Source organism: Stigmatopora argus, chromosome 22 (assembly GCF_051989625.1).
Source record: "Stigmatopora argus isolate UIUO_Sarg chromosome 22, RoL_Sarg_1.0, whole genome shotgun sequence".
Taxonomy (NCBI): Eukaryota; Metazoa; Chordata; class Actinopteri; order Syngnathiformes; family Syngnathidae; genus Stigmatopora; species Stigmatopora argus.
This window is the reverse complement of record NC_135408.1, coordinates 12,105,091-12,214,165: the sequence shown is the minus strand read 5'-3', so window position 1 is coordinate 12,214,165 and position 109,075 is coordinate 12,105,091. Positions and strand designations below refer to the sequence as shown.

The window sequence follows — 109,075 nt, the reverse complement described above, 5'->3', positions numbered from 1 at the left end:
TCCAATCAATCCACTGTCACGATGAACTGACTAGTCACTCAGCAATTGAACCCTTATCTATTTTGATCCTCAAAAAAAAAACATTTTTTTCTCATTATGTTTTCTTTCTTCACAATGGAGAGTTTCATGATACTTTTGGCTCTGAAAGAGGAAGTCACTTTCGTAGCGTGATATTGACGCAACAGAGGCGGTCTTATCTTTGCACACGGGCGGACGTATTTAAGCTCGGGGAAGCCTCTGGGCATCAGTCCGTCTCCGTCCGTCTCCGTCCGTCTCCGTCCATCTCCGTCCGTGTCGACATGGCAGACGTCTACATCCGACACGTGAAACTGCTCGGCTTCGAGAAACGCTTCTACCCGAGTCAGCACTACGTGAGGCCTAACTCGGACAGGGTTCTCGTCATCTTCTCGTTTTTTCCAACGCCGGCCCTTTTTTCTTTTAGGTCTACATGCTCATGGTGAAGTGGAGCGACCTCTCCGAGAAATTGATCTTCAGGAAGTATCCTGAAATTCACACTTTCCACGTGAGTGTCTTTTTGCAAAGAAAAAAAACTTAAAGATAAAGCTGGCTGAAATATGATGGATTGTTCCCAGAAATCACTGAAAGAGATGTTTCCCATTGAAGCCGGTCAGATTGAAAAACGGGACCGAATCATCCCTCCTCTGCCAGGTAAAAATAGAGCGTCCAGAGCTGACAACCTCCGTCAAGCCCATTTCGGGAGTTTTATGTTTTCATCAGGGGTGAATGCGATTCGGGCTAATTCGATATAAAATGTAAAAAAAAAAAAACGGACAATTAAAATCAAACTCAGATGATTCACAATGCCCTCGTGTTACCAAATTCATCCGGTTTATAGTGCAGTTGAATCAAATGCGTCATTAAGATTAGCGATGGTGTGAATTTTGAGGTATTTAAATTGGAAATTTGGCACTTTTACGAAATGTTTGCTTAAAATTTTGGGGGGATTTATGGGGGTTGTCAGGAGTCCCGGAGTTTGCATTGTTTGTCCGGACAAAACTCCTGAAATTGCGGAGAAGTTGGCAGCTCTGCAGACCCTTGAATTCACTATCCATCTTCTCTTAGCTGATTGGCTGGAATTGATATCGTGATAGACCAAGCAGAATGGCTTTAAAAGTTCAATGTGACTTTGTACAACTCTTGAAACAAATCAACAAGCTTTCCTAGTCTCAGATCAGCTATCATTCCATCATTTGGTCCTTTCCGGGTGAACATTGGCCGCCATTGAAACGCTAGCCGTCCTGGGTGAAATAAGGTCGTCGAGTCGGGGATTGGAAACTTTCGTTTCAAGAAGCACCTGCGTTTCAACACATTGACTTCTCTTTCTCCATCGGTGTTGATCGAAGGAAGGCGGAAGAAGGCAAAGCCACAAAAACCCCGTTTTGCACAAGTTTGGATGTCGCTCGATTGCAGCGCTTCCTCTCCCGCGCTAGCCACACTCACTCACTCACTCACTCAGAAGTACTAACTAACTAACTAAGGTGTTGCCGTCTAGCGCCACGCTGGGTGGAGAGCCAAAAGTCTCGGGAAAACACGCAGAACACCTTAAGCGGGTACTGCCAGGCCCTGGTGGAGCTGCCGCCGCACATCTCGCGCTGCCGACACCTCAACCTTTTCTTCAAAGTGCGACCGGAGGACGAAAAGCCGCCGGCGCCCAACACGTCAGTTTCACACGCTCGCCGTTATTACGCCATCGTACTCACCCGCTTTTTGGTTTTAAATATGTTTTTGTGAGCAGCGGGAAAAAAAAAGAAATCTTCTTGGAAACTAAAGTCAACAACAACATATCTGGTAAGAAATCAAGAAAAAATGGATTTTAGCCCGGTCCAAAATATCCACACTAATGATTACATCTAGCGCCGGGAATGTCATCTAAAGAGTTGAAAGTGATGACGATTGAGCGCATTTTTCAGAGATTTCCGGCCCCATCTTACTGGACACATACAGAGTGATCGCAGACTTCACCAAGACGTCCAAACATGAGCTCAACCTACACGTGGATGATTTGGTGGAAATTGTGGAGAAGAACCAAAATGGTGAGAAACCCAAAAGTTCCTAATTCGATGTAGTATTTGATATGTAGGTTTTATACTAATGTTTGAATTTGGGGAAGTAATATGTGGCTCTTTTTGTCTTTTTGTCTAGGCTGGTGGTTCTGCCAATGCGAGACCAAACGAGGTTGGGTTCCGGCCACTTACCTGGAACCGCTGGACGGGCCCGAGGAGTCCGAGGAGGCGGAGCCAAATTACGAAGGTAGTCGCTGGTTGACCTCCATCCATTTTCTTGCTTCCAATCCGACGTTGGAGCCGTTTGTCCACCGTAGGAGAACTGCACGTCACGGTCCGAGCCCACGTGGCCGAGACGGACGATGAGATCTCGCTGCAAGTGGGAGAGACCATCGAGGTTATTCACAAGCTTTTGGACGGCTGGTGGGTCGTCAGGTACATCAAACGAAGGTACATATCAAGTCATTTGACTTGTTTTACGTCAGCGGCTTTGCTTTTCCATCTTTGCCTTCAGGAAAGGTGAAGAGACGGGTCACTTCCCCTCCATGTTCCTCCAGAAAGCAGGCCAAGGAGACCAATATCACTTTGCTGAGCAACCACAGGGACAGAAACCTCCCCCTCGCAGGTCCGATAATCGACCTCTCTCGCGATAACCCTAGTCATTCGTCGGTTGTGGTGGTGCTCGGGAAAAGCTCGCGGCAAAACAATTGAAGAAGTGCTTGGCCCATTGACTGGCAGGTCCACCATTAAGAACGCCAAGAGCATCCACGGGAGAGGCCGGCAGCGCCTCAGCCAAGAGGCCTACAGGAGGAACAGTCGCCGATACCTGCAGAAAAAGGACGGGCGCTCCAGTATAGCCAAGATTCCGGAAAAGTCACCTCTGAGAGAGCGCAAGAATCAAGGTAAACTAAAAAAAACCTAAGCCTTAAAAAAAAGAAGAAGCTCATCTAATGCTCAAAAGCCAAACCCGACTGTCACGCGTTAACCAACCCACACAGGGAACATTCCTGAGCGGCGGCGGAGTTTGAGTTCAGAGGGCGAGCTGAAGCCAGAGGCCCCGGTGGTCCCCCCTCGACCCAGTCCCGAGCTCATTCTGGAACGCTGCACCGACAACACCCGCAAAAAAGTCAGCTTCCGCAACTCGGAAAGCAGAAACAGTACCTAGAGGAGACTGGACTGGTCGGCCTCCCGCAGCTTCAACAAATTCTTTCTTTTGTGACCTTTGTTGCCGTGAAAGCAATTCCTTTCCCTGACAAGAAATCCAGCGTATACTGCTTTGTGCACCAGCAAAAAAAAACAAAACAATAAATGCTACAAAACCTTGTCATTCTAATTTTAAGGATTGGAAAAAATGTTTGACCCCGACGTGATTTGAACACGCAACCTTCTGATCTGGAGTCAGACGCGCTACCGTTGCGCCACGAGGTCTTCGCGCCAAATTGACGATATATGGAAATATATAGAAAGCAAGGGACCGGGATATACACAATTAACATTCTAGTAACGTTCATGATAAAGATGTCTGCCTGCGCAAGCCTGATGAAACACAGAAACAAGTGACAAATGATGCATTTCTCTCATTGAAAATAGCCCAACATTAACTACAACATTTGCACCACCTAGTGTAGCTTCAGTTGTTGCCTGTGAATATATTTTGGCAGCGTTAGGTTAGATTAGGTTAAAGACAGTATATTCATCAATGGTAATGTGCTCGTTTCCCTTCATTTACCATCCTTATCCTCACTGCAACCATTTAAATTATACGTATTTTGTCTTGACGACGCTTTACTAACCGGAAAACAACATTCAAAATAAACTACTCTGACAAGTAGTCTTTTTGTTCGCAAATCTCGTCGGCACCATTGCGACACAGGACGTATTTGTAAAACTCTCTTGCTTTCGAAAACGATCCGTTTTTAACGGATAGCTTCTATTGTTATCTCGCCAACGACGTGAAGCTCGGCTTTTATTTTGAAAAACAGAGGAGAAAAGGAGCGCGTCCCCTAATGCCGGGTGCTTGACTCGCCCTCCTCCTCCTCCTCCTCCTCCTCCTCCTCCTCCTCCCGTTGGCCTAATGGGGGCTGTTGTTTCTCGGAATGCGTCTTGGTGCCTTCTTGCAGGTTTTGGCAAAGGTTTCGACGCGATCGTGTTTGCACCGGCGATGGGATGCCTCCGGCCCTAGTGTCCTTTTTAAAGGGAGCCCCAACCGTGCGACTGCGGGGCATTTCTTCAAGGGTCGCTCGAGGAGCATCTCTACTTGACACAGGTCTGTCCGTCTGTCTGTCTATCTATTTTTTTGCCATCACGTCCTTCTGATGCCAGCGTTTGAAGAAAAATGATAATAATAAATAAACATTTTCACATCTGCACCCATTGTTTAGTCAGCTGTGGCTAAATATGAGTAATATGTGGCACAGATTAGTCATCTGTGGGTACTATTTTGCACATATTACTAAACTGTGGGTACAATTTAGTCATTATTAGCCACCATTTAGTTAGTTATTTAGATCCACAGATTTCAGATGATTCATGTGTAGCCAAATATAATGAAACAATGGGTACAGATTACGTATGAAAACTAATCATCTGTAACTGCAATTTACTTGTATGTTCCCACAATTAATCTGTGCACAGATGACTAAACTGTGGGTACAATTTACTCATTCATATATTTTTCTCGCCCAATAATTTATGTAGCATTACATTTTGGTCACTAAAATCCGATTTTACGATATTCAATTAAACACAACTAAAAGCAAAGACAAATATTTTTTGCTTTTGTTGTCTTCCCCTACATTCATTCATTTTCGGAACCGCTTTATCCTCACAAGGATCGCAGGGGGTGCTGGAGTCTATCCCAGCTGACTTTTGGGCACGAGGGGGAGGATACCCTAAATCGGTGGCCAGCCAATCGCAATCTCTCCATACACCCGAGAAATAGCCTTTTTTTCTTTACTACATCCCGGTTCTACATTTTATTATTATATATATATTGTTATTATCATCTGAAGAAAACTGTTATTTGGGTCCTAGAGCAGAATTGAAACCATTGTGGAGCATGTGAAATTTCAGTGCATTTCACTTTTGTACCTACCCTGGGCCACCATTACCAGGGGATTTTTAATGTAGTGCTCGTCTGAGCCGCCATTACGAGGTAAAATACGAACGTGTGGGTTTTTTTGAGGTGTCGAAATGTGGGTCAACGGGCAGCGCTCCATTGTCGTTCTGGGATCATTTCACCACGTACGAATCTTTATGTTGCCAGGAGGGATGAGAGGAGCGCAAACAAGAGCGCAGCGTTTCTAAGCAACAACAGAGCCGACGGACGATGGGCTACAAGGTACAAATAAATCCAAGAATTTGGAGGAATGAATGAAAGAAAGAAAGAAAGAGCCAGTCGGGTCATTCAAACGGCTTTATTTCCTCCCCGATTTAAACAGCGAGTCATAGCAACTCCACTTCTTGGAGCATCCCGTGAGAAGTGTGCTAATTAGCATGGCTAACAGACAGTCATTTCCATGGAATTTAGAGCAGGACCATTTTTGCCCAAAATGGAAACTACGGCGAGTATTTCCCCATATTAGAAGGAATGATTATCCCACCTACGCATTCGTTTGTCTTCTCTGTGTTGTGTAGCTGTTCCGAAAAAAAGTACTTTTATTGCCCCTCCCCCTTGACAGTGCAAAATAGTCAATGTGCAAAGTCAGGGATGATAAATTGTGCACTAAGCGGAGCCAGTTCACTCGAAATGAGGATTAGCGCATGTGAGACGAGCAAGTGGTTTGTTAATCCGCCGTCACGGCCGTGACCTCCGGCCGGCAAAAGATAAATAGGACACTCCAGTCAAAGCAAAAATGGAGCAATGGCCTCCAGGAAGGCCTCTTGACTTTTATTTTGATCCTCCCAGAGGTCAAATAGAAGAAAATCCGCTCCGTCCTCTTCTGCATTAGACAACGTCCAATCCATAACGACAAGCACGTCCGACCACGTACGTTTGCGGCTAATCGGGCCCAGCCGGATGGACCGGGGTGTTTTTCCCAGTCCGGGTTGTTTTGCGCAGATCCCGGGGGCGGCCATGGACCGGGTGAGCCTGCTCTGGCGACTGCGCCGTCGCGCCCGCCGCGGCGTCCTCTGCATGACTTTCTTCTGCGTCTCCATGGCGCTGCTCTACGCCCTGTGCGCCGAGAACAGCGTGCCCGTCACCGACGCCATTTTCGGCGTGCGGGCCCGGACCCGGGCCCAGCCTCGCACGCACTCCGTGGTCAAGGTGGGTGTCCCCGAGCGGACTTGCTCCGACGCCGGTTTGAAGCTATTCCTCCTTTCTATTCGTTGAAAATATTCCCCGGTTGGATTCGGAGTCATTTCCGAGTCACTTCCTGTTAATTTTGGTTAAAAAAAATACTATGGGTCTTGCGCGTGCCTTTGGAAAGTTGACGACGCAGAAATTGAGTTTTTTTTGGGCTAAACTGGGTGACGATCACTTGTATTTTGGTGAATTTTCAATGCGTCGATGATGCCAGGTGGGAGGAGTCAGAAAAAGCTTGACGTTATCTCAACGCAACTTCCCCATCAGGTGCTGCGAGGCGGTTCCAAGACGGCCTTGCTGGACCCCAAAAAGCTCCCCGGAGTGGTGCCCGGCGACCCCAACCGCCCCATTCCCGTGCTCTCCTCCCCCAACCGCACCCTGGAGCCCCGCGGCGGGCAGCGAAAGGCGGCTGCGGCGGCGGCGGCGGGCCGAGGCTTCCTGGCGGGCGTGCTGCCGCGGCCCCTCCTGCGGGCGCTGGACACCCTCTTCGGGGTCCGTCGGCGAGGCCGCGGCGAGGGCGGGGACGGCCGGCTGTTTGAGATGGACGGCCTCCTGGGAAAAGTGTGGAACGAGAACATGTCCAGCGACATGCTGGGGAGTCGGCTCAAGAAGGTGGTCGGCAACTACAGGGTGAGCAATTGAATTTCTTCCATGGTTGGTCATTGATTTTCTTGTCTTGTCTTTCTTCAATCAACTTGCTTGACGGTGTGGGAAAATGTAGTCGTTGTGCTCATTTCAAATGAACTTTCCAAATGTGCCCTTCCAATTTCAAGAGTCAAGTAGGCTACAATATTGATATTTTTTTATGAATCATTCAAACAAATATTTCTACATATATATTTCCTATGACGAAATACGCCCTGCGTTTGGGTGGCCACCCATTCGTTGGCTGGGATAGGCTTTGGCACCCCCGCGACCCGTGTGGAGATCAGCGCCACAGAAGACGAATGATCAAGAAATACACTTCAATTGCAATGATTATGATAATTTTAGAATACTTTCTCTTAATACTTTGATTTAAGTTAGATAGTAAGGGTTTTTTTTTTCTACTCGCGCGCTACCGACGGTAAATGCAGTGAATTTTGGTCCTACCTGGCTCACGCAGGCGATGAACAAATTCGGCGTGGAGTCCGGCGGCGCCATGGCGGGGGCGGCGGCGGCGGGGGGCGGCGGGCCGACGCTGAGCGGGCCCGAGCTCCTGTGCCAGATCCGTCGGAAGGTGGAGGTCTCCACGCTGACGGCCGACCTGCCGCCTTTCTCGTCCCCGGCCTGGACGTGGCAGCTGCCGGCGCGCCCGCTGACCTCCGAAGTGGGGCCCTTCCGGAGCTGCGCCGTGGTCACGTCGGCCGGATCGCTCCGCAATTCGGGCCTGGGAAAAGAAATAGGTCAGCGCCTCCATCGGCTATTTACGTCTGCACTTTTTTGTCTTTTTCCTCTTTTGCAATCTTCTGGCGTAGATTTAACTTTGGCCCCAAGGGAAACCTAGCTTAGGTTTGGGCTTCCGCGCGTCTCTTTGTTAGCCTTTGTTAGCCTTAAGATAGCTCCGAAACGGATGAAGGGATTCCGCTTATTATTGGCCTTTGGTCTTCTTTTCAATAACACCGAGATGGAATTCCAGGTCAGTTCTCAAAACAACATTGTTTATTTGGAGGAGAAGAGACGACAAATGTCAACGTTAGCGGCTGCCTTTTCAGTTTAAAAAGGGACATCCAATGTGCTTGGCTGCTTTAACACACCTCTTCCGGTGGCTTTTAAGTTAAACAATCTGTTAGGACAGTCATTTCAAGATACAACAGTTCCGTCTGGACTATAAAAACAGGACAGGATGTCGGGGCGCAGGTCGGAACAGGTGTACCATATTGCCCTGCTGTTAAAAATGAAAGAATTTTATTACAACTGTAGAACACAGGAACAAATGTTTATAAGGCAAACACAATGATCATATACCGTGGTCAAACATTACACTTAAATAATCAAACAATCCTTTTTATAACAGATCATTCATAACGTTATCCATCTTGCCGGCTGGGTATTTTTTTAATAGGACACTCGAGAGGCAATTGAATTTTAGGGTGCTGAGGTCCAAGGCCGCGGACGACGGAAATAGGTTTTTGTTCAAGATAACTCGGGAACGGATAAAGGGATCGTCATCAAATTTGTAGGGCGTTTGTCATACGAAATGGCCGGTGGGGGTCAAAGGTCACACGGCTCAGAAAAGCAGTTCCCGATTGGCCGACGGAGCGTATTTCGCATATGTGATCTGAATGAACAAATTAGCGAAGGTCGGTCTGGCCTTGGATTTATGGGTTGTTCTCGATGTTCTGCCGGAAACGACAGATTCCCACGATGCCGTGCTGCGTTTCAACAGCGCCCCCACCGCCACTTACGAGAAGGACGTGGGTTCCAAGACCACCCTGCGCCTGTTGAACTCGCAAGTACTGTGACGCTCCCGTGGCGCCGCCCGAGAGTCTGCGGGATCCTAACGCCCATCTCTCGCACGCAGGTGATGTCGTCGGACAACAACCACTTCCTGTCCAGCTCGCTGTACAGCACGGGCGTGTTGGTGGCCTGGGACCCCGCCCCCTTTTCCGCTAACCTTACAGAGGTGGGACAGAGAGTCTGACAAATATTATGTTTATTCTATTGGATTTGTTCCAAAGAAAAAGCAGAAAACAGTCAATTTTCTCCAATTTCGAGTGATGTTGTACACATAGAGTTTTTAGCAAAATAGCATCACATTTGTGGCAGTTTGACGCAAGCGGTCTTTCTCTTTTGCAGTGGTTCAACCACACGGATTACCCCATCTTTAGCCAGTACCTCCGCTACAGGCGCCTGCACCCCCAACAGCCCTTCTACATCCTCCACCCGCGCTTCCTGTGGCAGGTGTGGCAGCGAATCCAGGACAACTCGGCGGAACCCATCCAGAAGAACCCCCCTTCTTCGGGGATGCTGGGTAAGCTAGCGCTAACGGAGCGACGCGCCAATGGCCGCTTGGCCTCCCTCGAAAGCAAGTCTTCTTGCGCGCTCTTTCAGGCACGGTGCTGATGATGTCCATTTGCGAGGTGGTGCACGTCTACGAGTTCCTGCCCTCGCAACGCAAGACGGAGCTGTGCCACTACTACCAGCGCTTCTACGACGCCGCCTGCACGCTGGGCGCCTACCACCCGCTACTCTACGAAAAGAATCTGGTCAAACGCATGAACCGGGGGCCCGACCGCGACATTTACACCCGCGGGCGCGTCACGCTGCCCGGATTTAGCAGCCTGGCTTGCAACGCCACGCCGGCGGCGGCGGCGGCGGCAGCGGCTTAAATTCAATGGCTTCAATGAGGTGGACCCTAACAATTCAAAACTCTTTCAATTAATGAAAAATCAGTCCATTTTGGAAATCGTCATGGGTCCCTTTTCAAAAATACGTGCTGTATGCTGTTAAATTGCCACCACCCAAAAAAAAAGGAATGTGGCACACTGCTGCTTACTAGTGGACGTGAGTAGGAGTGCAGCCACCCAAAACATGCGTAAAGATTGATTCAGACAGATTTTGAAACAAAATGGCAGATGTTTTGAACCACCTCCACTAAAAATATATTTGTATCATTATTTTAGGTACTTCATTGTGGACGGGATATTTTCCAGCGGGCGTACTTTTGGTGTTTCGAATTGAATGCGTTGGTAAACCCGGACCTTACAGACGTCATAGTTATCCTTCCTTAGAATGTCATTGGACAGTAAGCATTCAATTATAAACCAAGGAACCGGAAGTGAAATAGCACGCTTGTGCTATTTCACTTGACGTTAATAGATGGGTGGCGGCAATTTAACGTCAAGTATTTTTGCTTTTGGCGGCACGCAAATTGTTTACCGACTATAGAAAGAGTATGTACTATATTTTTAGGGAAAATGGACTTACGACTGAAGGATTTGAGATACAAACAATTGTCGGATTAAAAGGTGGAGGAGTCAAACGATACGCCCTTGCATGTGGGCGAGGAGGGCCATTTATTCTGCATGATTTTATAGGAGAATAGGCAGAAATGTTGGTGCCAAACCTTTGTAGTATGGCATTCAATTTTCTTCCAGACATTCAAACATCCAATCAAATTCCACGGCGACTATCTTTGATTTTGTATTCGCGCATCCTTTTAGTGTTTGTGTCAATCAAATGTCAATGCTGACTTGGACCATCGCGTCCATCGACTCCGCTGAGAAACATTTTTGTTGATTTGAAGAAGGCACAAGTATGCACTTTGTACACATTTTGTCAACTCCCGCTAATATGCCAAAATTGTCCTGAAAAATTCCTTTGGCCGCAGATCCAGAAAATGCTGAAATGTCCTTTCGTGTTTGGAAATGCAGCTCTTTTGGATGGAAAGAAGCATTTTTGAGATGCAACATTTGTTGAGCTTTGTAGGGCCAAGACAGTTATTTTGCTCATTCCAAAAAAATGGACTTTGATATCAAAGTTGTGGGAATTGTTTTTTTTTTTCCAGTTCCTTCTTCCTTTTGGATTCGTTTCGGTCCATTTGCAGCTCACTTTTTCTTGATTGGTTGAAAAAGAAAACACTTCAGGCCCCCAATAACAATTGTATTATTTCATTAAATGTATTGTAAAGGGTTAAGAAGGCTTTTCTTGCCGTGTTATTGGGAGAGAATCATAGCATTTGTTTTTTTATGTTTAAGGCCAGCAGCGGACTAATTGAGGATTTGATGTAGAATTTCTATGCAGCCACCTTGCATGCTTCACTCCTTCTGCACTTTGTGGGAAGCCTTTTTTTCCCCTCGAAGAAATGTCATTTCCAAGGAAAGTCCTCTTCCGTGTTCCTTCTGCTGTTTTCCAACGTTTTTCAAACGAACTGCACGTATCCGTTCCCGTCCCGACGTTTGCCGAGAGGCAGAAAAAAAAAAGTCAACAAATCACTCACTGCCTGAATAATAAAGTAGAATGTGATCGTTGAGAATGACTTGGCGTTTGATTATGCCGACTCCTAAAAGCTGACCTTATTTTCTTGACAGCGGGCCAAACCATCTTCCATATTTTGGCCAAAACACGGGATGGAGAGATGGACCCAAATCGGGCGTACGTACGTACGTACAAAAGGACTTTGTGTCCATTGGACGGACTCAATGGTCGACTGTGTGGCGTCGTCACAGACGTACAAACTAGTCTATTATTTGCGTGGCGGTCACTAAATCCACGTTTTTGCCCTCTTTTATGACACGGAGAGGCATTCCAATGTGACGTCCGAGGAGGACGCTCCAACTGATTTTTGGCCGTTGACGTCCAATCGTGTGCTTCTGGAAACGGCTCGGTGGCTAATACGTAGACGTCCGATTCCATCTGACGTGGGCCGCCGTCCTTCCCGTTTCAAATGGACGGGCCGTCCGTGGCCGTCCGGTTGAGACGAAGCCGAAGACACTGGCGACATTGAAAGGCCATCAATGGAGTCTTTATGATTGTCCGAAACGCCTCCTCACAATTGGCGTACACACACCCGGCTGAAGTGTGTGAGCGTGTGTGTGTGTGGGTCAGTGGGACACACACTCACGCTAGGATGGCGTCCGCGTCGCCTCGCCGGCGTCTCACGTCTGGGACCGTGGCCGCCATCTTTCATCTCCTCCTGTCAGGTGAGATGCGGACCGACTGATTCCATCCGGACGGAAAGGATGCCCTCACATTCGTCACTATATCGTTATATTTTTAAAAATGTTTTTTTTTTAAAGTTAGAACCTAAAAAAGGGAAATATACATGTATTTGATATTCTTCTGTTTTTAGGTTTTATTTAGTTAGACTTTTTCATAAACAAGGACAGTAAGCGTTTTGGTTTTCATTTTTGGATCTAATTTAAGAAAAGTATTATTTTGACTCATGAGTTACATTTAAAAACAGCATATAGTATTCTCCAATTTGCTTTCGCTACAAATCCTTGAAAGTGTAGAAAGAGAATTTGCATTTGTCTCCTCTTGGTGGGTGTCAATCTAGGTGGCGTCTTTCCCAGCTCCTGCTTCAAAGTGAGCGAAGGCGCCGTGGCTTCGTTGTCCTGTCAGTACTCGGTGCGCCGGTTCGGCTTGAGTCGCGTGTGCTGGGGCCGCGGCTGCGGCACCCTCTGGTGCAGCAACGTCCTCGTCCAGACCGACGAGAATGGCGTCATCTCCAAGGTCAAAAAAAAGGCTCAATTGACGGGAATCCTTCCTGAAATGTCCCATGAAGCTGGAGAAGCCTTTTTTTTTCTTCTTACGCCCGTTGTCCTCACCTCAGGCGGACGACCGATTCCGTCTGACGGGAGACGTGCTGGACGGACAGATGGACCTGGACATTTTGGACGTGAGGCGTAGCGACAGCGGGCCGTACTGCTGCAGGGTGGACATCGACGGGCTCTTCAACGACAAGAAGGTCATCATGAACCTACGGGTGGTCAAAGGTAGGATTGGCCGGCTGGGGGAAAACCGAGCGCTCCGTTTCCGGCTCCACGTACACGGACGCCACCTTTCCTTTCTCCGTCAGCTTCGATCAACGCTCCCACGACGACCACGTTGTCCGCGACAACGACGAGCGCCACTCCGGAAACGGAGGCGCCGACTTTTGCAGGTGGGTTTTCTTTCCAAGACAAGAGCGCAGAATTCAAAGCACTTCCATATTTGATGGAGTGGACAGTCCTTTCCCATTCTTACACACGTGACCTCTGACCTCACGACCTTGGGCATCTATCAGCGTCAATGGCAGCCAATGAGCGAATCCTGTTCATATCCGGCAAATTTCATCCTAATCTCTTTATCCAGTTGGAACTCATCTTGACCTTTGACCTCCTCTACCCCCTTCTCCATTTCTATTTACAAACATATCCTGCCAGAAGACAAGCAAACACACAAAAACTAGAAATATACAGAGGCTAATGGACAATATCTGCTGTAAATTTACGCTAGCGATGAATTCCTGGGGGGGACTGTTTTACCTCAATATACTGAGAAAACAACTACAAACTTTGAGGTAGGTGGATTGTTGACATCTCCATCCTTCTCTGCTTTGGCAGTCACTAGACAAATCAAGAGGAACTGGACAACGCCACGCTCCACCGTCATCAGCGTGAGGAACCTTTCCGTTCCCCGATTCATCTCTTTGGCGACGCTTCATCGGTTGGTTTGAACTTAAAAAATTGCAGGCGGCGGAGCCGGCTTCCGCATCGCTCTCCCTCAAGATCAACGTTCCGGTCCTGTCGCTGTCGCTCTCGCTGACGGTCCTGATCACGTTGGCCGCCGTTTTCTTCTCCCTGGCCTTCAAGCGTAGGTTCTCGTCGGGCCGATCGTCGCGATAAGTCGAAGAAGAACGAGACCTGGAATGGCGCGCTGGTGGTTTGTTTTGTTCGCAGGTGGCTTACGCAGACCCACTTGGAGGCGTGGCTGGTGAGAACCACTTGTATTTTTGGGAGGGGCGTTGTCACTTTTCCAACAAAGAAAAATAGGAAGGCAAGGCCATTGTAGTCCGGGAGGTTTGCGAGGCTTTCAAAGAGATGCTGTTGATGTTGGGAAGCGTCAAGCTGGGAATTTGACCGTGGATTTTTCCTCCTGCAGTTTTTCCGGTGAGGAGGTTCCTCACATCATTTATGAGATCAGGATGAGAAGACCAGTTCAGGAGAACATCTACACGCTCGACTAGACTTCATGGGGCCATTTGTTGTTTGGAGCAATCGTCTTCACCGTCTCAACGGAAATCATCTTTTCTTACTCTTAAGCTGTGAATAAACTTACTTTTGGTCTATTGCTGCTGCTGACATTTATTTCCCTCACACGTTTTATAAATTTCAACAAGTATATTTGTACTACAAAATGACTGCGGAATAAAAAAAAAAAACAGGAATTTTCTTCATTTGAAATATCCTCCATTGATTTTTTCTATCCATTTTCTATTTTTTAAGAACGCTGCAATGTTTAACTGATAATCGGTGAACAAACGGGAAAACACTGTTTCAATGCGAAGGACTAATGCGCATTTAGTTTGAAAAATAATTGTGTCGGTTCCGGAATAGATTTCTGTCACTTAACAAGGATGGCCATTGGTCCAAAATGTAAAGGTAGAATTTAGAAAAGACGGCGGAAGCAGACTAGTGTCACTTTTTTAATTTTTGTAGCCCGTCGTTGGTTCGACATGAGAAGAAGGGACCCTAAAATGCCGCTATTGTACATAACTTTATATTGCAACCACATTTTCCTCCGAAACTAGCCAAACTATTATCGGAAGCTGCGTTAGCCTTGAAGCTAAGCCAAGGCTAACTTGTGTGTTCAGTCGCCGAACACTGCGGAATGTCTCGTGATAGCGATCTTGGTGAGCAATAAAGTGAGTACTTCATGTTTCTTCTTTTAAAAAATTCACACCAAAACGATGGTGTAGCGGCGCAAAGTTACGTTATAGCGATGTACTTCATGTCATATGACCGAATGACCTCACTTGGTCGGATTACACGTTAATACGAAAATGAGAAATGACATAATCGTGGATTCATTTGTTGCCATGTCCTTGGCTTTTTCGATTTAGGACGTCAATTCTAATGGGATTCTAATAAAAATAGAACATGGCAATGAAAGCCAAGCGCTGCCCCAAGCAAAAATTCGCAGCGTCGCAGAAGTTTTCTTGCGTGAACGTGTGTGATCAACAATTAAAAAAGTACTCACTAATTTTCTCTTGACGGCGCTAGACGTCCAATTTAACGGTCAGTAGGCGTGCTGGGATTGCTGACTCCGGCCTTTGTGTTTTCCAGGATGCTCCACCTGCCTTACAGCGTCCTGGAGCGGGATCAGCCCCTGGTCCGGGTTTCCTACACCACCTTTGTGGTGTGCATGCTTCTTCTCCCGGTCTTCGGACTCATTTTGTCCCTCTTCATATCTATCATTTACCATTTCGAAGACGCCAACTACACGCACTGTCACGTAAGTGTCCGCAAAAGTGAAATCAAACAAAAGCAAACAAAATTGGAACTCATTCGACGTGGGCTTTTTTTCCGGAGGCCGATACGATTTCCTCCAACAAGAGGGAGACTATTTTTCTTCTGCTACTCTGTTGTTTCTCAAAATGGCCACTCTCCAGTGTGTTTTGGATTTCTCCCTCCACCAACACACCAGAATCTAATTAGTGGCCAGGCTGCACATCAGTTGATCGTTTAGTTCACGTCTGCTTGAGGAGGCGGGAGGAAGGGAGGGAGTTTTTTCAAAACAAAGTGGATGACAGACTTGGTGCTCTCCAGGACCGGATTTGACCCCCTGTCCCCCCCCCCAACCCGCTCGATTTTAATAACAAACCCTGTCTGTTTATGTCATCCTCCCCCCCCCCCCCAGGTGAGCAACTACCTCCCATCCATCAGCGCCGCCATAAGCCGCGTGCCGGAACTGTACATTTGGCGCTTTTGCATCGGGCTGCACTCGGCGCCGCGCTTCCTGTTGGCCGCCACCTACTTCTCCTTCTACCGCCTGCGCTTCGCCGCCGAGCTGCCGGACCTCCTCCTGAGTTGGCTGGCGTTTGCGTGCAACCTGGCCGAAAACTCGGCCCTCCTGCTGCTCACTTACGTGGCGTCCACGGAGGACTACGGTGAGGACGACCCCCCCCCCCACGCGTTCCCGGCGAAATGGCGTGCGGCATCTTTAATGGGCATTTTGTTTCCCCTTTGCAGAAATTCACAAAGGCGCCTTCGTCACGTTCGTCCTGAGCTCCCAACTCTACATGCTTATTACGTGTCGGTTGTGGTACGTGATTAAGAGTCACTACGTGAAGAGAGAGGTAAATTCGTCCACGGTCGACGGATGGACGGATTGGATGGTCGGGTTTGATTCCGAGGTCATCTGTTTGCGTGTCAGGAGCTGATATCGTACCGGTTGAAGGTGCGCTTGTTGCTATTCAACTTGAGCTGCTGCGCGGCCGCCGCCTACTTTTTCCGACGCCACAACAGACACTGCGAGGCCGGAGGTGAGCGTCCCGTCGAGCGCATCGAGCCGTTGGAGCGTTTCCCCGCTCTTGACCGTTGCGTCCTTTGCCGTCCGTCTTCAGTCTACACGCTGTTCGCCTTCTTCGAGTACCTGGTGGTCTTCTCCAACATGGCCTTCCACACCACCTCCATCTTGGACTTTGGGAGAGAATCTGTCATGGTGGCCCCGTTGCCTGAAGACAAACGATACTGACGTCCACGACGGCGCTGGCTGGATTGCTTTTCTTTCCTTCTTTTTAAATCAGACAAAGTTTGTTCATAAAAAAAGTGTATAAAATTGAAATTTAAACTTCCAAAGATTCTTTCTTATACCTAAGCACTGACCCTTCCTTCCATTCATTTAGTATATGCACACCTAATGCTCAACTGGGTCGCGGGGGTGCTGGAGCCCATCCTAGCTGGCTAAGTTGTATGTATGCCATTGAACAAAGTGCCCCCTAGTGGACATTTTGTATCCATTTTTCAGATACGTCTTGTTTTTGCCCTACTGCAGTTCACCACTAGGATATATTCTCATTTTAAATGCCATTGACAGTCTGGGACGTCCACTCCATAATTTAAAAAAATATATATATATTTTTTGGCATTTGACTTCTACTAGTGATAAACTTTTGGCCGTTATTTCCATCTGAAAGAAACGCGGTGGAGATCTAATATTTATTGACAGATTACAGGCCTTTTGAGAGCACCTCTGGGGAAATTTGGCTTTTCAAAATGCACAGCAGGCAAGTGGCGCATTTCCCTCACTGCTGGAGAGGAAGAAAAAAAGAAGAAGTTGTAGACAGGAAGAGAAAGCGGCTTCCCGGCGGCTGCCAGGAGTTGCCGGAAAGGACGGACAATCGGCGCCGTCTTCCTCTGTGGGAGATCTTTTTTTCTGCCTGGTCATTGGAGAAAATGCTGCGCTCTTTTTTGGTGGTGTAGAATTTGTTTCAATTTAGTCTGCTCCTGTGGATTTGATGTGGAGAGGCAAATGGGTTATGAACTTGTTGGATACCATGGAGGGTGTCTAATCAGTTTGAAATGGGAGGGTTGACAGGTGCAGTTGGTTTTGGGCCATCCCGGTGGCCGCGTTTCAAAGAGTCTGGCCAGCCTGGCCTGTTTTTTTTTTTTTCCTTTCTCAGAGCAGAACGCAAGGTTTCCTGGTGACGGCGGGCTCCGGGTCCAGGTAGGCCCTGACGGCCTCGGCGAACACGTCCTTGATGCCGTCCTGGTTGAGGGCGGAGCACTCCAGGTAGCGCACGGCTTGGATCTGGCGGGCCAGCGCCACGCCCTGGTGGTGCGTGACGGGCGCCTGGTTCTGCTCCTTCAGCTTCCTCTGGGTTTCGCCGTCGTTTCGGAGGTCGCTCTTGGTGCCTACCAGGAGGACGGGGACGCCGGAGCAGTGGTGGGAAACCTGCGGGAGAGCGGGCACGGGACGGTTAAGGTCCGCTCCTTCCGTCCGAGCCGGGACGGGACGGGGACGGGGACGGGACGGGACGGGACGGGGACGGGACTCCGCCCCTCGCCTCGCTGGCTTACCTCGGGATGCCACTTGTGTTTGACGTTCTCGTAGGAGGCCGGGCTGGAGATGGAGAAGCAGATGATGAAGACGTTGGTCTGCGGGTACGACAGCGTCCTCAGGCGGTCGTACTCCTCCTGGCCCGCCGTGTCCCACAGGTTGAGACTGATGATCCTGCTGTCCACCGTCACCTGAAATCCGAGCAGTTTTGGCCGTTTGGGCCGTTTGGGCCGTTTTGGCGGTCCGTTATTCCATTCCGGCCGGGGGTGTCGGAGAAAGCTTTTTGCGCACCTGGCTGCTGTAGTTGTCAAAGACGGTGGGGATGTACTCTTTAGGAAAAGCTCCAGTGGTGTAGGAGATGAGGAGGCAGGTTTTCCCCACGGCGCCGTCGCCCACCACCACGCACTTGATTGTCTGCATGATCTAAGCCACCTACGACAGACAAACGTTACGCCGACTTTCCACAGGCGTGACTCGGGATCCTAAGTCAGGCTACATTTTGGACTCGGTTTTTCGACCAATTGCTAGGTAGACACTCAAATAAACAGTTGCTCGCACGTTTACCTGTCCACCGGATTGAATTGGATTAATTGGTTAGAGACTCATGACATCCCATCGTCTGGCTCCTGAGAAGAAAAAAGAGAGTAAACTGTTAGTATACGTAAATGTAATGTATGATTTATACTGCTCCCTAGCGGCCGTCACCACCACAAGTTGCCAAAACGTTTGAATGGATTAGACATTAGATATTTAACAACGTAGTACTTCTTGCAATTTCCTTATTTTGGAACACACATTTGTGGGGGACTTTTATGGCTCTTTTATGGGTGGTGTTATTCCGGCGCACGTGGCGTCAAAGAATGAAATCCAGACTTTGAGAATGCGGCCCGGCCTCCCGGGACCCATGGATCTGACCTCGCCCAACCTGATCCGAGTCCTGCTGGAAGAAGATTTAACCCCTTAGGATGGCTGACATCTTTACCAAGCCGGCCCCTTTTACTGAAAGCTATCTTGGAAAGGGAAGATAATAATAAAAAAAAGATGTCTGTGGTCTCCACCCAGTTGGAGTAAAAAGTTGATCCACGAGGCTTGCCTTAGTCACCCCCAAATGTGTTCCGATTTCGAGCGGGGCTGTCCAAACTCCGAATGAACGAACGTAGACGGGACGGTGAAAGAGGTGTTGAAATGTTGTCCTGTCGAAACTTAAACGTTTGACTAAAATAAGGAAGCTTTTGTGAAGCAAAAAGTCCTTGCGGTCTCATTTTGAAACCAAGGGGACATCTCCAGTGCCAGCCACACTTTGTGAAGAAGAAAAAAATCTATACATTTCCCCTTTTTAAACGACAAATGGATGAAATGAATCATTCTTTCATTTGAAAAAGGCCAATATTTACTGTTTCCGGCCTTTTTTTTTTAACTCAACAATGTGCGTCAATGACTTATTGACTCTCAAAATAGAATATCATTTATTTGCTAACTGATTAACCCTAGTTTACCTGAGATTAACGGTGCTAGGCGTCCAATTCATTTGGACTTGGTGTGGCAAATATTTGGGTAAGCGAGGTGGTCCGTGACAAAGACGAAGTTTGCCGGCACTTCACATCAAGTGAGCGTTGGTTATGAGGAAGTGAGCAAAATAAAAAAAAATGCGACATTTCCTTCTGGTCAGCTGAGATGTCTATTTTATGTCTGCTGACCTGTTGAGGAACTAATCGCTTCTTACCGAAGACTCAACACGTCTGATATTAGTCATTTGGTGTTTTTTTTTTTGTTATTTCATTTTCCTATTCCGACGGGAGTCCTGGTGGACGAGCCAACATGTCCGTCCAATAGATGTGACGGTATTTCATCTCCTGAACAATCGGGCCTCTCATAGCGCCGTCGACAATAGAGGAACTAAGTGTGTGTGTGTGTGTGTGTGTGTGTGTGTTGAACGTGAAGCAGGAAGGGTTTGCCCTGGGGTCCTTAACTCTTTGGCTGCCTTTGACGACGATGGACGTCCAATGGCGGCCTTTTCAAACAAGTTTATCGCTAGTAGACGTGGACGTGGATTCAAGAGATAATATTAGCTTAACTCGCGTGTTGTGGTCGTGAGGAAAAGAGGGATTTGATATTAAAAAGATCTTTTGACCTATCATAATTAGGCCCAGATTCTCATTTTTAAATTCCATTTTATTTTTTTCACTTGGATTTATTTATATATATTTTCTAGTTCCTAGTCCACCGTTATTTTATTTATTTGGTCATGTTTATATAATAGATCTTTCTTTCGAAGGGGATCCTTCAATTATTTCAATGTATTTAAAAATGATGATAAATATATTTTTTTTCATACCTATTATTCCCCCCCCCCCATGGCAAGATATGCCCAGGGAGGGCGCAAAATATTGTCCCCTGAGCAAAAGTTGGCCCCTGGGCTACAAGTTTGATCATATGGCAAAGTTACTACATACTCAATGTAAAAAAAATGAACCATTTTTAAAGCAAGTCTTCTACCACCTTAAAACCAAAGAGGCAAAAAAGTGAAGCTTTGCCGTAAAATACCCACATTTGACCATGACACAGTAGTATATTGGCTCATCCACCAGGACAAACGACGTAATTGGAATATTGTGCTACACGAGCAGTAATGTTCAAAATGACTGGTGATATCCTAGTGATCATTTTCAGCAAATTCAAAGATGGAGCAAAAAAAGTTCCTCACTCACCCGTCGTCGGCCTCGTCCGATCACACCCGCGCCGTCCGCTTCGTGCGATGTTTGTGAGGGACTGAGTGCGTGCCAGCGAGCGAGCGAGCGTGGAGGGGTGGAGCGTCAAAGCAACAACAGCAGCAGAAGGCAGAGGAAGAGGAAGTTTACTGTCCTCCACCACGCTGCCAATGGGTCCTGACTGCCATCAGGAAGTACTACTCTTAGCGGACCTACTCCAAAGAGACTAGATCCGCTTTGAGGGCCACCTGCAAAACATACATTGGAACCACCATTATGACCAGGATTTTCCCTCGAAAGGGTCATTCCCTATCTCTGCTCATTTAAAAGAATGGAACCTTAATCATATTCATTGAGCATTCGTGCTGCTAAATTTAATCCCACTGGCGACTCCTTAAATTGATGTTGCGCGTCTGAGACACTTCCTGTTGATTTTCTAAGTCACTTTCCATTGATCTTGCCCCACGTCCTGTCATTTGGGGACATTTCCGGGTCACTTCCTGTCGATTTGCCGTCATATTCGTTTCTGGGAATCTTTGTGTCCATTTTGGATCATTTCCCGTTCAATTTAAAAGGAGTGAAAACAGAAAGAAACAGGTTGTGGCTGCCAAAACACTCGAGTTGTTTTCCTTTTTCTTTTTAATGAATTGCTTCTCAATGCCTGCCCTATAAAGGTTTCAAAATTCTGAAATATATAGCTGGGTAAGGCTGTCAATATAGTGCCGTCTGGTGGTGAAAATGTGCATACCAGGAGTCCGTTTCATGGCATATAAAGCAGTACACTTGCACTTTTGCTTTTGGCCAACAGGGGGCAAACCCTGACTGTTGCTAAGTCATTTCAATGATGCCTTTCAGTGTCACACGCGCTATTGGAAATGAGAGAATCTTGAAAAACCAGACAAGACAACAGCAGCGCGTCAACTGCGGAATACGAATTTAAAGAAAATCATCCTTTTTTTTCAAAGGTAAAACAGTCATATTTTTGTTCCGGACATTCACCTAGTCGGAAAGCGGTGACATTAAAACTATTTTTGACATTGTCGCAGTGCATATTCAAAGACCTAATTTACAAGTTGAAATGGGAGTGTTTTTTGTGTGCGTTTGAGTAAACGGATGGAAATGACACCATGACGGTGAATATGACGTTGTAAATTTACTTTTGATGAATGATCACAATCTGCAAAACCCGTGCAGCGGGAATTTTTTAATGGTTTTGGCCCTGGCCCTGGCCCAAAGAGAGGAGCTTTTAGGAAGCAAACCTTTTGGGTGAGGCTCCGTGAAGGCAGCACGAGCCAATCTCTTCACTCTTGGCGTTTTTTTTTTCGTTTTTTTTCTTCCCACCGCAGCTGTCTGAGTTTGCCCCTTGCCGAAGAAGTGTCAGATCGTCAAGCGGGTTCTTCTCTTTCTCTTCATTGATGACTTCCGCTCGTTCGGATCTGATCGGATCGGATCGGACGGCGACGTCGACGTCCCTCCCTTCCATGGATTAGATAGGAGGAAGCCACGGTGCCTGCCTGCCTGCCTGCCGTCACACATGAGTGAGTGATGACATGACTTGACATGACTTGACTTGACTTGATAACCAACACTTTTGTGGCCACATTTCACAAGGACTGTCGACATGCAGCTCAACCGTTGCCTGACTTCCGACCACCGGCGCAAACTCTTTTTAGTGGGGAAAATGGAAGGTTCTTGATGTTTGGGAGAGGGGAGATGACGTAGTGTTCTGATCACCAAGACCGAGAAATAGACCAGAACAACCAAGTCTTTATCTTTTGAACTTTCTTTAAAAGACAAACTCATGGTATTTGCAACTCTTCCAACCCATAAAAATCGGTCTCAACTCTAAAAAAAAATGTCACTGCGTGTAATCTCTACAGGGAGGTCTCAAGTTCTCGCTCACTTTGTTCTTCTTGGGGAGGAGACAAACTCAAAGGGATACTGTTCATGGGCAGATCACAATTCAATTTGCCAGCTATATATGTCATGTTTTTGTCTCGGGGGTGATGATTTACTTGCAGAGTTATTGTTGCCTGTAGTTTGTAAGTTAGCCGGTAGATGGCATGCTCACTATTTGGTTGTGATCTCAATGTCTCTGGGAAGCGAGTAGAGGGGGTCGTAGTTCGTTTTGATCCTGTTCGACTCAATTCTTGCAAAAACAAAGCCTAGTCTTAGCCACTTTTGATTGATCTATATATATTTATATATCCATTTCTTCCAATCTGAGCAGTTTAATATTATTAATAATTTCCTGTTTTGTGTACTCGTCACCCCAGATATGGCGCGTGCTTGTTTGTGGCTTCTGTGCTTCCTGAGCGTCGGGGTCGGCGAGGGCGACCGTACCCAGACAGATCGCCAATATCAACGTTCTCGCCAAGACTCAGGTATGTGGGGCGGGGCCGGAAGGGACGGGGTGCCGTGGTGCGTGCATACCTGGACCCCCGCTACTCTCTTCCGGACAAATGATTTAACCATGGATTTAATCAATCAAAAAACATTTACTAAGGTGGGTTAGTAGCAGTGAACATGAATTCATTGGCTGCTATTGACGCCGCTAGACGTCCAATCCCCTTTTGCGTCACTCAGTCAAAACAGATTGGTAGTACACAGTAATATTTTATGGGTGTCAATACATGTGCCATTGTTTGAAAGGAAGTGCAGAGCGTCGGCGTGACGTGTGCGCGCCAGCGATAGTCGGCGGTTAGCCGACCGCCGCGACTTCCGCGCCACATTACAGGAAGCCAACGTTGGGACGGAAATAGACTGGGTGGAAACGTCACTTTTAAGACGACGAGAAGGCGCTTTTCCCAGAGAAATGGCAGGGGGGGGGGATGCTATGTCAGGAAAATACAAATGGGCTAAATGCTAGACGAGCCAGCGTGTTTGTGCGGCTCTGATTTACGGTGTTTAAGTGTGCTTCCCAGACGATCCATCCAAATGACTTCAAATGTGCACCGAGTGTCTTTGCTCTTTAGTTTCTATTATGGTATGCGAGCGCACACACACACACACACACACACACAAGTGAGTGATCATCCAGACTCTCTCCAGGGGCCCAAATGACCAAATGTAGGCATAAAGTTCTGGCTGTGATCTGTGCAACTCCATTTAGTTGCCATAGCGACCAAGATAGCCAAAGTAAAGGGGGGGAGGGCTGCAAGCTAACGGCTAACATTAACTAACAACAATGAAATGTATTTACAAGATGTGAGTCAAAGTCTAAGGGGATTTTTATAGTGTGTGTATATGTATACAATTGGTCAACTTTAAATGTTCTATTAGACCACGATATACTCTTTCCTTCATCGTAAATTCTTCATTTTTGGTTATCTTGGTGAATAGGTTTTCTGTATTTTTTCCCCAACGTATCTCCACAATAAGTCTTTATCTTGAAACATTTTTTTTTTAGAGTTGTGCACCGTGGACCGGCAACTGTGCGAGGACGAGAACGCCCTGTTGAGTTTTGAGGCCATCCGCAGCATTCACGGACTGATGGACGACGACGCGGACGGCACGGTGGACGCGGCCGAGACGGACGAGGTTACACCTTAAACGCCCGCCCTCGTGGAAATAAAAGACAAAGGAGTTGACTGACCTGTTTGCGTCTTGACCTTTTCCAAAGTTCCTGCGGGAGGATCTCCAGTGTCACGACCCCAAAGCCAAGCACACCAGCTTCCATCGTGCCGACCTGCGCATCAGCGTGGGGGACATTTGGCGCACCTGGAAGAAATCGGAAGGTGGAAACATCAAATCTACACTACTTTAAAGCTTGCAAGAAAATTGAAGAGTTGTTCAAAAACAAGCCCAAAACCATAGGGTGCTAACGCTGTGGCGTTTGTTGACGCCAACGGTACGTTTTCAGTGTATAACTGGACCGACGAGCAGGTGGAAGAGTGGCTTGAGCTCAGCGTGGAGCTCCCCCAATACGCCCAAAGCTTCCGCAAACACGGGCTGGATGGCAAGGCGTTACCAAGGTAACACTGACCTGTACGTGTCACGGTCTACACGCGAGGAGGACACGCCTCCGTGAACGTGAACTCATCTTGCTCTATTTTTTTTTTAAAGGCTGGCCGTGAAGAACGCGACCCTGACTGGGACGCTTTTGAAAATTTCAGAGCGCAGTCACGCTCAGAAGCTGCAACTCAAGGCTCTGGACACTGTCCTCTTTGGACCGCCGCCAGGTATGCCGAGCTGACTTAAACTGACCATGGCGCTATTTTTCTTTTAAAAAGACGAGTCCAGCACTAACAACTTCTAGCCAATCTGACGCGAGGGAGGGCGTTAACATAAACGTTGAATTCAACTCCCCGATAACCTGTTTTTAAAAGTCAGGTGAAGGTTCGTCCTGCACAACGCAAGCTATTTTGAGAGAACTGTGAATTTGCCGTCTTTTCCTCCTCTTTGACCCCTGAGAAAAAATATCCAATATTTACAAGGAAAAAAACTTTTTTTTCTTCCAATTGATAAGTAAAAGGAAGTATGAATCCAAAGAGCCTTCTTTGGAGTTCAAACTGGAAAGCCTCCGTCATCTGTTGCTGTCTGTTTATATAACCCTGCCTGCCTGCCTGCCTGCCTGTGTGTGTGCGCGCGCGATAAAAGTCCTACAGAACCGATGGAAGGACATTGTTCTGGGCGTGTCTGTGCTTGCCGCGCTGGGCGGCTGCTGGTTCGCCTACGTCCAGACCAGGAGGTCCAGGGACGACCTGAGCAAGCTGATGAAGGACCTGGAGGGTCTTCAGAGGGCCGAGCAAAGCCTGCTGGACATGCAGGAGAAGTGAGTGGAAAGTCCTTTTAAGGACGCCGAGAGACGAGTCTTTGACAGTCTGTCAAACTGTAGCGCTAGGGGGATTAAAGCTGCAGACTCCCGGGGATTGTCCGCCGCCGTGTACTCAGCTGCTCGGCAGAGCCGATGCCACTCAATTGGACTCGAGCGGGCGCTGACGTCGCCGCCAGTCGTAGGCTTTTTGCGCACTTTGGTCTTCGTGCTGGGCGGGCGGCGGCGCCATCTGCTGGCGTGGCTTTAGAACAGAATGCCCGTCTTCAAATGAATTGGCTGATGTCATTCGGCAATTGGATGAGACGTCTACCGGCCTCGGCTGGCGAGTCGAGTCTTTCAAATGCTACCATGATAGGCCTCCCAGATGAAATGAATCATTAATCGCTCTCGTTGACACTTTGGCGGGGCCAGGCGTCCAATCCGATTGAAGCAGGGAGGGAATGAACCAACCACGTTGACCTCGGCATAATCGGATGTCGCCGATTGTCCGTTTGGAAGTGAGCCAAAGCTATTTTTTTTGTCATCTCCGTTGTCGTGGCGAGGCTGCAAAAGGCCCGAGACGATCAACGCTCCGTTCAGGTGGAGAAGGTAAAGGTGGAGGAGGAGCTGAGGAACGAGATCCACTGCGCCAAGCAGGAAGCCCAGCGGCTCCGGGAGCTCCGCGAGGGCGCTGAGAACGAGCGCTGTCGCCAGAAGTACGCCGAGGAGGAGCTGGAGCAGGTCTGGGAGCGGCATCGGGACCGGGATTGGGATCGGGACCTAATTTCCGGGGGCGCCGTCGCACGCAGGTGAGGATGGCGCTGAAAAAGGCCGAGAGGGAGCTGGAGTCGCGGGCTCGCCGCTCGCCGCCGGAGGCGCTGCAGACGTGGCTGCAACTGACGCACGAGATCGAAGTTCAGTACTACAACGTGAAGAAGCAGAGTGCCGAGAAGCAGCTCCTGCAAGCCAGAGAGGGGGTGAGTAGATGGGACGGAGGGCTCCTTTTGCCGGCGCCCGTCGCCGCCATCACGCTGACGCTGCGCCCCCTTGACTTTACAGGCCGAGAAGATCAAGAAGAAGAGGAACTCTCTCTTCGGGACCTTCCACGTGGCTCACAGTTCTTCCCTGGACGACGTGGACCACAAGATCCTCTCGGCCAAGTTAGCGCTCTTTGCACACGGTAGCAGCACCGCCACGTACGCTTGATCCAGACGGTGACGACGGGGACGGCGACCCCGGCGTCTCCCGCAGACAGGCCCTGGGCGACGTGACGGCCGCCCTGCGGGAGAAGTTGCACCGCTGGGAGAACATCGAGTCCCTGACGGGTTTCTGCCTGGTCACCAACCCGGGCCTGAGCGCGCTGGCCGTCGCCCTCAACCTGGAGCCGTCCTTCCTGGGCCTGCGTCCGGCCAGCCCGCAGCACCACCTCCTGCTGTCCGACGACCTGGACGACATGGACGAGGACATCCTGTCGCCCGGAACGCTGAAATGTGAGTCGGTTTTTGGCTCTTCCGGAAAGCCGTTGAAGGGCGTCCGTTTTGGGCGAGGTCGCTTCCTCTGCTTTCTGACAAGCACGTCTCCGGATAGTGTCTGGGCTTTTACTCCTGGTGGGATGCCTTCAGATGCAGCCTGGCAGATGGAGCGGCGAGTGAGTGACCTCTGGCCACTGGGCAGCATCGCGGATAACCATTCGCCATGGAAACTCTCTGGTTGGTTGTCGCCCATCTTTTTTTCCTACTAGCAAAAAATCAAAGTAAACAATGAAGCCAAAGGGTGCTCTAGTGCTTCGACTTGAATGGAGTTGGATCTTCTATAGTCGCAGAGTACGTAACGCTTGGCGTGTGTCCAGCAGCTCAGAGTCTGACACCCCTGCAGCAAAGGATGGGAGATTCCACCTTGATGTTCAGCTCTCAGAGGTTAGTTGGGGGGATAAACAGGCAGCTTTTGCATTTTGGGAGTTTACTCACAAGCAACAAAGTAGTGGTTGTGGGCCCCATCTGTCATTTTTCTATGGCCCACAAAGTCAATTATGCGTCGCCACTTATTTTTTTAAATGGAATTAATAGCATATTTCTCCATTTTATATTATATTAATGCAATAAGAAATGTTTTTCCTTAGTATGAAATCCCCAAATTGAAAAATAAATAGTTTTGACGGCCCCTTTTTTGAGTGAAAAAAATGGAATGAGTAATATTTGAATTTTTCTCCTACACGCAGGGACATTATGGACGGCTACGACTCGGACTCGCCCCTGGCGTTCTGCCACGGCCCGTCGGCGAGGCCCCCGCGGGGTCGGACCTACGGAATCGCGGCAGGAGGAGGAGGAGGAGTAGGAGGAGGCCTGGGAAAGAGCTCCAGCCTCGGGGAGCTGAGCGGCACCTCCTCCTCGACGGCGGGCGTCCTGGCCTCCTCCTGCTCCACTCGCTCGCTCTGCTTCACGGCCGAGGGCGCCGACGGCCCCGCCCTCTACTCGGCCGTCCCCGCGCCCCCGAGGCGGAGCCTGGCGGAGGAGGGGCGCGAGGAGGGCGACGCTGCGGGGGGCGGCCGTCGCAGAAATGCCTTCAAAACCATTTTTAAGAAGAAGAAATGACGAATAGTGATGATAGATGAGAATTATTTTTGCCATATGTCGCGCAGCACTAATGTGTGTGTGTGTGTGTGTCTGAGGCAGGATGTGACATCAACTGTATATACTCTGAGCAAAGTATTTATGCAAAGAAAAGCATTGTTGAAGAGAAAGAATGGCCCCTCCCTTTTGGTACAAGTTCCTAAAATCCACATTTCAAATGTTGTGTAGTATTAATAAAAGTAAAGACAATGCCTGTGACTACCTTTTTTTATCTCATTCTGATGGACTATTGAAAACATTTTCAAACATTTGAAACCAAATACAGCAGCACTTCAAAAAATGTCATTAACAAGAGTAGCTTGCAAAGTAGTTCCACAACTAGGCAAAGGAAAAAGTATATTCACTGTGCACTTCGATATAGGAACATCATTTGAAACAATCATTGTGCTTAAGACTGCCCTCTACTGGCAAACTTGTGACCAACAGGCACAAATAAGTCCACGTGCCGGGTACGCGTGACCTCTACTGGCAATTTTCTGACCTACAGAAGGTTGCCCTTTACTGGCTAACTCCTCGCTATAATTCCACAATTAATTCATCCGCCTGGATGCAAAATCAAGGGCTCGGAAGATCAATAGATAATGGCCGTATGTTTTTTAAGAGGCTCGGTTGCCCAATGGCAGAGGCGTGCCAGTTCAAAGTTGGCGTCCACAAGAAGAACGACAACGGACCACCTGATGGTTGACTTGACAGAATTCGTTCAAGCTTGTAAACAAACAAAAAAAAAAGTACTTCAATTCTGCACTTCCAAGTTAAGGACAAGTGAAACTTGACAAAGTACAATGAACGCACCTCCTTGTCGGACACGATAGAAGTGAAAATCCTTTTTTTGGGGGCCCAAAAGAGCCAAAAGGAGAAGTGAAAGTGCTTGGTCGTCATGAGCCAATTTCCCTGCCAGGTGGAGACATCTTTTGGGAGGGGTTGTGGCGTGGGTTCCTCTTCAAAGGCATCGCGAGATTGACGCCTCACTTAGTGAAAACAAGCGCATACTTTTGCCCTCAACGCTGACAACACAACATGAGAAATAGCATAGAAAGCAACTGGGCCATTTTACCTAACGACCACATTGCAAGAGCATTAGTGCCCATTAGAAGAAGATGAAGAACAACCAGAATAGCCACTTAACAGGCCAAAGCAAGCGACGTTTGGAGACCTCCGCCCGCCCGGGTGGTCTAAATCTCCCCCTCCAAGCTTTTCACCGGTAGTTCGAATCCACTACAGAGCGATCCCAGTCCGATATTGGAAGGCTTGAACTTTTGTTAATGAATGAATGCGGAAGAAGCGCTTTCGTGCACGCCAGAAATGATAAACATGTGACCGAACATGAGCCGCTGCGTATCTGTAGTGTTCTATATTTATCCGCCAGGCCTGCCTGCCTGCCGGCGCTCTCTCGCACGTACCGACCGGGCGGACACAACGCAGCCGAGGCGCCAGCGGCGGGATGGAGGTAAATTGCTTCGAACGTTGTGCGCGTCCGCCATTGTTGCCGTAGTGGTTCGTATCGGGAGGCGCTTGCTCTTATGATCGTCCACCAAAATTTGATGCGCGCGTACATGGCTTTATTAGACCGCCGCAAAGAACTCAAAGTGGATAGATGTGGACACTTTGGTTCTGGATCCCGGTTTAAATGAACAGAACGGAAGGCTGTTAGTGGCATGCTAAATCTTCTCTTATTTGTTTTGAAGCTGTTCACACGGTCACGAACAGCCCTCCCACCTCAAATGGATTGGACATCTCCACAAAGTCATTTCACGAGTTTCAATTGGCTCCATTGAGAGCCACGTGATAGGACGTCTAGCCACGTCAATGGCACGGAAAGCGTTATGGCCGACTTCCTGGGGACGTGGTGCAATCCTCTCGGAAAGACAATGCTCACTTTTCAAAAGGGATTTCACCTTCAATTAAATGGAATCAATCAATCAATCAGGGTTGAAGCATTAAACTCGTCAGTAATTTGCGCATCGGCCTGCCTTTTTTGTTGTTGTTTTTTTTGGGCTGATTTATGAGGTGACGAAACAGCGAGCCACCGCTCGACTTCCTGCAAGCGCCGCGCCACGCCACAGAGACGCAAGCGAACCTCGTGCTCGGCTTAGAAATGCATTCATCGACTCATTTTGACACTTCCAACTTTTTTGGGTTCTTAAACAGATGAGCCAACGGCGTGCAGCTCAGTGAAGTGGCGCTTTTTGCAAAAGGGACAACCATGCACGAGGAACAGGAACAAGAAAGTCAGGTAAACATTTTCACCTCTTCTCATGAATATGATCTAAAAAGTTCAACAGAATCGGAGCTACATTATTACGGTATTTTGGGGACTATGGGGCCTACTTCAAATCCTTGATTTTTCCCTCCAATGGATTGTGCGCCTCATGTCTGAACTTTCTGCTCCAGTAAATTGCATAATAATACTTTTCATAACCATAAATAAAACAGTATAAGAAATAATAACAATTGCAGAGCGTTATAATCGGGTGCGCGTTGTGTGTTGAATTAAACGTGAGCATTGATAGCGTAAATGAAAAAAATGTTCAGTTGACGGCACTATTCTAACCTTTTACGCCCCCCGTGTTTATACGCTAATGAGCGGCTAAACGGAGCCTTCAAGGCGACGCTTTTGACTTTTTGGACTATTTGAAACGGCGGGACTGGATTTCGGAGGGCGTGAAAAAACTTCAACAACCGCAACCAGAAACAAGATGTTAAAAAATGGTACATTTTTAGACTTCCATCCTTGTGAGTGACGCCTAAGCCACCCATTAAAAAGAGGAAGTGCGTATAACTGTTCTGCCTTTCCCTGCCGTCGAACGACAAATAGGCCGAGTGCAACGCGGCGATTTTAAAGTGTCATCTCCGTTTAGTTGGCGGATGCGATGTGATGCGGCGCCGCCAAGATAGCCGACTTTCAGGCTGTGTGGCGAGTTCATTATCTGTTGAAAGTGAGCCACGCGCTTGGAATGGACTAATGTGGCGTAAACAGCTGCGCCATTGTGTGTGCGTGCGAGTGTGTGCGCTTGTGTGTTGTAACTCACCCGCCCCTTTTGTTCATCCTCCATTGGTCCGTCCGTCAGGAGCGGATTTGTTCGCGGCCCTCCGTGGCTCAACTTGCCGGAAGGTTCGCCGGTTCGTCTCCTCCCTCTGCCGGTGAGACGGTAAGTTTGTCAAAGCTGCTTTACCAATGAGTCGTCCACTACGGATTTTACAAATGAATGAACCTTTCGCGGATGACGTTGACCTCCGCATTGTCTAAATACGTTCAATTTGGAGTCGCGAGGTCAAAGGTCAGACTTGGATTCAACACAACTCAACAAGAATGAAGGGATTGGGAACAGATTTGCGGAAGAGGTGATAAAATTGTGAGGTCAAAGGTCACAGAGGTTAAAATGACATTTCCCGGTAACGCCTTTTGTACTAGAAGGTAGTAGTACTGAATGAGGTTTGAACCACCACATGGTCAGAGGTCTAGTTGTTATTAGTCATGGTTGCAATTAGCCTTCATTAGCGATTTCCTGCATTTCGGAGGGTGGCGCCTGGCATTGGTTATGGTCAGTTAACGTTTTTTTTTTTTCAGGAAAAGCCAGTCCGCCGGCGACCGCCTCGCACCTTACAACTGCCCAAATGCCACGGAGACGAGCGTGAGGTGAGAGCGGGCTACTGAATTCTGGCGGCGTCAATGAATACCTTGCAGATCTTTAAATTGGGCATATACACAGATAGCTAGCGTACGTGCTAGCACAGCAACTAGTTGACATGCAAATCTAACTTTAAATGTCAGGAAGCCGCGGGCGTGACGTCTCCCGTCAAAGTCAAGAGGAACTCCGCCCTGATCGAGAAGCTTCAGGTGAGTCCGCCAGCGGCCGGACGTTCTTTACTCCGGCGCCGAGCCCCTCCCTCTCCTAGGCCAACCTGGCTCTGTCGCCCGCCGCCCTGCTGCCCTCGCCCGGGAGCCCCGGCGTCAGGCCGCCGCCGTTCAGTCCTCCGCCCTCGCCCGGCCCCGTGGCGGCGAGCCCCTCGTCCGCGCTGTCGTCGCCCGCTTTGACGGAGGAGGAGGGGCCGGCGTCGTTTGAAGCCCCTCCCACGGCGACGGAGGGAGCCCTCTTGGTGAACGTAAACAAAGTGGGTCAGAGTGTCCCGGCCTTTTTGCTTTGTTTCCCTCCCGTAGTCGACGAATTGTTTTCCCTCCCCAGAGCCGGGCCCGCCACTCCCTCAGGCGACGCCCTCCGTCCCGCCGCCACAGAAAATCCAGTGGCGGGGAGGACGTGGGCGTGGCCTCGGAGGACGCGGACACCCGGGCCGGCCGACCCGAGCCGAAAAGCAGGCAGGAAGCGGGAGGAGATGTCTTGGGCGACCCGAATCCCAGTCTCCTCGAGAAGGACAAATCCGACCCAAGCCCAGAGGAAGAGCGGGCCAATGACGAACAAGATGAGCGGCGGGTGGACAAAGAAGAGAAGGAAAGTGGAGACGGCGTCGGCGTGGAGGCGGAAAAGCAGGAGAAGACTTTGGCGGAAGATCAGAATAACAATCGAGAAGCCCTGCGAGCCGACGCAGCTGAAACGCAGTGACTGCTAGCCAGCCAGCGATATTTTGACCGGCGATACGAGACAGTGAGACGGGGACTCCAATTCACGGCAAAATCACACTGATATGCACGCTTTTTTTGGTCACATTCTCATCCCTATCTATTGTATAAAAGCAATTTGTTGACTTTGTATTAAAGAGCCATTGTTCCAACAACGGTGTGCGGGGACTGTGCTTGGAGCCAAAAGCAGGCAGGCAGGCAGGCAGATAGTCTAAGAGCCAAACTCTTGCAAGGCATGCATTTGTATTTTCTCTTTGATTTTTAGGCTAATGAGCGTAAAAACCGAGCATTGTCTTTTTTACATGATGTGGTTTCTGAGAAAAATGACATCCAAAGTGGACGCCAGGCCTTTGTCGTCCAAAATGTAACATTGTCGTCTTAGACAACCAAAAATGTGGACTTCAGCACCACAAGAACCAAAGCAAAGACCAGGAGCACTGGACACGAGCCATCGTTCCGATTTTCCCCGGGTCCTGGGACGGGTTTAGGTACGGAAAAGGCTTCCCAAAATTTGGCCCCCGTCCACTGGGTGGCTTCGCCATTAATCCTGGCCAAGGTCCTTTTAAGGAAAGGGAGGGATGAGGAGGGAAACTCTTTTGCCGAGGCCGGAATCTCATTTGGATTAGCGCTCTGATGCAACATTTGGTGACACTGTCCCGACAAATAAACACACAGGTGGAAAGAGAAGATTTCTGTCGTAGGTACGGACACTATTTGGTCACCTCCTTTAAAGTCATGACAATGTTTTTATTTTGTTCCGGGGTTTGACATCCAAAAATCATTTCCGCTTTTTTTCCAAACCAAAATATTGTAACTTGTGACTCACAGCATCAATAAATCCTGCCTTATGTCAAACCCATGTTTCAGATAAGGATTTTTACAGCAGTTAGACAAGTACAGTAATCCCTCGAATATCGCGGTAAACGTAGACATGTCCGCCGCGATCATCGGAAATTCGCAAAGTAGGGTCACCCCTATAATAACTACCGTTTTTTTCTTCAGTGCTGAGTCCTTGTAGCAAGGGTGGCTTCCGCTTACGAGTTTCAACGTGGATTTTCGCATTTTTAGGAACTTAATTTTTTTTAATAATAAGATTTTTTTCTCTCCAGTGCCGAGTCCTTGTAACAAGTAGAAGACAGGGGAGTGGCTTCTGCTTGGGAGTTTCAGCGTGGATTTTCACAACTTTACTTTAAAAAAAAAAAAAAATTAATAGCAGAAAAAAAAAATTCTTTACAATAACGGAGGGAAGGCTGTAGCGTTGATCTCCAGAAAACTGATTGCGACACATGAAGATGATGCCACATTTAGAGAGGACTAAGAGTAGCTATGTTGATATTTCCGCTGGAACGGTAGGAACATATCTCCCTAGTGGTGGGATTGAAGGTCGACACGCAATTGCGGTCGCCGCCCCGGATTCAACTTTTGTGGCCGGCCGTGACCCGAATGGCACTCAAAGCACGGCCAAGTCGAGATGAAATTGCTGAGTCAGCCCATGCGGGTGACTGACTGACTGACTTCCAATGCGGGATGTCGGCGTCCGTATGAGCCGGGTGATTAGCGTGTTATATAAGAAGGAGCGGGCGGGGCCGGCCAGGTTAGAGGCTCAGGACAGCGCGGCGGCGGCACGGTGGCCTGATCCCATTAGGGGAGCTTTCTTTAGTCTCCCTCCGTCCGGGATCTAAGAGGGTTAGGGCATCCCGAGGTTTGCTCCCGTCCCGTCGCCATCACCGCCATGGACTGAGCGCAGAGACGGGCCCGGCAGGCAGACCGAGTCCCGGCGGTTCCACCTCCGACCAGACGTAGGCTTTTTTTTTTCTTCTCCTTTCTGGGTCGGGGTCGGACAAGGCTTTTCTCCTTTCTCGATGGGCAACCACGGCTCCAACCTGGACGACATCCTGTCGGAGGACATGCACCACTGGTACAACATGTTCATGCGCGAATCGCCATCGGGCCTCATCACGTTATTCGAGCTGAAGACCATCTTGGGCCTGAAGGGCTTGACCGAGAACGCCAACAGTTACGTGGACCAGGTCTTCTACACCTTCGACATGGATGGGGTGAGACCCTCTTAATTTCAACCTTGGGGGGTCCAATGAAAAGATGCTAAAAGTTCTCAAAAGAGTCCATAGCTAATATTTTGCCAGGCTAGCTTTTTCTTGCTGTTAAATCGGCCAAAAATAATGAAATCCAGGTCAGTTATTCAATAAAGGGGTTAAAAAGTTGGGTTTTACATTGAAGTTATTACTTTGTATTTAGAGTCTGACAGGAAAAATGGAGGGAGGGAAAACGATATACGTTTGGCACTTTATTTACGTTATTTTTGCTCCACTTTTGAAAAATGGACTATTTTTGAAAAACAATAATAATAATCAAACCTATAAAGATCTGGCATCACCATACTGTATATGAGCATGATGACATTTTGGTTCATGTCGGCCCCGATATTAACATTGGCCAACAAAATGTCAAGTCTTTATTTGTTGAATGATGAATTCATAAAAACAAAATTAAATTTTACACTAGTTATGTCGATGAGTAGCCTAGAAAGAATTCAACGTATTTTTTTTAGCTTTATAAGGATAAGGATAACTTTATTCATCCCGTATTCGGGAAATTTCGTTGTCACACTAGCAAGAGGGTGAGGATGCAGGAATAGGAAAAGCATTTTAGACATAAATAGATAGGTCATAAGTAAGTTATTAAATAAATACATGAATAAATATATAAACAAATAAGCGTGTCTCTGAAGTATATATATATATATGTATATACACACACACATGCATACACATACGTGTACATACACTTATACATATACATACACACATACACATATTAGCACATATATACATACATACATACACATAAATGCACATGCATGCATACGGTAGGTCTTAACACTCAGCCATTTTTTTTGTTAAAGATTAAAGATTGTTAAAGAAGAATTTAGGTCAATTTGCCCATCCAAAGTCCTCCCTATCCCTGCAAAAGAAGCAGTCTCCTTTCAGATCGTCGTCTAATTGGCTTAGCCACGATAGCGTTCTTAGCTAAGATCTGAGCAATGAGTATATCGGTCTCAAGAGTCTGAACAAAAGGCGATTTGGGGCGTCTGGAGAAACGGGAGACCACCGCGTTTGATGGTTCTTTGGTGGGCTAGCCAGATATTTTGGCCAGAAATAAGTAGACGACATCTTTTTTTTGTCTTGGTGCAGGACGGTTACATTGACTTTGTGGAATACATCGCCGCCATAAGTCTGTTGCTCAAAGGGGAAATCAACCAGAAGCTGAAGTGGTACTTCAAACTCTTTGACCAGGACGGCAACGGAAAGATCGACAAGGAAGAGTTGGAGACCATCTTCTCGGTAACCCCCCCGTGCACGCACGCATGTATATTTCTTCTTTGGTGCGTGCCACACAAATCACTCACTATCCTTGTTTGTTTTTTCAATTTGAAAACCCAGAGTGAAAGCCTATTTGCATTTTTCAAATTTGGAAATGCATTTGAAACCAAAAGAGAACATTGGAAACGTTGGATCAAAAGTTGGTCGTGAAGGTTGTCAGATTAAGTGTGAAGTCGGGCAAGTGCTAATCTGTTCAACTAGATGATCACGAAGCACGGGAGTGGGGACCGCCAATCTTGACCTCATTTTGGCGCTCAGGAATTAACTAGCTAGCTAACTAACTAACTACTAGGGCCAGATTTCTAACCCATTTGAAGTGGGAGCGTTGGCAGCAAGTGAACGAAGCTTCATTCGTTGGCACCGTCCCACTTCAGATGGATTGGAAGTCCGGTAGCGAAAAACTCACTTCATTCAGAGCCACGCGAGACGAATTGTGAACGGAAGCTATGTCTCCCCCAACAGGCGATCCAGGACATCACACGAAACAGAGACATCGACCCCGAAGACATCGTCACGCTCATATTTGAAAAGATTGACGTCAATGGAGAAGGTAAAGCAAAGAAAAGTCCCGTGTTTGTCCCCCCACCCAGTGTTCGCCTATTGACTTTGTGTATCGGCAAAGGTGAGCTTACCCTGGAGGAGTTCATCGAGGGTGCCAAAAACCACGAAGACATCATGGAAATGCTGAAGAACCTGATGGACTTGACGCCGGTGTTGGTCATCATCGTAGAGGGTCGCACATAGTCAGCTGGTGACCGAGAAACGATACCAAAATGCTGTTAAAAACAATCTACAAATTCCAGAGAAGGACTGTCATGAGATGGACGAAAAAATATTATATATTATCTCTCCTATAAATATGCACAAATAGTTTAGCCTGGAAAAAACACACAACTGTTCTGCTTCGGGGATTTAGTGCCTGCATGTTCAATTTCATTGAAATTAAGAATTGGGGGCATATTTCAAATTTGATAACCATGCTTTTTTTTTTCGTTTCAGCGTTGCCCTAATATTCAAAATGGTAGTGATAACACACTTTGACAAAATTATTATGGACATTTATAGCAAAGTACGCTGGTGTTACTTTGTTATACAGTGTTAAGGAAAAATAATTTTAAAAAACAACTAATGTGCCTAACACGCTAGACTAGAAGTTCTGTCGATAATTTTAACATACTTTCCCACAACGATAAACGATAAAATGTTCGGTAACTCACTACCTGCTATTGACTGGGAAAAAAACGAACAACCGTGCAACATTTAGAGCCGTTTAGAAAAATTAAGAGAGTGTAAAGAAGTATCTGACAAATATTGTAAAAACAAAAGCATTACCATCTCTGGCAGTGATTCATCTGGCGTGGATTGTCCGGATATTGGTGGTGAATGATAACCAAACATTTAGGCATCGGGGCTAATCTAGTGACTAGTTGCGTGTATTAGAACTCCATTGGAAGTAATGCTGCTTGCTAGCTAACACCTGAAATAGTTTTAATCAACACTACCGTCGGAAAAATCTGTTATTGTTTGCTAACCGATAACGAGTTCGTTAGGAGCATTCGTGCTAAGCTGTTACTCAATATTGGAATGGGTTGAAAGCTGTGTTCGAGTAGTTAAAAGAAGTGCTAAACTGCAAAGCAATATGTGAACTGGTGATAATCAATGCAAATCAGCTCAGTAAGTTATTACTAACCAGGATAGCAGAACGTGTAGCATCAAGCTAAGACCCCCGCACCTGTTTCTCAGGGTCGAACAGGCTAATGCCTGATTGTAATGATTTTGTGCAATAGATATTTTTTTTTTTTTACAGTAAAAGTATTTTTTTAATATGAGATTTCGTTGTAACGAATCAAGTATTGTGTTGCCTTATGAATAATAAAATGGAATTTCAATCTCAGGGGTTTTTGTTCTGTTGTTGTGATATTCAGATTCAAATTTGATGGTAACAAAACTAAAAGGACAATAAGTGCAATATTGTTTGGAATTTAACTGCGTAGGCAAAGTTCTATTTCTTCATATTGCCCCTATAGTTGATTATAATTTAATAGTACTGCCCTAAGGGGAAATAAATTGTAATACAATATTTTGATTCATTGTACTTATACATAATTACAATTTAAAAAATAAATTGTGCCCTTAATTGGCAAACTGAAATTGAATAGTTCTTCACATAATAAATAAATATATCTAACTCATTCACAGTCAGTTTTAGTATGAGAAATATATTTATTTGAGAGAAACAACAGGACAAAAACACAGCAAGGAGCAGAAACTGCACGACGGGTAAACAGCTTTTGAGTTCCTGCTCGCTCCCCAAATGAGTTCACCTCACGATCGTTTGGACTTTCCGCCGTCCCGTCGCAGCATCGTGGCGTACAGACGCAGGAAAGAGTAGCCCACGCCTAGGGAGGTGTACGCGGACGTCGCCAGCAGCGGGAGGAAGGGCATCTTCCGTTGCCACGGTGACAAAGGGAAGATCACCTCGCAGCCCACGGCGACCACGGCCAAGCCCGACAGGTAGAAGGCCTCCGGGGGCCGAAGCAAACGCCCCGATGCGCTGAAAGAAATACACGTGAACGTAAAATATCTCTGCGGGTTAAAGTATGCGGGCTAGCCACAAAAACACACAAATATTGACAGAGTAGCTATACTAGTTTTAGCACCTGTGGAGTCTGGTCAGAGCAGCAAACGAGAAAATGGTGAATATCAGCATCAGTGCAAATTTGAGGAGGAGCTCTGCAAATGCAACATTGGTTAGCGACACACACTAGAAATCCTACCAAAACATCGCAGACAAAATGGATTGGGCGTCTAGAGCCCTCGACGGTGGGAAAACTAGCCCTTCCGATGAATTCGTTGACTTAACAATGGGCGAATGACCATGAAAATAGACCGAACGCGGAACGTCGGCTAGCGTTCCCCGGTGTGCGATGCGTACCCGCCGGGGTGAAGAGTAGTGGAAAAAGCGAGTAATGAGCCGTGGTGGCGAGGACCAAGAATATCCCCGCGTCCTCTCTGCTCTCCACTGCCAGCAGACTACGACGGGACGACAACAACACAACACGTTTTAAACCTCGGATGTGGACACTGAAAAAAACAAGACGACGCAACGGTAAACCTCAGCGGCAGGACGGCGATGAGGATGGCTTTTTCGTGGACGTGCCAGCCAAACGTGAAGGAAGCCAGCCCGCACAGCAGCAGGCAACGCAGGAAGCCCCGAGGGCCACGAGGGCGGCGCCAGATGGACGCCAACGCCGGCTAGTAAGTCACAAAAGATGGCCAGCATTAATGTGTTGGACGTTAGAATTGGGCAGAAAAGAAAATCAAGTTTGTGAAGAAAAAGTGACTCGAATGGAAAAGACGGTAAATTTGAATGAAGGAGAACAATGGCGTCTTTCCACGTCTCACCAGCATGGACAGCAGGGTGCAGAGAATAGTGACAAACGGGCTAACAGACGGGAGAACCGAGTGGCGGAACTCCTGAACCAATCCGCCCGTCATGGAGGCCCGGGGTAGCGTCGTCTCGCTCACCAGCTTGAAACGAAGAGCTAAAGAGGAAAAACAAAAGATGCAAGTTGTCACTCCGGGTTAGCGTTAAAGCGACGATAACAGAACGGCCTTTCAGTTTCCGCTACGGACTAAAAAGGACGGAATTCTTACCCACGGTGGCCAGGCTTTTATCCAGGACGTTGTACAGAGCCCACGCGTTTGGCGCCCAGTAGGCGTGACAGAGGCCTCGTTTGAAAGGGAAGAGGCGAGAAAGCACCTGAGACGCTTGACCCTGCGATACGCACACCACACGCCATTTGTCAGTTGAGCCGTTGCTTGTGATGGGGCAAGAAGGCATTCACAGAAACGTCATCATTTTTGATGAAGAAAAAAAATTAAAGAAAGATTTACAATGGTCAAAAAGAGTTGGGCAATCTATCAAAATAAATGACAACGTGAACGTTCATTTGCGACAGAGTTCAATGGTTTCTATCGTTTGCCTGAACGAAAGCACGACGACAAAATGAGTTTGACAGCCGCCGTTCGCTCACCATGGCGACGAAAGGGCCGAAGGAAAGGGCGCAGACGCCCACCACGATGCAGCCGAGGGCGACGAGACGCACGGGGCTGAAGCTCCTCCACCTTATGGAGCCGTCTGCGCACAAAAATGCACAAAGTCGTCGCAACGGACCCGCCCGGTTGCCTCCTCGGAATCGTTTCGGCGTGGGCGTCGCACCGCTGCGGTCCTGCATGAAGCAGTAGCTCCTCAGCAGGAAGACGCCATAAGCCGGAGCGACATACAGGTAGATGTGCTTCAGGTTGAGCAGAATAGCGAAGAGCAGCGCCCCCTGCAGGTGTTGAGACTGTTGCAAAGGAGAATGAGCTGATTGGCTGGGGAAATGGATGCAAAAGGGGCTTTTTTTATTTACCTGCAGGTGTTTGGCAATGGACAGCAGCAGGAAACCAAAAAGGAAGCCATTGTACTGAAAGTGGATGTCTTGGAGAAAACATCAAGGACGAATGACGACATCAATGACTTGATCTTCGGCTCACGAAGGATACGATCAACAAGCAGAAGTCCAAAGTTCCAGAGCAGCAGCACAGCCAGGACGAAGGACGGACTATTAAGGATGTCCAAGGCGCCCTTCTGAGTCTTAATGCATTTGCAGCACCTGCACACAAGGAACCGTAGAAATGACCCAAATCAGCAGAAAGTGACTGAGAAATGACCAAGGAAAATCACAAAATGGACAGAAAGGGAACTGAAAATGCACCCATGTTGCATGTTTAATCTTTTTTTTAAAGAGGAATGGCACGATGACATAAGATGTTTTTTTAATTAGACCAAATATTCACAGGGGTTAAGATGAGTCGGACTGACGGCGGTCACACTCACTCTCTGGCAGCGTAGATAAAAAGGACATCGGTGAAAATGACGGAAAGTCTCTGGAAGAGGACGGTGGCCGGACTGGAGTAATTCAGGTTCTCCACCACCAACATCTGGTCGTCAAAATGGCGAGCAAAGTGCGAGAGGCCGTACTCAAACCAGGCAAATAGCGGCGGGTAGTCAAGTGTCCACTCTGATGTGTTCTTCAAGGAAAAAGAAGACAGATGATGATGTAGAAATGAACGTTCTTTTAACTTTTTGAATGACATTGACGATGCTAAATAGGGTTTGGTCACCGTCAATGGCAACCAGGGAGTTAATAGAAGATTATTATTATTTAAAAGACTCACCTCATGATACCACCGGGACACTGGAAGACTGTGTGTGATGGCCAACCAGTTCCTGTGTACTTCAAAGTCGGTGGAGTGACTACACAAGAACATGTAGAATGTTGAAAAGCGCTATATTGTCACTGTAAAACTACACAGCATCAAATGACATACACGCACGTCACATTTGCCAGAACGGGAGATTTTGTCTACAAATTAATTGCACGTGTGACGGCGTTTAAATAAAAAAAATGGCATGAATATATAAATAAAGATATATCACTCTTAAATAATACAATTATACAGTTTAGCTACTCAGTCTGCGTTATCAGTCTGCTGACAAAGTGCAGGGAGCCTGTTATAAAACACAGTTTGTTTCGAATGTCCCAAACGATGCAAAATGACTGAAATAAAAGGTTTTCGACTCACTAGGCGTTGATAAAGAGAGTTTTGAGCAGAGAAACCCCCAAAGCTAAGGCTGGAAACCAGCTGCCTCGGTCCACCGAGGCGGCCGCCATGATGGTTCCCGTGTTGTGTCGATTGAAAACTTTATTGACATCACCTCCTTCTGCAAAGCAGGAAGTTCATTTCCATACTTGAAGTTTCACTTCAAATTTTAAAAGTCAAAACGGGAGTCAAAATGAACCGAATTTTGCGGCGCTTGACGCTCCGGCGTTTGTCAAACTGGAGAGGTAAATAAGCGAGGTGAATTAAACATGACGTGGAGGACATTCTATTCGTCCTTGGTGTCCTTTTACCTCGCCAAGTTGTATTTGTGTTGGAACAGATGTCCATATTGGCAAACCGACGGCGACTTTTGACGTGAGGAAAGTCGAACTAACTCCCCTGGAGCAGCGAAAGCTCACGTTCGACTCCTACGCCATGATGAAAGAGCTGGCGAGTAGTGGTGAGGTGACGGACGGCGATAGACGTCCAATCCGTTTGGAATTCAATGATCAATCTTCCAGTGTATTTTGAACCAGGAAGAGACTGGAGTTTCTTTAGAATAATTTTAGTGGCGAAACCGAGGATTTAAGAGGATGCTCAAGGAATATAATATTTGGGTGGTGTTTTTGTCAATGGTTATCATCACATCCCAGGCTTGGAGAAGCACCAAGCGGAACTGATCGTCTCCGCCCTGGTGACGTTAGCGACGGCCAACTTGGACATCGTCTACAAGGACATGGTGACCAAGTCGCATCAGGTAGGAAGGACCCCGTCAATGAGAAAGCCACGACCACGATGGTGAAAACCTAAATCTGCTTTTAGGAAATTGCCTTGCAGCAGATTATGGCCCACTTGGACGCCATCAGGAAGGACATGGTGATCCTGGAGAAGAGCGACTTTGCCAACCTGCGTTCCGAGAATGCGGTAGCGATTCGGCGGATGGATCTTCCACGGGAGCCTGCTTGTCACAAAACTACTATATGTATTATCTTTCAGAAGATGAAGCGAGAGCTGGAGCAGCTGCAGAACCGACTGAAAGTGAGTCCATCGGTGTCTGCGTGAGCTGCCAAACCGGCAACACGTTCAACACGTTGCTTGCTCTCTGCAGGAAGAGAGTGAAAAAATCAAAGCGGAAACCAAATTGGACATCAACCTGGAGAGAAGCCGCGTTTCCGACATGGTAAGCGCCGCCACTCCGTCGTGCGCCCCCCCCCAACCTAGTCAACTTGGGTTCTATCAGTTCACAGAACAAAACAGAAAACTGATGGAGGCCAGCACAGAATTCCACCAAAAGGTACTACTATATACTCAAGTTAAAAAATTCTGAAGCTTGCGGTTTTAGTCCCCAGAAGAATGTAGTCCATCGCAGCAATGCCCGAGTGATGTCATTATGGAAAATGTCATTGTACGTGTTGTAGAGAGCAGAATTAGAACACGACAACATGGAGACCAGCAAGAAGATGGACCTGCAGGTGGCCTCGCTCAAAACAGTCCTGGAGTCCCTCAAGCTAGAGACCATCCGCTACCTCGCAGGTTCCCGTCACTTCACAGCTTGGGCGTTTACCGCTGATTGACATGTTTAGAATTGGAAAATGTGTTGTCTCCACAGCCACGGTTTTCTCCTGCCTGGCTATTGCTCTCGGGGTCTACCGCCTGTGGAGGTGAAGCGTCTTCCATATTTTTTAATTCTTGGAAGCAGTGTGTTTTAAATGGATGACCAACATTGTGGAGCAAGTTGACTTGAAGCCATACTATCGTTTTTACCCTTGCTGGTAAAATCAAGAGACAAACAACAATGTTTGAAGTCACCAAAGTTTTATTTTTCAGCACAATTAAACCAAACAATCACACAATAAGTTTGTGAACCCTTTATTGGAACTCAACACAAATCCCCCCGCCCCCCCCCCCTCCCCAAAAAAACTGAAAAGGGCCTTGAAAGTTGCCATCTTTTCCAGACCGCTGGCTTCTGCATTGATGCTTACCTTCGTCGTGTGACCCAAATGAGGAGTTATCAAATCTACCGTCTATGCGCAGTCGCCATGGCATTCAAATCACTGGTACGCCAGAGATTCCAAAAATACTTTAATGTATAAATTAAATAATATACACGTGGAGCCTGAAAAAAGATTTCATTGATCCAAGCGGCCCACGGCGGCACAAATACCAAAATGTATTCAAGTTAAATTGCCGATGAATCCAAGACTTTTCCCTTCAAAACAAAGAAAAAGCGCAAGCGGGCAGCCACTCACTGTCCCTCTTCTTCCAATTTCACATCAGTTGGACGCTCCTCCGTTTCTTCCTCCGTCTTCACCGCCGAATCGTCTTCTTGCTTGATGGCGGCGGCGGCGGCGGCAGCGGCGGCGAAGGCACAAGATGGAGGTTCCTCTTCTTCCTCTTTCTTGGTGAATACGCTCAGCGGGTGTTCGCTCAGTACTTTGTTGGGCGACGGCGTCGCGTCGACGTACGAAGAGGTCTGGGGGAACGGAAGGGCGTTCGGTGGTCAGACCACAAAAAAAACAAGTTTTTTTGTTTTGTTTTTGGGCCCCATTGTATACTCACGTTTTTATAATCCTCGAAACAGGAAGGATGGAAGTTCTGCGGAGAGAAAAGTCACGCCGTCGTTAGCACCGCCTCGACGACCGATCGCTCGCTCGGGACTAGAAAATGGGAGTTGGCGCAAACCTTATCGTCGACTCTGATGGCGTTTTTGAGGAACCAGTCTTCCTCTTCTTCCACCCAGTACGTCTCAAAGGGCTCCTGGCAGATTTCGCACAGCTGCAAACAAGATATAAAAATCCATTCGATTTGGCCATGACAAGACATTTGAGTTCAGCAAGTGGCTTAAACAAGTCCCATTAAGAGGGATTTTGAAAATCTTTTTTGTCTGTAATGACGGTCTCCAAATCCTTTGGACGTTTGGCGCTCACCTCTGCCACTTGGTCTTTGGCGGCTTTGACGCTCTGAAACTCCTTCTCTTTGGCGGCCGCCTGGCTCTTCTGAACCTCCTCCTCGCTCTCCTTCTCAAAGAACAGGCTCTTGGCTCGCTCCTCCAAGTCGGCAATCTCTTCAAACTCCACCCAGTCCTGAGGGGAAAGATCAGCGGTGGCAAAAATCAACGCGACTCAAAAACCCCAATGGAGAGAGAGAGAGAGAGGTTCCGGCCGGGTTCATTACCACCAGGCCGTAGTACCAGCGGCGGTGCGTGATCTTTCTGCCCGCCACCTTGCCCGCGTGGTTCTGCCGGAAGTGCCAGTCCAGGTGATCGGCGTAGAGGTCGGTTTGCGCCACGGTGAACCTCATGCTGCACAGGCAGCACTGGTTCCCAGAGTACAGCTTGGTCACCACGCCCTCGTAACGCCTGATTCGGAAGGACAGCCGATGAGCCGGTGGCTCCGACGGACTCTCGACTATTCGCTCGACAAAAGTCGGGGCTCACAGTTTCATGTCGTCCAGCTTGAAGTCCGTCAGATCCGGGAAATCGTCCTCCACTTCCTCTTCTTCCTCCTCCTCCGTGGGCGCCGCCTCCGGCGCCGCCACGACGGGTAACTCTGAGAGGGCAAAAATGAGCGGCGTGAGCAACGTGAACAAAAAGGGAGGAGCTTTAGAAGCGGCGGGCTGACCGTTGACGGGGGCCGCGGGGTCCGGCTGGGACCCTTTAATGATGCCGGTGGAGATGAGTTTGGAGAGCAAGTCGTTGACGTCAACCTGACCCAGGTGGTTTTCCGCCGGGGGCATTTGGGGGGCTGCGGAAAAAGCACAACGTTGCCCATTAGATTCTTCGTCGGTTGGATAGGATGTCTAGCTTTGTCAGCGGGAGCCGTTAATCAGTTAATCAACTCTTCCATGTCCTAGTTTGATAATCCTACAAAGGTTGACCATTCGAGCCGCGGCGTGAACTTACCCGGCTGTCCAAAAGGCACTGGGTTGTGGGGCAGGAAAGGCTGGTTCATGTTCAACACGTTCACCTGAGACACAGCAGCAGCAACATGAGCACCATCAACTCAGCGTCAAATCACTGCCATACTCTCAATTTAAACTCATTTAAAGTTGAATAACTCTAGGCACCCCCCCACAAAAAACTAAAAACTTTGAACTCACCGGCTGCTGCATGTTGACCGAAGCCACAGCAGGGTTGAAGAAGGGGCCGGTGTTGGGCTGGCCGAACGGGGGACCGGGCAGGATGTTGAAGTTGGCCGAGGGCTGAACCACGTTGGGGGGGCCGGGGAACGCCATGGGCCCCCCCGGGTGGAACGCTTGGTTGACTCCGGCCTCCGGGAAAGGCTGCGGAGCCATGGGGAAGCCTTGCGGGGGCGGGAGAGGGTTCTCGTACATGGGCGGGGGCATGGGCCGCATCGGAATGGTCAGTTGAGGCGGAAATCCGGGGGGCGCCTGCTGGCCCGGCGGGCCGTCGAAGCACGGGCCCTGGGCAGCCAGCTCGAACCTGGGTCCCGGCTGGCCGTGGGCCTCGAAAAGCATGGGGGGACCGGAGCCGTCCTGTCTCAACGCGGGATTGTCAAAAGGCATCCCTTGCTGCTGCAGCGGGAAGCCCATCGGTCCGGGGCCGGGGCCCAGGTTGTTGTCGTAGCACGGAACGCCGCAGTTGTCAAAGAGCCCGGGTCCGGGTCCCGCTCCGTCAAACCTCCCCGGGCCTTCGAAGGGACCCATGTTGTCCACGTTCCTCAACGCTCCCGGAGGCACGTTAAACCTCTCGGGCGGGTGGTGAGGGGACACGCCCGAGCGGGGGACCTCAAAGTGAGGCGGCTCGCCGTACCAGCCCGGGGGGTGGGCTCGAGACGGGCCCGGGTGCCCGCCGGGAGGCTCAAAGCGGGCGAGCGGGGGGCCGCCGTCGTGCGGGGGGCTGCGTCCGGGCGAACGCCGCACGTTGGGAGGCATCCCGCCCGGCACGTTGCCCGCAATGACCGGCGCCGCGTCCAGGGGAAGCGGACCGTCGTCCGAGTGCTCGCTGTTGGGGCTCTCAAAGCGCGCGACGGGGCTCACGTCGGCCACGTCCTTCTGGTGGAGGGGCGAGAGGCGCTCGCGCTCGAACATGGGGACCGGCGTCTCCTGAGACGACGGGCTCGGACAGTTCCTGAGAACGGGGGCGGCGGACGGGTGGAAACCGTCGGTGCGCCTCGGGTCCGGGTGTCTGGACTCGGCGTAGCGGCGGGGGACGTCGTAACCGCTCTTTTGCTCCTCGCGTTGCCGCTCCGTCAAGGGGGAGTTCCACTCCCTTTCGCCTGGAATTCAAAGAGGAGATGTCAGGGACGCGGGACGCCATTTCAGCTCACGAGGCCAGCGAGGCGCGCGACGGCTTCCGTACGCAAAGGTCGGCGGCGCGACTCACTGGTCTCTCTGGGGTCAGCCCTCCTCCTGAAGCGAAGGCCTTTAAGCGCCGGGAACTCTTTGCCGTGGTTGTACTCTTCGACCATGGGGGCCAGCGGAGGTCTTTGTTCTTCGCGTTCCATGCTCTCCCTCTCCGCTGCGAACCGACAAACAAACGTGAAAACCCAGCGAGAAACGGCTGCGCGGCCTCCGGCGGGGTCAAATGGCCCCCTTACCCAGCTCTCGCGTGGGCCGGCCCGGCCCCTCGCATTCCTCCAAGCCCTCCCATCCTTCTCCGGGGGAGCGGCGCGCCACCTGCGTCTTCTTCAGCTTGGACTTGTGCTCAAAGTACGTCAACTGAGCCTGGTCGAGGGGCGTGGCATTCTTGGCGGGGAAGTCATCGTCGTCGGTCCACGTCTCTGGGTGCTGTTGCTTCTCCTCCTGATACTGGAAGAAGTTCTTGATCTTGTGGGCCATGTTCAGGAAGTCCTCCTGGGTAATCTCGCCGCTCTCCAGGCTCTTGCTCGCCTGCGAGGAAAGGCGGCACCGGTAAAGAAGCGCGTCGGTGAGGCCGACCGAGAGAGCGGGCGGTCCCTACCCTTCGGAGTAGGTCTTTCTTCGACGCCGAGTTGAGGGCTTCCGGAATCTGAAGGTTGGCGTCCACGCTGAGCCGATGCTTTGGCGTTCGCGGGGTGGTGGGCCGCGTCGGGGTGTTGTAAGGTTTGTGTCTCTGCGGTCCGAGCTTGGCGTGAGGTTCCCCCGGCTTAAGACTGATTGGAAAAGACATCGGTTAAGAAAATAAGAGCCAAGAGCAGAGCTGCCCCAACTCATTCATTACATTTCAGCTCATGAAATGCGATACCTAGTGATCATCAATGCAGAATAAATAATAGCCACGTGACTGGACATCTGCAACCAAAGAAGAGCATCAGACTGACTCACTGTTTGTTCTCGTCCCAGCCGCTCCTCCATCGGGACGGGGTGCCTTTGCCCTGGTTGCCGCCGCCGCCGTCGTGGCTCCGCGGCGAGTCTCGGGACTTGGCGCGCCGGTCGTCGGCCGGAGTCTTGGGGCGCCTGCCCTCGGCTTGGTTCTTCTTGGACGCCGGCCGGTCGTCCCGCGAGACCGTCTTGCCTTGCGGCGGCGGCGGCTCGTCGCCCCGGGGCCTCCTGGGCTTCCCCGGCTTGCGCGAGGGCGACGGGGAGAGGGACTTGCTCCTGGTTCTGCTCTTGGGCGACCTCCTGTCTTTCCTCTTGGGCGAGGTCGGCGAGCGCGACCTGGATCGAGAGCGCGTGCGCTTCCTGGCGTGCGAGCGGGCGTTGCCGCCCGCCTTCTCGGCGGAATCCACGCGCTCGTGTTTGGCCAAGGAGCCGTTCTGCAGCCTTCCCCTGTAGGCCTTGGGGAGCTCGGCGCTACGACTCTTCTTGTCCTTCTGCTCCTCGTCTCCGGCCTTATCGGGACCCCGCTTTTTCAGCCTGGGATCCTTCTTTGCATTGTCTGCTGACTTCTGGTGGTCTGCCTCCGGTTGCTTGGTCTTACTCTGGGGGGTTTTAGTCACTTGAGGAGACTTCAGGCTGGGCTTGTCGTCCTTTTTGGGAATCCGCGGCTTTTCCGAAAGAGGCGCCCTCTCCGCCGCCCGCCTTTCCGCCGTTATGGCGGAGATGAGAGCCGAAGGGGGGAATTCCTTTTTGCCAGCGGACGACTCTTTTCCTTTAGGCGGGCCCAGGCGATTCAGACGCGGGTCTCGGGTCGGTAGCTTGGGGTCGATCGGAGGCTGGGGGGCGACCACCGATCGAACCACGGGAGTGGGTTGACCTACTGGCTTCGGGGTGGCCACGGGCGGTCCTGGGGTTGCCGTGAGTACGGAAAATCCTCCCGCCTGTGCAAAAATAATGCCAGCGGATCAATGCAAACATCTTGGAAGCCCATCAAAAAATGAGCAGAGAAAGCCTCCGAAAACAAACCAGTCCCAACACCTTAGCATTTCTTCATCAATCAAGAACTTACTAAAGGTCATAACACCATGTTGGGTATAATATGTGGAAAAGCGGGTCTAGTGTGGGAAGCCAATGATTTGATTTGTTTCATCCTACCAGCTGTGCTTTGGTCTGCTCCAGTTCCAGCTCAATCTTCTTCTGTTGAAGCTCCAGTAGTTGCTTCTGTTTGGCCAACAGCTGCTGTCTAATCAGCTGCTCTTGAGTCAGGCTGGCCTGAACGGCCGCAGCCGCCGGCGGCGGCGGAGTCGGCGGCGGTTGCGGAGGGCTCGGTCTCGGAGAAGGCGCCTCCTCCGACTAGGAGACAACGAGACACCTTTAGAGACTTGATTTCAGGTACCACAATGCCTTTTGGAAGCTTAACTTCGGGAACTACGCACCTGTTTTAAAAACTTGGGGTTGACGTGGATGCTGGCATTCACTGTGGGCGGCAGAGGCTTGATTGGCCACGCCGGGTCCACCGAGTTGACCCGCACGTCTAAGGCGTACAGTTTCTTCAGAGGAAATACCTCATCCCATGTCGATCGCAACTTAAACAAACTCTTTCTAGTGTTCTCTTCCACCTAGAAACAAAAAACAACATTCCTCGGTCCACGGGCAACACTTGAACTCATGGCGCCAAAATGGTCTAAACCTTAAGCCACCAATGAATTTTAATAGGAGACGGTTAAATCATAATGCACTAGACAATTCATTTGCGACCACTACAATTGAATCAAGAAATGTAAAAAAATCAAAAAGAAAAACTGTACCTTTTCAAAGACACATATAAATGAAGTGATTAGGTTTTTAGCAAACACTGCTAGGTACTCTCCTCCAACATTCTTCACTATGGAATCCACTAAGTACAAAACTGGAAGCTTCTCGGCTGCTGCGGCCTAGAGCGATAGAGAACTCCACAAGTTTAGAACACAACAGGGGTTTTAAAAAAACATTTCAGAGCAAAGGCAAACAAATGTTCAACATTAGCAAAACCAAAAGTCTTTGGCAGGTGACGAAGGTCCCCAAGTGCAAAAAAAAATAAAAACTACATAGAAAAAGGTATGAAGGCCAACGTTGCGTCACCCGCCGGGAAAAAAAAATCCTCTTCGTCAGTCAAGGGCATTCTGACGACAAAACGTCCAGCATGATTAAGGGTGTTGAGTCCTTTGAAGCCAGTTTACCTCCAGAGAGGGTTTGTTTCGGCCCCGAACAAACCACTCTCTGTACGTTACTCGGCGACTTGATCTTCCGCTCCACAATCCCTGTCTTGTCAGTTTTGCAGTTGTAAAAAAAAAAAATCAAAATAATTACAACCCGATAACAATCGAGACTTAAAAAAGAAAAAAAAAGTTCCATTTATTATGGGAGGCATTTTATAGCAGCTGCTTTTTAACTGCAGTGACTGAAGTCTGTGGCTAAAGCATCCAGCATCTGCAGAGTGCCACGTTCAAATGGGTCATATAAAAGAAACCAGACTGCTATCAATACATAGATTTCACTGGGAAATAAAAAATGACAAAAAGCACATTTCACATTTTTTATTATTAAACATTTTAACCAGTCAAGAACATTTGCAAAATTCACTCCCGGCCGGGTAAAAGCAAGGAAACGAGATCGAAATCAGGCCTACTACGTGAAAAATGCAAACAATGAGCACTAAGGCGCACTGCCGACTAAAGTTTACTGAACGAGGAGTTGACGTCTGTCAATCGACAGGAAATACATCACTGTGGTCTCCATGAGCAGCTTTTTATTTCTGGATGGAGAGAACACAGTGAATGTTGCAACAATTCAAGGAGACAAAAATCCACCATAAAAAAAACCAATATTGAAAGATTTAATTCTTGTTCATACAGTACTCGGGGCAAGAATTAAACTAGGAATAACGCCAAGGACTTATCCAATCACTATGAGTCAGCAACATTTAATAGGAATATTGCTATCAAACTATTTCTGTTATCAACTGTCGTTGTTGCTGATCGACATTAAAGAGTAAGTTTAGAAACTAATCAAAATTGGCCCCAATTTACCTTGTAAACAAGAAATCACATTCGAAACACTGGGGCGTGCCTTTTTAAAAGAGTAAAGAGTTATAAGTCAATTGTTAGAGTTAAAATACAGAAATAAATAGTTATGAATGCTAATGACTGTAAACGTCAAGTTTTCTTTTTAAAGATGGGTGAACAAATACGTTTGGCATCCCAGGTACATTAAAACATAGTTATACTGAATGTAATACTCAGTTGTGCTTAAATTTCACATAACGGGGGCCTTTTCTAGTTATAGTCCGTCCTAATTACGCAACAGAGCTAAAATTGTTTCGGTACATAATTTAGTGAGTTAAAAGTTCTAATCATCAACACTTACTGGAAGAAAAGTGCACTAGTTTCCTGCTCGACCAAGTTTATTATTATATAGGCCTTGACGTGAATCAATGACGGTTAAAAATAGCCCCAATTGCTAAGAAAGGCCACGTTAAATGCCGCCATGGAGCAAACTAACGCAAAATTACCAGGGGTGGCTTTTATGGTGGATTTTGCTTCACGGTATGAGAGTACGGGTTAATTTGACTCAGCGACTTCCTGTTACGTGGTATTTGTGTGTAGCAAACAACGTATGGCCAATTCAATGTATTAAAAGAATACTTTGAACTAATTCATCTCGTCCCTGTTATTAACAAGAACGTAACCGCCTAGACGCTATGGGTAAAGCGCCTGGTAGTGGCTAACTAACGCCCGACGCCATGTTAAAGCTAGCAAGCCGCTGCTAATGCTATCCGTACAGTATTAACACAAAACATTCGGAAATCATTTTTAGACATAAAAAATATTCTTATCATAAAAACCTTGCTTATTTGTGCTTCAATTATCGCGACGATATCCTTGGCGAAGCTGACGTTTTCCTCGGCCAGGATGGTCAGCATGTTGATGTGCGGCTTGCTGTTGAATGTGAGGTCTTCCAGCGAGGACTTGTACTCTTGGCATGCATCTTCCCTCGCCGTGCTGTCGTCCATCTTTGAGCCGGGAAAAGCTACACCAAATTTGTCGCCAGCATGCGAACTGAGCACTAAGCAGTCCATTAACTCATGTAGCGAGCTGGATTCTCGCTAAGCTCTCGGAAACGCCGCAAGGTTCGCCGTCTAGTCGTTTTCGAGCTGCGACCTCGGCCCTTCTATGCCCCGTTGACGCTGACTACAAAATGGCGACTGGGAGCAAAGTCCTTTATACGTCACGACCCATGAAATGCGTCACGCAATGCTATTGGCCTGTTTCATTTAAACGGAAGCAAATGTTTGATTGTCATTGGCTCACTCTTGGTAAAAGACACGAGAAATAGCCTATCTGGACGGCGTATAATGGTTGCGTATACGGTCGATTACGCAACGTCCAAAAGATGGATAAAAGTTGAAATATTACACAATATTATTTATGACAGACAAACAACCAAATATTGTCTTTGAGTTCGCTGCATTGACTATGAGTTGAGCTGTTTTTTTTCTTTTCTGTGGCTACCGAGTTTTAAACAACGAGACCTCCATTTGCTTTTGCACCCCCCTTTCGAAACTACACTTGTGACGTTCCAAACGAACCGACATTTTGAACGGCTCATAATAACATGTTTAGTATACTGGTATTGCAGTTGGTTCAATTCGATGTGAGCCGCTTATTAGCTACAAAAAAACACAGTAGAGTTTTGGAAACAAAAAAATACCAGGCTTTATTTGAATAGGACATCTGCTCGTGTTCAATTGTATAATCTGTTATGTATTGCAGTCTGCACTTTCCCCACAGTATTTTCGAGAGTATGTTTGACAAACATCAAATTCCCCCCAAAATCCATTACTAACAATCATTTCCCTTTCAATTTGCAATTCTTAAAAATAAAATGTCTTGTCAAGGCAATTCATAGAGAATATCCTAATTTGCATTTAGAATCTACGTAAACAGACATAGCTCAGCAATAGCTCACTTTGTAAAATGTTTTTTGTAGAATTATTCTCCAGAATAGCAAACATGTTCAAGGTTTTTTTTTTTAATGGCGTGGCTCACCACTAACAGGCTATATTAGTTCAACAACTTGATAAACATCCAAACCATTTAGACTCGGTTGAAAATGGCTTGGACGACTGTTGCCGTCAATGGCAGCCATTGAGTGAATGATCGCCAAGTCAAAGATTCGGTCCCGTTCAGGATCATTGGCATGATGCTTATATTTGCAGATTCATTTCCTATCTTCATCAAACATGGCTGGGGAATGGTTGTTGTTTTTTTTCTCCATGTGATCTGTACAAAGTTCTTCAAAAAGAAAATGGAATACAAATTGAAAAGCAAAGTTGAATGTCTTCCCGAGGAAATGGCGGAAGTTCTGTTTGACACAAAAGAGCTAGGGCGGAAGATTCCCTTAGCGATCCGGCCATGGACGGACGGACGGGGGAAAGGAAATCCCCAGCGACGAGGTTTCGTCTCAGGCGTCGGAGTCTTCGCTGCTGTCTCGGCTGATCTCGATCTGGAGCGAGGGCAGGTTGTCCAGCCGGCTCTTCTTCATCTTGTGGCTGAGGCGTTCTTGCTTCTGCTTGATGGCGGCGCCCCATGCCTTCTGCAGAGTGGAGTCATCGTCTTCCGCCCGCTCGCCGCCGCCGCCTCCTCCTCCGCCGCCGCCCTCCTCCGTTCTCTTCCCCCGTCGTCTTCTGCTACGGCGACTCGAGGACGAGAAAGTTCCCGAAGTGCCGCCGCTTGAGCCGCGCTCGCGACTTCCCGATTTTTCCTCTTTCTCGCCCAGTCGGCTCCACAGGCTGCCTGCGTGTGCACAACGGTCGGTCGGGGTTAGTCGAGATAACTCACTTTTAGCATTGTCGTCAGTGCTACGCTTTCCTATCGCCGTCAAGTGCGTGTGTGTGTGTGTGTTTGCGTTCAAGATAATTTAACAACAAAGCAAGGAGCTTTGAATTTGGCTGCTGAGGCAGAAGGTGGAGCAATACGCAGACGTAAAATCCAGTTAGGTTCCAACAAAATAGGCTTGGTTCTAATCTTGGCTTTTCCCCGTGTAGGTTTCTTCTACTTCAACGTGTGAACGAACGATTTTGATGACGTGCGATTTGCTGACTTGTCTTTCTGTCTTGGGACGTCTTGGACGAGCTGACGACGCCCAGTCGACTGTGCACGTCGCTCGGCGGTTCTCTGGCCGGAGCGGGCGTATCTCTGGGCGAGACGGGCGAGGAGGACCGCCCCCTGTCCGGAGAGTAGCGCCTCTTCCCGAGCCGCTGTCGGACGTCTGAGAAAACAATGGCGAGAGGTTATTTTTTTCCCCCCGCTAGACGTCCAATCCCTTTTGGCCAGGTGGGGCAAACGAACAGGCAAACGAGGGACTGACCCATTCAAAGTAGCCAATGAGTTGGGAAAGGGGGGGGGGGGGGGGGGCATGGTCTTTCTGGGTTCCTCAGTCTTTCACTGAGCGTTACAGAAATTGGATCTGAATCTTATGATGAATTCATTATTTACTCTGACGGGACGGGCCAAATCTAGCGCCCGACCGGGCAGCCAGTTGGACACCTGCGAAAGAGAGCCAGAGTGTGGAGGCTCACCTGTTTTTTGACTCTTGACCTCTGGATGTTTGTGCTGAACGAGCCCCTGTCTCTTCTCCAAAAGCAGCTGGCGGACGTCGGTCACCTTCTTTGGCGACGGGGACTTGGGCCCGCTTCGGGATGCCGACTCTCCCACCCGGTTTCTGTTTGCGACAACACGGGATCACGTCATTTGACGCTAGCCTATCTCTACACGCGGGTTACAGTTGGATAGAAAAATGCTATCTTTAGCTTTAGATTGGTTCATATGAAAGACCTGAAAATGAATGCGATGTTTTGACCTGGCCCGCCCAAATTTCAAGTTTTAAACGCGAGGGTGATGTATTTTCAGTCCACTAATATGAAGGACCACGGCCAAAGCGGAACCTTCTGACCTGATGCTCTTCAGCTGGCCTTCCACCTCGTCGGCATACATGGTCATCTTCTTGCTCTTCTTCGGGGAGGGCGTCGAGATCATCTTCAGCTCCAGGTCGTAGTCCATTTCGTCCGACTCGGACCAGGGGGACGGCGAGCGCGCCTGCCCCGCGCGGGGCCGCGAGTACGCGGTGGCGCCACCGCCACCGCCCTTGTCTGCTTTCTCTTTGAATTCCACCACGCGATCTTCCGAGTCCATGTCTTCGTCGCCGTAGTCCTCGTCCTCCTCTTCCTCTTCCTTGATGGGCTCCTCGGGTAGGTTGACCAAGTCTGCTGAAGAGGAGACGGGTTTGTCACTTGCGGGGACAATCCGGCCAATTTGCTTTCCGCGTGCACATAAATGCGGACCAAAACTGTTTTTTCCCCCTTTTTTTACCGGAGTGTCGGTGCGTGTATGGCGGCGTGTCCCCCAGGCTGTCTCCGATAAGAGGCTTCTTGCTCTTGATGACATCTCGCTGGATGCGTCGGTTGTGAAATCTCCGCTTCCTGGGGCACGAGCGCACAATATGACAGCAACTAGCGTCACGCCCATTCTAGCATCGGTACTATAATGACATTTCGGTATGAGTTTGAACCCACCAGGAGTTGCTGAGGATTCCCTTCATGCCGCCATAATTGGGGTTGCCGTACTTCATGTAGTAGCGACTGCGGCGGGCGGCGCCCATCTCCTTCTTGTCGTCTGAAGTCCAAGACAAAATGAAGGTTTCGGTTCAGAGAAGAACCCTCGTGGACGCAGCGGCCGCGGACGGAGACCTTGAGTGGCGAAGCGTAGAAGGATCTTGTTTCCTTTGAAGGCCTTGATGGCCGGGCGCAGGTCGTTCCGGAGCAGGGACTCTCTCTCAGCCAGCGACAGGTTGTCCCCCTAACGTGGTGTCAAAAAAAGGGATTTGTGTGCTTCCTAATTGAACCCTTTCCAGGACCCTGGTCACTCCAGTTGAGCATTGGCCACAGGACAGGACAAGATTTTTCCATTACTTGTCCGGCCTCGGCCGAGAGCCGTGCTTCGCTGCCGCCGCCGTCGTCATCGTCGCCGTCGTCGTCGTCGTCAACTTTGCCGCTCTTCTTCACCTCCTCTTCCACCGCCCCCTCTTCTTCTTCGTCTTCGTCGTCTGACCCTCGACTCTGACGACCTGCGGTCAGCCGCCCGTCAGGATCGTCCCCATCGGAGGAGGTCTCGCTCGGCTACCAACTTTTGTGGAGTTCACCCGGCCGCGCGTCGGGCTCCGCGTCCGTGACGACGTGGTCCGGGTCGGGCACGCGGCTGGTGTTGATCAAGGCTCTGATGGCCGTGTTGTCGTCCAGCCAGACCACATTGCCTGGGCGAAGCACAGGTAATTACGTCAAACACAGGTGTCCAACTCACCGCCATTTAAAAAAAAATGCAAATATATAAAAGGGGGTATTTGTTACTAAGAGGCTAAAAAAGACCTTTTGAATTATATTAAATTGTGTGGGGGGGGGGGGACTCGAGCACTCACAGGAGGTGTCGTCGATCCATTCAATGTGCGCGGGTGGATATTCTTTAAAATAGCCAAAGATGTCCTGGGTGCTCATGTCATCCACGCCCGTGACGTGGACAGCTTCCATGCGCACGTTTGGGATGGCTGAAGATGAGAAGCACAAAGACAAAATTCACTCACGGAAGTGTAGTGTGCGTTAAAAAAATGGCAATCATTTATTGATGGCGCTAGATGTCCAATCTTGGATGCCTCCTATCGACAAACTAGTCATTCCAATTCACAACAGAAGTATAATCGGATGCCGGACTTTTTGCAGCGTACCTTTCTTGACGGCCTCTTTATCCAGAAAGATGTCATGCTGAGTAGCACAGGCCTCACCATGGAAGTGGAAACGCCTGGCTCGCTTTTCCTTCTTCTCAATAGCCTCCTGGTGGGAATGCAATGAACACGTTAATCGTTTGTAGTGGGTTTTTTTTTTACGCGGTGAAACACCTTTTTTGTTCACCGTTACCTTTGAATTGACGTCAATCCCAGTAATGAAGGCTCCGGCTTTGTTCTCGTAGCGCCTACTCGTATCCTGCAAACAGAGTGGACCTTTTTTGACCTGCTTTTTAATCGTCGAGGGTGTGTGGTTTTTTTTCAGGACAGAGATGGTGATGTAAGCGGTACAAAGGAAGGCCCCCGAACAGAAGACTTGAAAATAAATCAAATAAAAGATGTGAGGTAGAGATTGCTTGATGCCACTTAAGCTTAGATAAGGGAGTACTAGATTTGATTGTCATATACGACATGGTATGTTCTTTGGCTTGAATTGGGCTGTCTATTAGAGCCAGGCAGAAACTATCTTGGATGTGTCTCATCCGTTTTGTTACATTTACACATGCCTTCCATGTTGTTTATCCAAAAGAGAAAAAAAATATTTTCTCGTTTATCGTCTCTTATCGTCAAATATGTCATGGCGGAAATGTTCTTTAAGTCTAGTGCTATAACTTGAGTCAGGGTAGTATCGTATATGTATCGGCCACCTCTATTCTAGAGACCGTTTCGAGTGCGAGTTTTGGAAGCGCGATGCTAACTGGCAACAAGTGACAGCATTGCCTGACGTTATTTTTGCCAGTGTCGTCGCAAAAGCGATAACAAAACCCGCACGGGATACGTAAGGCGATACTGCAAAGTGGCCGGCCGCCAATTGTTTGACGGGACTACCGGGCCTTGGTTCCCCGAGACGCCCGAGAGCAGACGAGGAGGGCCCGAGTCCGGACGGACACCCACCGGTAGGAGCTCCTTCAGCGAGCGGTTAACGGAGACATCTTGGGCGTCCACTTCCCCCTCCTCGACCTCCATGGGTTCGGCCTCGCGAGCCCCTCTGTCGGACTCAGAGTCCAAGTCGGAGCCGCTGTCCGATTTCGCTGACAAGCGCGAGGTGCGCACCGCCACCGCCGCCATGACACCACTCAGTGTTGCAAGATGCAAACCAATCGAACAACGGCCTCCTGCTAGCGGCTAGCCTGTGGTTAGCTCGTGCACAGATATCACATAAACACTACTAGACGGAGAAATTAAAGTGGACGGTAGCGGTATAACCGGCGACCATCTCAAAGCAGTGAACCTCCCGGACAGGCACTCCAGTACTCGATTACAAATAAAATTATTTTTAAAAAATGTAGCTAGTTTACTGCATCTCTGACGTTTATAAAAAAACAAATTGCTTGAAAATTAAGGTATTTATTCAAAAGTACACGCTCCTTGCCGGTGCACTGACACAAAATGGTCGACAACGGCCGTGCGCGCACCAAGAATCTAGGCCTTTATATATTTATATATATATATATATGTGCTCGCGCGTCTGTTTCTTCTTCGTTGGTGCAAGATGCTTCCCTGGCTGTGTAAAACAATATCGCGCGTCGAGTGGAAGGGAGGTGAAGTCCTATTTGGGAGCGAGGTTTATCATAAATGATGTTTTGGAAGTGCAAAATGTACAAATAACCGAACCCTATATATTGCCATCCCACCGGAAAAATACTATTTCATTTATTAAATAACTTGATGAGTACATACTTACGTGAGATCTGGCATCTCTCGAGTCATATAGGTAAATTCACTTGAATATCTAATAAATGTTCTCCGTTAAAATCAAGTGACGCGTAAACAATATTTTAGCGCTAGAAAAACAGGACACTGTACAAATACTGTGAATGTAAAAAAAAGAAAAATTTATTGAGTGCACTTATTGCACAAATACTGTAGTATTTTTATGGTGCGTGACCAGCTCCTCAAGTCCTTAAATACAATCAATCTTTTCCACATTCCCCCAAAAAATGGAGTCACGAGTAGAGTGAAGCTATCTCCTAGCGTCAATTTGCTCGGGGAGCGAAGACAAATCCAGTTTTTCAGAAAGCACTTCCACAACTCATTCATTTACTGTTGGAAAAATAATAAAAGAGCCCCTCCTTTGCCACCTCACCTTCACTTAGCGGTGGCGTTGGCGTGCGGCGGTGGCGGGGGAGCCGCCGCCTGTTGCTGCTGCTGCTGCGACAGCGGATGCTGCTGTTGCTGCTCGGCCAGCGCCTGCTGGAGACGCGTTCGTTTCCGGGAGTAGTGCTGCCAGTGCAGCAGCTGCTGCTCGTCGATGAACTTGGCGCACTGCGCGTTGACCAGCTCCTTGCGGAAGTGCTCGTACTGCAGCAGCTCCAGCATGTGCAGGCAGTGCGGGTACCTGGAAGTGGAACTCACATTCTGTCATCCGCGCTAACTTTTGTCATCGGCGCCACGACCTCGGCTCGTACTTTAGAAATTTGGCGTAGTCGGGCTCCTTCCAGTATAACAAATACTTGAGGTAGTTGATGAAGGGTCTCTCTCTCAGGTAGCCCCTCTGAGCCAGGACTACGCAGGAAAAATGTGGAATCAATCGGGAGTTCTAATACTCATTAACATAAAAGCGGAAAACTCACAGTTAAGATAGTTTGGATTGGCCAAGCATTGGATGAACTCCAACTCTGACTGGAAGCGGTTCCTCGCCTGCTCCTCTGAAATGACAAGATGTAGACAGCTTGAACAATCATTGCAAATGTACACCCTCGATAACTTGACTACACTATATACAAATGTACCTTCATAATTAAGGAAATGAACATTAAGCAAAATCGTACGAAAGGCAACGCTAAAAATGTGGTTATTATTCAGCCCCTAATTGAAAAGCTCAGCCGGCGACTAGCAATAGCATGTTAGCACGCGGAGACTCGGAGAAACATGAACGCAGACCAACCCGTTTCCATAACTGCCTAAATGGTCGAGGCAAGAAACCAACGCTGCTCCTTTCGAGGACTAAAGTTCGACGACGAAGAGGGTAAAGAAGCGTCTGTTTATTGATTGACGCAGTCGCACGATAACACTGCCATGTTTGCCGGAAGTCGCTATGAGAAGAAAAATATTGACTACGTCACTTTACGGCAACTGCGGTTTCTGATGCATCCGCTAGGGAGAGTCACTGGCTTCGCTCATCTCACGAAAGGTCGCTTCTGACTTGAAAGGTCACTCTCAAAAATGGCCTTCCAAATGTTCGTTTTCGCCTCCCTTGGCCACCATTTGAACTTTAATCTCACGTTTTAGTATCATATCAATAACATAAATAGGATGTGTGATGGGCCAGTGGAGAAGCTGCCGAGTAGTGCACATGAATGAATCATCATTTTGTGTGAAATATTTATTAAAGATCACAAAACTGTTAGAATGTATGTACAAGACTGTACAAAGCATGAGTAGTAGTCTTCTCTAAATAAAATCAAACAACAGATTATTATTTAGAGCAATCACTTGCATCAAAACATAAACTTCCGGCGAGGTGTCCGACAAGTCTGCTCGCCAAATGATTACGTGCCTCCAAAAAGTTGCTTGATTTTCCAAATAAAATAAGAAAATTCCAAAAAAGGTCGAGGGTCGGTCCGGCTAGACCAGGTGGACCAGGTGGAGGAGGGCTAAATGGGCGCGGTGGCGTTGGCCCATTCGGGGAAGGAGTCCAGCGAGAACAAGAGGCGGCCCCACGTGTTGATGGCCACGCTGATGCACGCGATGCCGATGACGTTCATCACCGCGCCGGTTTTGGCCTGCGGGAGCGGCCTTCGTTACTCACGCGCCGGCCTCAAAATCGGCGTACGGCTAATTGGACATATTGCTAAGGCGGACTCGCCATGTCGGCCACTTTCAGGAAGCCCGAAGAGAAGACGATGGCGTTGGGGGGCGTGGCCACCGGCAGCATGAAGGCGAAGGAGGCGCTCAGAGTGCACGGGATCATCACGTACAAGGGATTCACGCTTATCGACTGGGACTGCGGACCGAACGACACGAGAAGAAGGAGGACCGGCATCGCTTACCCGAGATATAGTACACACATGCAGGTTATGAACAAAACCCTTGTTTTTATGATGATGGTGAACGGAGAGAAGCGCCGGGTGTTTACCATGGAGGCCAGGATGGGGAGGAGGAGCGTGGCCGTGGCCACGTTGCTGGCGCACTCGGTGAAGATGGCGGTGAGGAGGCAGAGGACGACGGTGATGGCCCAAGGAGGGATGGAGTCCAACGGAGTCATCTGGGAACCCAACCAGCGCGAAAGGCCCGACTCCTGACACACGCACACGCCGCCCGTCGTTAGCCACTTCCCCGCCCTCTTCCCGTGGCGTTGGCTCACCTCGCTGCCTTTGGCCAGCGCGAAGCCGCCGCCCAGCAGCAGCACGATGTTCCAGGGGATCTTGGCCTGCGCCACCTTCCACGTCAAGAGCGGAGGGGCGGCGTCTCCGGCCGCGTCCGCCTCTGCTCGGACCAAAAAGAAGGCTTAAAGCGTGCCCGAGTCGATTCGTTAGCCGCCGCGCGTCGCGTCGCTGACCCGGGTTGGAGCTGCCTTTCCAGTAGCACAGGTATTTGGGAGGCCGGGACGGCAAGATGAACAACAAGAGCGCCACCATCAAGGAGACGGTGGCATCCGTCACGAACCTGCGGAGGGAGATTGACATTGGTCTTTTGTCTTTTCACATGACAACACGTTCAAATCTTTCCATTGATTGATGATCATATGGATTAAATTTTTTGCCGTGGCTCCTCTGAGGTTTCGTTCATTCGTTCCCTCAAGCGCTTAGCCTCGCGAGGTCCGCGGGGGGTGCCGGAGCCCACGCCAGCTAACCACGGGCACCAAGCGCCCCGAATCGGCGGTCGATCGCAGACCAAAGTAGAATTTAGAGAGTGAAAAATGAAAGCGCGTGACATTGCGACAGTTGTTGTTTGAGGAGCGGCGACGCCAAGGTCACGTCCACTTCCTGTCGCAGTAAAAGGCAAATATTGAAAGGACAAACACAAGCGCTCGCCGCGTGGCCCTTCGTTGACGTTTGCACAGAACGCGGCGGAAAGGTCGGCGAACCGAACGGCCGGCCAGGTGCCCCGAGCCCCCCCGATGACTCGGCCAACGAGTGGGGGAGGAGCCAAAACAAAGGGAGCAACGACGTTACTGACTCTGCTCGGGCGTTGAAGGTGCGCGAGGCCCAGCCGTCCACAAAGCGCGGCTCTCGCGTGAACCAAAGCGCCACCATGAGGAGGAAGAGCGCCGTCACGCTGGCTTCGCCGTACGTCATGCCGCCCAGCCGCCGGTGTTCCTCGGCGATGGCGGCGCGCGCCGCTCGCTCCTTGGCCTCGCGGCCGGAACCCCGCGAGCACGCCCCCCGCAGGCTGACGGCGGACGAGAGCGACGCGGGTCAGGTCAAGGTTTTCAGACGCTTCTGAAAACCTCGGGCCGGCCGTCTCCGTTGCCGACCTGGGTGCGATGAAGACTTGGCGCAGGAGAAGCCAGGCCATGGCGAGCATCATCATCATGGTGGGGAAGGCGAAGGCGAACCACGACGCCGAGTTGACCACGCCGCCGCTCTGCGGGAACAGCCTGCGCAATTTGGAGCGTGAGATGGACGGCATCGGCGCGGGCATCGGAGCGCCTCGGCACTCACTGGCTCATCTGGCCCAGCAGGACCAGGTTGGGTCCGGTCCCCGTCAGCGTGGCGATGCCGCCGATGCTGGCGGCGTAGCACACGCCCAGCAGCAGGCCTTTGCTCAAGCGCTTCCTTTCCTCGTCGGCGCCGTCGTCCTCCTCCACCTCCAAGGCGCAGAGGATGCCGGCGGCGCTGGCTAAGGACGCGGGAGGAAAGACACGGCTGAGATCCCAGACAGAGCCTCCAAACGAGACGCTTCAAACACGCTCGATAGCGATCGCCCCGTTCTCGCCATCTGACCTTCGGGGAGAGGCGGCGGCGGCGGCGGCTCTGACGATGTCGCCGTTGTGGCATCTTTGGGGCGCGCTTCTTCATTTTTTTCACCTGGCGGACTGAGCGTTTATCGCGGGAAAGCCAGGACTCTCCGCTAAGCGAGCGATAACTCACCGGCGCTCGCCGCCACGCGGATGTCGGCGCGGTCGTGGCTGCGAAGCTGATCCAGCACGGCGTGCACGATGGGGACCATCATGGCGGCCGTGGCCGTGTTGCTGATCCACATGGAGAGGAAGGCCGTCACGGCCATGAAGCCCAGCATCAACCTGAGCAAGGCGACCCGTGACGCACGCATTGTCGGAGATGGACGCCGACGGCGTACTCACAAAGCGGGCCTGACGCCGACCACCAGAAGGACTTTGAGCGCGATGCGCTTGTGCAGATTCCAGTGCTCCACGGCCACCGCCACCATCAGGCTGCCCACGAATAACATGTTGCTGTCGCGCAGGTACTGCATGCACACCTGTGTGCGAGCGCACCCTTTAGAACGGCCGCCCACGTGGACACGGGCGCGGGCGGGCGCGTACGTCTCTGGACTGCATGACGCCGAGCGCGGGGAACAAGACGGTGGGCAGCAGGGCCGTCACGGCCAGCGGCAAAACCTCCGTGCACCAGAACAGCGCCATCAGGAGGATCACGTACGCGCACGCGGCTTCCTGAATAAACGGATGACACAAATGTCCACATTTGAGGGATCTCGGTAACGTCGACCAGCGGTGGAGCGCGGGCGCTAGCAAAAAAAGGGATGTTTGAACTTGGAATTGGGCTGGCACGTACCACCGCTGGGTCTCGCGCTGTATTTTGAAAACCAAAGCGCTACGTTTGGATGGGAAAAGGGACACTTGTTGATCTAAAGTCCAACGGCGAACCTTCACCCCGCATGTGTTCTTTCTTTTGTTTTGAAATGATGATACGTAGACGCGCGCGCACGTGAAACGTCTCAAATTCGACGGAAAGATCTCAAGCATGCGGAAGAGACTTTCAAGGTTAAAAAAAAGGCTTTGCTTCCCCGATGGCTATTTTTAAGCAAAAAAACGGACCCGATGGTGATGTGTAGGTCTTAATAATAATAATAATCAACGGCGGGTAAAAGAAAGCCGATCCAAACGATGACCATCCGGTACGCGGAGAGGGAGGATCAGGAAGATGATGGAGGAGCGTGAGAAAGGAAGAAAGCGGGCCGGATCCCGCTGAGCGCAAACAATCCGTTTGGGTTTCGTGGGGCGCCACGTGCGCGTGCGCGTGTGCGTGGGTGCGCGGGTGCACAAGTGCGGGAGATGTTGACGTTTGATGAATGGAAAGGTCGCCGCTCAATTTGGACAGCCAATGCTTGCTGTGGGTCAATGAGTGACAGCCCCGCTGGCAAGAAACGGGTCAAATTCACAAAAAAAAAAAAAAGGAAAACGTTTACATAGAAGGAAGAAGAGTACTATAACGTGTTCAGATTTTTTTTATAGAGTTGTAGGCTTCTGCAATAAAAAAGTGGATGAAATGAATGAATTTTAAAAGAAAAAGTTCTTTGGATAAAGTATCAATTCGTTCCTCTTCAATTGAAATGTAATTCTAATCCTCACAAGAAATATGGAAATTTAATTTTAGGAGGCACATTTAAAGTTGGATCCTAACTTCTTAACGTCCTGGAAGACAAATGAATACAAGGGGAAAGAAATCAAAGCCAAATTTAACATGAATGACATGATATGAACGAAAATGTCATTTTCACCAGAATGAAAAAGCTATACCGACCAATGAGGTGGCTTTAGATAGATATGATTGGAAAACGAAGGGTCGGGGGGCCCACACTTTTGTTCTGATCTGACCTGACCTTGGTGCTGAGGGCCAGCGGCAGCAGGAGCAACGGACCCGCCGATAGGATGAAGACCCTCTTCAGCCGCCACAAGGCACGAAATGTTCGCACCCGGAGCGGAAGAACCGCCATGGACGGATGGATGGATGGATGGATGGATGGATGATGGATGGATGGATGATTGATGGATGGCTGATGGATGGATGGAGCAACAGCAGCAACAACAGCAGCAACCTCGATCTCGGTCTCGACCTTCTCGTGTTCACTCCAAATATGAACCGTCCGGGTCAAGCACACGACCAAAAGTGAGAAAGCTTGAGCCGCGTGCCGGCCTTCCTCACTGATGAAGACTCGGAGCGATGACGTGTTACTTGACGAGCGAATGATAATGATGAAGAAATCAATAATGGACCAATGAGAGAAAAGAAGGAACGTGGAAAGAGTGAATGCATCGATGAATGAACTGCGAATGCTTCGAGGGCGAGAAGACAAGTCAACGCTGACCTGAGTCTGCTGCCATCTGGTGGGCTCTTTTGGTACGGTCGCAGCCAGTCTTGGATTTTAAAACCATTCCGCTTTTACTCGTTGTATTTGGACATTTGCCGTGGAAGATTTTGCTTAGCAAACTTTGGCTTCCTACTTTTAAACACGGAAACCCTTTTAAAGGGATACGATATGGATATGTACGATATGTAATCTATTGGGATACATTACAGTGTATCTACAAATTGTCATAGCCCTACATAGAATGCAGAAGCCTTAATGAATCCCAGAAGCGAATGCGTATTCGTGACCTTTTGCTCGTCCCCGCTCGCTCGGGAGCGAGGCGGCCGCGTGCACGCGCGCCGACGTGGAGCGTGGCCTCCCCCCAAAAATTCCCTCCCTCCCCCGGTCCGTCCGTTAGTCCGTCGAGAACGACGCCGCTGCCGCGAGGTGAGTGTGACCACATCACTTATGGCTTTTCGCATTTATTGACGACGTCTGTGCGTTTAACAGCTGGAAGCGTCCAATTGTCCGTCTGGACTTTAGTTTGTTCTCTTTTTTGGGGGGGGGGGGGGGGGGGGGCGGATGGGGAGACGTCAGTCACAAAAGTATTTGACGGTATGCTTTTAAATGTGAGAAGAAAAAGTCAAAATTGAGAACAAATACAGGAACTCGGTGGTTGCCACACCCAAGTCTGGATAGATTGGACGTCCTGACTTGTCAATGGCAGGGAATAAAAAAAAAAAAGAACGGAATAATTTCTACTCGGTTGCAGTCAACACGGCTCCGCAGGGAACGACGTGCACTTTGAAATGGTTGGCGCCGTTGGTTGCGTCGATCGTGACCCGTGGGGCAAGCAAACATGTTTTTGATTCCGACTTTTACTTTGGAATCCCCCACTTTTGTTCCAGAACAAAGACGTGTGCGTCAAGATGACTAGCAAAAACGGTTTTGTTGACGGGCGAGACACAAAAACGGGAAAAACACCTAAACCTTGGCCTGTGTCTGTGTGTGTGTTTGTGTTTCAGGATGAAGCTGATAAGCCCCCTACTCCTTTTGGGCCTGGTGGTCTTGGCCATGGTTCAGGTATCGTCGACATGGTGAATTGATGCGATGATGAAATGATATGGAATAACAAATGGTGGGGAAAAACAATATGATTAAACAGTCATGAAGAACCACCAATGTATTCCCAAATTAGTATCAGGGTGATCGATGGTCTCTGCGTCTAACATCGGACAAGAACCAATTCCAAACTCTGTCATCATCTAATGGAATCGAATTGATGGTGGTGCTTCTCTTTTGACGCGACGCAGGCGCAGACGGACGAGCCGCCGGAAGAGCAGGAGGAGCACGTGGAGCTCTTCACCACGCCCGCCACCAAGATGGCCGCCGCCACCTCGGACTTCGGCTACAACCTTTTCCGCGCCTTGGCGTCCCGCAACGACAAGGCTAACGTCTTCTTGGCGCCCCTCAGCGTCTCGGCGGTCCTCACTCAGGTTGCCATGGGTGAGAGTGCGGGTCCCTAGATTGTCTTTTGGCTTGTCTTAAAAGGCCCGTCGGAGATTTTCGGGGAAGTCTCCAAGGCTGAGACCGGGGTGGGGGCGGGCAAAGCTGTCCCGGAGGGCCGCCGTGGGTGAGGGTTTTTGCTCCCAGCGATCCGGCACAGACACTTGAAGCAACGGGGGTTGGGCTGAAATGAGAAGCAGCTGATGGCAATCCACTGATTGCCAGAGTTGTGGAAAGGTGTCCTCCTTATGGGTTGGAATTTAAAATGAAAAAAAAAAACAACCCACACACTCACAGCGGCCCTTTGTGGTATAGTTTTCCCAGCACTGGATCTGGGTGTATTTGCGCTAAAAGTATGTAGGACTCCCTGGGAAGCGGGGCTAACGTGGATCTGGTCCACAGGCGCTTCCGAGCGTGCCCAGACCCTGTTGTTCCGGGCCTTGAGGTACCACAACCTGCAGGACCCTCAGCTCCACAACACCCTGCGTGACCTGCTGGCCTCGGTCAAGACGGGCAACAAAGGACTGAGCGCCGCCGCCCGACTCTACCTGGCCAGACGTGAGTCGGGCGCGGCGCCCCCAGCTGGACCGTTTGGGGCACCGAGAGCGTTTCTCTTCTGGCAGGCCTGCGCCTGAAACAAGAATTCTTCACGGCCGTGGAGCAGCAGTACGGCGTCCGGCCCAAAGCCCTGCAGGGCGGGAGCCGAGACACCAAGGAGATCAACGAATGGGTCGCCACGGAGACCGGCGGCAAGGTGGCGCGCATCCTGGCCAAGGCCCTGCCTCGAAACCCGGGAGTCAACGCCATGGCCGGCGCCTTCTTCAAAGGTAAGGAAGGCGTCCGGAAGAACCGAGAGCGTCGCCGCGATAACCACGGCGAGCGCGCTCCCCCACCAGGGTCGTGGGCCACGGCTTTCCCGCCTCAATCCTCGCAGAACTTCCAGCAGGAGGGCAAAGCGCCGGTTCGGGTTCCCATGATGCAACAGGAGAACTACCCCATCAAAATGGGCGTGGACTCGGACCTGAGCTGCACGGTAAAGAGGGAGTGGTGGGCCCTTTCCACGAGCGGCAACTTCCACGGCTTGTTTTTGTTTTGTTTTTTTCCCCCCACAGATTGCGCAGATCCTCCTACAGAACGGAGTGAGCATGTTCGTGTTCCTGCCTCAGGAGGTCACCAGCAACCTGACGGCGTTGGAGGACACGCTGACGGCCGAGTTCGTGCAAGACTTGAGCACCTCGCTGCACTCCACCCAGGTCACCCTCACCATGCCCGTGCTCAAGTTCAGCTACGCCAGCGACCTGATGACGCTGCTCCCTGACATCGGCGAGTCTCCCAAGGGGACGGGATTTCTCGCCGGCCGGGCCTTAAGTTCTCTATTCAGTGCGGGCTCCTAACCTTAACCCTTCTGCAGGCTTTAGCTATTGGCTGTCCAGCCAGGAATTAGAGAAGGTGTCGGCCCAGGCCGCCAAGCTGGTCACCGTCAATCACAAGCTGGTGGTGGAGATGACGTCCGACGGCGAGCGGGCGGCGCCCGCCACGTCCGCCGGCGGCGGCCAGCTGAGCTACCGCGTGGACCGCCCCTTCCTCTTCCTCATTCGCGACGAGTCGTCGGGGGCCCTGCTGGTCATCGGCCGGGTGATCAATCCCAAAGATCTGACTGCGTAACCCTGGCGCGTGCGCGCACACTCTTAGCGGGTCCTAGGAGGGGTCGAGGACGAAATAGGGATTTTTTTTTTTTACGCCACTCTGTAACGTTGGGGGGCGTGATGAAATAAACATGGCAAAGGAACAGAACGCATTGTTTTTTTTAATGGCCACCTTTGACCTGTAATATCACAATAAAAATAACACAAAAAATAGACAAGTATGTCGAGATCCTTCGCACATTTTAGCATTTTTGTCCCCTTCCATCTGCAAAGGACGGTGTGCGTGTGTGTGTGTGTGTGTGTGTGTGTGTGTGTGTGTGTGTGGGTGTGGGTGGGTGGGTGTGTGTGTGTGGCTGTGTGTGGCTGTGTGTGTGTTTGCCATGTGGTTTTGATTTGATGCTCACATTCCTGTGGTCAGACCAATGTGGCGAAGAAAACCAAAATGATTTCTACCGTCCTCTCATTGAAATAACCAATAGGGAAATGAACCGAATCAGGCAAAGGAAACAACAACAACAAAAACATTGGCCTTTATGCGCATATGCAACCACAAACAAAGATTTAGACAGTATATACGTGGGCAAACAAGCCCCAAAGTACACTTGAGACACAAAACGGTGACATTTTTGTGTCACGTTAGCGTGTCACCGTTTCAGAGCGTGACGGAAAGAAGCCGAGTGAGTTGGCAAGCTGAATCTGCTGTCCCGGTGGATCTCGCGGGAACTGCGCGTGACAAAAAAGGGAAGGGAAATAGTAGAGGAAAATCTTGAAGTCTGGAAAAAATATTGAAGTCTCTCCTCAGCTGCGTCCCCGGTTCTCTTCCCGTCCTTTGCCGGCCTCGTCGGCCAGCTCGTAGACGCTCCCGTTGGCCCCCCGGGAAGCCGCCTCCCTTTTGTGCAGGACTAGGAGGGTCAAGAGGAAGCAAAGCAGACCCCCGCACATGAAGAGACCCTGGACACCCAAAAACCTGCACACACCAGGGGGACATTAAAGTATATTGTCTTGGACATTGGGCCAAATGGCAAGAGGCAAAAGCCACCGGCCTGTGTCTGAAGCGGTCCAAGTCGTAGTAGAGACAGGAAGTCTGCTTGCCGCACTTGTGGTCCCAGTGGACGCAGGTGGAGTCGATGACCAGGCCGTAGAGCACCGGGCACGGCATGAAGGCTGAAGGCAACGCCAGCGGACGCCTCGTGACCGGCGTCCACTTGGCGCCCGCTCGCCTACGACCACTCACCGAGAACCCTGAAGAGCATGTACTGGATGCCCACCGCCAACGACTTGTCCCGCGCGGACACCGTCCTACACGTGCACGAGGGGACGTGAGCGCGCCGCGTCGACGGCGACACCCGGTCGGCGATTTTCCTGCCTGAGGATCATGACGAAGGACGGCGTCTGGGACAGGGACGACGTGAAACAGGTGGCGGCCAAGGCGATGGCGAAGGGCAACAGGAGGCGGCCGCAGCCGCCGCCGCACGTCCCGGGCGCGGCCCATCCGTCGGCGCCGCCCACGCAGCGACAGTCCGTGAAGTTCTGCGCGGGAAGACACGAGGAGCGTTCGGAGCGCCCGGGGGGCCCGGGTTAAACGGCCCTCACCGCCGCTCGGTCGGCGCCGTCCGTTTCCGCGGCGACGCAGCCGGCGCGACACGGAGACGTGAACTCCACGCCGTCGGAGCCGCACACCGGACTGAAGGATTCCCCCGAGCAGCGGCACGCCGAGCTGCACTGCGGCGTGGCTTGCCTGACGAAAAGAAAAGACACACGCCGGGTTCCGTGGTTTTCGTTTGTCAAGCCGTTCGTCATTCTTTTGATGTACGGCGCGGCGGCGGCGCCGGTTTCGCCCTCGTCGTACCGAGAGGGGAAGATCCCGTGAATCTGCTGCGTGGGGCAGCCCGTGAAGGCCAGAGGGATGCCGCAAAAAAGGCTGAGCGAGATGGCGGCGGCGCACAACTTGCCGGCGCCGCCGATGCCGAGATTCCATCGCCGCACGGAGACGCCGCCCAGGACGGTTCCGAGGACGGCCAGCGGGATGCACGCCCCGCCTTAGGGGACCGCCGGAAGGAACATGAGTGACCGTGGGCCTACAGGAGGTGAATCGAGGCCGACGCGCGCACCGATAATCACGGCGGAGAAGCCCGGCGTCCGGCCAAACTGCTTCTCGATGAACTTGGCCATGAACGTGCCGATGCCGGCCACCACGGCGGCCAGGTTGACCTGGGCCAACACCACCAGGAGGTAGACCGGACTGCGCAGGGTGCGACGCAGCAGGCCGGGGAAACCTACGAGCGAACCGGGGGGGGGCGAGAGGAACCGCGTTCAGACCGGGCCGTCGGGCGGGAGGCCGAGCAGGAAACAGAAACCCGCTTTTGAGGAAGTGAAGAAGGCCGAGTTCCTGGAAAATGTCCAGCTGGAGCTTCTCGTCTACTCCGGATTCGTCTGCTCCGGATTTGTCTACTCCGGATTCGTCTGCTCCAGATTGGTCCTGCGCAAAAACGGCGGCGTGAAAGTGGCCCGACGGCGCCGATGGGAGAGGGCGCTGACCTCTGGGCTCATGGTCCTGGGGAAGAAGAAGTAGGGCAGCGCCGCCAAGAAGAGGAGACAGGACGCCACCAGGAAACCCAGCCACCAGGCTCCCACCCAGCGCAGGTCGCCGCCATCCAATTCCACCTCATCTGTGGCGCACGTACGCGGAAAGCTCGCGTCTGGATGTGAAGCTAACAGACGGCCAGACTAGCGCAGACCTGCGGACATCTTGTCCAAGTCGACGTAGAGTCGCAGCATGAAGGCGCCGCTGAGGAACCCCAACGCGGGGCCGATGGCGGTGACGGCCAGGACGATGCCTGGCCACGCGGAGAAGAACCTTGTCAGCGCACGGGTCGACGCGCCGGACGCGCCGGACGCGAGACGGCTTCCCCTACCCAGGTACAGCGGCGAGTTCTTCCTGCTGGCGTGGTCGTCGATGTAAGAGATGCCAAAGGGCTGCACGGGCACGGACGCCACGCCCAGCAGCAGCTGGGCGAGCAGCAGGAGAGGGTAGACGTCCCGGTGGGCCAAGTCGGCCGGCCGCTCGCAGGTCCCGTTGGATGAGGGGGCGTCGAGAGCGCCGTCCGGGCGACACAGGCCGGAGACGTTCCGGGAGCCTGACTCACGGTCGGCGCGCCCGTAGCGGTACGGCCCGCTCAAGAAGTGGGGGAGCGCCATCAGCAGCGAGGCCAAACAGGCCAGGAGGGCGCCCAAGCCAATGACGCGAGGGCGGTGAACGCGACTCCCCAGGAAGCTGACGAAGACGATGAGAAGCGTGTTGCCCACCTGCCACAAAAAGACAAAATCAAGGAGACGTGGACAAAATAAGCCGCATTGGCTAGGGAGTAAAGAACAAGAAGTCCACTCATGTGACCCGGACCTCGTTGAAGGCGGCCAAGAGTCCGGACTTTTGACTGGAGAGACCGTAGCGTCGCTCGATGGTGGAGATGGAGCTCTTCATGTAGCCCGAGACCAGAAGCAGCGACATTTGCAGCACGCTGTGAAGCGCCACAAACGTCTGCACGCCAAAATTAATCATATTATTATTTGGAGAAAACGGTCCAAAAGTCCAAAAGTCAGTATCGGGAGATTTGGGGACCCCGGTTTCTAGTGTTGTTGTTACCTTGACGCTGTTCAAAACGCTCCTGTTCCTCACTTTCACTTCCATGACGCACGAAACGCACCCAAGCTGAAGAGCAAAAAGAGGTCAGATGGTACGACCTTCGCTTGTCACATGCTTAGTCGCTCACCAAGACAGCAGGGGAGATGTTAGAGATTGAGGAAGCCCTTTATCAGTGGTGGATTCCAAATTTGTAGTACTCAGCTTTGCGACGGAAAAGGTTCCTTGGAGTAGTGCAAGCAACCACAACCAACACCATCCTGTGGAGCGCATGGGCTGGAGAAAGGGAGGGAAAAGCGAGAAAAAAATGCCAGAGACTGACCGCAGTGGCGATAACCACGGCGCTAATCGTGAAGGGAAGCGGCTCCTTCCGTCAAGATATTTGAGGAGGGCTCAAGGGAGGCAGGGAGGGAGGGAGGAGCCACGTGGAATTTCAAGCTCCAGTCGCAGACGAATCAGACGAGTGAGCACATGTGCAGTGTTGCAAAATAAAATCAACAACAAGCAGAAGCTTGAGTGTAAGATCAACAATGAGGAGAAGCTCTTGTGGTGGTGGTGGTGGTGGTGGTGGTGGTGGAATGTTCCCCTGGACGGGAACCAGCTGCTGGCGGGCTCTTTTGTGATCTGCAGGGGGCGGCGATGAAGGCAACAAATGGGAGAGACGTACGTTGCAAGATCATCCAAATTCCATGAAGGAAATCGAAACACCACATCTGTTGGCAGTGCGCCACGAATTTTGGATAGACCAGCTTTCTGGATTGTGGATTCTGGATCTCTTTTTGGCAGTGGGACAGAAGAGCGAGGAGTCATTGGCAGAGATTGTTTAATACACATTAAACCTCTCGATACATTTGGCCCTAGTCAAAATACACGCAGAGAAACACACACTTTTGCTCTCTACGTTCAAGCCTGTGTTGAAAAACAAAAGCCCAAGTCCAAGATTTGCATCAGTGGTGTCAAATATCGCAATGGTGGCGTGGAGGGGGAGAAAAAAAAAGCAGCTCCAAAAATACTTGTTGACGACCCAGCAGGTTTATGGCGAGGATCTCAGTCGTGGCCGTGTGCAATATTGCGCGTTGGCGGTGGGCCGCACGTGGCGATGAAGCGGTCCGAGTCTCGGTATTGCTCGGGTCTCGATGGTGGGGACCGAGTCTTGACCTGGTGTCCGTCGCGATCGCGAGCACCGGACGTGGCGCTCTGTGTTGTCTGCAAGGCAAATGTTTCAAGAAAAGAAAAATGGAGTGACGGCTTCTGGCTGAAATGTGCCGATAGGTCGCTGCGCAAGTGGAGGTGGCGGTGCGACTCAGACGGCCTTCCCCAGGATGAGGACGCTCATGATGAAGACCATGATGAAGAAAAGCCACATGAAAAAGCGATCCATGACCTTGGCCAGCTTTCTCCACTCGCCCACGCGCAGCTGCGACGCACGTTGGTCCTGGTAGGCCTTGGCGATGTAGTCCACGTTCCCGGGCAGTCCCGGGTGACCACGGCAGCGGGCGCACGCCTCCTCCCCGTTCTCGGCGCCGCTTCCTTCCGAGCGCTCGCCGTCCGGGCCCCCGGCGGCGGGCTCCTCGCCGGGGTCCAGGCTGACGAGGGCGTGTTCGTCGCGGCGGGGCGGCTCCCCGTTGCACTTGGGAGTCTCGGATTCGGGCGGCCTGCTGGGGGACGGCCCGGCGGGGCGGCGCTCCGCCGCCTCGTGAGCGAAACACAGACGAGCCAGATATTTGAGGATGAAGCGCTCGGCCCAAGCCGGCACGGGGCGTCCTTCCGGGCCGCAGTGGTGGATGTTCATGATGAAAATGGTGAGCGCCGTGGACGCCGTCACCATGGTCATGGTGGCGATGTAGTACTTTCCTGCCGGGGGGGAGTTTAACGATGACCACATTTGTCGGACAGAAAAAAATGATGAATGAATCGAGGGTCTGTCTTAGACAACATGCACGAAACTGCAAGGTGACCTAGACGAAACACTGTAACACCATAACGGCATGGCGCCATGACGCAAGAAATGGTCAAATTCAACTCGTATGCGAGTAAATACGGTACTGGAGGATGTCGCGCGAGAGAGAGCGTCGGACTCACCGATGAGCGGGACGCTCTCGGAGGGCGGCATGCTCTCGGCCACCAAGAGCTGGAAAACGGTCAGCGCCAACAGCACGGTGACGCCCAGCGAGACCTTCTCGCCGGAGTCGGCCGGCAGGTAGAAGCCCAGCGGGGCCAGGAAGGAGATCAACATGCAAGGGAGCAGCAGGTTGAAGATGTAGAAGGAGGAGCGCCTCTTCAGGTGCAGGCTGAAGGTGATGTCCGGGTACGGGTCCGAGCAGCAACCGTAAAGGATCACGTTCTTCTTGGCCGGCATGCCCAGGATCTGCCGGGTAGAGGGGAGGGGTTTGACGGCGGTCATCCGGGAGGGCGAGGGCGTCTTATGGAAGGCTCACCTCCCACTCCACGTTGGGAATGAAGTCGGCCAGGTCGGCGCTGTCCAGGGCGTTGAACAAGTCCATCTGGTTGCCGTTGTGGGTCCAGGAGCCGAAGGTCAGGTGACAGTGCTGCACGTCGAAGGGGAAGAAGGCCACGTCCACCGAGCAGGAGCTCTTGGTGATGGCCGGCTGATCCCACATCACCTGGCCGTCGTGTCTCAAGACCACGTTGGTCTCCATGGAGCTGGAGAACTCGTCGTCGGCGCTGCGGCGGCGGAGGAGGGAGAGCGTCGGTCCGACCACCTCTGGCTGACGCCGTTCTTTGGATTCTTTTCCACACGATACGCGTTGGCGGTCACGACCACCCACCTGTTGTACAGGACGATATCGGGGCGCCAGACGTAGCTACTGGGGATGCGGATCGTGTCCAGCCCGTCGTAGTCGTCCGTCTTCCAGGTCAGGAAGGCGTCCATCCACACCTGGCGCACCCACAGGTAGGTGGTCAGGATCTGATTCCTCTCATCCTGGAACAGCACACACACGAGCTACGGCGTGACGCTGAATGGGACTGGGATCTGGAACTCACCATGTCGATGATCTGCGACAGCGTGATCTGCAGCGTCACATTGATGACGTGATCCGTGTCCGCCACCGGCCGCAGAGCGTTGGTGTAGTTGGCCAACAAGTCGCTCAGGAGCTTTTGAGCGTAGCGGCCGTGGGCCGACTCGCCTGCTGCGTGCACACGGGTCGTCATGTCAAAACTTTGTGGAAAAACCCGGGCCCAAAACCTTCTCTGGGGACACCAATCGCCTCCCCCCGGCTTGAAAATCGTATTTGCCACCTATATGAACAAACTCTTCAAAACAATGGACCCTCTTAGCGCCAACACTCGAGACTTGGCGACGACCTTTTGTCGTCATTGGTTTGGCGGGCATCAACGTTTGGTTAAAACTGTGTTTGTGTGGATGTGTGTGTGTGTACATCTTGGATCATCTTTGCTCTGCTTGCGTCCACGCGTGAGGTGTTAATCACGCAGAAATGCCGAAGCCGCTGTCGTTGCACATAAAAGGCAGCGTTCTCACTTCAAGGACGTTCAGATAAAATAAGACAAGTGTCTCCTGCTCGTTAGCGGCCTATGTACAAACATGGACATGGACATGGACGTGGTCACGGACAAACGACACGTAGTCCTCCCCACCACCAGAAATTCCCAAATTGCAACATGTCAACAGTTTTCCTGACTTGACATTGAATAAATTCACGCCGACATTTCATATATTTGTCATGCTCACAAAAAACAGTAGAGAAAAGAAAGAAGTTATTACAATGAATGACCGCAGGCAGAAATACAAAAACAATGTACAATGTTTACATCTAGTATAGGTACTAAACGTTGAGTTGCCCGAGACCTGATTTGACCAAGATTGAGGCAAGGCCAGACCATAATAATGAAATTAAGATCTTATTTGAATGATGGAAAGGTTCCAGTCAAACTGGCAAATTAATCTCACAAAAGTGTCACAACAAATATATTTGTTTTTGCATTGTTCTTCTAATTAAGTTTGAAGGGTGGATTTTGAGAGAAAGTGCTTTAAAATGTGATCTCAAGTCTAAACTAAGACCGCTCTCAACATGTATAACTTTTCTTCTAAAGTTGGGTGACGTTAAAGAAAGTAGAAGATATCTGTGGACCACGAGAAAATGAAAAAGACTTTCTTGATGTCGATGCAGGTTATGGTGTATGTTCTTACCGGGAATAAAGAGAAGAAAGACAAAGTAGCAGGCGCACGGCACCCTCATCTTTATGGTCATCGTCGGCGCCGCCGAAAGGATGAGCTGTTGCGCGAGAGGATGGACTTGCTGATGTGTGAGGAGCTCAGCTCAGCTCACACAAGTTCTTCCTCCTCCCCGTCAAGGAGCAGAAAGTCCAGAGTCCACTTGAAAGATGGCCAGCCAGTAATTCCGTTATTCTTCTGAGTTTGTGACAGGATGCAGTTCAAAAGTCAATACGGAGCCCGCGTGCGGTCCACAACGGGACTGAAGCAAGGTGACCTTCATCAAGGGGTTAATTAATCCCAGATAGGAAATTTAGAAAAACGGAGATTAAGGGATTAGCATTTAAACGGTTTGACACACTAGGGGCAAAAAGTAAAAGGTCTTCACTCTATTTTTCGTTTTAATCGTTGGACGTTGATCGCCGTTAAATGCAGCCAATGTGCCCACGATGGAATAAACAATCACTGAAAAATGTCTTCATTCATTTTCATTTGTCCTCCTTTCATCTTTGGCGAACTCTGGTGGACAGCATTTGATACAGCTTCATTTTATTTTTTTCAGGGATGCATAAGCATTTGCTCCTTTGACAGGCACTTACAATATATTTTCTGGTTAGGAAAATAATAGGAGTGTAAAGTTTTGGATGTAACCTTAGAACCTCCCCAAAGGGAAAAAAACCTTTAAAGAGGTTAATTGGGCTCAGCTCAGCTCAGAGAATTCTGTCAAGCAGCAGATAGACAGAAAAAAAGGTTTAATATGATCTTAATCTTTTTTTTTAATGACAAAACATTTTCATCGAATAAAACACAGAAGGTTTCTCCTCCTTATCTCAGTCACCTTCTGTGGCTCTCCTGCTCGCCTCGTCTTCTCTCAACTCCTCTTCGTCTAATCTCCTCATCTCCTCGTCTTCTCTCCTCATCTCTTGTTCTTCTCTCGTCATCTCGTCCTCTCTCGGTATCTCCTCTTCTTCTCTCATCGTCTCCTCGTCTTCTTTCGCTATCTCCTCTTCTCCTTTCCTCTTCTCCCCGTCCTCTGTCCTCCTTGACCGGCGCCCTCCTCTGGTCGTACTTGTCATAGGCAGCGTCCTCCTTCTCCTCTTTGACCCTCATGGCGACGGGAGGAGGCGACGCTCGCTGATCTTTCTTCTTTTTTTCCTTCTTTTTCTTCTTCTCTTTCTTATCTGCAGGAAGAGGACCGAGCCGCAATGTCGGTCAAGTGACATCCCACTTGCGGAAAGGGGACACGAGCTAACCTTTCTTGCTCTTCTTGACGGGGACCACGTCTTCTTCGGCCGAGGACGAGGATGGAGACGACGGCGTCGGCGCCGGCGGCGCGTGGCTGACAGAGGGAGCGCATCCTTCCTCCCTGAGGCGACGGGTTATGTCGTCAATGTCCTCGTGGTCCTTGGGGGGGCGGTAGTCTCGGACGTGGTCCACGCGGATGGTGCGACCTTTGATCTGACACAAAAGATCGTGGATGAGAATTCGCCAGGATCCGCGACCATTGAATTGGCGCAATAAAAACGTTTTTCTTTTCTAACATAAATCGACGGCTGTTATTTTTAGGGCGTCACCTTGATGCCGTTCAAATTGTCCACCGCCAAAATAGTGCTTCTCTGGTCCTCGTAGCACAGGAAACAGAAGCCTTTGGATTTGCCCGTCTTCTTGTCGCGCACCAGGTTTATGTTGACCACCTCGCCGTATCTGTCAGGAAGGAAAAGAGGTTTCATGTCGCACCCGAAAGCAACGTTACGAGGAGGCGACGTTGAACGTACTGGGAAAAGACGCAGATGACGTCGCCTTCGCTCAGCTCGTACGGGAAACCTCCTGCGGGGGACGAGAATGACGTGAGTCCGAGATACTTGCCACTTGATCATCTTGTTCTTCTTGCCTATGAAGACCCAGGCGCTGTCCTTGTACTCGCTATGCCATGAAGCTTTCTCGTTGATCCCCAGGTTCGCTTCTCGCTCGTTGAGCTCGTTGATCAGCTTGACTTTTGTCAGGGGACTACGAAACAAAACCAAAACAACTTACAAACATATCATTCACTTTAATGTCGACCAATTCATTTAGTATCCTGCTTTCGTTTTGAAGACCAGATTTTTTCTATTTGCAAAAAGTCCAGCTAATGAAACATATGACTTAGTGCTTAAATTCTATTATTTACGTATATAAAATGCAATGATGACGACGCTTGATGTAAATATATATTCTTCAGTCCATCTTTTCGTATTGACGTCAGCTGTTTGCATTAATAAGGAAATTCGGTAAACAATCTAATGCAAAAACAACGAGCGGTAACAATAGCAAAATACACAAGGAGCTGTATAATTACTATTTAAAAATTACATATGGTAAACAAATAAACAAATAGCATAGACTCACTTCATGATAGATATAGCTGAAGTCCTCCTGCAACCAAAAAGTAAATAACATCCGGGTAAAGTACGTCTCTATGCTGCCGCCTGCTGCTTAGGAGTCTTTACTGTCACTACGGTTCACATTTTTATTTTATTTTACAGATTTATATTGCTCAAAATTTGCATTCATTCGAAAATGAATGTATTTTTATTAGTGTTAGGTTTACGTTTGAATAATTTCAGCAAAAAACTAAATGAAATATCCTGCTCATCCTGCTAAACAGATGACGATGTGCAGCGCGTCGACTTCCGTTAAACCATTTGTCAACATTAGCCACCGAGGTACGTTTAGCATTCAGAAGGCATCATATTGCGCCCTTTATAAACAAGTCAAGTTCTTTTTTATTACCGCGTTCGTATTTGTTTTTACTTGATGAAGCCCGCCGATATCTGTGAGATGAATATCATGAAGTTCGTTTCAATGGAATTGCAGTATTTTCAGTGACAATCTCGTTGTTGGTAAGGGAAGCAGCCTTGAACACAAACAAAGCTGGACATTAGTATCACAATTGTGGCTAACGTGTACTGCATGTGTATTTCAGGTGCATGATGATTTCACAGGTCTTTATTTTGTCCTCCAAAGGAGACCGCCTGGTCTACAAAGACTGTATCCATCGAGAGGATGAGCCACTGGGAACTATTTTTGGCTAACACCATTCCATTCATTTGTTAACTCTGTGGCACACAGAAATGAACCTTTTCATGTTTGCAAAGTGGTTTGTTGCTTTCTGTTGCGCGAGCGAGTTCTTCAATTCATTTCCACCTTGACTCCTCCCTGGCCCTTCAGTCCGAGGAGACGTCGGAAGTGATGCGGTCGGAATTTTTTACGACAAAGTGACAGCCCTGACGGGAGACCAGCCCCCTGTTGTCATGGTAACCTGTGTCGGGTTAACTTATGGCTTCACTTTAGGGCTCGCACTTGAGTTTGTGTCCTAACCACTGTGCCCCTTGTGTTCACAGACACACAAAGATGTCCACTTTGTGCACGTGTGGCAAGGAGGGTTGTACTTGGTGGCCACCACCACCGCCGCCGCAAGCTCCTCCCCTTTCGCCATCATCGAATTCCTCAACAGGTACCGGTCGGCTTCACAACCTTTATCGGCAGGAGTTGAAGGTGCGGGCGCGTATGCAGGTTGGCGGCGCTCATCAAAGATTACTGCGGCGCTCTGTCGGAGAAGACGCTTCAAATGAACTTTGCGCTGGTCTACGAACTTCTGGACGAGATGCTGGTGCGTCACGGCTTGTCTTGACTTTATGCCTCGAACCGGAAATAAGAGCGCTGCACCATTTAGGATTTCGGCTACGTGCAGTCCACGTCCTGCGACGTCTTGAAGAACTTCATTCAGACGGAGGCGCTGTCGGCGCGGCCCTTCAGCTTGTTCGATCTCGCCAACGTGGGGCTGGTGAGTGGCCGCCGCCGCTCGCCCGTACGCGTATAAACCGCCCGACCGCCTTCTGGCAGTTTGGCGCCGACACGCAGCAGAGCAAAGTGGCGCCCGGTTCTGCGGCCGCCAGGCCCATGCAGGTAAAGCGCGACGTGACCGGTTAACGTGTTAGCTCCCGTTCACGTTCCTGCGTTTGTAGGGGGGGAAAAGCGAGATCTTTGTGGACGTCATCGAGAGGATGTCGGTGGTCATGGGCGCCAACGTGAGTATGATCCAGGGTAGCGCGGAAATGTGACGCAATTGCCTTCAACGAGCCCCCTCTTCCCCGAGCAGGGCGTCCTGATGAAGGCGGAGGTGGAGGGTGAGGTGGTGGTCAAGTGCTTTCTCCCCAGCTGCTCAGGTGGGCGGAGCCATAGATGGATTTTGATTGATTGATTGATTCTTTTGCACATGTTCTAATGTCGCTTGGGCGTATTTTCGTGTTCTTCAGAGATCCGCATGGGCCTCAACGAGGACTTGAGCATTGGCGACCCGCAGCTCAGAGGTCGGCCCATTATGCCGCCCTACAAAATAAAAGCGGCAAAACAGAAGACGACTTTCCCGCTTTTTCAGGTTACGGGGCGGCGGTCCGCGTCGACGAGTGCCACTTTCACCCGGCGGTCCGACTCGATGAATTTGACGCTCACCGCATCCTACGACTCAGCCCCAGTCAAGGCGAGGTGAGGCCCGGGACGGCCTCCCCGGCAACCACCGGTTGACCTTTGACCTCCTCCGAAGCAAAGCATCATGCAGTACCGGCTAGCCGACCATCTGCCGCTGGCCCCGCCCTTCCGACTATTTCCCGCAATTGAGAAGGACAAGACGGGAAGGTGAGCGTCCGACACGTCACTAAAGGGTTGCCGTCGACGGCTTTCGACATCCCTTCCATTTGGACTCCTTGCCGGAGTTGACCGTGGGTGCGCTTGGGACACGACTGGGCGTCGAGACAAATGCCAAATAGACGGCGACTTCCTGTCGTTGACTCCCATCTGTTGTTTTTGCCTCGCAGGCTGCTCCTGTTCTTCAAGCTACGCTGCGACCTGCCGCCCAAAAGGTCACTTCCCGTCTCACAACTCCATACAAACACACCCGAGGCCTGAATAGCAGCTCTCACACACACGCACGCACGCACACAGATGTACGCACGCAGTCTCGTGACAAGCTCGTGTGTGATATGCGTGCAGCTCGGCGGTCAACGTCAGCGCCACCGTCCGCGTCCCCAAAGGTTGCGTCAGGTAAGCAAATAGAAAAGGAACAAAGCGATGATTCGAGACGTCGGATCGGACGACCCTTCCGCGTCAGTTTGTCACAGGAGCTGAGCAGTCCCGATCAGAGCGCCGAGCTGCAGCCGCACAATCGCGCCGTCGTCTGGAACATCGCGCGCTTCGCCGGCGGAACGCAACTTTCCGCCCTTTTCAAGGTAGGCGAGATCCCAGCGCCCTGGCGGGCTTACCACTTCTCTCTTGGACACCTTTCCTCCTCAGCTGGACGTTCCCGCGCTAAGCTCCGCCTCCACGCTTGAGGTGGGTCCGGTGGGTTTGACCTTCGAGTTGCCCAAAGTGACGGCCAGCGGCCTCCACGTGCGCTTCCTGCGCCTGGCGCCCGCGCAGCACCGCGGCCCCGCTCGACGCTGGGTGCGTTACGTCACGCACTCGGACTCGTACGCCATCCGCATCTGAGGCGGTCGACGGCCCGTCATTGCAATGTGATTTTGTCATTGAACTACATGCGTGTATATTATTTGTGTGTTCCGCTTTCTAAAAGCGAATAAAGTGAACATATCTCACCCGGAGAGGTTTTAAAATTCAATTTATTGGGAAGGATGAATATGTTGGCTGCCATTGACAGCGATAAACGTCCAATCTATTTGGAGCGGGAGCGCTAGCAGTGATTTTTCCCTCCCTTCTTTTAAAATATAGAAAGAAATATTAAGAATGAAGTATAAAAAATGGCTTTATTTTTTTAATGAAAAAAGACCAAATCAAGAATAACAGAAATCTGAAATAAAAAGATGATCATTCCTCAGTCTTAATGGATTGGACGTTTATCGCTGTCAACGGCAGTTCAACTCCTATCTCAAGGTATCGAGGCATTTGATCCAATCGACATTGACGCCAGCACGCACGCACACGCGCACAGACGTCGTGTTGACGTCGTGCGCGTGCGTCTCGTTTGGCGCAACCCGATCATCTGCAGCCTCGGCACGCGCGCTCGCCCGCACGCACGCGCACACACACAAACGCACACGCGCGCACACGCACACACACACCAGCAGCGGGCAGCGACGCAAACAGCGGCGCGGCGCTTGCGGAAGTGGCGGCGGCGGCGGCGGCAGCAGCTGAAGCTGAGGCGGCGCTAAATGAAATTAGCATACCCGCTTAGCGGTTCGCCGAGGCGGACGGAAGGCTGAACGCAGCTCGCAGGAATTATTTCTTTCCCCCTCTAACCCCCCAAAAGAGAAGTCTTCCGGTCCTTCCTGACGTCCGCCAGCCGCGGAGATGGGCGACAAGGCGGGTACGAGGTGAGCGAGCGCGATAGGCTAGCCACGGGCTAGTTAGCGTCCGTCCGTCCGCCCACGGAGCGTCGCCTGCCGGCCCGGGGCTACGCGTCGAGTCGCGGCGGGGGTTTACTTGTGTGTTTTTTGGGGGTTTTTTTCCGGCCGGAGTAGGCCATTTTGAGAAGTGTTTCGAGGCGGCGGGCGGCACAAGGCTCACAGCAGGGTGGGGTTAGCTAGCGGGGTAGCCGCTAGCTCCAGCTGCGTCTGCGCCACATTCGTACAAGAAATCGTACTTTGGCTCGGGTGCCCACGCATAGCTCTTCGTCGAAAGAGGACAACGTCGCTGTGCGGGCTAGAAATACGCCGAGCGTTTGTCATTTATGCAGCGACGTCGACGTCGATGATTTGGGGCAAACGACAAGGTGGATGTGCAAATTTGGACGTCGGTCGTAACGAGCCCAGGCTATCAATCAAGCCCAAGATGAGCCAAAAATGAATATCACTTCCTATCGAAACCCCGTGTATTTTGTATGTAGCATTTTGCATTTTCACGTCGACAAACGAGCCTTCCGACGCTGCTGCAAAAATACTGTTTGTATGTGTACGTGCAGGTTTCGATTCCCTTTGGAGAAATAGCCCACGGCGCTCTTGCACTGTAAATGTTTGTTCTCCTCAAGTCTTATTGGAATAAATTCACCTGCTCCACCTCTGTTTGCACGCGGGCGAGAGCGACAGGTGACTCGTTGCGCGTAGGACCAGCAATAACACAATAAATATTCACGAGAAATATTTCAAGAAGGCAAATCATAACATATGGAACCCCAGTAAAGCCTGTATTGTGACACTTTTGCTTTGACCACATCCTGCTCCGTGTGAGAAAGGAAAGAATTGGTCGTCATGACAACACTGTCGTTTCACCCCCGGCGCCCTAATAAAACCCCAAATGTAGAAAAGTGACTTCCTGTTTTGAAGGGAAAAAACAGCTTCCTGTTAGCTAACAGGAAGAAGTCAGCTGAGCGACATCTCCTCAAACTCCTGTTCCACTGGTGGAACTTCCTGACCAATGACATGGCTCTAAATCATTGTCTTTTTGTTCTTCTAGGGTCTTCAAGAAGTCTAGTCCAAACTGTAAGGTGAGTCCCGGCTAACTACGTGCTTGCAAAATGGACCTAGCAGAACTAGAATGAGGGTTGGGCTCTTTGGAAGGGAAAAGGTCGATTCCAGAAGCTCGCTTGGCTTCCAGGTTAATGTTTGCTAGCTTTTAGAAAGGCAATACGAGGCCAAGTAGACTGGATTAGTGCGTTTTGACAAGCTGGCGAGGGCTCGGGTTTGTGTCTCCAAGACAAAAAGGTCACTGCGGCTTAGATGGGACGATGTTTAGGTGACTTGAAAGATCCGTTGCAACTCTCTGCACGCAGGTGACGGTCTACCTGGGAAAGAGGGACTTTGTGGACCACCTGGACCACGTGGATCCAGTCGGTGAGTCACCCGAGCTAGCGTCGTGTCGGCCGCTCCGTGGCCACTCACCAAATTTTTGCCTCCAGATGGTGTCATCCTGGTAGATCCCGAGTATCTGAAGGACAGGAAAGGTAGGAGGGCGCTTTCCGTTTTGGGCTTTTTGAGGAGCGCCCGCTCACGTTTTCGCCTTTTTTTTCCCCGTAGTCTTTGTCACACTGACGTGCGCGTTCCGTTATGGCCGCGAGGACTTGGACGTGCTGGGTCTGTCCTTCCGCAAGGATCTGTACATCTCCACCTTCCAGGTAGGCGGTCGGGAGACGTGGCCGCTTGATGGCTCCTGACGGCGTGGCTTCCTTTTTCAGGCCTTCCCGCCCGTTCCCGAGGAATGCAAAGCTAACAGTCGACTGCAGGAGCGGCTCCTCAAGAAGTTGGGACAGCACGCGCACCCCTTCTATTTCACGGTGAGCGTAGCGGCTTACCACCGACGGCGGTCCGGTCCGCTTCGGATCGGACTCGTATGGCCGTCGGTGGCCGCCAAGGAGTTAAGTGTGTGTTTATAAATAACTTTGTAAATGCGTGCGAAGGTGTCACCGAAGCGTACGTGAGAGACTTTGTGAGTGTGTGAGAAGGAATGGCTAAAGCGTGTGTTTGCGTGTCGTCGTAGATCCCTCAGAATCTCCCGTGTTCTGTCACGCTGCAGCCCGGACCAGAAGACACGGGCAAGGTGAGCTTGAAAAAAAAAAAAGGCCACTTGACGCTTTCATTTTGAATGACCGATGAGGACATTTAGGGAGAATTGAATGGAAAATATTTTTAGCGTTGCAGCTGGTTGTAAGTGGGAGTGCGTTTCCTCATTGCCTGCCATTTTTTAAAAGACCCTGACCCAAACATGGATATTACATCTATAACGACCGCAGAGGGAGATTTTAGCGTCACAGGGCACATTTTCATATGCTTTATTCATTTTAAGACATTAATAAATCATTTTCCTCACATCTTTCATACAAAATTGGGACACTTTGACCAATTTTAAAGGGTTCAGTTGGTCGTTGTGTGAGGACCATGGAACGAATTTGAGAATTTACATATAAAGTACACCTCTACTTACGAAATTTTCAACTTACGGAAAAAATATTGGATTCATTTCATAAGTAGAGGTATGACTATAGCCAAACGTGTCATATTTGACCTCTATTTTTGTTTCCTGTCTTTCATGAATTTATTTGTTTTATGTTGGCACTCTTGTGCAGAATAATCTCACTTTCTGCCGCCCTTTAGATAAAAACTTGACTAATAACATTTTTTTTCTGGGACTCCTCGTCCCCACCGGTATACTCGACGTTCTATTCCGGTACGATAAAAATTGACAAGCAAAGTCAATGTGACCCGTGTGCCCGCAGGCGTGCGGCGTGGACTTTGAGATCCGAGCCTTTTGCGCCAAGAACATGGAGGAGAAGATCCACAAGAGGTGAGTTCAACTCGCTCTTTACCTGGAACACGCGTGACCCAACCCCCCTCTCCGCCCCCCCGACCCTCGTACTCAGGAACTCGGTGCGCCTGGTGATCCGCAAAGTGCAGTACGCTCCGGAGAAAGCCGGGCCTCAGCCCATGGTGGAGACCACTCGCAGCTTCCTCATGTCGGACAGGTCGCTGCACTTGGAGGCGTCGCTGGACAAGGAGGTAAAGTCCGGCGAGCCGGGCCACCCGACCGCGTAACCAGCGACCGTTCCCTCCTTCCTTTGGGCCTCAGCTGTACTACCACGGCGAGCCCATCAGCGTCAACGTGCACGTGACCAACAACTCCACCAAGACCGTCAAGAGAGTCAAGATTTCAGGTCAGAGAACCACCTTTGGGCTTTTGGAACAAGGGGGGGGGGAAGAAATGAATTTGTAGGAATGAAGAGGAAAAAAAAAGACAAAATAGAAATGAGAACATGGCAAGATTGCGTTTGACACGCCCCCTTGTTTTTGTGTCCTCGTGGCAACAGTGCGTCAGTACGCGGACATCTGTTTGTTCAGCACGGCGCAATACAAATGTCCCGTGGCGCAGCTGGAGGCGGAGTAAGTACCCGTGTGTGTGTGTGTGTGTGTGTGTGTGTGTGTTGTGGAAAATGTCTTTGAGGTCTCTGGTGCTTTGCCCATTTTGCCAGTTTTTGTTGTGGGCAACATTTGGAGTTGACACAGCAGTATGCCCTCTGTAAACAATTATTTTGACGGTAGATTCAACACGGACTATTTTCCAAATAACCTTGAAGTGATAATGATTTTTCTGTACTGGGGAGCTTTGACGGACGGGTGCCTTCCTTCCACGTGTGTCAGTGACCAGGTGTCATCGAGTTCCACCTTCTGCAAAGTGTACACGCTGACGCCCACCCTGGACAAGAACCGCGAGAAACGAGGCCTGGCTCTAGACGGGAAGCTCAAACACGAAGACACCAACCTGGCCTCCTCCACCATGTAACATCCGTTCGCTCGCTCCGGCGCACGTACCGTACGGCGTCCGGTTCCTCACGGCGTCCGTTCACGCCTCTTTCAGCGTCAAGGACGTGACCAACAAGGAGGTGCTGGGAATTCTGGTGTCTTACCGGGTCAAAGTCAAGCTGGTGGTCTCGCGCGGCGGGTAAGGCTTGCGACGTCCGTCCGGGCCCACCAAAGCTCGACCGAGGATGATCTCGCGACAATATCCAGCTATTTCTAGTTTTGTATCATTCTGCTGTAAGTGTAGCCATTGAATCCAGCCTTCTCGCCAACCTTCCCATTTCAAATAGACTGGACGTCTAGAGCCATCCGTGACAGACGATGAGTCGTTGTGGAAAATTGGGCTAGCGACCTGTTGTTTCCAAGTTTTAAAAATACAGCCACGTCTTTTGAAAAAGAAAATGTTGCTGGGAGCATATGGATCATTTGGGATTAGGATATAAAGTGGCCACATTTGTGTGAAGTCAATTCATGTTTGTGTGATTTTTATTATTTTACCCCCATGACAGAGACGTATCCGTGGAGCTGCTGTTCATCCTCATGCACCCCAAACCGGCCGAACCCCCCGCGTCACGCCCGCAGTCCGGTAAGTAGACCTTGAGCCGCCAGAGCCCCGCCCCCTTCCCCATGCTAACCCGCACACGTTTCGTTGTGTGTGCGCGTGCGCCTTCAGCCGTGCCGGAGTCGGACCCTCCCATCGACACCAACCTGATCGAATTCGAAACCAAGTGAGTGCGACTCAAAAGAGGCGGGCACACATTTCGTCGACGTGGCATTTTTTTTTTTAACGCGCTGCCGTCACCGTTTTCTCAGCAGCGTCTCCCAAGACGACGACTTCGTCTTCGAGGACTTCGCCCGTCTTCGCCTTAAAGGCGCGGTGGACGACAAAGACGAGGACTGCTAGGAGAGAGACGCACGCCTGGGCACATGTACACAGACACATACACACACAAACACACGCACGCACGTAACATTCCCGCCAAATTTGGGCGTCGCCGCCATGGTCTCCGCGTTTTTTGGTTTTGGTTGAAGGATCCATCTTCTTACAAATAATAAGCCGAAACTTCTTTGTATTTAAGTGAGGTTTTCACGTGTTCTATTGGTACGCTAGCTGGCAGACCACTTTTCGACCTTCAAATCATTAAAAAATTTATTTTGCCTTTCGTGCTAGTCGTTTTCTGGTCAATTCAAAGTTCTCGTCGTGGCCATCCACTTTTGCCAGCGACTGCCGTAGATAGCGAAGAGACATTTACGTTGGCGGAATTCCCGTCGCCTGCTGAAACTGGGATGATTCCTTTACCTCACATTTGGGGCCGTTTTACAAAATGAAATATGTCATTGTTCCGACGGTTTCTTTTCTGCCAACCACACAAAGGTTTTTGCCATAGCGGGCTTTCAATTTACCGAGAAAATTTCAAGTGCAAACAACGGTGAGTTGACGAGGCGGCTAAACGGCTGCTTGAAGTGTGTCAACAAAAAAAAAAAAAGGAAGCTAGGCGTCTGCCACATTTTATTTTTAAATCTTGATGAATGTTTAGCGGTTTCTTTTTTTCCTGTGGCGATGATGATGGCGTCATGTACAGATACAATATGTTGATTTTGCAAAGATGTTGATACCCGCAGGGGGCGTCGCCTGCGTCACTTCTAACATTTCCACGCGCATTTTTTGTTCCAAATTGTGCAGCTGCTGGCGTTGATTGCTTCATCTCTTTTTACAGCCTTGTTTTTCAATTTTAGACAATACGTTAAAAAGATTGCTTTTACTTTGAAAGGTTTAAGTGCCACAATCCCCTTTTGCCAGTAATATGTACATCTTTTGGCATCTGATTCCACGTGGGGAAAATCCTAAGCAGTTCCGCATTTTTTTCTTCCTATGCCTTTTGGCTCTGCACAGTGGTTGGCCACGCCCCCGAAGGGACAGAGGCGGAGCATGTTCTTTGAAGTGCCGTAATTGGTCGTCGTGGTCGTTTTAGTCGTGCATGTGCGCTAAGTTTTTTGCCACGTGCGTGATGTGTCAAAATGTGCGCTAACTTTTGCCACAAACAGGAAGCGACTTTAATGCTTGGTCATAATCATTCACATTGTTTTTCTTGTTTTTTTTTTTTAATTGAAATTGTTTTTAGGATTAAAAGTGGAAAAAAAAAACGTCCAAGTGTGCGCGTGTTTTGTCACAAGTTGTCATAATCGTCGTCGTCCTGGTGTTTCCTCTTGAGCGATTCCCCGCCGCCGCTCTGAGCGGCCATGTTGGTGGTGATGAGGATGTTCTTGGAGCCAATCAGAGAAGGGTTGATGAGCACGCTGGAAGCGGTGGGCGTGACCAACGGGGCTGCCGAGAAAACAGATTGGTCGTCGGGGGCGCTCCTTCCGAGCCGCCTATCGTTTGTCGTCTTACCGCTTTTAGTGCCAGCGCTTTGGGAGGGGGGCGGGATCTGCACGGTGAACCTCTGACCCGTCAGCGACACGGGCGGTCCCACTTTGGCGCCGCCCACCGACTGAACGGACGTGTTTCCTGCAAACACGACGAAGGGCTTCGATCGGGGCAACTATACTGTGGTCACTGTTTCAAAAAAAAAAGGCGTACTGACCAGATGTGGGCGTGGCCGGCCTGCTGGACACGGCGCTTACGCTGAGGCGCGGCGCTGTTATCCTGCCGGCCGAAGCCACTTTCTTGGGCAAGAACTTGAGACGGTAGTTTGGCGCCGTCAGACAGTAGCGATCTGGAGGGAGGCGGGGTCCCGTGTACGGTTTGATCAGCGGAAGTGGCGTCTGGTTCTTCTGCCGAGCCACCTCCAACAGGAACTGAAGGAGAAGGGAAACAAACGCGAGTGGTGTGGGCCGCACCAGACTCAAAAATATATATATATATATTACATCTCTGGGTGGCGGCGACGTGAAGGACTGGTCCATGCGGCACTGAATAGCCAATTTGATGTCGTCGGCATCCACGCTGGACTTCTTGGCGTGCGTGGCGTAGATCTTGGCATCCTCGATGATGCTGGTCACGTATCCTGAGGAGAGAGAAGGTGGCGTCGGCTCGCAGGCGTTGCCCACTTCTACCATGCCGATGACCTACTGTAGGTGAACTCCAACATTTGGTTGATGACACGGGGCTCGTACTCCGTCACTCCCATATCCTTCAGGATCTGCATCATCACCTGAAAACAATCAAAAGCAACTTATCGTTAGCAGTAACCGGATAGCACACTCAAAAAAAAATACATAAAAACACCACGCACTTACATTTTGATCAACATTGGCACTTTTCAAAACATTAAATTTGGTACACCTTTTGACGTCTAATAACGTAAAAAAACAAGAAAGCAATTGCACTAATATGCAATTAAAAAAACTTTGTGCGTACAATTACCTTTATTTTGTGAAAATTCATGCATCAAGCCAAACCCAATGCAATACGTTCAAATAATATTCGACATTTTAACGTAGGACAAGAACCAATGATTGTAGTTAAAATCGTCCATGCCAAATTCGATTGTATTCAACACTTATCTCATGTGCACGAATTCATGTCTGGGGTCTCAAAAATAATTGCAACGGTATTGAGACAATATTGTTGACATTAGCCGTCCAGGTAGCATGGTTACAACGTCCATGCTAACAAGTTAGCGGCAACAAAAAAACAGTCAGGAAGCTATGGCATAAAAGTTGAATATCTACAACGTTACAACGGCTCGGCCACAGCCATCTGAACGAGAAAAGACGCTTGAAAATTTGAAATCACCTGCGCATCTTTCGGAATGGTTTTGGGAGCAGACATTTTGGAGTGTTTTCCGGCGTCGTCTTCCACGCGTCCTCTTCTACGGTTTGTTGTTCAACGAACGGGCGCCCTCTAGCGGACTGATGGTCTCAGAGAGACCAGCGAGTTTAATTGCTGAAGGCAGGTGCTAGTAGTTTACGTCGATTACAGTACTCACATTTCCACACTCTTCTGTGTAAACAATTGATTGTAGTCGGCTATTGTTGTTTTTTAGCTAAACATTTACTGGTTAAAATATGTGTGCTGGATCAGTTAGTTCGACCAAAAAAACGACACCATAGATTCCAGTTTGGAGACGCCAAGTTTAAATGGTACGTTGGCGTGTTTCTGGGTTTTGGCTCGGTATCGGGTTGCTTTTCTATCATTCGGCTTTAGTTAGCTTGATTTTGACTTGCGTGGTTCTGGACTTGTTTCTTACCTCACTTGGAGTTTGGACTTGAGTTTTGGGATTACTTGTGGACAGCTTCCACATTTCATGTTTACACACGACTTGGAACGTTTGGTTTGCTTACTCAATAAATAATCCTGGTTAATGATAGAATAATGTGTAGCATTTTAGTTGTGTTACTATAAACATTTCCAGGTGTTTAAGTAGAACATTTCTTCCAATTAGGTATTAAAAACTGTGCTTGGCATTTGCTTCAAAGTTAGGCAAGAGAAGTTAACGTTAGTTTTTTTTGTTTTTACTTTGTATACTTATTTTTTGGGGTTACCCAAATAGTTCAAAGTGAATATTCAGTTGTGGCATCTCGTTCTTGAACGGGTCTATATTTCTCTTTTTAGTTGAATATTTTATGCATTGGAGTAGTGTCGTAATGCATGTAAAAAAAATCTCTGCCTTTTCTTTTTCCCCAAGGATGCGTGCCATATGTGCTGGATGCTGTCACCATGGAAACACGCACACACACCCAGCATCTCCTCGTCCTTCCAATTGAGCACACGAGGAATTCCAAAAAGCTCCTCTTTGTTGCCATCTCTCCTCCAGCCTGCTCATCTCCCCCGCAATTGGTCCATCCCGTCCCGCCCAATCAGCTGGCGGGCTACGTCTCCACGTCCGCTTTAAAGGCAGGCGCGCGCGTGCCCGCTGACGACGACACACTTAAAGGCCGGACCGACCGCCGCTGAGACGTCTGTCCAAAGTCCTCCGTCTGTGGGTAAGTCCAGCGTTGCTTCTGTCTTTTTTTGTGTGTGTTCCCGAGTGATGTGCTGGGTTATCCTCCTTAATTTAGCCAAAAAGTAAGAAGATTTGTACAAAGTAGAGGTTCGCGGGGGTGGAGCGGCCCAAAAGGGAAACCTCCGGGTGTGGGGGCCAGAGTGGAATGTCCAACTGGTACGACTGGAATGTGGAGAGGGACGGCAAGGATGCTCAAGTAGGGCTCCAATCACATCAGAAGACTTTCATTCCATAGGTTGAGTAGTATGAAAGTGGACTATTACTGGCACACCAGAAAAATCAAGTTCAATATCACGTCACGGCACCATAGGCGTCACATTTGAGCACGACAACGTTGCGCTGCTCATTTTTACTTTTTCCACTAGTTCGGTTTTCACATTGGTCAAAGGTGGCAAAGTTTAGTTAGAAAGCTTTTAATGTGAACGTTAACTTGATCATTATAAGATTGCAATGTGAATGGCAGCACAGTGGTTCAGTGGTTAGCCAGTTGGGCTCACCGTTCAGGGGTTGAGGGTTCGATCCCTCCTGGCTCCTCACTGTGGGGCCTTTGCATGTTCTCCCCGAGCTTGCTTGCCTGGGTTTTCTCCGGGTACTCCACTTTCCTCCCACATCCCAAAAGTGGAGTAAATTGCCCCTCGAAGTGAAACTTTAAAATGGAGAACTTTTGGTGATGTTTATTTCATTATGACATTTTCTGAGTGTCCTAGCGATTTGCCTACATATTTATTCTATTATTTTTAGATATGGCAGCAAAGTGAACATGACGGTTAAAATCCCATTTTGCGATGTTTGTCAAAGGAACAGATCCAGTTGATGTGGCCCTCGTTAACATTTGACATCATTTAGCTGACCTTCGTCCCCGCACACAATGACTACTAAACCCCCCCCTCCCCCTCTGGGAAATAAACACACTCGTATCCACGATTACGCAACGCGCACGTGATTCCCGCGCGCCGTATTAGCAGTGAGTGTGTGTGTTGGGGGGGGGGAGTTGTGCCGCGGGGCCGAGCTGCCCACCCTGAAATAATTTGTTCCTTTAAATATCCCAGCGAAGCCAATGTGTCGTCATCGAGGGGAACGTGCCACCGCGTCTTACGTAACGCCGGCTTCCGTCACCGCTCGTTTGGAGAGACGCGAAAGAGCTTTGAAGGCGTAAACCGCGTCCCGGTCGGTCCACTTTCACGCTTTAGTCCAACAAAACCGGACTTTTCCAAGTGCCTATTGGCAGACATGAGCAAGTCCGCCATTTTAGCCACTACGGTGAATTCCAATTTGAAATAACCATTCAAGGGACACCATTTTAACCCCCCCCAAAACCCTTCTTTGTTCCAATTGCTATGAATGAAATCTTTTCCTTTCATCGGTCGTGATTTTATTGGCTGGTTAAAGATTTCCTGATTTTTTTTTTTTGTGCCACTCTGTATGAATGTGAAATCAAATGATGAATTTTTAGGCTGAATAAATACAAATTGATAGATAGAAAAGAAATAAGGCATGTAAACAGTGTTTAAATCCTATTAATATACTATCATCTCTCCATGTATTCATATATACTATCCACATATATTTACAATTTAATGTCGGCATCCCCTTTAGATTTTTTTTTTCATTTAATGTAGTTGAATCTTGACATAGTCCTTGAAAGAAATTTTAACAGTTTTTCTTCAGCACTTTTTTACCATCATTGTTTTGATCTTGGGAACATTTGCCATGATTTGACCTGGCATGATAAATTAGCGCCATTAGCGTATGATTCCGCTCGGGCGATTCCTTCCCGACCGCCGTGCAACCACTCGACACAAATTGTTGGCCCGTGACGGCCCCCCTTTTTCCTGGCTTCCCAGCCAATCGGAGCGCTAGACAGAAGGAGGGGCTTCCCTTGTGAGTGTGTACTTGAAGTATTTGCGCGTGTGAGCACAGCCGTCAGGAGGACGGGAAGCGGGTAGCGACGGGCAGCGACGGGCGGGAAGGAGTTACCCCATTTTCTGCCGGGAATGACCTGACTCGCCAATGACGCTCGGCGAAGGTGCGCGTGTGGACGGCGGCGATGACGGATGCGAGATGGGCGCATCTGTTTTGGGGCCCCGGGGCAGAAAAACAGGAACCAGCCCATAGGAAGTAGTAGGATTCCATTTCCTACTGTCACTGAGTGTACGTGCCTTTCACTTAAATGGATTTTCATGTACTTCTTTTGCTCCTGGGAATATTTTGTGCTGACCCCGCTGGGATTTTTCACTTTTCTCGGCGATCGCTCTCCATTGTTTACAAAAATTGTTTAGTTTTTTGGGGGGCGGGGGGGCATTTCAAGTATCACTTTTGTTGGTTTGTCGCCTGCGAAAAAGAAATATTTTGAAATGTGGCCCTGCAAGCCAACTTATTTTAGCAAGCTGCTCTCACTGAGGCTAAATTTAGAGCCGTGTCATTGCCCGGTCAATGTTTTGTTTCGTCTGCTTCTAAACGGGATTTTTGACCGCTTCCCGACTTGCTCTCTCTCTCTCTCTCTCTCTCTCTCTCTCCACATACTTGGATTAAACCAGCGGCGGGCAAAGTTTTCCGACAAAGGCCGCAGTGAGGACAGGATTTCATTCCCACCAAAAGATCTTCTGTGTATTCAATGGATTGCAGTCAGGTGTTGTTTTTAAACCCAAACTTCATTGTTTCAAATATCCCCAAGCTTACGCGGCGATTGGTCGCCCGTGGCCGTCGGGCGTGCTTGTGTGTCAAGTGGCGGCGGGGGGCCGTTAATTCCGCCAGCGACAGATGTGCGGCTCTTTTGGACCGGGACGCTTTCTCCGTGTTTTTGCCGTCCTTCCCGTGTGGATGACGTAGTAGAGTGAAAGTAATGTCTTGCGTACGATCGGAAGAAGAATGTGCCTTTTGTCTGGGTCTGGCAAGCTCCTTGTTGCCATACTAAGCCCCCCGCCCCCCAAGAACCACAACAACAATGACGACTTTTGATCGGCTTATCCTATCGACGCGGCTTGAACTTTGTCGTTTTTTGCGGCAGGTTGTGAGCGGAGGCGGAGGCGAGCGGGCCTCCACCTAGCGGTCCTCCACCGACCGAGCGCCATGGCCGCGCGGGAGTCCGGCGGGACGGTGGTGCGGCAGATCGACAAGCAGTTTTTGGTGTGCAGCATCTGTCTGGAGCATTATCGCAACCCCAAAGTGTTGCCCTGTTTGCACACCTTCTGCGAAAGGTAATGCCTCGTCGCCCCGAGCCTTTTCAAAGTCTGTGACCGTGCGTGTATGCGCGTGTGCGCGTGTAAAATGAAAATGGTGTTAATCCTTTGTTTTGTGGCCCTGCTGTGGCTGGTTGAGCTCAAACGAGCCAAAAGGGAGAAAACTACTGGTGATGTTTGGTCTTCACTTGCTTTTCCTATTTATTTTTTGGGGAAGCAACTTCTTCTTTTTGACTTGGAATCTGAAGTTTAATTTAAAAAAAAATAGCAACGCCTTCGCTAGTGCGTTTATAAAAAGTTCAAAGTGTGACGCTAGCCTCGGCATTCCCACAGTATTAGCCACCTGTTGCGGTTCAGTAGCCGCCCCCCCCCCCCCCCCCCCCCCCCCCCCTCCCCTCGATTCCCTACACATTGGCCTGAATTGTGCCTGCTTGTGTGTGTTATGGGGTGTCCTGATTGTGAACCTCTTTTTCCACTTGCCAGTCATTTTTCCAAATCTATCCGTTCAAAAAATACTCTTACAAATCGGACATTCATTTCCCGGAGCTTTCGTCCAAGGCACTTCATAGGTTGTCTAAAAAGAATTGAAAAAAATCAAAAATGGACTTGTAGCTAAGACAACACGAACTGTCGGACGTCCATGTTTTTGTATCTGTTAAGAAAAGCGTGGTTGGTTGGGTGCCAAAAGTAACTGTGGGGTATTTCCTGCCTTGGCGCAGCTGCCTGCACAACTACATCCCGGCCCAATCTTTGACGCTGTCGTGTCCGGTGTGCCGCCAGACGTCCATCCTGCCCGAGAAGGGCGTCGGGGCCCTGCAGAACAACTTCTTCATCACCAACCTGATGGAGGTAGGCCCACGTAGGAGTGACATTTCTGCCGGGATGGCCGGCTTTATTCGGGGGCCCCCATCTTCCGGAATAGACCCCCAATATGTCGGAAGGGACCCGACGTAACGGCTACGGACGGAAGCGGTTTGGTCCCTCGTTAATGCGTTTTTTTCCCAACTTTTGAAACGCCAACGTGCTCTTTCAGGTCCTCCAACGAGAGCCCGAGTGTTCCCCGGCCGAGAGCCACGACGCCATCCCGACGTCGGTGGGCGCGGCCCAGGCGCTGAGCTGCCCCAACCACGAGGGCCAGGTGAGTGGCGGCGCGACCACACCAGCCTCGGACTCGGCCTTTTGATTGCCCGGAAGGTTATTGATAATTAGCATTTAAATAGTTGCTCAAATTCCCTAAATACCAACTGCGAATGACTATTTAGTCATACTTAATGCCCTATTAATTATTAGGCTAAAGAAAAGCTCCAAATTTCCCGGACTTTTATTGTTTGGGGACAACTCATGTACATACAAACTCTTCTACACTTGCACGTCGGCTCAGTGAAACTGCTCAGGGCCATTGTTGGCTTTGATTGATGCGTAGACCGTGTTGTTTTACCTTGGTTGGTCGCCGGTCTTTTGGTCGCCAGTCTTTTGACCACGACCAAAAGACCGGCGACCAAAAGACGGCGACCAAAAGACCGGCAACCAATCGACCTCACACGCTGCGTCGCCCCACGCAGGTGATGGACTTTTACTGCGAGTCGTGCGAGACGGCCATGTGTCTGGAGTGCACGCGAGGCGAGCACGGGGAGCACGTCACCGTGCCGCTGCCGGACGTGGTGGAGCAGCACAAGGCGGCGCTCCAGAGGCAGCTGGACGAGGCGCGCGCCAGGTGAGCGACCGACGTTTGTTGACGACGCGACCCCCCGACGACCTCCGGCAAATCTGTACCTTTGGCCCCGGGCAGGTTACCGCAGCTGACGGCGGCCGTGGACCTGGTGGGCGAGATCTCCCGGCAGCTGACGGAGCGCCGGGACCGGGCGGCGGCGGAGATCGGCGCCGCCTTCCAGGAGTTGGAAGGGGCCCTGGAACGGCGCAAAGCGGCGCTGCTGGCCGACCTGGAGAGCGTCTGCGGCGCCAAACAGAAGGTCCTGGAGGCCCAGCGGAGCGCCCTGCTCCGAGGCCGCGAGCAGATCCGCAGCAGCTGCAGCTTCACCGAGCGGGCGCTTTGCCACGGCGGCGCCGCCGAGGTGAGAAAAATTGTCTGGCAAAACATGGTCCAAACGGACAGCGAGCGCCCGGCCGGCCCCGGTGAAAATATCAAGTCATTTGGTTGCCTCTAGGTTCTTCTGCTGCAGAAGCAAATGAGCGAGCGCGTGGCGGCGCTGGCCATGCAAGACTTCCCAGAGACACCGCATCAAAACGCGCACCTCGACTGCCAGGTGGGCGCCGGCCGACCCCCCGCCGCTTCACCCCCTGGCTCTCGGTCCGACGGTCCCCCGCGTTGGTGGCCTTCAGGTGGAGACGGAGGGGCTGCGACGCTCCATCCAGAATTTGGGCGTTCTCCTCACCACGTCGGCGGTGGCGCACACTTCGGTGGCCACGGGCGACGGCCTGCGCCTGGCCACCGTGGGCCAGCGGCGCACCGTCACCGTCACCACCAAAGACAAAGTACGCGGCCCCGTCCCGTCGTCGCCCCGTGTCGGGGCCTGGGTGACGGACGCTCCTTTTTGACCGGCAGGACGGCGAGCTGGTGAGGACGGGCAACGCCCTTTTGAAAGCGGAGATCGCGGCGGTGGCGGGTCACGGGGGCCGGTCGGCCCCGCCCGAGGTGACGGACAACAAGAACGGCACCTACGAGGTGGGCTACGCGCTGCGCGGCGAGGGCGAGTACGCCCTGGCGCTCAGCCTCTACGGGCAGCCGCTGCGGGGGAGCCCCTTCCGCCTGCGCGCGCTCAAGCCCCGCGAGCCGCCGGCCACGCCCGACGGCGGCGACGTCAAGCGCCGCGTCAAGTCGCCCGCCGGCGGACACGTGCGGCAGAGGGCCGTCCGCCGGCCCTGCGGCATGCACGGCGCCAAGAAGAAGGAGAACCCCATCGAGGACGAGCTCATCTACAGAGTCGGTCAGTTTTTGTCAAAGGGGGGGTCCGGCCGTCCACTCCCGTTTGCTCTTTTTTTCAGGATCCCGTGGCCGAGAGCGCGGCGAGTTCACTAACCTCCAGGGAATTTCGGCGTCGGGGAACGGCCGACTGGTGGTGGCCGACAGCAACAATCAATGCATCCAGGTTTGCTTGGGTTTTTTTACCCCGGGATTCCCGTACCGGTGGCGGCCATCTTGGGTATGGCGACCGGCGGTCGAAAACTAGATGTGGAAAAGTTGAATCACGTAGCTTGAGCACGTTATTTGTCAGTAGTAGCAATGTGATTTTTAGCGACGTTGGTCCTCCTCACGATTTCGGCGTGCCTCCTCCTTTAGGTTTTCTCCAACGACGGGCAGTTCAAGATGCGCTTTGGCGTCCGGGGCCGCTCGCCCGGTCAACTGCAGCGGCCCACCGGCGTGGGCGTGGACCCCGGCGGCGACATCGTGGTGGCCGATTACGACAACCGCTGGGTCAGCATCTTCTCTCCGGACGGAAAGTTCAAGGTCAGACCCATTGGCGGCGCTTCGAAAAGGGTTAGCGGGCGTGACGTAGCGCGCCGTGGTCGCCGGGCAGAACAAGATCGGATCGGGCCGTCTGATGGGTCCCAAGGGCGTGGCCGTGGACAAGAACGGCCACATCATCGCCGTGGACAACAAGGCGTGCTGCGTCTTCATCTTCCAGGCCAACGGGAAGCTGCTCACCAAGTTCGGGGGACGCGGCGTCACCGACCGACAATTTGCAGGTTAGCAAAAACAAAAGGAATCCTGTTCAAAATACAATCTGAATGACTCGAGTATAAAAAAAAAATTCAATTTGAGATTGTGCCTAAAATAAAAGACGTATTGTTTGCTAAAACAAAAGAAAAGCAGCATCAGAGAAAACAAAGATGTCGACAAAATGTTTCTGCCACCATTCGACCGTTTTGGCAAAGTCGAAAAGTGACTTTATCGTGAGAAAATGCGCTGTGTTTTTCCGCAAATAATGGAAAAAGTGCTAACGTCATGTGCTATTTTGTTGCTGTTTTATTTTTTAAAAATCTCATTCTCTGGTTTTTCTTTCCATGTTTGTGTTGTACCGTTGTTCTTGTCTTTGTTTTTCCACTCAGACAAACTTCTTCCGAGCGTAAATAAGTCGGGCTCGGTCTTCAGTAAGTAACGTTTGTTTGCAGTCTGATGGGTCGCGCCGGCAACCCGTTTAGTAGCCGTCACGCCCCGATTTGAGCCGCAAACTAACCGCCGGAGAAAAAACTACTGCTACTGCACGACCACTCGTTTTTCACCAAGCTCGTGGAATTGGACATTTCCAATTTCCGTCATTCCACGGCTCGATAAACTCACGGGCGACCAATCCACTGACAGGGGGAGGGCTTGGCAGCCTGCGAACGGTCGCCGCCAAGCCTCCGAGTCAAAATGGACTGGACGTCTGTGGCGCTTGGTTGAAAATGGCCCGGAGTGACTGACGTGTCTCTAAGCCAATCGGATCGTCCCGTGAAATCTTCCAACCTGACTCACTTTTGCTTTTTTTCTTTCCCGCCGTTTGCAGGTCCGCATTTCGTGGCCGTCAACAACAAGAACGAAATCATCGTGAGCGACTTCCACAACCACTCCGTCAAGGTGTACAGCGCCGACGGACAGTTTCTCTTCAAATTCGGCTCTCACGGCGAAGGCAACGGGCAATTTAACGCGCCCACCGGCGTGGCCGTGGACGCCAACGGCAACATCATCGTGGCCGACTGGGGGAACAGCAGGATACAGGTAACGCAAAAACACACACAATTTATGGGGGGGGGGGGGGGCGCGCTTCAGTTGGCTGGCGATAGGAAACAAGGCCATATTTGGAAAGGGACTTCTTCCAAAGCCCTAACCCAGAACAGAACAGAACAGAAAAGGAGCAGGCGAGGTCAAAAGCCACCGCTAATCATTCCAATGAACATCAGACGTCAGAAAAAAAATGTATTTTTCACTTCTTGACTCAATGTATTTTAATTGGCGTTTGCAACTTTAATCTAAAAATAGCTCAACTCTGTGGACTGACGATTTTTGCTCATTTAACCCTTTTCTAGTTGACTATTTAAAAAAAAAAATGTTCATTGGCCTTTCCCATTGAAAATGCTAGCTGATGTTTTTTTGGTGCATGAAAGGAAGGGTTCAACGTCACACGGGTCGAATCCGGTCCAAATGAACGAAAATGCCCTTGTCTGAAGGTTTTCGACGGCACGGGATCCTTCCTGTCCTACATCAACACGTCGGGCGACCCGCTCTACGGCCCGCAAGGTCTGGCCCTCACGTCGGACGGACATGTGGCCGTGGCGGACTCGGGGAACCACTGCTTCAAGGTCTACCGTTACCTTCAGTAGAAGAACCCCAGCCCAAAACATAGCTTGAGAAAATAATCATCAGCACAGGTAAAAGTTAAGACTCTTTTTTTTTTTAATGGAAAATTTCATTTGGAAGTATACAAGTAAGTCTTTTTTTTGGAAAGAAAATAATGCAAGACAATCCAAAAATCATGTTTACGTCAAAGTAAAGGGCAAAAAATATCAAATATTTGCTCATTTTATTTTGCACCAATACTGTCCTTTAAGAGTAATATATGTATTTCATATTTATTGTTTTGGTGCTTGTGAGTGTGTTTGACTGAATATAGCAGCTGACACCAAAACATGAAGAATAAAGTTTCATTGTAAATATTACCATTTGCATAACATGACTTTTTAAAAGGACCCCCCCCATAACACAAAAGATCATCGTATACAATCATTAAAAGGCAAAAAGACAAAGTACGACATACTTTTTGTCACGTTTGAATGATTTAAAAAAAAAAAACATTTTAAAACCAAGTGATAAGGACATATTAAAACAATGCAAATATCAATTTAACCCCGAAAAAAAGTTCCCAAAACTCCCAAGTAAAAAAAAAACCAATGTTGTTTTCAGTAGTAGTGGCAGATGCGCAGACGGCTGCCCGGGTCGTTCTTCCCCGGGCTGAACAACGGGTAGACGGGCTGGTGGAAGCAGGTGTTGAAGACGTACAGCAGCTTCATGGTGACGGCGTCGTAGAAGCTGAGCAGGCCGCGGTCGTAATCCAGGTAGACGCCCACCCGCGGCGAGTTCCAGTAGTCGGCCACCAGCACGCGGCCGTCGGTGCCGGTGGCGTACAGGCGGTCCTGCAGGCACAGGCTCCAGTAGCCGGCGGCCGGCGTCAGGCTGATGAAGCCCTTGCGCTTGCTGCCCTGCGTGGTGACGCCCAGGTACCAGACGCCCTTGTCTCGCACGTCCACCTCCCAGTAGTGCTGCCCGCCGCAGTACTGCGCCGTGGCCAGCACGCCGCAGAAGCGGGTGAAGCGGGCCGGCGGGTCCAGCTCCGGTTGGTTGCGCGAGCGCACCTCCTCCACCTTGGTGTCGTAGTCCGAAATCAGCAGGTTGGGGTGCGCCGTGTCCGGGTCCAGCGTCAGGTTCTGCGGCACTGCGGGGAGAACGGCGTGTAAATTGCAATGACTTGATCGCCGGTCATTTGTCTGTGGGATTTCCTGAAGGGAGCACGTGGACAAGTTTTTGGGATACAAAGTGTTGTTATTATTTGCTTTTTGGATTCATTTTAGATGATAAAGCTTGAATTCTTAAGTAAAGAAAACTGACTTGCGTCCCCTAGTGAGACAACCCACCGTCGTGAGTACGTATATCTTTGCGCCTCTTCATTTAAGCAGAGAAATCTTTAGGTCAACTTTATCATAGATCTTGTTTGCCTGGGGCCAACTGTGGAGAGTCTCGACAGACGTCGCCTTCTCCAAGCGACAGGGACTGGGGCCAACTGAGGGGGGGTCCCGACACCGGTCGCCTCCTCCAAGCGACGGAGACTGGGGCCAACTGAGGGGAGTCTCGACACACGTCGCCTCCTCCAAGCGACAGGGACTGGGGCCAACTAAGGGGAGTCTCGACACACGTCGCCTCCTCCAAGCGACAGGGACTGGGGCCAACTAAGGGGAGTCTCGACACACGTCGCCTCCTCCAAGCGACAGGGGCCAACTAAGGAGAGTCTCGACACACGTCGCCTCCTCCAAGCGACAGGGACTGGGGCCAACTAAGGGGAGTCTCGACACACGTCGCCTCCTCCAAGCGACAGGGACTGGGGCCAACTAAGGAGAGTCTCGACACACGTCGCCTCCTCCAAGCGACAGGGACTGGGGCCAACTAAGGGGAGTCTCGACACACGTCGCCTCCTCCAAGCGACAGGGACTGGGGCCAACTAAGGGGAGTCTCGACACACGTCGCCTCCTCCAAGCGACAGGGACTGGGGCCAACTAAGGAGAGTCTCGACACACGTCGCCTCCTCCAAGCGACAGGGACTGGGGCCAACTAAGGGGAGTCTCGACACACGTCGCCTCCTCCAAGCGACAGGGACTGGGGCCAACTAAGGAGAGTCTCGACACATGTCGCCTCCTCCAAGCGACAGGGACTGGGGCCAACTAAGGAGAGTCTCGACACACGTCGCCTCCTCCAAGCGACAGAGACTGGGGCCAATTGAGGGGAGTCTCGACACACGTCGCCTCCTCCAAGCGACAGGGACTGGGGCCAACTAAGGAGAGTCTCGACACACGTCGCCTCCTCCAAGCGACAGGGACTGGGGCCAACTAAGGAGAGTCTCAACACACGTCGCCTCCTCCAAGCGACAGAGACTGGGGCCAACTGAGGGGAGTCTCGACACACGTCGCCTCCTCCAAGCGACAGGGACTGGGGCCAACTAAGGGGAGTCTCGACACACGTCGCCTCCTCCAAGCGACAGAGACTGGGGCCAACTGAGGGGAGTCCCGACACCCGTCGCCTCCTCTAAGCGACAGGGACTGGGGCCAACTGGGGGGAGTCTCGACACACGTCGCCTTCTCCAAGCGACAGGGGCCAACTGAGGGGAGCCTCAACACCCGTCGCCTTCTCCAAGCGACGGAGACTGGGGCCAACTCTGAGGGGAGTCCCGCCACCCGTCGCCTCCTCCAAGCGACAGGGACTGGGGCCAACTGGGGGGAGTCTTGACACCCGTCGCCTCCTCTAAGCGACAGGGACTGGGGCCAACTAAGGAGAGTCTCGACACACGTCGCCTCCTCCAAGCGACAGGGACTGGGGCCAACTAAGGGGAGTCTCGACACACGTCGCCTCCTCCAAGCGACAGAGACTGGGGCCAACTGAGGGGAGTCCCGACACCCGTCGCCTCCTCTAAGCGACAGGGACTGGGGCCAACTGGGGGGAGTCTCGACACACGTCGCCTTCTCCAAGCGACAGGGGCCAACTGAGGGGAGCCTCGACACCCGTCGCCTCCTCCAAGCGACGGAGACTGGGGCCAACTCTGAGGGGAGTCCCGCCACCCGTCGCCTCCTCCAAGCGACAGGGACTGGGGCCAACTGGGGGGAGTCTTGACACCCGTCGCCTCCTCTAAGCGACAGGGACTGGAGCCAACTGGGGGGAGTCTCGACACACGTCGCCTCCTCCAAGCGACAGGGACTGGGGCCAACTAAGGGGAGTCTCGACACACGTCGCCTCCTCCAAGCGACAGGGACTGGGGCCAACTAAGGGGAGTCTCGACACACGTCGCCTCCTCCAAGCGACAGAGACTGGGGCCAACTGAGGGGAGTCCCGACACCCGTCGCCTCCTCTAAGCGACAGGGACTGGGGCCAACTGGGGGGAGTCTCGACACACATCGCCTTCTCCAAGCGACAGGGGCCAACTGAGGGGAGCCTCGACACCCGTCGCCTTCTCCAAGCGACGGAGACTGGGGCCAACTCTGAGGGGAGTCCCGCCACCCGTCGCCTCCTCCAATCGACAGGGACTGGGGCCAACTGGGGGGAGTCTTGACACCCGTCGCCTCCTCTAAGCGACAGGGACTGGGGCCAACTAAGGAGAGTCTCGACACACGTCGCCTCCTCCAAGCGACAGAGACTGGGGCCAACTGAGGGGAGTCTCGACACACGTCGCCTCCTCCAAGCGACAGGGACTGGGGCCAACTAAGGGGAGTCTCGACACACGTCGCCTCCTCCAAGCGACAGGGACTGGGGCCAACTAAGGAGAGTCTCGACACACGTCGCCTCCTCCAAGCGACAGGGACTGGGGCCAACTAAGGGGAGTCTCGACACACGTCGCCTCCTCCAAGCGACAGGGACTGGGGCCAACTAAGGAGAGTCTCGACACATGTCGCCTCCTCCAAGCGACAGGGACTGGGGCCAACTAAGGAGAGTCTCGACACACGTCGCCTCCTCCAAGCGACAGAGACTGGGGCCAATTGAGGGGAGTCTCGACACACGTCGCCTCCTCCAAGCGACAGGGACTGGGGCCAACTAAGGAGAGTCTCGACACACGTCGCCTCCTCCAAGCGACAGGGACTGGGGCCAACTAAGGAGAGTCTCAACACACGTCGCCTCCTCCAAGCGACAGAGACTGGGGCCAACTGAGGGGAGTCTCGACACACGTCGCCTCCTCCAAGCGACAGGGACTGGGGCCAACTAAGGGGAGTCTCGACACACGTCGCCTCCTCCAAGCGACAGAGACTGGGGCCAACTGAGGGGAGTCCCGACACCCGTCGCCTCCTCTAAGCGACAGGGACTGGGGCCAACTGGGGGGAGTCTCGACACACGTCGCCTTCTCCAAGCGACAGGGGCCAACTGAGGGGAGCCTCAACACCCGTCGCCTTCTCCAAGCGACGGAGACTGGGGCCAACTCTGAGGGGAGTCCCGCCACCCGTCGCCTCCTCCAAGCGACAGGGACTGGGGCCAACTGGGGGGAGTCTTGACACCCGTCGCCTCCTCTAAGCGACAGGGACTGGGGCCAACTAAGGAGAGTCTCGACACACGTCGCCTCCTCCAAGCGACAGGGACTGGGGCCAACTAAGGGGAGTCTCGACACACGTCGCCTCCTCCAAGCGACAGAGACTGGGGCCAACTGAGGGGAGTCCCGACACCCGTCGCCTCCTCTAAGCGACAGGGACTGGGGCCAACTGGGGGGAGTCTCGACACACGTCGCCTTCTCCAAGCGACAGGGGCCAACTGAGGGGAGCCTCGACACCCGTCGCCTCCTCCAAGCGACGGAGACTGGGGCCAACTCTGAGGGGAGTCCCGCCACCCGTCGCCTCCTCCAAGCGACAGGGACTGGGGCCAACTGGGGGGAGTCTTGACACCCGTCGCCTCCTCTAAGCGACAGGGACTGGAGCCAACTGGGGGGAGTCTCGACACACGTCGCCTCCTCCAAGCGACAGGGACTGGGGCCAACTAAGGGGAGTCTCGACACACGTCGCCTCCTCCAAGCGACAGGGACTGGGGCCAACTAAGGGGAGTCTCGACACACGTCGCCTCCTCCAAGCGACAGAGACTGGGGCCAACTGAGGGGAGTCCCGACACCCGTCGCCTCCTCTAAGCGACAGGGACTGGGGCCAACTGGGGGGAGTCTCGACACACATCGCCTTCTCCAAGCGACAGGGGCCAACTGAGGGGAGCCTCGACACCCGTCGCCTTCTCCAAGCGACGGAGACTGGGGCCAACTCTGAGGGGAGTCCCGCCACCCGTCGCCTCCTCCAATCGACAGGGACTGGGGCCAACTGGGGGGAGTCTTGACACCCGTCGCCTCCTCTAAGCGACAGGGACTGGGGCCAACTAAGGAGAGTCTCGACACACGTCGCCTCCTCCAAGCGACAGAGACTGGGGCCAACTGAGGGGAGTCTCGACACACGTCGCCTCCTCCAAGCGACAGGGACTGGGGCCAACTAAGGGGAGTCTCGACACACGTCGCCTCCTCCAAGCGACAGGGACTGGGGCCAACTAAGGAGAGTCTCGACACACGTCGCCTCCTCCAAGCGACAGAGACTGGGGCCAACTGAGGGGAGTCTCGACACACGTCGCCTCCTCCAAGCGACAGGGACTGGGGCCAACTAAGGGGAGTCTCGACACACGTCGCCTCCTCCAAGCGACAGAGACTGGGGCCAACTGAGGGGAGTCCCGACACCCGTCGCCTCCTCTAAGCGACAGGGACTGGGGCCAACTGGGGGGAGTCTCGACACACGTCGCCTTCTCCAAGCGACAGGGGCCAACTGAGGGGAGCCTCGACACCCGTCGCCTCCTCCAAGCGACGGAGACTGGGGCCAACTCTGAGGGGAGTCCCGCCACCCGTCGCCTCCTCCAAGCGACAGGGACTGGGGCCAACTGGGGGGAGTCTTGACACCCGTCGCCTCCTCTAAGCGACAGGGACTGGAGCCAACTGGGGGGAGTCTCGACACACGTCGCCTTCTCCAAGCGACAGGGACTGGGGCCAACTGGGGGGAGTCTCGACACCCGTCGCCTCCTCTAAGCGACAGGGACTGTGGCCAACTGGGGGGAGTCTCGACACACGTCGCCTCCTCCAAGCGACAGGGACTGGGGCCAACTAAGGGGAGTCTCGACACACGTCACCTCCTCCAAGCGACAGAGACTGGGGCCAACTGAGGGGAGTCTCGACACCCATCACCTCCTCCAAGCGACAGGGGCCAACTGAGGGGAGTCTCGACATCCGTCGCCTCCTCCAAGCGACGGAGACTGGGGCCAACTGAGGGGAGTCCCGACACCCGTCGCCTCCTCTAAGCGACAGGGACTGGGGCCAACTGGGGGGAGTCTCGACACACGTCGCCTTCTCCAAGCGACAGGGGCCAACTGACGGGAGTCTCGACACCCGTCGCCTCCTCCAAGCGACGGAGACTGGGGCCAACTCTGAGGGGAGTCCCGCCACCCGTCGCCTCCTCCAAGCGACAGGGACTGGGGCCAACTGGGGGGAGTCTTGACACACGTCGCCTCCTCCAAGCGACAGGGACTGGGGCCAACTGAGGGGATTCTCGACACGTCGCCTCCTCCAAGCGACAGGGACTGGAGCCAACTGGGGGGAGTCTCGACACACGTTGCCTCCTCCAAGCGACAGGGACTGGGGCCAACTGGGGGGAGTCTCGACACCCGTCGCCTCCTCCAAGCGACGGAGACTGGGGCCAACTGAGGGGAGTCCCGACACCTGTCACCTCTTCCAAGCGACAGGGACTGGGGCCAACTGAGGGGAGTCCCGACACCCGTCGCCTCCTCTAAGCGACAGAGACTGGGGCCAACTGAGGGGAGTCCCGACACCCGTCACCTCTTCCAAGCGACAGAGACTGGGGCCAACTGGGGGGAGTCTCGACACCCGTCACCTCCTCCAAGCGACAGGGACTGGGCCCAACTGAGGGGAGTCTCGACACCCATCGCCTCCTCCAAGCGACGGAGACTGGGGCCAACTGAGGGGAGTCTTGACAAACATCGCCTCCTCCAAGCGACGGAGACTGGGGCCAATTGAGGGGAGTCTCGACAACCGTCGCCTCCTCCAAGCGACAGAGATTGGGGCCAACTGAGGGGAGTCCCTATACCCGTCGCCTCCAAGCGACAGAGACTGGGGTCAACTGAGGGAAATCCCGACACCCGTCGGCCCCTCCAAGTGACAGAGATTGGGGCCAACTGAGGGAAATCTCAACACCGTCATCTCCAAGCGACAAAACCTCACACGGCCGGCTTCAAACGGACCAGAAGCCTTTGAGGGACTCGCTAAAAGACCAAAGGCGTTCCCCAAAAGAGTGGCAAGAGGAACTCACTGGTATGCAGCACGTGCATCATCTTCTTCCACATGATGAGCTGAAAGGGCCCCGAGAAGTCGGTGAACTCGGTGGGACTGTCCGCCGGCTCCACCTCGGGCAAGTTCCCGTGGACCACCCTGAGAGACAAAATGGACGGAGTTGAGAGCGAGGAATGCAAGTGCCCAAATCGAGGTGTACTGCAACTTGTCTTGGAAAAAAATAAAACCTTGACATTCCAATCAAAACAAACACGGAGCAGACTTACTCTTCGAAGGTCTTGCACAGGCTCTGAAGCAAGACAGGAAAAGACATTCCGTCAACGCGCCCATTAACCCTATCTTTTTTGGGGAACGATCGGGCGGCCGGCGACCTGAAAGGTGGTGTCTCCGCTCGCATGGGCGTGGACCTCGGCGACGTGACGTTCCACCACCGCCGCCTCGGCCTTGACGCTGTCCAGCTTGTCGTCCAGCGTGGCCAGGGCCGCCGCCTCCTCGGCGTCCAGGCTGTCCAGCAAAGAGTCTCGCTCGTCCAGCAGGAACTGGACCAAGGCGCCCACGTCCGCCTCCACTTTGTCTTTCAAGCGCTTCTTCTTCATCTAGAAAGAAGCCGACGTGCTTTTCCTTTTGGGACCGCCTCGCCAAAGCTGAGCCGGCGGACGTTTGTTCCGCGGGGGGGGGGGGGCGCCCTACCCTGACGTCGTTTTTGGTGCGCTCGTCGGCCGCGATGACTCTCAGGCACTGAGACCTGAAACGGCTGAGGTTCATCAGACGCAGCTGCAACTCCGCCTGCCAAAACCCAAACGGACGTTCCATTGCTATGAAGAATTTGAATGGATGAAGGATAGCCGCTTGAGATGAACCATCTCATTTTCCAGGTTATCCTAAGACAAGCGTGCGTGAGTGCACGGTAAAACAAAAAAAAGAAGTTTACCTTCATGTCATGGGCTACCTCCGAGACCGGAGCCACCTCGTGATTTCTGAAAAGAGGACAAGCCATTCAGGAACACCGATAGACGTCCGATCCACGTGGACGGGGACGGGGAGGCCCGCCCCGGTTTGCACGAGCGCTGACCTGTGCACGCGGGACTCCCGACACACCACGCAAATGGCTTCCTCGTCCATCTGGCAGTACAACTTGAGCTCTTCGCCGTGCAGCTCGCACTTGCCGTCCATCTTGAGGGGCTTGGCGGGGCGCGGAACGGAGCTCAGGCGCTCCAGGTCGTCCATCTTGGATACCAGGTTCTGAACCAGATAGTTCTTGGTGAAGGTTCTGTTGTTGAACACCTAACGGGGAGGGAGGGACAACCCAGATGAAAATCGCCACTCGCCATCAAACTAACAGTGTTACCCCTACTATGAATGAACAGCAAAGAGCATTAGCAGCCTTTCTTATGTAGTAACCTACATAAGAAAGGCTGCTAATGCGAGCGCATGTTTGGGGTCGATCTGCCTCGTCTATCACCGTCAATGGCATCCGAATGAGTGAGAGCAATTCTTCATAGGAGCAAAAGAAACGTATTCCAAAGAAAGGGCTGGCCTTGAAGATGCTCGCCAAGGATATGGGAGGTTGGCGATCGCCATACGAAATCACAACAAGCGCAAACTATTGTTTTTATTGTGATTTAGGATATATATATATATTTTTTTTACCGCACCGATCGGCACTCTGGACACTGGTAGCCGTGGTCGCCGCCATTTTCGTCCCAGCTCATGCTGATGCAGAAGCGGCAGAAATTGTGTCCGCATCTGAGGATGACAGGCTCGGTGTAGTATTCCAGGCAGATGGGGCAGGTTAGTTCCTTCCTCAAGTCGTCGCGAGACGCCGCGGCCGTGGCCATTTTGTCTGTTCTTTCGTTTGGGAACCGAGCGACCGGACAATCGAACAACAAGTGCTGGCAGCTAGACTAAGCAAGATTGATAAGGCAGGCCAGTAACCAAACAAACACGGCAGCCGGAAGCCGGAAGCCGGAAGACAAGTGCGCCGGAAAAGACAGGGGAAACCTCCAAAGGCTCAGCCAATCACAAGCAGAGTTTCCATTCACGTGGGTGGAGTCAAGGCCGCAAAAGAAAATGAAACCATCAAAATACGTACTACGGTTATTTGTTTTCACATGATGTTTCAAAAGCCTTTAAAAAGTATTTCATAATTGTATTCGTTTAAAAAATGTTAATGATAAAAATGTTAATGATAAAAAATGTTAATGATAAAAAATGTTAATGATAAAAAATGTTAATGATAAAAAATGTTAATAGGTCAATGTTAA

General features: G+C 51.0%; 22 protein-coding genes, 1 non-coding gene and 1 pseudogene across 37 annotated transcripts; 12 read left to right on the top strand and 12 right to left on the bottom strand.

The window, feature by feature from the left end:
• The first annotated feature begins 262 nt into the window (after positions 1 to 262).
• Positions 263 to 3,347, top strand: ncf1 (neutrophil cytosolic factor 1). The gene is made up of 11 exons (XM_077592000.1): positions 263 to 371; positions 443 to 523; positions 594 to 669; positions 1,514 to 1,679; positions 1,757 to 1,809; positions 1,932 to 2,054; positions 2,164 to 2,271; positions 2,342 to 2,459; positions 2,539 to 2,649; positions 2,763 to 2,926; positions 3,023 to 3,347. Exons 1-11 carry the CDS (start codon positions 300 to 302, stop codon positions 3,187 to 3,189), a joined length of 1,239 nt encoding a protein of 412 aa, XP_077448126.1. The 5' UTR covers positions 263 to 299; the 3' UTR covers positions 3,190 to 3,347.
• A 33-nt stretch (positions 3,348 to 3,380) lies between these two features.
• Positions 3,381 to 3,452, bottom strand: trnaw-cca (transfer RNA tryptophan (anticodon CCA)). The gene has a single exon. It is a non-coding gene; the product is annotated as a tRNA-Trp (tRNA).
• A 614-nt stretch (positions 3,453 to 4,066) lies between these two features.
• st6gal1 (ST6 beta-galactosamide alpha-2,6-sialyltranferase 1) lies at positions 4,067 to 11,290 on the top strand. Of its 2 annotated transcripts, XM_077591998.1 has the most exons (10): positions 4,067 to 4,290; positions 5,290 to 5,364; positions 5,932 to 6,012; positions 6,085 to 6,291; positions 6,598 to 6,960; positions 7,436 to 7,715; positions 8,668 to 8,765; positions 8,834 to 8,935; positions 9,109 to 9,283; positions 9,364 to 11,290. In XM_077591998.1, the coding sequence occupies exons 2-10, from the start codon at positions 5,353 to 5,355 to the stop codon at positions 9,639 to 9,641; spliced, it is 1,596 nt and encodes a 531-aa protein (XP_077448124.1). In that variant the 5' UTR covers positions 4,067 to 4,290; positions 5,290 to 5,352; the 3' UTR covers positions 9,642 to 11,290. The 2 variants fall into 2 exon arrangements, with proteins under 2 accessions (XP_077448124.1, XP_077448125.1); XM_077591999.1 differs by lacking the exon at positions 5,932 to 6,012.
• A 501-nt stretch (positions 11,291 to 11,791) lies between these two features.
• timd4 (T cell immunoglobulin and mucin domain containing 4) lies at positions 11,792 to 13,981 on the top strand. Its single transcript, XM_077593040.1, has 8 exons — positions 11,792 to 11,954; positions 12,311 to 12,486; positions 12,587 to 12,749; positions 12,833 to 12,916; positions 13,359 to 13,411; positions 13,488 to 13,608; positions 13,695 to 13,728; positions 13,897 to 13,981. The coding sequence occupies exons 1-8, from the start codon at positions 11,882 to 11,884 to the stop codon at positions 13,979 to 13,981; spliced, it is 789 nt and encodes a 262-aa protein (XP_077449166.1). The 5' UTR covers positions 11,792 to 11,881.
• Positions 13,982 to 14,356: 375 nt separating this feature from the next.
• On the top strand, positions 14,357 to 16,595 carry pgap2 (post-GPI attachment to proteins 2). The gene is made up of 6 exons (XM_077592003.1): positions 14,357 to 14,659; positions 15,081 to 15,249; positions 15,655 to 15,904; positions 15,987 to 16,093; positions 16,171 to 16,279; positions 16,361 to 16,595. Exons 2-6 carry the CDS (start codon positions 15,082 to 15,084, stop codon positions 16,489 to 16,491), a joined length of 765 nt encoding a protein of 254 aa, XP_077448129.1. The 5' UTR covers positions 14,357 to 14,659; position 15,081; the 3' UTR covers positions 16,492 to 16,595.
• A 346-nt stretch (positions 16,596 to 16,941) lies between these two features.
• rhogb (ras homolog family member Gb) lies at positions 16,942 to 37,552 on the bottom strand. Its single transcript, XM_077592004.1, has 9 exons — positions 37,200 to 37,552; positions 36,500 to 36,615; positions 30,920 to 31,025; positions 24,100 to 24,224; positions 20,505 to 20,752; positions 18,361 to 18,422; positions 18,088 to 18,228; positions 17,817 to 17,987; positions 16,942 to 17,691 (listed from the first exon to the last, which is right to left on the bottom strand). The coding sequence occupies exons 7-9, from the start codon at positions 18,214 to 18,216 to the stop codon at positions 17,416 to 17,418; spliced, it is 576 nt and encodes a 191-aa protein (XP_077448130.1). The 5' UTR covers positions 18,217 to 18,228; positions 18,361 to 18,422; positions 20,505 to 20,752; positions 24,100 to 24,224; positions 30,920 to 31,025; positions 36,500 to 36,615; positions 37,200 to 37,552; the 3' UTR covers positions 16,942 to 17,415.
• stim1b (stromal interaction molecule 1b) lies at positions 21,766 to 28,081 on the top strand. Of its 3 annotated transcripts, none has more exons than XM_077591995.1 (14): positions 21,766 to 22,042; positions 22,781 to 22,888; positions 23,914 to 24,044; positions 24,127 to 24,241; positions 24,367 to 24,478; positions 24,570 to 24,685; positions 25,104 to 25,278; positions 25,824 to 26,001; positions 26,070 to 26,237; positions 26,320 to 26,420; positions 26,512 to 26,750; positions 26,883 to 26,969; positions 27,110 to 27,176; positions 27,479 to 28,081. In XM_077591995.1, exons 1-14 carry the CDS (start codon positions 22,039 to 22,041, stop codon positions 27,849 to 27,851), a joined length of 1,974 nt encoding a protein of 657 aa, XP_077448121.1. In that variant the 5' UTR covers positions 21,766 to 22,038; the 3' UTR covers positions 27,852 to 28,081. The 3 variants fall into 3 exon arrangements, with proteins under 3 accessions (XP_077448121.1, XP_077448122.1, XP_077448123.1); XM_077591996.1 differs by having other exon boundaries at positions 21,769 to 22,042; positions 27,113 to 27,176; XM_077591997.1 differs by lacking the exons at positions 21,766 to 22,042; positions 22,781 to 22,888; positions 23,914 to 24,044 and having other exon boundaries at positions 24,135 to 24,241; positions 24,367 to 24,491.
• dub (duboraya) lies at positions 29,282 to 33,321 on the top strand. Its single transcript, XM_077592002.1, has 7 exons — positions 29,282 to 29,337; positions 30,039 to 30,123; positions 30,959 to 31,039; positions 31,459 to 31,527; positions 31,663 to 31,728; positions 31,788 to 32,003; positions 32,075 to 33,321. The coding sequence occupies exons 2-7, from the start codon at positions 30,094 to 30,096 to the stop codon at positions 32,447 to 32,449; spliced, it is 837 nt and encodes a 278-aa protein (XP_077448128.1). The 5' UTR covers positions 29,282 to 29,337; positions 30,039 to 30,093; the 3' UTR covers positions 32,450 to 33,321.
• On the top strand, positions 34,064 to 37,761 carry guca1d (guanylate cyclase activator 1d). Its single transcript, XM_077592005.1, has 4 exons — positions 34,064 to 34,523; positions 35,679 to 35,828; positions 36,330 to 36,417; positions 36,490 to 37,761. The coding sequence occupies exons 1-4, from the start codon at positions 34,329 to 34,331 to the stop codon at positions 36,609 to 36,611; spliced, it is 555 nt and encodes a 184-aa protein (XP_077448131.1). The 5' UTR covers positions 34,064 to 34,328; the 3' UTR covers positions 36,612 to 37,761.
• A 305-nt stretch (positions 37,762 to 38,066) lies between these two features.
• alg8 (ALG8 alpha-1,3-glucosyltransferase) lies at positions 38,067 to 41,964 on the bottom strand. Of its 2 annotated transcripts, XM_077591761.1 has the most exons (14): positions 41,828 to 41,964; positions 41,499 to 41,637; positions 41,091 to 41,169; positions 40,750 to 40,943; positions 40,416 to 40,525; positions 40,283 to 40,350; positions 40,090 to 40,216; positions 39,905 to 40,008; positions 39,525 to 39,645; positions 39,273 to 39,412; positions 38,983 to 39,122; positions 38,803 to 38,900; positions 38,528 to 38,600; positions 38,067 to 38,421 (listed from the first exon to the last, which is right to left on the bottom strand). In XM_077591761.1, exons 1-14 carry the CDS (start codon positions 41,862 to 41,864, stop codon positions 38,193 to 38,195), a joined length of 1,659 nt encoding a protein of 552 aa, XP_077447887.1. In that variant the 5' UTR covers positions 41,865 to 41,964; the 3' UTR covers positions 38,067 to 38,192. The 2 variants fall into 2 exon arrangements, with proteins under 2 accessions (XP_077447887.1, XP_077447886.1); XM_077591760.1 differs by having other exon boundaries at positions 40,090 to 40,350; positions 41,828 to 41,961.
• Positions 41,594 to 43,372, top strand: ccdc90b (coiled-coil domain containing 90B). Its single transcript, XM_077591762.1, has 9 exons — positions 41,594 to 41,761; positions 41,857 to 41,976; positions 42,170 to 42,273; positions 42,339 to 42,440; positions 42,513 to 42,554; positions 42,625 to 42,696; positions 42,757 to 42,810; positions 42,935 to 43,049; positions 43,126 to 43,372. The coding sequence occupies exons 1-9, from the start codon at positions 41,710 to 41,712 to the stop codon at positions 43,179 to 43,181; spliced, it is 717 nt and encodes a 238-aa protein (XP_077447888.1). The 5' UTR covers positions 41,594 to 41,709; the 3' UTR covers positions 43,182 to 43,372.
• Positions 43,373 to 43,585: 213 nt separating this feature from the next.
• pcf11 (PCF11 cleavage and polyadenylation factor subunit) lies at positions 43,586 to 52,009 on the bottom strand. 2 transcript variants are annotated; one of them, XM_077591757.1, is made up of 17 exons: positions 51,658 to 52,009; positions 49,583 to 49,708; positions 49,211 to 49,393; positions 48,930 to 49,127; positions 47,781 to 48,715; positions 47,437 to 47,608; positions 47,075 to 47,366; positions 46,861 to 46,995; positions 45,615 to 46,753; positions 45,418 to 45,481; positions 45,137 to 45,259; positions 44,953 to 45,064; positions 44,691 to 44,874; positions 44,444 to 44,599; positions 44,199 to 44,291; positions 44,076 to 44,111; positions 43,586 to 43,989 (listed from the first exon to the last, which is right to left on the bottom strand). In XM_077591757.1, the coding sequence occupies exons 1-17, from the start codon at positions 51,889 to 51,891 to the stop codon at positions 43,762 to 43,764; spliced, it is 4,410 nt and encodes a 1,469-aa protein (XP_077447883.1). In that variant the 5' UTR covers positions 51,892 to 52,009; the 3' UTR covers positions 43,586 to 43,761. The 2 variants fall into 2 exon arrangements, with proteins under 2 accessions (XP_077447883.1, XP_077447884.1); XM_077591758.1 differs by having other exon boundaries at positions 43,794 to 43,989; positions 44,707 to 44,874.
• Positions 52,010 to 52,503: 494 nt separating this feature from the next.
• On the bottom strand, positions 52,504 to 58,344 carry ncbp3 (nuclear cap binding subunit 3). 2 transcript variants are annotated; one of them, XM_077592534.1, is made up of 13 exons: positions 57,540 to 58,344; positions 56,779 to 56,844; positions 56,589 to 56,694; positions 56,286 to 56,411; positions 55,998 to 56,123; positions 55,783 to 55,937; positions 55,561 to 55,669; positions 55,387 to 55,486; positions 55,184 to 55,293; positions 54,768 to 55,080; positions 54,394 to 54,536; positions 53,916 to 54,083; positions 52,504 to 53,608 (listed from the first exon to the last, which is right to left on the bottom strand). In XM_077592534.1, the coding sequence occupies exons 1-13, from the start codon at positions 57,711 to 57,713 to the stop codon at positions 53,277 to 53,279; spliced, it is 2,028 nt and encodes a 675-aa protein (XP_077448660.1). In that variant the 5' UTR covers positions 57,714 to 58,344; the 3' UTR covers positions 52,504 to 53,276. The 2 variants fall into 2 exon arrangements, with proteins under 2 accessions (XP_077448660.1, XP_077448661.1); XM_077592535.1 differs by having other exon boundaries at positions 54,768 to 55,077.
• Positions 58,345 to 58,457: 113 nt separating this feature from the next.
• Positions 58,458 to 59,716, bottom strand: med31 (mediator complex subunit 31). The gene is made up of 4 exons (XM_077592536.1): positions 59,533 to 59,716; positions 59,219 to 59,293; positions 59,054 to 59,150; positions 58,458 to 58,983 (listed from the first exon to the last, which is right to left on the bottom strand). Exons 1-4 carry the CDS (start codon positions 59,540 to 59,542, stop codon positions 58,734 to 58,736), a joined length of 432 nt encoding a protein of 143 aa, XP_077448662.1. The 5' UTR covers positions 59,543 to 59,716; the 3' UTR covers positions 58,458 to 58,733.
• Positions 59,717 to 59,955: 239 nt separating this feature from the next.
• Positions 59,956 to 64,721, bottom strand: LOC144067787 (Na(+)/citrate cotransporter-like; annotated as a pseudogene). Its single transcript, XR_013298035.1, has 12 exons — positions 64,392 to 64,721; positions 62,893 to 63,222; positions 62,681 to 62,832; positions 62,534 to 62,617; positions 62,252 to 62,429; positions 62,065 to 62,187; positions 61,767 to 61,979; positions 61,147 to 61,253; positions 60,952 to 61,073; positions 60,724 to 60,885; positions 60,454 to 60,591; positions 59,956 to 60,370 (listed from the first exon to the last, which is right to left on the bottom strand). The product of XR_013298035.1 is annotated as a Na(+)/citrate cotransporter-like (transcript).
• A 476-nt stretch (positions 64,722 to 65,197) lies between these two features.
• On the top strand, positions 65,198 to 68,159 carry serpinf1 (serpin peptidase inhibitor, clade F (alpha-2 antiplasmin, pigment epithelium derived factor), member 1). The gene is made up of 8 exons (XM_077591744.1): positions 65,198 to 65,306; positions 65,885 to 65,942; positions 66,173 to 66,365; positions 66,768 to 66,923; positions 66,989 to 67,192; positions 67,262 to 67,398; positions 67,478 to 67,688; positions 67,777 to 68,159. Exons 2-8 carry the CDS (start codon positions 65,886 to 65,888, stop codon positions 68,028 to 68,030), a joined length of 1,212 nt encoding a protein of 403 aa, XP_077447870.1. The 5' UTR covers positions 65,198 to 65,306; position 65,885; the 3' UTR covers positions 68,031 to 68,159.
• A 366-nt stretch (positions 68,160 to 68,525) lies between these two features.
• slco2b1 (solute carrier organic anion transporter family, member 2B1) lies at positions 68,526 to 72,177 on the bottom strand. Of its 4 annotated transcripts, XM_077591736.1 has the most exons (14): positions 71,782 to 72,176; positions 71,655 to 71,720; positions 71,412 to 71,549; positions 70,927 to 71,317; positions 70,750 to 70,848; positions 70,550 to 70,680; positions 70,373 to 70,490; positions 70,123 to 70,287; positions 69,861 to 70,050; positions 69,605 to 69,749; positions 69,378 to 69,541; positions 69,246 to 69,310; positions 69,055 to 69,175; positions 68,526 to 68,978 (listed from the first exon to the last, which is right to left on the bottom strand). In XM_077591736.1, exons 2-14 carry the CDS (start codon positions 71,697 to 71,699, stop codon positions 68,810 to 68,812), a joined length of 1,941 nt encoding a protein of 646 aa, XP_077447862.1. In that variant the 5' UTR covers positions 71,700 to 71,720; positions 71,782 to 72,176; the 3' UTR covers positions 68,526 to 68,809. The 4 variants fall into 4 exon arrangements, with proteins under 4 accessions (XP_077447862.1, XP_077447860.1, XP_077447861.1 ...); XM_077591734.1 differs by having other exon boundaries at positions 70,123 to 70,490; positions 71,782 to 72,177; XM_077591735.1 differs by having other exon boundaries at positions 69,378 to 69,749; positions 70,369 to 70,490; positions 71,782 to 72,177.
• A 280-nt stretch (positions 72,178 to 72,457) lies between these two features.
• On the bottom strand, positions 72,458 to 76,196 carry LOC144067788 (neuronal acetylcholine receptor subunit alpha-10-like). Its single transcript, XM_077591737.1, has 6 exons — positions 75,823 to 76,196; positions 74,658 to 74,803; positions 74,441 to 74,595; positions 74,090 to 74,336; positions 73,734 to 74,019; positions 72,458 to 73,505 (listed from the first exon to the last, which is right to left on the bottom strand). Exons 1-6 carry the CDS (start codon positions 75,881 to 75,883, stop codon positions 72,955 to 72,957), a joined length of 1,446 nt encoding a protein of 481 aa, XP_077447863.1. The 5' UTR covers positions 75,884 to 76,196; the 3' UTR covers positions 72,458 to 72,954.
• A 385-nt stretch (positions 76,197 to 76,581) lies between these two features.
• Positions 76,582 to 78,344, bottom strand: rbmx2 (RNA binding motif protein X-linked 2). The gene is made up of 6 exons (XM_077591745.1): positions 78,232 to 78,344; positions 77,738 to 77,853; positions 77,622 to 77,673; positions 77,421 to 77,550; positions 77,100 to 77,304; positions 76,582 to 77,027 (listed from the first exon to the last, which is right to left on the bottom strand). The coding sequence occupies exons 1-6, from the start codon at positions 78,234 to 78,236 to the stop codon at positions 76,681 to 76,683; spliced, it is 855 nt and encodes a 284-aa protein (XP_077447871.1). The 5' UTR covers positions 78,237 to 78,344; the 3' UTR covers positions 76,582 to 76,680.
• Positions 78,345 to 78,509: 165 nt separating this feature from the next.
• ap4m1 (adaptor related protein complex 4 subunit mu 1) lies at positions 78,510 to 81,482 on the top strand. 2 transcript variants are annotated; one of them, XM_077591740.1, is made up of 16 exons: positions 78,510 to 78,725; positions 78,809 to 78,873; positions 79,054 to 79,139; positions 79,227 to 79,339; positions 79,399 to 79,495; positions 79,559 to 79,669; positions 79,729 to 79,791; positions 79,851 to 79,913; positions 79,985 to 80,051; positions 80,142 to 80,195; positions 80,264 to 80,370; positions 80,429 to 80,520; positions 80,700 to 80,744; positions 80,875 to 80,925; positions 80,993 to 81,110; positions 81,175 to 81,482. In XM_077591740.1, exons 2-16 carry the CDS (start codon positions 78,813 to 78,815, stop codon positions 81,367 to 81,369), a joined length of 1,323 nt encoding a protein of 440 aa, XP_077447866.1. In that variant the 5' UTR covers positions 78,510 to 78,725; positions 78,809 to 78,812; the 3' UTR covers positions 81,370 to 81,482. The 2 variants fall into 2 exon arrangements, with proteins under 2 accessions (XP_077447866.1, XP_077447867.1); XM_077591741.1 differs by lacking the exon at positions 78,510 to 78,725 and having other exon boundaries at positions 78,826 to 78,873; positions 79,046 to 79,139.
• Positions 81,483 to 81,850: 368 nt separating this feature from the next.
• LOC144067791 (arrestin red cell) lies at positions 81,851 to 87,286 on the top strand. Of its 2 annotated transcripts, none has more exons than XM_077591743.1 (16): positions 81,851 to 82,211; positions 83,290 to 83,320; positions 83,606 to 83,666; positions 83,732 to 83,776; positions 83,850 to 83,947; positions 84,008 to 84,106; positions 84,310 to 84,369; positions 85,046 to 85,113; positions 85,190 to 85,325; positions 85,396 to 85,480; positions 85,634 to 85,706; positions 85,965 to 86,102; positions 86,182 to 86,265; positions 86,633 to 86,709; positions 86,797 to 86,851; positions 86,940 to 87,286. In XM_077591743.1, exons 1-16 carry the CDS (start codon positions 82,189 to 82,191, stop codon positions 87,025 to 87,027), a joined length of 1,221 nt encoding a protein of 406 aa, XP_077447869.1. In that variant the 5' UTR covers positions 81,851 to 82,188; the 3' UTR covers positions 87,028 to 87,286. The 2 variants fall into 2 exon arrangements, with proteins under 2 accessions (XP_077447869.1, XP_077447868.1); XM_077591742.1 differs by having other exon boundaries at positions 81,853 to 82,211; positions 86,937 to 87,286.
• A 330-nt stretch (positions 87,287 to 87,616) lies between these two features.
• Positions 87,617 to 89,997, bottom strand: taf9 (TAF9 RNA polymerase II, TATA box binding protein (TBP)-associated factor). Of its 2 annotated transcripts, XM_077591746.1 has the most exons (7): positions 89,491 to 89,838; positions 89,364 to 89,419; positions 89,197 to 89,278; positions 88,995 to 89,131; positions 88,709 to 88,922; positions 88,516 to 88,632; positions 87,617 to 88,449 (listed from the first exon to the last, which is right to left on the bottom strand). In XM_077591746.1, exons 1-7 carry the CDS (start codon positions 89,513 to 89,515, stop codon positions 88,292 to 88,294), a joined length of 789 nt encoding a protein of 262 aa, XP_077447872.1. In that variant the 5' UTR covers positions 89,516 to 89,838; the 3' UTR covers positions 87,617 to 88,291. The 2 variants fall into 2 exon arrangements, with proteins under 2 accessions (XP_077447872.1, XP_077447874.1); XM_077591748.1 differs by lacking the exons at positions 89,364 to 89,419; positions 89,491 to 89,838 and adding an exon at positions 89,863 to 89,997.
• Positions 89,998 to 92,963: 2,966 nt separating this feature from the next.
• LOC144067785 (tripartite motif-containing protein 3-like) lies at positions 92,964 to 99,906 on the top strand. 2 transcript variants are annotated; one of them, XM_077591731.1, is made up of 15 exons: positions 92,964 to 93,223; positions 94,080 to 94,269; positions 94,971 to 95,100; positions 95,285 to 95,389; positions 95,814 to 95,965; positions 96,041 to 96,323; positions 96,417 to 96,515; positions 96,592 to 96,744; positions 96,815 to 97,196; positions 97,255 to 97,358; positions 97,550 to 97,717; positions 97,788 to 97,956; positions 98,320 to 98,361; positions 98,757 to 98,968; positions 99,418 to 99,906. In XM_077591731.1, exons 1-15 carry the CDS (start codon positions 93,127 to 93,129, stop codon positions 99,568 to 99,570), a joined length of 2,439 nt encoding a protein of 812 aa, XP_077447857.1. In that variant the 5' UTR covers positions 92,964 to 93,126; the 3' UTR covers positions 99,571 to 99,906. The 2 variants fall into 2 exon arrangements, with proteins under 2 accessions (XP_077447857.1, XP_077447858.1); XM_077591732.1 differs by lacking the exon at positions 98,320 to 98,361 and having other exon boundaries at positions 92,966 to 93,223.
• On the bottom strand, positions 99,752 to 108,791 carry trim47 (tripartite motif containing 47). Its single transcript, XM_077591739.1, has 8 exons — positions 108,467 to 108,791; positions 107,884 to 108,095; positions 107,743 to 107,788; positions 107,502 to 107,597; positions 107,183 to 107,407; positions 107,078 to 107,100; positions 106,831 to 106,949; positions 99,752 to 100,679 (listed from the first exon to the last, which is right to left on the bottom strand). Exons 1-8 carry the CDS (start codon positions 108,647 to 108,649, stop codon positions 100,147 to 100,149), a joined length of 1,437 nt encoding a protein of 478 aa, XP_077447865.1. The 5' UTR covers positions 108,650 to 108,791; the 3' UTR covers positions 99,752 to 100,146.
• Between the last annotated feature and the right edge of the window lie 284 nt (positions 108,792 to 109,075).

Excerpts from the sequence above, each read along its gene's own strand:
- ncf1 (XM_077592000.1), top strand. The coding sequence starts at position 300 with ATGGCAGACGTCTACATCCGACACGTGAAACTGCTCGGCTTCGAGAAA. Across the intron at positions 2,055-2,163 it reads TGTGGAGAAGAACCAAAATG|GCTGGTGGTTCTGCCAATGC; the intron begins GTGAGAAACCCA and ends CTTTTTGTCTAG. Across the intron at positions 2,650-2,762 it reads CAGAAACCTCCCCCTCGCAG|GTCCACCATTAAGAACGCCA; the intron begins GTCCGATAATCG and ends ATTGACTGGCAG.
- LOC144067788 (XM_077591737.1), bottom strand. The coding sequence starts at position 75,883 with ATGACCATAAAGATGAGGGTGCCGTGCGCCTGCTACTTTGTCTTTCTT. Across the intron at positions 74,337-74,440 it reads GATATCGTCCTGTACAACAG|CGCCGACGACGAGTTCTCCA; the intron begins GTGGGTGGTCGT and ends CCGCCGCCGCAG. Across the intron at positions 73,506-73,733 it reads CGAGAGCGTCCCGCTCATCG|GAAAGTACTACATCGCCACC; the intron begins GTGAGTCCGACG and ends CCCCCCCGGCAG.
- med31 (XM_077592536.1), bottom strand. Across the intron at positions 59,151-59,218 it reads CAATCCAAACTATCTTAACT|TCCTGGCTCAGAGGGGCTAC; the intron begins GTGAGTTTTCCG and ends TTTCCTGCGTAG. Across the intron at positions 58,984-59,053 it reads GACTACGCCAAATTTCTAAA|GTACCCGCACTGCCTGCACA; the intron begins GTACGAGCCGAG and ends TTCCACTTCCAG.
- rhogb (XM_077592004.1), bottom strand. The coding sequence starts at position 18,216 with ATGCAGACAATCAAGTGCGTGGTGGTGGGCGACGGCGCCGTGGGGAAA. Across the intron at positions 17,988-18,087 it reads TTGACAACTACAGCAGCCAG|GTGACGGTGGACAGCAGGAT; the intron begins GTGCGCAAAAAG and ends CTCGGATTTCAG. Across the intron at positions 17,692-17,816 it reads AACACAAGTGGCATCCCGAG|GTTTCCCACCACTGCTCCGG; the intron begins GTAAGCCAGCGA and ends GCTCTCCCGCAG.
- taf9 (XM_077591746.1), bottom strand. The coding sequence starts at position 89,515 with ATGCATGAATTTTCACAAAATAAAG. Across the intron at positions 89,279-89,363 it reads GTGCCAATGTTGATCAAAAT|GTGATGATGCAGATCCTGAA; the intron begins GTAAGTGCGTGG and ends GATTGTTTTCAG. Across the intron at positions 88,633-88,708 it reads GCCGGCCACGCCCACATCTG|GAAACACGTCCGTTCAGTCG; the intron begins GTCAGTACGCCT and ends TCGTGTTTGCAG.
- pgap2 (XM_077592003.1), top strand. The coding sequence starts at position 15,082 with ATGCTCCACCTGCCTTACAGCGTCCTGGAGCGGGATCAGCCCCTGGTC. Across the intron at positions 15,905-15,986 it reads GGCGTCCACGGAGGACTACG|AAATTCACAAAGGCGCCTTC; the intron begins GTGAGGACGACC and ends TCCCCTTTGCAG. Across the intron at positions 16,094-16,170 it reads GTCACTACGTGAAGAGAGAG|GAGCTGATATCGTACCGGTT; the intron begins GTAAATTCGTCC and ends TTTGCGTGTCAG.
- stim1b (XM_077591995.1), top strand. Across the intron at positions 22,889-23,913 it reads ACGTTCTCGCCAAGACTCAG|AGTTGTGCACCGTGGACCGG; the intron begins GTATGTGGGGCG and ends TTTTTTTTTTAG. Across the intron at positions 24,242-24,366 it reads CACCTGGAAGAAATCGGAAG|TGTATAACTGGACCGACGAG; the intron begins GTGGAAACATCA and ends GTACGTTTTCAG.
- LOC144067791 (XM_077591742.1), top strand. The coding sequence starts at position 82,189 with ATGGGCGACAAGGCGGGTACGAG. Across the intron at positions 83,321-83,605 it reads AGTCTAGTCCAAACTGTAAG|GTGACGGTCTACCTGGGAAA; the intron begins GTGAGTCCCGGC and ends CTCTGCACGCAG. Across the intron at positions 83,948-84,007 it reads TGTACATCTCCACCTTCCAG|GCCTTCCCGCCCGTTCCCGA; the intron begins GTAGGCGGTCGG and ends TTCCTTTTTCAG.
- LOC144067785 (XM_077591731.1), top strand. The coding sequence starts at position 93,127 with ATGCGAGATGGGCGCATCTGTTTTGGGGCCCCGGGGCAGAAAAACAGG. Across the intron at positions 97,359-97,549 it reads GCAACAATCAATGCATCCAG|GTTTTCTCCAACGACGGGCA; the intron begins GTTTGCTTGGGT and ends CTCCTCCTTTAG. Across the intron at positions 97,957-98,319 it reads CACCGACCGACAATTTGCAG|ACAAACTTCTTCCGAGCGTA; the intron begins GTTAGCAAAAAC and ends TTTTCCACTCAG.
- trim47 (XM_077591739.1), bottom strand. The coding sequence starts at position 108,649 with ATGGCCACGGCCGCGGCGTCTCGCGACGACTTGAGGAAGGAACTAACC. Across the intron at positions 107,789-107,883 it reads CGGGAGTCCCGCGTGCACAG|AAATCACGAGGTGGCTCCGG; the intron begins GTCAGCGCTCGT and ends TCCTCTTTTCAG. Across the intron at positions 107,408-107,501 it reads GCACCAAAAACGACGTCAGG|ATGAAGAAGAAGCGCTTGAA; the intron begins GTAGGGCGCCCC and ends GCTTCTTTCTAG.
- slco2b1 (XM_077591733.1), bottom strand. The coding sequence starts at position 71,699 with ATGGAAGTGAAAGTGAGGAACAGGAGCGTTTTGAACAGCGTCAAG. Across the intron at positions 71,318-71,411 it reads TCTTGGCCGCCTTCAACGAG|GTGGGCAACACGCTTCTCAT; the intron begins GTCCGGGTCACA and ends TTTTTGTGGCAG. Across the intron at positions 70,849-70,926 it reads GAACTCGCCGCTGTACCTGG|GCATCGTCCTGGCCGTCACC; the intron begins GTAGGGGAAGCC and ends CCGCGTGGCCAG.
- rbmx2 (XM_077591745.1), bottom strand. Across the intron at positions 77,551-77,621 it reads GTCATCTGCGTCTTTTCCCA|ATACGGCGAGGTGGTCAACA; the intron begins GTACGTTCAACG and ends CCTTCCTGACAG. Across the intron at positions 77,305-77,420 it reads ACAATTTGAACGGCATCAAG|ATCAAAGGTCGCACCATCCG; the intron begins GTGACGCCCTAA and ends CTTTTGTGTCAG.
- ncbp3 (XM_077592534.1), bottom strand. The coding sequence starts at position 57,713 with ATGGCGGCGGTGGCGGTGCGCACCTCGCGCTTGTCAGCGAAATCGGAC. Across the intron at positions 56,695-56,778 it reads GGATTGACGTCAATTCAAAG|GAGGCTATTGAGAAGAAGGA; the intron begins GTAACGGTGAAC and ends CATTCCCACCAG. Across the intron at positions 53,609-53,915 it reads GTCCCAAGACAGAAAGACAA|GCAGCCTGTGGAGCCGACTG; the intron begins GTCAGCAAATCG and ends GTGCACACGCAG.
- st6gal1 (XM_077591998.1), top strand. Across the intron at positions 6,013-6,084 it reads CGACAAGCACGTCCGACCAC|ATCCCGGGGGCGGCCATGGA; the intron begins GTACGTTTGCGG and ends TGTTTTGCGCAG. Across the intron at positions 6,292-6,597 it reads GCACGCACTCCGTGGTCAAG|GTGCTGCGAGGCGGTTCCAA; the intron begins GTGGGTGTCCCC and ends CTTCCCCATCAG.
- ap4m1 (XM_077591740.1), top strand. The coding sequence starts at position 78,813 with ATGATGATTTCACAGGTCTTTATTTTGTCCTCCAAAGGAGACCGCCTG. Across the intron at positions 79,340-79,398 it reads ATCATCGAATTCCTCAACAG|GTTGGCGGCGCTCATCAAAG; the intron begins GTACCGGTCGGC and ends GCGCGTATGCAG. Across the intron at positions 81,111-81,174 it reads AACTTTCCGCCCTTTTCAAG|CTGGACGTTCCCGCGCTAAG; the intron begins GTAGGCGAGATC and ends TTTCCTCCTCAG.
- dub (XM_077592002.1), top strand. The coding sequence starts at position 30,094 with ATGCACGAGGAACAGGAACAAGAAAGTCAG. Across the intron at positions 30,124-30,958 it reads AACAGGAACAAGAAAGTCAG|GAGCGGATTTGTTCGCGGCC; the intron begins GTAAACATTTTC and ends TCCGTCCGTCAG. Across the intron at positions 31,729-31,787 it reads CCCTGATCGAGAAGCTTCAG|GCCAACCTGGCTCTGTCGCC; the intron begins GTGAGTCCGCCA and ends TCCCTCTCCTAG.
- guca1d (XM_077592005.1), top strand. The coding sequence starts at position 34,329 with ATGGGCAACCACGGCTCCAACCTGGACGACATCCTGTCGGAGGACATG. Across the intron at positions 35,829-36,329 it reads AGTTGGAGACCATCTTCTCG|GCGATCCAGGACATCACACG; the intron begins GTAACCCCCCCG and ends CTCCCCCAACAG. Across the intron at positions 36,418-36,489 it reads GATTGACGTCAATGGAGAAG|GTGAGCTTACCCTGGAGGAG; the intron begins GTAAAGCAAAGA and ends GTATCGGCAAAG.
- pcf11 (XM_077591757.1), bottom strand. The coding sequence starts at position 51,891 with ATGGACTGCTTAGTGCTCAGTTCGCATGCTGGCGACAAATTTGGTGTA. Across the intron at positions 49,709-51,657 it reads TTGAAGCACAAATAAGCAAG|GCCGCAGCAGCCGAGAAGCT; the intron begins GTTTTTATGATA and ends CTATCGCTCTAG. Across the intron at positions 44,112-44,198 it reads CCATCAGAGTCGACGATAAG|AACTTCCATCCTTCCTGTTT; the intron begins GTTTGCGCCAAC and ends TTCTCTCCGCAG.
- ccdc90b (XM_077591762.1), top strand. The coding sequence starts at position 41,710 with ATGAACCGAATTTTGCGGCGCTTGACGCTCCGGCGTTTGTCAAACTGG. Across the intron at positions 42,555-42,624 it reads AGCTGCAGAACCGACTGAAA|GAAGAGAGTGAAAAAATCAA; the intron begins GTGAGTCCATCG and ends TGCTCTCTGCAG. Across the intron at positions 43,050-43,125 it reads GACCATCCGCTACCTCGCAG|CCACGGTTTTCTCCTGCCTG; the intron begins GTTCCCGTCACT and ends TTGTCTCCACAG.
- serpinf1 (XM_077591744.1), top strand. The coding sequence starts at position 65,886 with ATGAAGCTGATAAGCCCCCTACTCCTTTTGGGCCTGGTGGTCTTGGCC. Across the intron at positions 67,193-67,261 it reads GGCCGGCGCCTTCTTCAAAG|GGTCGTGGGCCACGGCTTTC; the intron begins GTAAGGAAGGCG and ends CTCCCCCACCAG. Across the intron at positions 67,399-67,477 it reads ACTCGGACCTGAGCTGCACG|ATTGCGCAGATCCTCCTACA; the intron begins GTAAAGAGGGAG and ends TTCCCCCCACAG.
- alg8 (XM_077591760.1), bottom strand. The coding sequence starts at position 41,864 with ATGGACATCTGTTCCAACACAAATACAACTTGGCGAG. Across the intron at positions 41,638-41,827 it reads CACAAATACAACTTGGCGAG|AAGGAGGTGATGTCAATAAA; the intron begins GTAAAAGGACAC and ends CCTGCTTTGCAG. Across the intron at positions 39,646-39,904 it reads TCGGCCCTTTCGTCGCCATG|GGTCAAGCGTCTCAGGTGCT; the intron begins GTGAGCGAACGG and ends TGCGTATCGCAG.
- timd4 (XM_077593040.1), top strand. The coding sequence starts at position 11,882 with ATGGCGTCCGCGTCGCCTCGCCGGCGTCTCACGTCTGGGACCGTGGCC. Across the intron at positions 12,487-12,586 it reads AGAATGGCGTCATCTCCAAG|GCGGACGACCGATTCCGTCT; the intron begins GTCAAAAAAAAG and ends TCCTCACCTCAG. Across the intron at positions 12,917-13,358 it reads GGAGGCGCCGACTTTTGCAG|TCACTAGACAAATCAAGAGG; the intron begins GTGGGTTTTCTT and ends CTGCTTTGGCAG.